General features: G+C 47.1%; 1 protein-coding gene across 9 annotated transcripts; it reads left to right on the plus strand.

Annotated features, from left to right (window-relative positions):
* Positions 1-32,611: 32,611 nt before the first annotated feature.
* On the plus strand, positions 32,612-110,554 carry LOC119952445 (uncharacterized protein C8orf48-like). Of its 9 annotated transcripts, none has more exons than XM_038776207.1 (6): positions 32,612-32,746; positions 34,771-35,067; positions 72,459-72,608; positions 84,650-84,882; positions 107,012-107,164; positions 110,382-110,554. In XM_038776207.1, the coding sequence occupies exons 2-6, from the start codon at positions 34,788-34,790 to the stop codon at positions 110,484-110,486; spliced, it is 921 nt and encodes a 306-aa protein (XP_038632135.1). In that variant the 5' UTR covers positions 32,612-32,746; positions 34,771-34,787; the 3' UTR covers positions 110,487-110,554. The 9 variants fall into 9 exon arrangements, with proteins under 9 accessions (XP_038632135.1, XP_038632131.1, XP_038632133.1 ...); XM_038776203.1 differs by lacking the exon at positions 32,612-32,746 and adding an exon at positions 32,854-33,071; XM_038776205.1 differs by lacking the exon at positions 32,612-32,746 and adding an exon at positions 32,855-33,071 and having other exon boundaries at positions 34,771-35,058.
* The last annotated feature ends 24,448 nt before the right edge of the window (positions 110,555-135,002 follow it).

The following is a 135,002-nucleotide window of genomic DNA, read 5'->3' on the forward strand; positions in this document are numbered from 1 at the left end:
GTTGCCACTCAAGTGGATAGAGCTGTGAAGAAGGCCTATAGTGTGTTAGCGTTTATTAACAGGGGGCTTGAGTTTCAGAGCTGCGGGGTTATGCTGCAACTGTACATGACCCTGGTGAGACCACATTTGGAGTATTGTGTGCAGTTCTGGTCACCTCATTATAGGAAGGATGTGGAAGCATTAGAAAGGGTGCAAAGGAGATTTACCAGGATGCTGCCTGGTTTGCAGGATAGGTCTTATGAGGAAAAATTGAGGGATCTAGGGCTTTTCTCTTTGGAGTGGAGGAGGATGAGAGGTGACTTGGTAGAGGTTTGTAAGATGATGAGGGGGATACATAGAGTGGACGTTCAGAGACTACTTCCTCGGCTGGACGTAGCTGTTACAAGGGGGCATAACTATAAGATTCAGGGTGGGAGATATAGGAGGGATGTCCGATGTAGGTTCTTTACTCAGAGAGTGGTTAGGGTGTGGAATGGACTGCCTGCTGTGATAGTGGAGTCGGACACTTTAGGAACTTTCAAGCGGTTATTGGATAGGCACATGGAGCACACCAGAATGACAGGGAGTGGGATAGCTTGATCATGGTTTTGGACAATGCTCGGCACATCGAGGGCCGAAGGGCCTGTTCTGTACTGTACTGTTCTATGTTCTATGAATAGGTGTAGGAAAGGGGGTTATCAGCCATGCGTAAAGGGGATGGGTATACCTTATTTCCAAGCAGTAAACCTCTGGTTCTTCCTGATGACCTGAGAAGAACGGTAGATGTATCGTAACTGATAATGGATCGCGGTCATTCACCTGATTGATGGTCTGGGCATGGCTGCACACCAAGTGCATATTAATGGGGTGGAAAACTGTGTGTTTCCCACACCTCTCTCCATTTACCTGTGGGGCTCACAGAGCTACATGTGTGCAATTGGATCCCTGTACCATTGGGATTCCCATTACCCTGACCCTAGCATGTCCGCTATTCCTGAGGGAAAATCATGACGCCTCTTCCCCAGCAGTACACTCGGTCACCTCTCACATGCAGTGGTGGACAATAAATTGGAAAACATTTGCTATGTCGTATCCAAAGGATGCAGGTTGCATAGAGTGATGGTTACCTTGAAGGCTATTGGCAGTTCCCGCCTCACCCTGATGTGGCGGTGCATCTCCTGCTGAAGGAGTTGACACTGTGATTGGTTGGAGGAGGGGAAAATTCCCTTGATGCATGAAGCATTGCTTGTGATTGAGGTGGTGGTTGCCTCCTCCTCACTGTGTAGGATCAGATCAAGTGGGACTGTAACTCCAGCCTCCATAACTGTAGCAATCTTCCTGTGGATAGGTCACAAATGTCCTCTGACCTGACTGTCGGGATGAAGCAACAGTCTTTTTCAAAAGCAGCGAGTCACTGAAACTCCTGAGACACAGTGGGCCAGCTTCTCCATCAGCGAGATCCTCCATTTCGCCAGCAGTGAATTTCCCAACTGCGTGAGGGTGCCCACAATGGGAAACCCCATTGGCCAGCTGGTGGAACGGAGAATCCCGCTGCAGGGGTGTGCACCGCGGCGGAAAACTGGTCTGACCGCATGGAGAATCCCACCCATGGTATTGGTTAGACCTGCATGGCCCAAATTAGCAGAATGTGAATTAATTCAGCCAAAGAGGTTGTTTGATGTCATGATCCGTCAACTGTTAAAGGTCCTGGCTCAGAAATGCTGCGTTATGCTAGCACCTTTCCCAGCATGGGACAGGGCCAGAAGTCCTGTCATTTTAAAGGATTCTGGCTTTCATGGCCCCTGCTCCAGGGACACTATGCAGCCATAATTTGCAGCCTTTGAATTCATCTTTCTACACCACTTAATATTGCCAATAGGCAGGGCGGCATGTGGCACCGTGGTTAGCACTGGGATTGCGGTGCTGAGGACCCGGGTTTGAATCCCGACCCTGGGTCTGTGTGGGTTTCACCCCACAACACAAAGATGTTCAGGTTAGGTGGATTGGCTACACTAAATTGCCCCTTAATTGGAGATAAAAATAATTGGGTACTCTAAATTTATTTTTTAAAATATTGCCAATAGGCTCCCCTGAAAATCAAATGGTCCTTTGATGCAGAAGAGTCGCCTCGTGGCATGGCATCTATAGGCTGAATGCCTGCTTTTCTATTATTTTAATTTTTATTTCATTAGGATTCTGGGTGGAGATCTTCAAGAGCTGGTACTTGTGGAGCTATAGCACAGTGAGCAGTAACACGGAGAGCAGGGAAGAGGGGAAAGAGGGAGGGAAAAGTGGCAAGCAAGGAGAAAAAAGACTTTGAGTTGCAAGTCGTGAGTTAACAATCATGTCTGGTGTATGTTCATAAATATTGGAAAGGAACCTCATCAGTTGTGTCCAGAAAGATGACAGCAGACAACATGCAGGTGGGGTTTATATAGTCGTAAATTAAAAATGGGAAAGACATCAAACTTACAGATCACAATAAATGGTGCAAACAAGAAAAGTCAACGAACCAGTTGTTACCAATCAACCAATCACATTAGACATATATTTTAGACCTACAGAAAAGGAATAAACACTTGTCAGCTGGCAATCATCAGCAAGTTATTTGAACTTTCAGCAGTGTCAGTACAGCTCTGTTGGCTGGGTCCTTTCTTCTCTGACTCAGAGGGCTGTAAGTTCAAACCCTTCATCAGGTCTTGATCTCATAATCAGTGAGGAAGTGCTGCATTGTCAAAGGTGCTGTCCTTTGAATTATATATGAAACTTAGGCTTGGTCCACAGTTGTAAATGAGTCTTGAAGATACCCTGGTGCATTTTGAAGGACAGAGAGTTACCCTGGAATTAATTCCTATGTCAATCAAACCACCAAAAACAAATGAACTAATGTTACAATCCCAGTTAATAATATAACTGTGCAGAAAGATTCCAGAATGGAACCTTGGCTCAAAGACCAAAACTTTTACTTTTCAAAATAAAATATGGAGGAACAGAGTCACAGGATTGCTAATTAGTTTTAACAAGAAAAAACAATTTATTAAACATGAAAGGATTGGATTATGATACAATACTCTTTTGCTCCACCCTTAGCTTAACAAATACACACAGATTTTAAGATTAACATTGATTATAAAGTACATCTTAGCTACAACGGTCTCAGTAATCCAACGTCCCTCTAAACACACAAGATGGCTGTGGCCAAATACACTCTCCAACCGAAACTCAAATGAATGTCTGTGGATTTCTCTTCAGCATCCCCCAGAGAGCCTTCCAGTGGCGGGGATGTGCTGAGAAGTTGCACATCAGGTGGTTCTCCTGAAAAATAAACTCTTTGTGCCCGAAAAACACCCGCTAACACCAAAAAGCATCCATGCACCACTACATGACAAGAAGGAAAAAATGCCAAATAGCAGCCTCTCCAGAGGACGTGTGGAAACCAGGAGCGGATAAAGCCTGGCCAAGCTAACGACCGAGCCAACCGACGCACGAGGCGGCGAAATTCAGGCTTCGCCAGAGATAGAGGGACCAACCCATCGCACGAGAAGCCCTCCCCTCTCCCCCACACACCAGGGGCTGGGTGGAGAATGTTTCTCTCAAGAGAATTGAACGAGCATCGGGAAGAGACGAAAGTGGACATTCAAGCCGCGGTGAAGGGTGCGGTTGCCAAAGCTATGGCGACCATGCAGGTGGCCCTGGATAAGGCGGAAAGGTGACTGGAAGCCCAGGATATTCTATGAACCTATGAAACGATCAAGGAGCTGGAAAAAGCTGCATCAGACCAGGGCGACCGGATCAGCACCCTGGAGTAGGAGGTGACAAGGCTGGTCGCGACTCCGGGGAATTTGAAAAAGAAAATAGAGGACCAGGTCGAGTCGTCAAAACCTATCAATTGTGGGCCTATCAGAAGGGATCTAAGGAGGAACCCCACTGATTATGTGACCCAAATGCTGGGCAACCTGGTGGGGAGGGATAGCTTCCCAAATCACCAGAAATCGACAACACGCACCCGTCACTTTGCCCAAATCCCAAAGGCAGGGAACAGCTGCAGGCGATAACTGCCAAGATGCACTGGTACCAGGACTGGGAATGAATCCTACGCTGGGTGGGGCAAACCAAAAGCTGCTGCAACTGGGAAGGCCACCGGATACAGATTTATCAGGACATTGGCGCCTACCTGGCCAAGTGCTGGGCCGAATTTGATAGGGCAAAGGCCGCGCTGTACTCTTCTGGGTCACATTCCAAGGCAGGGAGCACTTCTTCATGTCCCTGCGGATGTGGACAAGTTTGTCTCGGAGAACGGACTACAGAAGCAACAGTGGGGACAGTGATGAAGACCCCACAGGAAAAGACTCTTAATGCTTAATGTTTACTTTTAACATTCTTCACTGCCAACTGTGAACCATTACCATAGCGACCACTTGCGTGGGATTGCACTGCCTCGTTATGGAGATGAGAGAGGAAAGAGAGAAAGGTAGGAACTGTTGTGTTCTTTGTATTGTTCTTCAGGATGGTGAAGGTTGTAGTATTGACAAAGAACAGCAAGCAGTGTTTAACAAACAAAGCTAATTTATTACATTACACTTAATTAGAAACATTTGCCAATGAATTAGATAAGTAAAGAATACACTACATTTCTACTATGCTAAATTATGCTTTCAGCTAAACTATCCCACATTTACTAAATCTGGCTCCTTTCTACTCTCCCAAAAGTCAAGGAGGCATGTAATATTTATATGGTTGCTCTATAGCACCATCTAGTGACTAGAGTAGTAACATTACATTACCCATAATGTTCCTCACAATATCCACATATTGTGACAGGAACGAGGGCAGAAAAGCTTAGGTGAAGGTGAGAGGAATGGTAAACAAGCAGCTCAGGGGTCGGGCGACAGGAGGATGCACAACTAGCCCCGGAGGGAGCCACCACACTAGCGGGGTAGTTAGCTCCAGGAAGTGTGCATGAGAGAAAGGCCGCAGCGAATCCCCCGCAAGTATAAAAGCGTCTGGTGATGGGGAGGCAGACACTGGAATAGGGGGACAACTAGGGGAAGAAACAGAGGAGGGGGGGGGGGAGAAGCTACAGGGTAGGGGGGAGCATGAAGACGGGGGGATGAAAGCGCTACAAGGGAGAGACAGGTAAAGAAAACCTGAGGGCATTAGGCTGGCTACAACAGGCCACACATGGCGACTTGAAACAAAATGGTGCTGCAAGCAACCACTTTGGCGGGTCCTGAAACAAAAGGAAACCCTGGAATGCAGGGGCTCACCCACATGCCGTACTCACAATTGGCGGCCATGTTAGGTACCCCCTGGACAAAGGGAAACCCCGGAGTGCAGGACCCGACCTCATGGTGAGAACAGTGCCCAAAGCCATCTTGAACGGCCCCCTAACAAAGGGAAACCCCGTGTCCACCAGGTAAGTATGGTTGATCCTGCAGGAGTGGGGGGGACAAACCCCCCCCATCAGGATAGTCACCTGGCATGTCAGAGGACTTAACAGCCCAGTGAAGAGATCCGCCTTCAAGCCTGCTCTGTTGATCATTATGAACATGGCTGATACCTTGATCCCATCTCCGTATCTCTTGATCCCTTTAGCCCCAAGAGTTGTATCTAATTCCTTCTTGAAATTATACGTTTTAGCCTGAACTATTTTTTGTGGCAGTGAATTCCACAGATTCACAATGCTCTAGGGGAAGAGATCTTTCCTCACCTCAGTCCAACAAGTCCTAATGGACTCGAGCAACTTCCCTACTACCGATATTGGACTTTCTGGTCTCTAGTTCCCTGTTTTCTCTCTACCTCCCTTTTTAAACAGCATGGTTATATTAGCTACCCTCCAATCTGTAGGAACCATTCCAGAGTCCAAAGAATTTTGGAAAATGACCACCAATGGATCTACTATTTCTAGGGCACTTTCTTAAATACGCCGGGATGAAAATTAATAGGCCCTGGAGATTTATCCACCTTCAATCCCATTAATTTCCCCAAAATATTTCTCTAAATAGTAATTTCCTTCAGCTTCTCAGTGCAATTTGTGTTTCTCAGAACTTCCGATACATTATTCATGTCTTCCTTTGTGAAGTCAGAAGCAAAGTGCAAATTTAGTTCCTCAGCCATCCCTTTAATCCCTGTTATGAATTCCCCTGTTTCTGACTGTAAGGGACCGACATTCGTTTTTTATAAATCTTTTTCTTTTTACATATGTGTAGAAACTTTTACAGTCAGTTTTTGCGTTCCCTGCTAGCTTATTTTCATATTTTATTTTCTCCTTCTCAATCAATCCCTTGGTCTGCCTTTGCTGAATTTTAAACTGTTTCCAATCCTCAGGTCGATTGCTATTTCTTGCTAATTTGTATGCCTCTTCTTTGAACCTGATACTGATTTCCCTTGTAAGCCATGGTTTGGCCACAGTTCCCTTTCTACTCTTGCACCAAATAGGAATAAACAACATTTGGAGTTCACCCACTCGTTCCTTGAAAGCCTGCCATTGCCTGTCCCAGTCCACCATAGCTAACTCATGCCTCATACCATCATAGTTACCTTAATTAAAATTCAGTACTCTGCTCTCATTATCCTTCTTGATACATCAGGTGGGCAGTGAGCAATTTGATTGCAGTTTCTAACCAATCATGTCCACAGGAGACTTGATTCAATGGGATGGCCATGTTTAATTTGTGCTTGCTGTGCTATACTCCTGATTTGAGTGCTGTCATTGAAGAAGCTTGTCATTTTGGAAGGATGACAGTGGCCAGTAGGCTTGCTCCTGAGCATGGGCCTGTAACCTTCCTCTAAAAGGGTGGGTTTGGCAGAGTCAGAGGAACGATCAAGGGCTTAATTTATGAGTCTGAAGATAATGCAAAAGGAGCATTTTAAATAATCCGGAGGGTTCAAAATAGACAAATTAACTAATTAACAGGGTGACCAGATCTCAAAGGTCGAAAGGGGACACACTGAAAATTATGGGGAGGCGAGGCTGTGATGATTGACAAGTTGGGTGACCAATGGTACGAGCCTGTGTGAGGGGCAGGTGAACGCAGGGAGGTCATGTGTTGACATCTCCCAGAATATGACCACTTAAGAGTTGGCAACCTTTTCCATAGATTGTGTAAATGGTCTCATAGAACATAGAACATTACAGCGCAGTACAGACCCTTCGGCCCTCGATGTTGCGCCGTCCTGTGAAACCCCTCTAAAGTCCCTCTACACTATTCCCTTATCATCCATATGCCTATCCAATGACCATTTGAATGCGTTTAGTGTTGGCGAGTCCACTACTGTTGCAGGCAGGGCATTCCACGCCCTTACTACTCTGTGAGTAAAGAACCCACCTCTGACATCTGTCCTATATCTATCTCCCCTCAATTTAAAGCTATGTCCCCTCGTGCTGGACATCATCATCCGAGGAAAAAGGCTCTCAATGTCATCAAAAGTGAAGCTGTCAGCACCAAAAAGGTAATGGCACCCTGTTAAAGAGATCAAAGTAGCTGTGTGGGGAGGGATACAGGTCTGCTGCATGCAATGTGATGGGTGTTTACAGGAAGAAGAACAACACTTCACCCAGATTTTCTTTACCCTGGTCCCAGTTTATATTTGACAAAAAGGGAAAAGGTGAAAACTAGGAAGTTTGAACTATTTGTAGGAAATTTAAATAGGGGGTGTGTGGAGTCTGCACATTCTTCCCGTGTCTGCGTGGGTTTCCTCCGGGTGCTCCGGTTTCCTCTCACAGTCCAAAGATGTGCAGGTTAGGTTGATTGGCCATGCTAAATTGCCTCTAGGTGGGGCTCTAGGGATAGGGTGAGGGATTGGGCCTACGTAGGATGCTCTTTCAGAGGGTCGGTGCAGACTCAATGGGCTGAATGGCATCCTTCTGCACTGTAGGGATTCTATGATAAATTGTCAAGACACCAGGACATTTAATGTAAAATCGGGACTGTCCCAGCAAAACTAGAAAGTCAAGTCACCCTATTGGTTAATTTCATTGATATTGTTAACTTGCACAGGATCTGACTGCTTCCTGCCAACACTGGCCCATTCCCCCAATGTATCATAGAACATACAGTGCAGAAGGAGGTCATTCGGCCCATCAGGTCTGCACCGTCCCACTTAAGCCCTCACTTCCACCTTATCCTCGTAACCCAATAACCCATCCTAACCTTTTTTGGTCACTATGGGCAATTTATCATGGCCAATCCACCTAACCTACATGTCTTTGGACTGTGGGAGGATACCTGAGCAGCCGGAGGAAACCCACGCAGACACAGGAAGAACGTGCAGACTCCGCACAGACAGTGACCCAGCAGGGAATCAAACCTGGGACCCTGGCGCTGTGAAGCCACAGTGCTATCCACTGGTGCTACCGTGCTGCCAAATGAATAGTGAAGCAATGGAGTGCTTAGCGAAATAGAACAATCATCTTAAAGGCAGCCTATAGGATCTCAACTTGTATTGAATAATAAGGCTTTCGCTTTTTCTACAGGGAGCACCATCAAGGCCAGTTTGAAAATTGCATTCGGCAGCTCTCAGGCTCATCCAGTTGTTCGGGACCGAAACTATGTCAACATTCAAGATTCAATGGAGTAGGTAAATGAAGAAGAAAGGGATACAAAGCAAGAAAATGTAGTTATGACTATTTCCTGATACTGATACAAGAAGCACGAGGGTAAACACCAATAAAAAATTAGTGGGCACTGCAGATCCTGGAATGAGTAATAGCTAGGTGGAAATATTCTGATTGAATTTAATACGTTTCTTTTAACGATTTGAGTGTTTAAAATTTCTGCTCCTCTCGAAAGGGAGTATGAATGCACGAGGGCGTGTTTTGCCCAGTGTTGTTCCATGGAAATGAAAAATTCTTTGGACCACTTCGCCTGCTCGGTGTTTTTGTATTTTACCCATACAACAGCAGTGAATCATGCAGCATGGAAACTGTACCCTTCTACTGGTGGGTAAAGTTTCTTCCTGCAGCCTGGGTCTTAATTGAGAGTTATTCTTCTCAGATTCTGAGTGCTTCTTAAAAGTGTTTCCTTACAGCCGGGTCATTGTTGTCTCCGTCTGACTGCTGTCTGATTGTAATCTTGAGCCGGGGTAAAGTTGCAGGCCCAGCACTGAGGGGAAGGGGGAGGGGTGGGAGGTTGGTCATCAATATCTGGTGGCTTTTCCTGATAAACGCCGAGTGATTGATAGAATCATTGTACAGAAACATGAGCAGTTGGACCTGCTGGCCTGCTTGTTTGAACTCAAAGGGCTGGAATTCAATTCTTGCTATTCACATTCACTGAAGGAAAAAAAATCCACCTAATGTGTATTTGGGTGAGATCTGATTAAATGTTATTGAATTCCTTCCTGAATGTAACAATTTGTCCCTTAATCTGGTTTCTTAAGGTGAATTTGACACTTTCTTGAGCATGTCATAAGGTCACACTTGGTTTGTTCAACTCTGCAGTTTCTCCTAAAGTATAATGTACACAATTATTGGATAAGTAGCAGTAGTAAGCAAAGGTTCAGAGACCTTTATATGGTATAATTTAGGATTTGGGTATTCTTATTTGAATCGTAAAATGGGATTCCTGGCGGATTAATGCACTGCCCGGTGTTGTGTTGAATCATTAAGGTCCCAGGTTCGGGGCAGCACAGTGGCGCAGTGGGTTAGCCCTGCTGCCTCACGGCGCCGAGGTCCCAGGTTCGATCCCGGCTCTGGGTCACTGTCCATGTGGAGTTTGCACATTCTCCTCGTGTCTGCATGGGTTTCTCCCCCACAACCCAAAGATGTGCAGGGTAGGTGGATTGGCCACGCTAAATTGCCCCTTAATTGGAAAAAAATATTTGGGTACTCTAAATTTTAAAAAAAAAGGTCCCAGGTTCCATTCTTGATCTGCTGTATGTCAGTGCAGTAGTAGGTTTACCACAATTTATAACAATGTCTTTGTTATAGGCTGATTTAGCACAGGAGGGGCTGATTTAGCACAGGGCTAAATCGCTGGCTTTGAAAGCAGATCAAGGCAGGCCAGCAGCACGGTTCAATTCCCGTACCAGCCTCCCCGAACAGGCGCCGGAATGTGGCGACTAGGGTCTTTTCACAGTAACTTTATTTGAAGCCTACTTGAGATAATAAGCGATTTTCATTTCATTGCAAAGCAAAAATATTGGCCACGGTTCCTGATTGTAATATTCATCACATTGACACCTGCTGGTAAGTACTTGCGCGTGAAGACAGAACGGGGTCTTGCAGCCCCTGAGATCGAATTCTCTCCCCCCCCCCCCCCCCCCCCCCCCCCCCGCATAAGGCTAAAAATATGCTCCAGGGATTTACTCTTTCATTGCTACAGCTCTTTCCTTTTGATTCTTTATCATCGTGCCATCCTTTCAGGCTTTGTGTTAAATAGGTTTCTTTCTGAAATATTGTATAATAATCTATTTTACTGTCACAAGTAAGCTTAAATTAACACTACAATGAAGTTATGGTGAAAAGTCCTGATTTCACTCCTGTGGTTTTGCCTTCTCTCATATATGTGTGTTTATAGCTGCTCCCGTTTGCTGTTTAGCGAGTAGAAGTGCAAATCTACTTTGCACCTCATTACATAATGACCAAAACCTTAAAGCTCCCCCGCCCCCCACAAGCCGTTTTGCCTGTCTCTCTCTGCTCTTTTAATAATGCTCCTTAAAATCTACCTCTTTGTTCAAGCTTTTGACCATCTGCCCTAATATTTCCTTCAGTGTCTCGATCTGTGTTCTTTTTTATTGATGCCGCTTTTGCTATAACCCTGCAACATTTTATTACGTTAAATGCTCTTCATAAATGTGATTTATTGTTGTAATCACTGAGTGTTAGGATACTACAGCACAGAAGGAGGCCACTTCCTCCATCAAGTCTGCACCATGTTGCTCAAAGTTAGTGCCAGTCCTCCGTACTCTCTGCTTACCCTTGCAATTTTTTTCCTTCAATTATTTACCCAATTCCTTTTTGAAGGCTATTTTTCAATCTGTTTCCTCCACCCGATTAGAGAGTGCATTCCGAATCCTAAACACTCCTTGCATGATAAAGCTGTTCAGCACATTGCCTCAGTTATTTTTTCCCGTCATCTTAAATTTGTGCCCTCTGGTTATCAATCTTTCAACTGTCAGAAGCAATTTCTCTTTATTTACTCAGCCCTTTATGATTAACACCTCAATCAAACTTCTGTTTAGTCTTTTCTGCTCTAAGGAGAACAATAGCTTCTCCAGTCCACCCACACAAATGTAAATGCCGCCACAGTCCCAGAGGGCTGCTCTCTCATTTTGAGAGAGAGCTGACTGGTGGTGGTTTGACCTGTGGATCACCACACCTCAGGTGAGGGGCAAGGTAGAGAAGGTGGGGCCTTCATGGATAACCTCAGCTGGTACAGGAATTGAAACTGCGAAAATAAGGGGAAAAATTCTCAAAGGGTTGTCGGAACAGAGGAACCTTAGTGCATATGTGCGGAGATCATTGTTGGCCAGACAGGTGGAGAGAACAGTTAATAAAATGCATAATATCTTGGGTTTGATTAATAGAGGCATAGCGTACAAGAGAATAGAGTTTATGTTGAACTTTTCGAAGACACTAGTTAGACCTCAGCTGGAATATTATGTATGTTATTTCTTTTCGTAGAATTTACAATGCAGAAGGAGGCCATTTGCCCCATCGAGTCTGCAACGACCCATGGAAAGAGCACCCTACCCAAGCCCACACTTCCACCCTCTCCCCACACCTCCACCCTCTCCCCACACCTCCACCCTCTCCCCACACCTCCACCCTATCCACACACTTCCACTCTATCCCTGTAACCTCCAAGTAATCTTTTTTTGGACACTAAGGGCAATTTAGTATAGCCAATCCACCTAACCTGCACATCTTTGGACTGTGGGAGGAAACCAGAGCACCTGGAGGAAACCCACGCAGACACGGCTTCCTACCGACTGTGCTAACCAGTGTGCTACCGTGCTGCCACAACAGCGGATGGATGAGAGTGCAGAAGAGGTTTACAGGAATGGTTCCAGGGATGAGAAACTTCAGTTCTGAGGATAGATTGGAGAGGGCATGATTCTGCGTGGAGAGAAGAAGGGCTGAGAGGAGATTTGATAAAGATGTTCAAATTCATGAGAGGGCTGGACAGAGTAGATATGGAGAAACTATCACAGATTTGTTTTTATAAATGTTTTTATTGGGTTTTCGCACACTGTTTTTTTTTACATTTTGAATACCCAATTAATTTTTCCAATTAAGGGGCAATTTAGCATGGCCAATCCACCTAACCTGCACATCTTTTTTTTTTTAAATTTAGATTAGCCAATTATTTTTTCCAATTAAGGGGCAATTTAGCGTGGCCAATCCACCTACTCTGCACATTTTTGGGTTGTGGGGGTGAAACCCACGCAGACACGGGGAGAACATGCAAACTCCACACGGACAGTGACCCAGAGCCGGGATCGAACCTGGGACCTCAGCGCCGTGAGGCGGTTGTGCTAACCACTAGGCCACCGTGCTGCCCTACCTGCACATCTTTTGGGTTGTAGGGGCAAAACCCATGCAAACACAGGGAGGACGTGCAAACTCCACATGGATAGTGACCCAGAGCCGGGATTGAACCTGGGACCTCGGCGCCATGAAGCAGCAGTGCTACCATTGATCACCGTGCTGCCCAAACATAGCGTATTTCCAGGTGTGCGCAAAGAAAAAAATGCGGAGATAATGCAAACCAGGTAAAAACAATAACACTACATAGTTAGCAAAATCACATAAATAACAAGTATGGAAAAAGGTGTGGGGGGAAAATCTGGGGAAGTATATATACATCGAGGTACTAGAGAGACAACTGCAGTGTACCTGTATACATGTCTTGTGTATTAGAACATAGAACATAGAACAGTACAGCACAGAACAGGCCCTTCGGCCCTCGATGTTGTGCCGAGCAATGATCACCCCACTCAAACTCACGTATCCACCCTATACCCATAACCCAACAACCCCCCCCCCCCCTCCTAACCTTACTTTTTAGAACACTACGGGCAATTTAGCATGGCCAATCCACCTAACCTGCACATCTTTGGACTGTGGGAGGAAACCGGAGCACCCGGAGGAAACCCACGCACACACGGGGAGGACGTGCAGACTCCGCACAGACAGTGACCCAGCCGGGAATCGAACCTGGGACCCTGGAGCTGTGAAGCATTTATGCTAACCACCATGCTACCGTGCTGCCCAAACATAGCGTATTTCCAGGTGTGCCATTCTTCCATTCTTCCATTCTTCCATTTTTTTTCAAATAAAGAGAGTACATACATCACAGTAATACAAAATAGATCTCGGTTTGGGGGGGGGGGGGGGGGGGGGCACCTGGGTGGCACCCCTGGTGTTGCTTGCTTCTCCCAGTTGGTTTTCGCTGTTGTTGTTGCGCGTATGCCTCTGCTTCGGCTGTTCGTCGTTTCTTTCCTCCTGTACCTTCTCACTGTCTATTGCTGTGTTTGTCAGGGTCATGTTCTGTACTCTCCTTCCAGCTTGTGTTCCCTTGTCTCCCCCCCCCGTTCTCCTCTATTGTTCTTTGCCTCCTGTCTTTCCTTCTCCCCACCCCCCCCCCCCCACCCCGCTTTACCCCACCCCATCCTCTCACTCTCCCTCCCTGCAGTTCATCTTTCTTTTCTATTGATTTTGGCTACCCCTTGTTGCACTGCTCCCCACCACCCCCAGGTCTTTCCCTCCTTCCTTCTCTTTTCTCACCTTTTGGCTACTTTCCCCTGGCCCTTGGCTACTTGTATACTGGGGAGAAGAAGGAGAATTCCTTCACCCCTGGGTGGGTGAACCTCCAAGGGTCCACCGCCCCCATCTGCTCCATAAAAGTACCGAGTTCCTTTGCCATGTTTGAGGTCTTCCCTGTTTTGGGTTTGACTTGTCTGTCCTTGGGTCCTATACACTGTTAAAGTCGTGTGCCCCCCCCCCCCCCCCCCCCCCCCCCCCCCGCCCCCACATGATTTGTCGGTACGTCACAATGTCGGGGATTTCTGCCGTGGTCCTTTTAGTGAATTTCGTGCCAGCCCAGTTGGGAGCGTACACGTTAACGAGTACGACCGGTGCCCCGTCCAGGGCCCCGCTAACCATAATGTACTGTCCCCCTGGGTCCGTAACCGTCTTTGTCGCCTTAAACATTGTCCACTTGCTGATCAGTATGGCCACCTCCCCCGGCTCTCTTCCCATAGCAGGAATGGTAGGTCTGTCCCACCCAGCCTCTTCTTACCCACAGCCGGTCCTGCTCTCTCAGGTGCGTCTTGGAGGAAGACTATGTCGGCTTTCATGTTTCCTAGGTGGGTGAAGACTCTGGATCTTTTCACTGGGCTGTTGAGTCCTCTTACATTCCAGGTGACTATCCTGGTGGGGAGCTTCTGTCTCCTGCACCTGTAGGATTGAGAGCACATATTTAAGGTGATTTTCAGAAGAAGAAAATGTGGGGCTGGATTTTCCGTTTTTGGGACTATGTCCCCACGCCGTCGGGAAAACTGTGATCTTTTACGGCAGGAAAACTGATGTCAAAAGGCCAGATTCCCTGTTTTGCTGTGGGCTAGCAGGCAGCTGTCGTAGAGCTCGCAGCTCTAGCTACCGATATGGCCCCCTGCACTTCCGGGTCAGAGGCCGTGCATGCTCATGGCGGTAGCCTCCAGCGGCTGCCCTGTGCTCTATGGCGGACTCAGCCCGCGGATCTGGACTGGCAAAATAGCACCCTGCATCGGATGCTCACGCGCCCCGGACTGCCAGCACACATTGCCCCCAGCCATGAATGAAGCCCCCCGCTACCCGCTACCCGCCAATTAGCCCTCCCGTGATTGTGGTGGCCCTGGACTGAGTCCACAGCCGCCACGCGAGGATCACGGATGGTGGGACCATGTTAGAACCACGCCGTTGGGAATTCGGCTGGTCAGGGGCGGAGCATCGCGGGGTGGGCCTCAGGCAATGGCCTGAGGTGGTGAATATACTCGGCATGGAGTACTCCAATACGGATTTTTGTGGGGGGGGTGGAGAATTGCGAAACCGCCGCCGGTCCCGATGTCGTGCGCGAAAACTGATTCTCCGCTTCGTCACCGAACGCGATTTTGCCGTTCGGGTTCAGAGGATCCAGCCCGTGATGTGAGAAAAATCTTTTCCACATAGAAAATGGTTCGGGTCTGGAATGCATTTCCAGCAAGAGGTGCAAGGTAGGTTGATTGGCAACGCTAAAATGCCCCTTAATTGGGAAAAAAATGAATTGGGTACTCTAAATAGCATGTTCAGTCCACCTATCCTGCACATCTTTGGGTTTTGGGGGTGGAACCCATGCAAACACGGGGAGAATGTGCAAACTCCACACGAACAGTGACCCAGGGCCGGGATCGAACCTGGGACCTCGGCGTCGTGAGGCAGCAGAGCTAACCCAATTGAGGCAGCAGGGCTAACCCATACTCTAAATTTATTTAAAAAAAGAATTAGTGCTATGACAGCAAAACTGGCGCCGCACCTGGCCCAATTCAACAACCATTAAGGGTACGCTCCAGCGCCATATAGAACACAATCGATTCCAATGGGAAATGGTGCCGGATTCGCCAGCTCCAGATTGACACTCAGGAGGCTGGCAAGCTGCAGCTGCATATACACACTTCGCTCCCCAGACAAACCATCCCAGCCAACAAGGTAGCAGCAAATTGAACGGCCCGAGGTTTACCCAAATAAAACTGAGATCCTGCTGAATGCTGTGGAGGAGAGGTGGGCGACCCTGTACCCCGGGATGGGAAGGAGGCTGCCAACTGTTGCTGCTCACCGGTCCTGGGGGCAAGTGGCAGAGTCTGTCAGTGCTGTGGGCAACACCGAGAGGACCCCTCACCCTCCCTCCAAAGAAGACCACATACATTCACTGAGAGAGGGAGAAGACTGCAGGGGGACCGCCGGACCTGCGCCCTCTCACCGTGACAGAACAGAGGGCACTGGATGTGGTCAGAGGGCCGAGGAAAGGGCAGTTATCAAGGCGGAGGTTGACATTGGGTGAGGAAGTGAGACTCCGCTTAGTTGCAGTTCCCCATGGCAGGTGTGTCACCCTCTCCCATTACCACCATCTCTCCACCCACCTCCACACCACCACCACTCCCACCCACACACCACCCCTACACCCACACCACCTGCACCTGCAGGATGTGGTGCCGACCACGAGTGTCACCCAAGCTAACTTCGCACGGGTAGCCTCCATGGTAGATGCCTTGGGGGCGAGGGTTTCGGCCATGAGGCAACATGTCCAAGGCCTGGGGCAATCTGTGCAGGTGGTGGCTGAGGCCCAGGACAGGGCTGCCCTATCACAGGCAGCCATGCCCCAGAGCCACCCGATTATTGCAGCGGCGCTCCAGAGTTTGGCCCAGCCACAGCCGGCCACGTGTCACTGTGGCACAGGCACAGAGGCAGGTGGCCCAGTCCCAGAGGGAGATTGTACAGTCACCGGCTGATGTGGCACAGACCCAGAAGGTGGTGGCACATTCGCAGCATGATGTGGCGCAGTTCCAGATGGATATGGTCAACACCATGGCCGTGAGCATGCAGATCCTGGTTAAGACAAGAGCGGACTGGATGGACCGTTTGGTGGGATTGGCCCCGGGACCGCAGTTCAGACAGCGCTTATCGCTCCGGTGCTCCCCACCCCACCCTCATGCCCCCCCCCCCCCCCATCATCCCACTGTCCCCACCACCACCACACCGGAGATTCGATGGGACTGTGTGATGGAATGGCCAGATCGCATGCAGGGATCACCCAGTGGACGCTGGACTTCCTCCCGTAGACAGGAGTCAGACGTTGTCAAACGATGCACCAGAGCTCATCGCATAGTGGGTGCCCTCTATCCCTTGGACCAAACCCGCTGTTACTGCCAACCCAGGGCCTGCACAGGTAGGAATCATGGAGGGGGTTGCAAGTGGTGAGGGTGGCGGGAGTGTGGAGGTGGGATGCACTGTCCATTCCCCTGGCTAGTCCCCTACTCAGTGAACCTGGAGACAATAGGGCGTCCCGCACGCGTTGGCCCTGGCGGACACATTGTGCAGCCCCATGTCCTGCCCATCTTGTCCCCAACCCCCGCATCCTCCTCATTCGACGAAGACTGGCATACATCTTCCTCCTCTAGCACGTCGGCCCTCTGCTGTGCGATGCTGTGGAGGACGCAGCAGGTTGCCACGATGTGGGAGGTCCTCCCAGCGCTATACTGGAGGGCCCCTCCGAGTGCTGCAGGCACCTGAACTGCATCTTCAAGAGGCCAAAGCACTGCCCGATCATGCCCCTAGTTACGCCATGGATGTCGTAGTGGGTCTCCGGGTCAGGCTGTCGCCTCCAAATAGGCATCATCAGCCGCCGCAGCGGATAACCTCTGTTGCCCAGGAACCAACACCCAGCAGGAGTGGAAGGGGGTCAGCTCAAAGAGGCTAGGAACTGTTGAGTGTGTCAGGATGAAGGCGTTGTACACACTGCCCACGTATAAGGAGCAGACGTGCATGATATGCATCTGTGGTCACACCCCAGCTGCACATTCAGCGATTGGAGCCCCCTTCAGTTTGTGAAGATCAGCCTGTCACCTCATAGGGCGACATCCATCCCGTTGATCATTCCCTGGACCCGGGACATCTTGCCGATGGTGGTGAACCCCGCTGCCTGAACATCATAGTGGGCTCAGTCCACATTGAAATGGATGTATTGAGCCTATCGGGCATAGAGTGCCTGCGTGATGGCGCGGATGCACCTGTGCACAAGGTCTGAGGTTGCAGACAGGTCCCCACTCGGTGCCTGGAAGGACTCCGTGACGTAGACATTCAGAGCGATCAGATTCACCTTGACGGCCCCTGGGAGCGGGTTCCCTCCCCCATACCCCCACGGTGCCAGGTGTGCCATGATCTGGCAGATATATTTCACTGTCCCCCTGCTCAGCAGGAGTCTTCAACGTCATGTACAAGCGAGGCCTCATGTGGCGCCTCCTTTGCAACTCCTCCTTGGCCTGTTGGGTGGCCGGGTCTCCATCCTCACCAGCTGCCTCCTGTTCCTCTGGGGCAGGCTCCGCTGCTGCAGCTTCCTCCTCTTCGAGCTTGAACAGCTGCTGGGCATCCCCAAGGGCTGTGGCGACTAGGAGGAAGGCCACCATTGCTGGTTGGATTCCAATATCCACTGTCTGCAAGGGATAAAGGGTGGACATGTTAGCATGATGCTGAACCCCCGTGCCCAACCAGGTCCAAAGGGCTACATGGTGGCCCTGGTTGGCATTGCGGACCCTGCCCCCGCATGTCCCCTATCCTCTCCCTTCTCCGCACCCCTGGCCCATTGGTGTCCAGCACCATGGGGGTCTCTAGCCCTGGCACCAATCCCTGCTGACAGGGGTATTATTGGCTGGCACTGCTCTTGCCTGCGGTAAACTCCGTTGCCCTCTGAGCGGCGTCCCCCTGTAGGGACCACTATGGGCTTTGCCCTTGGGATTACACACCGGTGTGTGGTGGCCGGTTGAGCTGTATGTGGCTGGTGGGGGCTGGGTTGTGGGGTGATGGGTGGGGGCACCCATACGGCCGGTGTCACTCTGCTGAACCACAGGCCAAGGTGGGTGGTCAATGGGCAGCAAGATGGCTGCCTTGCGCCTAGTGGTTAGCTCAACCGCCTCACGGCGCTGAGGTCCCAGGTTCGATCCCGGCTCTGGGTCACTGTCTGTGTGGAGTTTGCATATTCTCCCCGTGTCTGCGTGGGTTTCGCTCCCACAACCCAAAAATGTGCAGAGTAGGTGGATTGGCCACGCTAAATTGCCCCTTAATTGGAAAAAATAATTGCGTAATCTAAATTTATAAAAAAAAAAGATGGCTGCCTTGCAGGGTGAGGCAATGGTTGTCCGTGACTGGACAAGTCCAAGTCCGATCGGCCCTTCTCCCCTTCTTCCCCATCACCTCCCCCCTGCCCTGGCAGGGCCTCCCCTCCAGCCACCCGGCTAGTGTCAGCACTGGCAGCCCACGATCTGCGTGTCCTACCTCCTCTCCCTTTCTCATCAGACACGGTGCCTGTTTCCCGATTTCTAAAAGTGCAAGTGAACCTCGCCATCGGAAATTACCCCCGATGGAGGTGGAGCATCGCGGAGGTCCAAGAGAATGCCGGGTCAGGCCCGCTAATTATATGTAAATTAATTTTACTGTACATGCAGAGTGGAATGTATTGATGCCGCTGTCGAGGCACTGGAGAATTCCAATTTGGCGTGAACCCGGCATTGGCCGATTCTCCGCCCAATCCTGCCCCTGATCTCATCTGCTGAAGAGGGATGCAATTTCACCCTTCAGTCAGCAATTTCCTGCTGCTCATGTCCCATGTTACTTCTGCTCACCTTTGTTCTATTATTCCCCTTCTAATCAATGTCCTTTTGCAACATGCTTTGGTGTCATTTGAAATCTGTGCTATTTTCTCTTTATCTGGATAAATGGTAATGTAATCCTAAAAACTCTAATTTTGTCACAGTTGTTAACTTAATTGACTGTATTTACATGAAATAACTCTGCTTTTTTAAAAATTTAGGGTACCCAAATATTTTCTTTTCAATTAAGGTACAATTTAGCGAGGCCAATTCACCTACCCTGCACATCTTTGGGTTGTGCAGGTGAAACCTACGCAGACACGTTGAGAATGTGCAAACTCCACATGGACAGTGGCCCGGGGCTGGGATCGAACCCGGGTCCTCAGCACTACAGTCCCAGTGCTAACCACTGTGCCGCCCTAACTCTGCCTTTTAAACATGGGTGCTCATTGGTCACTCTTTCCTGGCCCATGAACTTAACTAAAATATTCATTTTATGAGGCAAATGGTTTGAGGTACTTTGATTGAAATGTAATATATGTTAAATACTGTTTGTCGTCAACTATTTCTGTGTTCAAAATGACTTTTCATTTACTTACAGTTGCATATCAATTTTCTGAAGGTGCTTACCCCTGACAGAATATGGTTCCTCAGCAGCAGCACCCCAATAAGTATCTCAGCTAAGTGCCAAATTCTTCATTTATTAACCTCAAGGCAGTTAATATTGAGCAAGGGTTGATAGGAGTGGGGGATGGGCAGGGTTGGTTGGGTTGTTCCTTTCTTCAACCAATGTTTAGACGTAGAGGGCTAATTGTCTTAGGGTGCTCTTTCAGAGGGTCGGTGCAGTCTCCAAGGGCCAATGGCCTCCTTCTACCATGTAGGGGTTCTATGGAACTCAATGGACCTTTTCCTGATTGCATCGAGATCAGATTGCCACGGCTCCCCCACATTTCCGCTGCCTGGGAAACATCCCAGAAGTAGGCCAGAATGCAGATCAGCTGCCCACTCAAAGGGGGGGGGGGGGGGGGGGGGGGTCACACAACCAATTCAAATAAGTCAGGGCCCAATTAGGGGGAACTTTTCAGGCTCACTGGCATTTTGCTGTTGGTTCAGAGGCCCCCAGACATGAGGGGAGGTCACCTCCATATGGGAAGCTGGGGAACATTTGAAATCCCAACAAGTTGGAGGCTCCATGTCCCAACGATGCGTTCCCGAGTTCTAACCAAGGCGTGGGATCTAGTTCTCTTGCCTTGGAAACATTGGGTGAGTGCAATTTAGGGCTGGTCTCCACAAACAGGGACCAGATGGAATGCCACTCGTGGAGGTCTCCCAGGGGATTGGAGGTCCCCTGAGGGCAGGTTGGTGCCCTGGCACTGCTGATGCCACCTGGGCACCCTGGTACTGTCAGCCTGGCACCATGGCAGTGCCAGTTGAATGCCAGCCTGGCACTGCCAAGGTGCCTGGATGGCACTGCCAGGCTGGCATTTTTGTGTGCCGGTGATCGGCTGGGGTGTGTCATCCATAGGTGTGGAGGAGTGCGGGGGGTCCCTGGAGACCGCCTTATAGTGAGTTAGGGGATGTTCGGTGTCGCATCGGGGGCTCAAGGGATTGGGACACCATTTAAAAATGGCGCCCCAATCTCTTGCTGCACTGAGGAGTTCCGGTGAGCAGAGCCCCTCAGTTCAGAAACCGGGGCTAAGTGCTCATTGGCAAGTTCCGCACTGAGGCCCCCGATCTATCCAAATAGGTGTTAGATAGCGAAGTGTTTCTTGCAGCTCTGAATGCCGGAAACACCCGGCTAATCTCGTACTACGGGACTCTGTCCCCATTCGGATAGATCACAACCTGTCTTATTCAGACACAATGATTGAGCCTCCACAAGGCTCTGGTGGAGACAATTCTGAAGATTCTCCACCCTCTTGGTGAAGAAATTCTTACATCCCCAGACTGCCAAAGGGCAATTTGATTGGGATGGATACCTACTTGGTTTACCACATTTAGAGGAATGTGCAAAAATTGAGAAAAAAAAGGAAAGATAAAGTGCCATATCGATCAAAATGGCTGAATAAACTCAATGGGCAAGATGATCTGTTTGATTAATGAAGTGAGCAATTCGCATCAGTATCCCTAGACTATTGAGGAAAATAAATCAGTCAGAATTCCTGCTTAATGATCATTATCACTCCCCCTCACTTACAGTACATATGTGGTTGTTCGATTAAAGTACATGTTTTGGCTGTCATGCACATTGGCTGTTTGAAGTCTGCTGGCACTCTGTCTAGTTTCATACATGAAGACTCATTGCTCACGTAAAATCCCCGAGAGCAACTGGTGCCAATGGACTTGTGCCCCTGCAAGAGTCACAGTCTTCAGGAGAGAAAAAGAGCAGGTAAGAAACAATAAGTGTTTCAGGTACATTGTACATGTCAATGTTATTTTCCTACATTTATAACAGTTAGTAGAGCTTGGAGTTGTCATGCTCAATCACAATATTTTAGGAGGTTTTATCACATGATGATGAAAGCTGCTGTCACAGCATTGCCCAGCGTTCTGGCTGCGTTGTAAAGCTGCATCAAGCCTTGCATGGTCTCAGCAGTGAGAGTCGAGACACCATTGGGTAAGAAGACTATAATGTTATTATTTAAGACCAGGCAGCTGTTCCCTGTCAGACTGAAGTTTAAGAACACAGAGACTGAAATTGATTGTGTAGACTTCTATTTATTTTTGGTGGGTCAATCTTGCAGATATTTGAGTAACTTGAGAAACAAGTGGAAACAAAAATTACAAGTGTAAACAAACACATCCGCAAATTCACACAAAAATCCACCTTCTCAAGGGCAATTGGAGGTGGGTAATATATGCTGGCCTTGTTAATGAGGCCTATTCCCCATCAAAGAATAAAATAAACTCTTCTTTGAACTACTACTCTCAAATTTGAACCAGTAACGGTGTTAGTGCTGCAGCATTTCCCTGATTCTCCAGCTTACACTTGACTGGAGTGTGAATTTACCCAAGCATAACGATGCATATGATGTTAATCTTGCTTTATTATCATTCATCTCTCCATACTCCTGTTGTGTGAATGCGTAGAGACTATCCCTTATCAATCAGTTCTGATGAAAAGTTACAAAGCTGAAACATGGGCCTAAAGTTTCATCCTCGAGGCGGGTAGAGGCAATTGGGGCAAACCCCAGCTTTGCATGGCTGCTTCGGGATAAAGAGCCTCTGGATGTGTGTTCAAATCAAATTACTGTGGATGCTGGAATCTGAAACGAAAACAGAAAATACTGGACAATCTCAGCAGGTCTGACAGCATCTGTGGAGAGAAAAGGGAGCTAACATTTCGAGTCTGGATGACTCATTGTCAAAGCTTTGGCACCTGCCCACTTTGACACCTGGCCACATAGATCATGCACATACATGGATACAGGATTGAATGTCTCTCAAGATGTCTCTTGTTTTTATTGTTCACATTCAGGAAAGGAGAGCTCAAATGCTGAGGCAATGAACCAGACAGGGGCTGGACGTGTGAGCCTCAGGGAGATTTGTCCAGTGGAGGAGAGGGCCAAGTAGATAACACGTGTATCTTCCCAGGTCAGTGTAAGAGATACCCTCGTTGTAGGGTCAAAGGTGGTGTTAAAGGCACCTTCGACCATGGCTTCACTGATGGTGTTGAGGGTTGTTCCACATGGGTAGGTAGATCAAGAATAGTGGGCAGTTAGGGCAGCACGGTGGCCTAGTGGTTAGCACAGCTGCCTCACGGCGCTGAGGTCCCAGGTTCGATTCTGGGTCACTGTCCGTGTGGAGTTTACACATTCTCCCCGTGTCTGCGTGGGTTTCGCCCCCACAACACAAAAATGTGCAGAGTAGGTGGATTGGCCACGCTAAATTGCCCTCTTAATTGGAAAAAATAATTGGGTAATCTAAATTTATTTTTAAAAAAAGAATAGTGGGCAGTTAGCTCATAGAACAGAAAGGAAGCATTCTGAACTGAGGCTTCTGCTCATATGGATTTTGATAATGACCTGTAGCTGCATATGTGCTCACACTAAGGAAGGATTGTACTTATGTTTCCTGTTGTGTCTCATCGCTGCACACCCAGAGCCTCGAGCTGCAAATTCCATTGAGAGGAAGAGGATGAGGAGATGTCTGTGAAAGCACCGTCACACCTGCCCTGCACTTCCGTGAATGTTTTTAATACAGAGCTGGTAAATTCTTCATTAACAAGGGGGTGAAAGGTTATCGGGGGGTAGGCATGAATGTGGGGTTGAAGTTACTATCAGATCAGCCATGATTTTATTGAATGGTCGAGCAGGCTCATTGGTGGCACAATGGTTTTTGGAATGGTGATTACTGCTCCCCAACTACCCACCCCATCCAAACGTCCAGGAAGACATCCCAGGCTGAGCAGGTTTCAGAGGGCCATGAGTCTGCTGTGAGCAGTTCTGCACATACATCTTCCACAGTTTCCCTAGCTCCTCTGCCTAAGCCCTCATCTGTGGTATGTGCTCCAGTGACCACAGCTGCCCCTGTTCATCCTGACAGTTGTGAAGAGAGGAGACATGCATGGTCAACATAGGTGAGTTGGATGCTGAGTGAAATGTCCACGCTGATAGCTGTCAACCATGGGATATTGGTGTCAAAGGGCAGGTCAGCCTTTATTGTCCATTCCTAAATGTGGAGAAGATGGAGGGAGGTGCCACCTTGAACTGTTGCAGTCCATATGTTAGTTAGTGAGTTTCAGGATTTTGACTCAGCAACTGTGAAGGAATAGTGATATCATTCCAAGTCAGGATGGTGTGTAGCTTGGAGGGTAACTTACAACTGGCATCATTCCCATGTATCTGCTGCCCTTGTTCTTGTGGATAGTAGATGTCACAGGTTTGGAAGGCTGCTGTGGAAGGAGTGTGAGTGAATTCCTGCAGTGGATCGTGTAGAAGGTACACACTTCTACTGTGTCGGTGGTGGAGTGATTGAATGTTTAAGGTGGTGAATAGGGTGCCAATCATGCCGGCTGCTTTGTTCTGGATGGTGCCATGCTTCTTCAGTGTTGTTAGAACTGGCCTCATCCAGGTAAGGGTATTCCATCACACTCCTGAGTTGTGTCTTTTAGATTGTGGGGTGACATTGGGAAACCAGGAGGTGAGTTACTTGCTGCAGGATTCCCAGCTGTTGACCTGCTCTTGTAGCCACAGTATTTCTTGCTGCATTTGGATACAAACTACTTCAATATCTGAGGAGTCACAAATGGTGCTGAACATTGTGCAAACGTCCCCACTTCTGGCCTTATGATAGAAAGAATTTCATTGATAAGTAGCTGAAGATGGATGGTTCCATGACACTACTCTGAAGAACTTATGCAGAGGTATCCTGGGGCTGAGATGATTGGCCACCGCTATCCTTGACACACTCATGGGAGAATATAGCAGTGCTCCCCCTGAGCAGTCAAGACATTGAAAATGCATTTTTAGGCAGCACTGTGGCGCAGTGGATTAGCCCTGTTGCCTTACGGCGCCGAGGTCCCATGTTCGATCCCGGCTCTGGGTCACTGTCCACGTGGAGTTTGCACATTCTCCCCGTGTTTGCGTCTTCACCCCCACAACCCAAAGATGTGCAGGTTAGATGGATTGGCCATGCTAAATTGCCCCTTAATTAGAAAAAATGAATTGGGTACTCTAAATTTATTTTTTAAAAAGTAAATGCATTTTTAAGGTGAGACTCGGCAACCGTTGGAAAATTAATGTGCTCCCCCCCCCCCCCCCCCCCCCAAGCAAGAAGAGAAATGCTCAGTGATGTTAACACCTGTGGGTGGCTCCTACATGGCGCACACTTCTCTGACCATTTCCTGACACATTCTAAGCCTTCGTCGACACTGCCTTTAGGTCATTTGACCTGTTCCAGTAGAGCCTTCACTCATTTGTGCCGTTCTGTCTAGAGGCTCTACTAATTCATACCCAGGTACCATGGCTCTAGCCGTACATTGCTGCCTCTGTTTCTACTTGTGTGAGCGTCCTGCGGGCATTACTTGAATTTTCCTTTCTTCATGGACAACATTCTGCACATCCAATGGGGCTGGCAATCTGGAAAGTTGTCATCTTGGTTTATGGGAGAGCCCCTCTCAAACACCCTTGGTGATGGCACATCTGGAATATTGTGTGCAGTTCTGGTGTCCTTATCTGAGGAAGGATGTTCTTGCTATGGAGGTGCAGTGAAGGTTTACCAGGTTGATTCCTGGGATGGCGGGACTGTCATTTGAGGAGAGACTAAATTGGTTAGGATTATATTCATTAGAGTTTAGAAGAGTGAGAGGGGTTCTCATAGACACTCACAAAATTTGAACAGGATTAGACAGGCTAGATTCAGGAAGAATGTTCCCAATGGTGGGGGAGTCCAGAACTAGGGGCCATAGTTTGAGAATAAGGGGTAAACTTTTTAGGACTGAGGTGAGGAGAAATTCTTCACCCAGAGAGTGATGAATCTGTGGAATTCACTACCACAAAAAGTAGTTGAGGCCAAAATGTTGTGTAATGTCAAGAAGGAATTAGATATCGCTCTTGGGGCAAAAGGGATCAAGGGATATGGGGGGAAGATGGGAATTGAACTTGGTGATCAGCCACGATCGTAATGAATGGTTGAATGGTGGAGCAGGCTCGAAGTGCCCAATGGCCTCCTCCTGCTTCTATTTTCTCTTTTTTTTACCTCACACCGCAGCCTCTACCTTGGAGTCAAATTCAGCTTTAAATCTGATACCACAGGATTTGTACAAGGCTTAAAATTCTTTACCTCAGGCCATCAGAACTGTTAAAATATCCAGTCCCAAGTTGTGGAACACACACAGCACTATTTTCACATTTTGACAGGACATGACTTCCTGTTGTTTCCTATCTCTTTAAATTGCCTGGCTGATTCATAAATGCTGTATGTGTGCTTTACGTCCCATCCCTTTCACACACCTACGAGTATCGGAAACATTGAGAATGGGGTTGAGATGAAACATTAACATGTTACGGTTAAGACATGAAGAGGGGGGCAGCATGGTGGCGCAGTGGTTAGCACTGCAGCCTCATGGCTCCGAGGTCCCAGGTTCGATCCCTGCCACTGCGCCACCGTGCTGCCCTGAGGAAACAGAGTTAACGTTTTGTCCCCACATGACACTTCTTCAAACTCAGAAGGCGCAAACCTGTCCATTTCCCGCTCCTCTCTCCTCCCCGTTTAAGGTCCCAAACACTCCTTTCAGGTTGAGCAACATTTCACTTGCACCTCCTTCAATTTGGTTCACTGTATTCACTGCTCCCAAATGCGGTCTGCTCTCCATTGGGAGACTAAACGCAGACTGGCTGACCACTTTGCTGAACACCTTTGCTCAGACTGCAAACATGATCCCAACATTCCTGCCACTTACTGTCATAATATACACACCAGTATATCATGGTGCAGACACACACTGATTGACACACAGCAAGACCAATCAACACACACAACACCGCAGCCAATCACCAGTTAGAGCACACTCGCTATAAAGACAGAGGGCACCAGTTTTCCCAGCTCATTCGGGATGCAGCCTCTCAGAAGGACAGAGCTCACAGCTTGCAGCACAGATCTTCACCATGTGCTGATAGTATAGACTGGTCAGGATAGGCATAGGTCTTTAGTTTAATCTAACATAGTGTCGACCCACAGTGAAAGTATGTTCAACAGTTTCTACCTTAATAAAATAGTGTTGCACTATTTCAAGTGTTGGTAGCCTGTATGTGTTACTGCTGAGGTAAACGCAGTCTCCACAGATCCAGAGTACCCAACACATCACTTGCCATTTCAGTTCACCATCTTGCTCTCATTCCCACCTGTTGGTCCTTGCCGTGCTGCAATGTTCCAGTGAAACCCAATGTAAACTAGGGGAGCAGCTCCTCATCTTCCGATTATGGATGTTACAGCCTTCAACATTAGGTTAAACAACTTTAACATGGAACAAAACATAGAACGTAGAACATACAGTGCAGAAGGAGGCCTTTCGGCCCATCGAGTCTGCACCGACCCATTTAAGCCCTCACTTCCACCATATCCCTGTAACCCAATAACCCCTCCGAACTTTTTTGGTCACTAAGGACAATTTATCATGGCCAATCCACCTAACCTACACGTCTTTGGATTGTGGGAGGAAACCGGAGCACCCGGAGGAAACCCACGCAGACACGGGGAGAACGTGCAGACTCTGCACAGACAGTGACCCAGCGGGGAATCGAACCTGGGACCCTGGCGCTGTGAAGCCACAGTGCTATTCACTTGTGCTACCGTGCTGCCCAAAATCACATTTAGACAGTGATCGTTTTCTTCCATCTTTATCGTTTTTAAATATTCCAAACATTTCTTTGTTCCTAAGCAAAAAAAACCTCCCCCCCCCTCACTGGACCATCTGCAATTGATCTTAAATTTGTTGCAATCTCTCCCAGCTCCCACTAATCCAGCTGTTCGACCCCCTCTTATATATAATCACATTTTTCATTCTCATTAGTTCTGAAGAAGGGTCATGCGGAGTTGAAACATTATCTCTGTTTACTCTCCCTGCAGATGCTGCCATATATGTTTATGGTTCGGTTCACAAACTAAGAATGGTCCCACTGATGCGCCAGAGATTAAGCCAGCAAAACTTCAATGCAAATCTCTCATGGCTTGGTGTGTGCCTCTGTCACTCGACCTGGCACCATGTGCATCCTGATCTCAGCCTGATTTAAAATCGACTGTGAGGCTGTCTTTCCTCGTTTAGGTGGACAGCATTGCCAACATTTCCTGTTTCTATTTGAACTTTTAATCCCAAATTTCAATTTTACATTTGAACAGTTTTGATCCAATTCCTTTTCTCAAAAAATAACTTTAGAGAACCCAATAATTTTTTTTCCAATTAAGGAGCAATTTAGTGTGGCCAATCCACCTAACCATCTTTGGGTTGTGGAGGTGAGACCCAAGCAGACACGGGGAGAATGTGCAAACTCCACAGACAGTGACCCAGGGCCGGGATCGAACCCAGGTCCTCAGCGCAATGAAGTTACTGTGAAAAGCCCCTAGTCGCCACATTCTGGCGTCTGTTCGGGTACACAGAGGGAGAATTCAGAACGTCCAAATTACCTAACAGCATGTCTTTCAGGACTTGTGGGAGGAAACTGGAGCACCTACAGGAAACCCACACAGACAGAGGGAGAACGTGCAGACTCTGCACAGACAGTGACCCAAGTCAGAAATCGAACCTAGGACCCTGGTGCTGTGAAGCAAAAGTCTGAACCACTGTGCTACCATGCCACCCATACGTATGTCACCACCTCCACCAACATCGCCATAACCCCACCAGACGCCCCCTCCACCAGTTTAGTGAAGAGGCTCCTGGGGCACTATCTGGTGTGCAGCACACACATACAGTGGTACATCAGGTGGAGGTAGGAACCCCTGAGGGGGAGGACGGTTGGAGGGAAGCCCGACCCCAGGGACTACTGCCATCCAGATGTGTTTTGGGCTTCTGGAAAGGGCGGTTCCATTGATGCAGTCACAGATGCAGGGACTGCCTGAGGGGCTGTAAATAACCATCCTTCGCCTGCCGGTGCAGTTGGAGGAGTCAAAGGGGCGAAGGTATTGGCCATAGGTTAGGATGTCCAAAGCCAGTTTGCATGTTCTCCTCGTGTTTGCGTGGGTTTCACCCCCACAACCCAAAGATGTGCAGGTTAGGTAGATTGACCACGCTAAATTGCCCCTTAATTGGAAAAAATAATTGGGTACTCTAAATTTATAAAAAGAAAAGGATGTCCAAAGCCTGGGGCACACTGTGTGGGCGGTGGCTGAGGCACAGGACAGGGGTTGCCCTGTCACAGACAGCTATGTACCAGGGCCATCTGGACTTTGCAGCGGCGCTCCAGAAGATGACCCATTCACAGCGGGTCATGATCGAGGCATTGCCCGGGCACTGGCTGACCTGAGCCAGGCACAGCAGAGATGGCACAGTCACTGGCTGATGTGGCACAGATCCAGAGGGTGGTGGGACAGTCCCCGGATGATGTGGCACAGTCCCACTTGCGTACCCTAGCATTGCCACCCAGTTGCACTACCAGGGTCCCAGATGGCACTGCCAAGGTGGCAGGGGCCATGCCAGGCTGGGAGTGCCAAGTTGCCCAGGTGGCATCTTACCCATGCCGGGGATTGAGCCCAGAGATGCCCTGCACTAATGTGCAGGGGGCTCAGTGATACCCTTATCGGTGATTTGGGGTATTGGGGGGGTGGGGGGGGGGGGCCGGAGGCACTGGTGAGAGGTTTAATGGTGCCCCGATCTCTAAACCTCCTCATTGGACATCCCATCATCCCCCAAACTGGCGACTGGAACCCATTTTTTAAAAAAGTATTTTTATTCAGCAAATTTTCAACAATTTTACAATACAAAACAACCCCAAACAAAACCCCTGAGCACCACCCCCCCCCCCCCACCACCTCCTCAACAATCAATGGTAACCAACTCCCAGAAGTGCATGATCAACAAACCCCAACAATTGTAGAACCCCTGACTCGCCCCCCCTCAGTGCTAATCTCAGCTTCTCCAGAGTCAAAAACCCCAGCACACCCTCCCTCCATGCTGAGACACAGTTTGGAGAAGCTGACCTCCACCCCAATAAGATCCGCCTATGAGCAATCAGCGAGGTGAAGGCTAAAACATCTGCCCCGCACCCGCCTGCAGCTCCGGCTGGTCTGACACCCCGAACATGGATTTTAGGGGACCAGGCTCTATTTCCAATTGTAAGACCCCCGAGATTGTACTGAACACCGTCCCTCAAAACATTTCCATTTTCGGCACTCATTCATCGAAAAGGAGGCCCAAGCTATCGTTGAAGCTGTGCAACATTGGAGGCATTACCTGGAGATTCACTCTCCTCACTGACCAACGGTCGGTAGCCTTCATGTTCAATAACACACAGCGGGGCAAGATCAAGAATGATAAGATCTTGAGGTGGAGGATCGAGCTCTCCACCTACAATTACGAGATTTTGTATTGCCCCAGCAAGCTCAACGAGCCCCCAGACGTCCTATCCCGAAGTGCATATGGCAGCGCACAAGTAGACCGACTCCGGGCCCTGCACGACAGCCTTTGTCACCCGGGAGTCACACGGTTGTCCCATTTTATAAAGGCCCGCAATCTGCCCTACTCCGTCGAGGAAGTACGGACAATCACCAGAGACTGCCAGGTCTGTGCGGAGTGCAAGCCGCACTTGTATCAACCGCACTGTGCACGCCTGGTGAAGGCTTCCCGCCCCTTTGAGCGCCTCAGCGTGGATTTAAAAGGGTCCCTCCCCTCCACCAACTGTAACACGTGTTTTCTCAGGTGTGGTCGATGAGTACTCCAGATTTCCCTTCGCCATCCCATGCCCCGACATGACGTCTGCCACTGTCATCAAAGCCCTCAACACATTCTTCGATCTGTTTGGTTTCCCCACCTACATCCACAGTGACAGGGGATCCTCATTCATGAGTGATGAGGTGCTTCAGTTCCTGCTCAGCAGGGATATCACCTCCAGCAGGACGACCAGCTATAATCCCCGGGGAAACGGGCAGGTAGAGAGGGAGAACGGGACGGTGTGGAGGGCCATCCAACTGGCCCTATGGTCCAGGAACCTCCCGGCCTCCCGCTGGCAGGAGGTCCTCCCTGATGCACTACACTCCATTCGGTCACGACTGTGCACCGCAACTAACAACACACCCCATGAAAGTCTCTTTGCCTTCCAGGAAGTCCACATGCGGGGTGTCACTCCCGACTTGGCTCGCAGCTCCAGGACCCGTCCTTCTCCGTAGGCCCGTCCGACTCCACAAGGCGGGCCCGTTGGTGGAGAGGGTGACGTTGCTCCATGTAAACCCCCAGTATGCCTACGTGGCGTACCCCGACGGCCGCCAGGATACTGTCTCCCTCAGGGACCTGGCACCAGCAGGTTCCACCCACATACACCCCTCCGGCCCGGCGCTCCGAGCAGCAACCCCCCCAGGACCATCCGTCCTCCCCCTGCCCACACCCGAGGATGAAGAGGATTTCAGCACGCTCCCGGAGTCACCGAAAATCAGACCAGCATTGGCATCGCCGCCACCACTGCGTTGCTCCCAGCGGCACATCAAGGTCCCGGACGAGTTAAATCTCTAACTGGTCCACTGGACTTTAAAAGACATTTTTTTTCTCAGAAAAATTGTGTATGTAAAATTCAGTTGTTGTATTTAATTCTCCACCACCCGCCCCAGACTCAATTTTAACAGGGGGTGAATGTGGTAAACCACTGTTGCACCTATATTAGGTGATGTATGGTAGGACCTGTACTACAGGTACGACGGTAGTCCCTGCCTGCTGGCTCCGCCCAGTAGGCGGAGTATAAATATGTGTGTCCTCCGTGTAGCAGCCATTTCGCCAGCTGCTGTGGGAGGCCATACATCTTAGAGCAATAAAGCCTCAGTTGTATTCAACTCTTGTCTTTGTGCAATTGATCGTGCATCATGGACGTAATCAGCTTGGTTGCAGTTTGGAAACCAAGGATGATTTCTGATATTTTAAGTCACTGCACAGGAGTTGCAGGAGGCCTGAACTAGAGCTGTGGGACCCAGATTCATGAGGTCAATAAAGAAATTGGAGGGTCACTAATCTTGTACCTTGGTGAATAGCTGGAACGCTGGAAGAGAAATTCGAATTAATTCCAGAGAGGTGGTGATGTACCTTTGAATTGGTCCCAGGAAAAGTGAATGAACCTTTCTAGATTTCTTAAGATAAAGGAACTAATGTGAGGAAGTAAGAAGTTGAACTGACATAGCATATGTCTCCATAAGCTATAGTGTTACATTAATACTTTATTTAATTCTTTTTGTTTAAAAAGTGAAATTTTGTGGCATGGTTCTGGCGGTTAATTGCTTGTGGTTCAGGTTTTTTCTTTAAACAGTAGTGGCCCCCTAACAGGATCATAACAATTGGAACTTTTGTTTTCCATCCAACAATTCCTCAGGATCTTCATGTTACTTGAATGACTGACTAGTGTACCAGACTCATGTGGGGTCAGTGAGAGAAAAAATAATGTGGATTTATAATGTGCATTATTAAAAACATCACCAGAATATCACCAAGTCATTTCTAACCAGCATTATTATTTAGGCGAACAAGGCAGCTATTTATTGCCCAACAAAGTCCGACAATAGCAAATGAGCCAAACTATTATAAAATAAGTTCCAATGAAATAAGCATAAATACAAATATTGGTGCATATAGAATAACTGACAATTAGAATATTGGAGCCACATTTAACCAGAGTGGGAGGGATTAATTGACACAATGGAGAATCACGTGGGAGTCTTAAAATGCTCTCGTGTCTAGATACTGTCAGGGAATAAAAACATCTATTCAAGCAAGAGGACAGCTATAAATTTAAATCAGAAGTCTGTGTTAACAGTAAGTAATTATGCATGGCATTTATTTCCAGCAGATCTTTATTTAGGTTACTTATAAAACCAAATGCCTTGGCTGAGACTCTGGGGAAATTCCTCCCCTCGGAACACATGCGGAATGGAACATTCCAGTTCCTTTAAGAACTGTGCTGCAGTGTGAGGTTGGGGAGGAAGCTCACAGGAACTCAGTTATTTATTATTTAACTTTGTGTTCTCAGGGACTTGAGTGAACTGTAGAAATAGAGCACGGTACATAATCTCCCATTGAAACTCTGAAGGAAACCACTAAATGCCTCTCACCCAAGGGTCACAGTTCACTGAGCTGAAAGGTGAGGAGAGATAACGTGCCTGTTGCCAAGGCGACACTTTCAGTCTGCAGAGGCTTGCGAAAGAAAAATGGAAGCAGGAATGATTTCACTGGAACTCGATGAGAGATAGCACTCAGTTCATGGAGCTAACAAACTGTTGAATTTTCAACCTCATTCTTCAGGCCTAGAATTTCATGTTTCATTGACTTTGCTAAACTGTATATTAAACAGCTGATTGTTCTCTGTTCTACTGTGACACTTGGGCTAATTCTGAACTCTCATGTGCTGGCAGGAAGTAAGAGTGTGTGAATCAGTGCTACAATTTTTCCACCCTCTTAACCTGATCCTTGTATCTGTGGCAACCTGGCAGCGATGAATTATTGAATTACCTCAACTGTTTTTTAGTTTGTTTTCTAAAAATGTAATTTCCCCCATTCCAACTTTCTGTCGTTTGACCATGGCGAGGGGATGGGGGGAAGGATGTATCGGTGTGGGTGGGAGGGGGGCGGGGGATGGTGGCTCGGGCTGGGGGTGGTGGTGGTGGGTTGGCAGGAGGTGGTTTTTCACAGCTGTGCCTGATCCTAGCTCTCTCATACACTTCCAGCCAGGGAATCTGACTGTGATCAAGGCCGATACTCTGGGCACTTCTTTTATTGCTAATTTAGGTTGACACATCGAATCCTAACTATATCAGCTAATGCAGCAAAATGGGAATAGTTTGTTGTAAGTCCAAAGATGTGCAGGTTAGGTGGATTGGCCATGATAAATGGCCCTTAGTGTCCAAAATTGCCCTTAGTGTTGGGTGGGGTTACTGGGTTATGGGGATAGGGTGGAGGTGTTAACCTTGGGTAGGGTGCTCTTTCCAAGGGCCGATGCAGACTCGATGGGCCAAATAGCCTCCTTCTGCACTGTAAATTCTATGAAAATCTATGGCAGAGAGTCCCTTCTGAACTCAGTCCCTCAATTTTATCCCTCTTCTTTAGGTCCTGGACGTAAGTTCTCTGGGGGCAGCACAGTAGCACAGTGGTTAGCACTGTCGCTTGCCAGCTCCAGGGTCCCAGGTTCAATTCCCGGCTTGGGTCACTGTCTGTGCGGAGTCTGCACATTCTCCCGTGTCTGTGTGGGTTTCCTCCGGGTGCTCCGGTTTCCTCCCACAGTCCAAAAATGTGCAGGTTAGGTAGATTAGACATGCTGAATTAACGTTCGTGTCCAAAAACGTTTAGGTGGGGTTACTAAGTTATGGGGATAGGATGGAAGTGTGGGTTTAAGTAGGGTGCTCTTTCCGAGGGGGGGTGCAGACCCGATGGGCCAAATGGCCTTCTTCTGCACTGTAAATTCTATGATTTATCTATGATTCTATGAACTTTTAGTTACATTGTCTAAATGAGCATTCTTCATGCATAAGTTTACATAACGAGGGCAGGTAGGTTATTTTACCATGGGGTAAGTCACAGCTGAACCTTATCCTGGCCTTATTCGACATTGATACAAATGTACTTTCCAGCAGGAGCCCCTTGGCAAGATCAACTCATGCTGGGTTTCCTCTTTTCCCTAATAGCCCAGAGAACCGCGTTAAACCTGCCATCCCACCTGAGATTATCTAACTCTGGACATGCCTGGAATTAAATCTGTCTTCAATCATAAACATCAATGCTTAGAGTGGACTTAAAACATTAGGGAGGCTGTCACCTACAAATCATCCTTATTTGTTTTATTTCAGGTACCCTCCTGTTACCCATGCAAAACGAAACAGAAACTACTGAAGGGCAGGTTCTGATGAAGCACCCTGATGTTGGCTCCGGCGAATCGTACCACAGTTGCAGTAGCAGTATAGCGAAATATAGCGATGAATCCTTTGCAACCTACACTGATGAAAATGAGGAGAATGTTCAATCCTACAGTCAATCATTTGAATCTAATGATCCTTTCAATGAGGATTTTGAAACAAGTAGAGAATCAGTGGCCACTGCAATCAAATCGGAGGTGGAATCTCTGTCACCTCCAGATGGTAAGCAAGGTGAGGGGGAATAATCAATTGTTTGTACAGATGCATTCTTTGAAAGCTTGAATATGCCATCGTTCATTTCTTTTACCTCCAATTTTATCCCCCTTTCTTGACCAGTGACTCCTGCAAAATATACAACATAAAAATTGGGTAAACATGGGAACATCAGAACAAGAGTATAACATTTAGCCCTGTGAACCTATTCTGCCATTCTGTGAGATCATGATTCTCCGGTCTCCCACGTCAAAATCGCTTCGGTGATCGGGCGGAGAATCCACTTGGCGCCAAACTCAGGGGCCGCGCTGCTTTTGCGATGCTTCGCCGCCTCCAAAAAGGCATACTCTAGGAGTACACCGCACTCCATATAGACGGCCTCAGGGCATGAGCCCCCCCCCCCCCACCCCCCACCCACCAATGCTCCGCCCCCCCGATGGGCCAACTTCCCAACGGCGTGGGTCACTCTCATGTTATTTTTGTTCACCCAAGTCGGGGGGAGGGGGGGGGGCGGGGGGGGAGCCGATTCGCGGGCACGGGGAGCATTGGCAAGGGCTGGGGGCACTGGTGGGAGGTAGTCTGGAAGTGGCGGGCCTGGCCAAAGGTGATCACTATTTGGCAGGCTTGGTCCGTGTGTGGCCACTGCCGTGCGCATGCCCGGCAACGGCCCTGCAATTCTCTGGCCGTATCCGCAGCTAAAGCCGGTGCTATATGCTGCGTGCCTGCTAGTCCCCCACCAGACGGGGGATCAGTGGCCATTCTGTGCCGTTTTTCCGGTCGTAATATGTCACTTCCCACACCGGCGTCAGCACTTAGTCTCAGAATCGGAGAATCCAGCCCCATGTTTAATCAGCAACCTAAATCATTTCCTGCGTTTGTCTCATATACCTTAATACCTTTGCTTAACAAAAATCAGGCTCAATTTTAAATTTAACAATTGATCAAACATCAATTGCCATTTGTGGAAGAGAGTTCCAAACCTCTACCACCTTTCGTGTGAAAAGGTATTTCCTAATATCACGTCTAAAAGAACAAAGAAAAGTACAGCACAAGAACAAGCAATTCGGCCCTCCAAGCCTTGCCGATCATGATGCCCAAACTAAAAACAAAACCTTCTGACTTACTCGGTCCGTATCCCTTTATTTCCTCCCTTTTCATGTATCCATTATGCCTCTTAAATGCTGCTAATGTGCCTGCTTCCACCACATCCTCTGGCAGCGTGTTCCAGGTACGCACTCTCTGCATGAAAAACGTACCCCACACATCTCCCTTAAACTTTCCCCTCTCACCTTAAACCTTATAATTGACACTTCCACCCTTGGAAAAAGCCTCTGACTATCCACCCTGTCTATGCCTCTCATCATTTTGTAGACCTCTATCAGGCTGCCCCTCAGCCTCCGTCTTTTCAATGAAAACAATCCTAATTTATTCAACCTCTCCTCATAGCCAACACCCTTGAGACCAGGCAACATCCTGGTGAACCTTTTTTGTACTCTCGCCAAAGCTTCCACGTCCTTCTAATAATGTGGTGACCAGAACTGCACGCAATACTCCAAATACGGCCTAACCAAGGTTTTATATAGCAGCAACATGATTTCCCAACTCCTGTGCTCAGTACCCCGGTGATCAAGGCAAGTATGCCATATGCCTTCTTAATCACCTTGGCCACCTGTGTTGCCACTTTTAGGGAACTGTGGACCTGCACGCCCAGATCCCTCTTTATGTTAACGTTCCTAAGGGTGCTGCCATTTACAGTATAATTCATACCTAGATTTGGTCCTCCAAAATGCATCACCTCACATTTGTCCGGATTAATCTCCATCTGCCATTTCTATGCCCAAGTCTCTAATCTATCTTTATCCTGTTGTATCCTTTGACAATCCTCGGCACTATCAACAACTCCGCTAATCTTCATGTCATCCGCAAATTTACTGATCAGACCACCACAGTTTCCTCCAGATCAGTTATGTATACTACGAACAACAGAGGTCCCAGTACAGATCCTTGCGGAATACCACTAGCTACAGATCTCCATTCTGAAAAGCACCCTTCCACCGCGACTCTCTGTCTTCTATAATCAAGCCAGTTTGTATCCATATAGCCAGTCCACCCCGAATCCCATGTGATTTTAGTTTTTGTACCAGTCTGCCATGTAGGATCTTGTCAAACACCTTACTAAAGTCCATATAAACTACATCCCAGCCCTTCCCTCATCAATTTTCTTTGTCACATCTTCAAAAAACTCAATCAAGTTGGTGAGACATGACCTTCCCCGTATAAAACCATGCTGTCTGTCACTAACAGGTCCATTTCCCCCCAAATGTGCATATATCCTGTCCCTCGATACCTTTTCCAAAAGCTTCCCCAGGCTCAGGCTCACCGGCCTATAATTTGCTGGGTTATCCCTGCTTCCTTTCTTAAACAAGGGAATAACATCGGCTATTCCCCAGTCCTCTGGAACCTCGCCTGTGGCCAAAAAGGATGTGAAGATATCTGTTAAGGCCTCAGCTATTTCTCCCCTTGTACCCCGCAGTAACCTGGGATAGATCCCATCCCACCCTGGGGACTTGTCGATCTTAATGCAATTTAGGATACTCAACACTTCCTCCTTTAATATATTGACGTTCTCAAGAGCGTTCACACACCTATCCCTGACGTCAACATCCGTCATGTCCTTCTCCCTTGGTGAATACCAATACAAAGTACTCATTAAGGATTTCAGCCATTTCCTGTACTTGAGTGAGCAAACTCTTTCTCTTGCTACCCTCTTGCTCCTAAGGTATGCATTAAAAGCCTTGGGATTCTCCTTGACCATGTTTGCTAAAGACATTTCAGGGCCCCTTTTATCCCTCATAATCCCACGTTTAAGGCTTGGCTCTAATCTTTATTCCAAGACCCCAACCAGTGGATTAGTTTCTTCCAATGACCCTACCTGCTCCTCTTAATATCATGAAAACTATGATTAAATCGCCTCTTAACCTTTGAAATTCCAGGGACTACAATCCTAGTTTGTTTACTCCTGTAAGTTAACCCCTGGAGTCGGGTAGTATTCTGGAAAATCACTCTGCACTCTGACCAAGGCCCAATATATCCTTCATAAGGTGCGCTGCCAGAACCGCTTCCCTCCTTCAGGTGCTGTCAAACCATAGAATCATATAATGGTTACAGCACAGAAGAAAGTCATTTGGTATCACACTGGCTTTCTGCAAGAGTTACTCAATTAACCCCACTTTGTTGCCCTTTCTCCTTCATCTGTTTTGTTCAGATGCTTATTAAATTCCCTTTTGAAAGCCACAGTTGATTCTGTCTCCACCATAATGTCGGACAGTACATTCCTGATCCTAACCACTCACTGTGTTGGTTCTTCTGCAAATCACCTTAGATCTGCGTCCTCTGGTATTTGACCCTTCCACCAATTGGAACAGTTTCTCTTTATCTACTCTATCGAAATTCCTCACGATTTTGGAACAGTTTTAAAAAAAAATGTTTTTATTAAAGCATTTGTATTTACATTAAACACAACCAAGTGCAGAACAAGAACAAACAGGAAACCTCAAGACCAATAAATAACGCCCTTCCAACGCACACTCCCTGCCGTTCCCCTCCACCCATTCTGCCACCCCCATTTTAACCCAGTTATCCTCCTCCCCTTCCCTACCCCATGCACCATCCACACCTATCCTCCACCCCCTCAATGAAACCTGCTCATCCTTATTGATTGATTGATTTATTGTCACATGTACCGAGGTAGAGTGAAAAGTATTTTTATGTGGCCAAGGGAACGTACAAAGTATGTCCATAGTAGAGAAAAAGAATACTCAAGAGGGTACATTGACAAATAGTACATCGACAAATAGTGATTGGTTACAGTGCAGAGCAAGGGCCAAACAAAGCAAATACATGAGCAAGAGCAGCATAGGGCATCGTGAATAGTGTTCTTACAGGGAACAGACCAGTCCAAGGGAGAGTCGTTGAGCAGGAACTGTGGGGAAGAAGCTGTTTCTATGTCTGGATGTATGGGTCTTCAGAACTTCTGTACCTTCTGCCTGATGGAAGGGTCTGGAAGAAGGCAATGCCTGGGTGGGAAGGGTCTCTGATAATGCTGTCTGCCTTCCTGAGTCAGCGGGAGGTGTAGGCAGAATCAATGTGAGGGTGGTAAGCTTGTGTGATGCATTGGGCTGAGTTCGCCACACTCTGCAGTTTCTTGCGATCTTCTGCCGAGCAGTTTGGTGGAACCATCAATTCACCAGACACGTGTTTCCGATGTGAATCTAGGCTTTAATCGACTTACTTCAGAGCCAGCCTGTTACCTGTCGATTAACTTGTAGTGACTCAGGCTGACTCTGGACACGGGTATTTATACAACTGCACTAGGGGGAGGAGCCGTGGGCAGAGCCAAGGGTGGAGCCCAGTACAAGTTCCTGAGTGCTCCGAGCGCTACTCCCCCTAGTGGTAGGATAGTGCTACTGCGCTTACAAAGACAGTGTGAATTAACATATATACATCTATATTACATTTACCACACAGTTGCCATACCAAGCTGTGATTCAGCTGGATAGGATGCTCTCCATGGCACATGTAGACGTTTGTGAGAGTCGGTGCAGACATGCCAAATTTCTTTAGCTTCCGTAGGAAGTTGAGACATTGTTGGGCTTTCTTGACTGTTGCATCAACACCGTCATATGTTCCCTGTGCAATTCCTTGAATTGAATAAGGCTAGGCCAAGCACAGGAGGAAGATGTGTTCACCCTTCTCAAAGCCTCCCACAATCCAGCCCCCATTCCACCCCCGCCAACTCTTCCCACTTCCGTTTAACTTCTCCTATCGGGGCTCCCTCCCAGACCATTAACTCCTTGTAAATCTTGAATGCCTTACCCTCATCTAGTCCTGCTTTCGATACCACCTGGTCCTGTAGCCCCGGGGTGCCAGGTTGGGAAAGGACAGAACCTACTTCTTCACATAATCCCACACCTGTAAGTACCGGAACTCATTCCCACTGGGCAACTTATACTCCTCTTCCAATTCCTCTACACTTGAAAAACTGTCCCCCACAAAAAGTTTCCCAAACGCTCGATCCCTGCCCACCGCCTCCCTCGAAACGCAGCGTCCGAGCTCCCCCAGTGCAAATCTATGATTCCCGCAGATTGGTGCCCACACCGAGGCATCCTCCAGCCTTAGATGCTGCCATCACTATCCCCACACCCTCACCACAGGGCCCGTGAAATACTTGGCCGGCGAGAGCAGCAGAGGTGCCATCAACAATGCCCTAAGCTTGAGCCCTTACAAGAGTCTGCCTCCATCTGCTTCCATGCCGAACCCCTCCCCCACCACCCACTTCCTAACCATGTCTACATTCGCTGCCCAATAGAAATTCATTATATTTGGCAAGGCCCTCCATTATCCTCATGCCCTCTATTCTCTCCACTAAAACAATTGTGCCCCCAGCCATTCTACCAGGTCCTCCTCCGCCTTGGGGAACCTCAAGTCTAGGAATTGTCGCATTCCCCCCGAACGGCGGCCTTTACTCGTTCGCACACCTCCTTGTCCGCTAACAATCCCACATGCGATCTCCTCTGTGGGAAATGCCCCCCCCCCCCCCACAATGGCTGAGTACCCCGAGTCCACCATCCCCGCCAGCAGAATCTTATCCACCACAAAGTAATCGATCCGCGAGTATACCCTGTGCACACGGGAGAAGCACAAAAATTCCTTCGCTCTCAGCCTCCCAAACCTCCACGGGTCCACCCCCCCATGCCCCATGCGCTTTATGAACACCTTCAGCTCCTTTGCCACCGCTGAACCCCTCACCTAGCGCCGACTCGACTGGTCCAATCTTGGCTCGTGACTGTATTATAGTCCCTCCATATCCAACCGGTGCGAGTCCAGGAGTCCAGGTCCGAGATCTTCCCCAAAACCCGCCTCATGAATTCAACATCATCTCGATTTGGAGCATAAACGTTCACCAAGACCACTGGCACCCCCTCCAATTTCCCGCTCAACATCATGAACCTTCCGCCCGAATCTGCCACAGTATTACCCACTTCAAGTGATACCTGCTTATTTATCATCACTGCCACCTCCTCCCCCCCCCCCCCCCCCCCTGCATCTTCATATCTAATCCTGAATGGAAGACTTGCCCTCCCCACCCTTTCCTTAACCTAAGCTGGTCTCCGATTTTCAAATGTTTTTCTTGCAAAAAGCCACATCCGCCTTCAAGCTTCACAGGTGCGCGAACACGCATGACCGTTTGACTGATCCATTCGGCCCTCTCACATTCCATGTGACTAACCTGGTCGGGGGGGGGAGGGGGGGGGCTCCCCACCCCACCCCACCCCACCCCACCCCACCCCACCCCACCCCCTTCCTATGCTGCTCAACCATATCCCTTCTTGGGCCAGCCCCGGCCTGTGTCACGCGACCCTCCAGGCCCTTCCTTGGGTGTCCACCGTCATCAACTCTTTCCCCACTGCGCAACAACTGCCTCACCTTTGTCAGCATTCCCACCCCCCTAAACAAAACAACAAACAATCCCATCCTCCTCGATCACGCGAACCACATGTTCAACCCCCCTCCCCCCACCCCGCAACTGTGCTCCCATTAACTAGCCCGCCCTGCTAGTCTGGCAGCCCCCGCACATGGCGGCAAAAAGTCCTGCCCCCCCCCCCCCCCCCCCCACTGATTTCCCTTCCTCCTGCTCGCACGCTTCCATTTTGCAAACAACAATAAAGTAAGAAAAAGGTGCACTCACTCTCTACGTTCCTACAGCATCCCACCATAGAATCCCACACAAACACCTCAAAGAAGAGAGGTTCGGGACTTCCGGTTGCGGCTATGACTAGCTAAGTCGCACGTTTGGCTGCTCCTGTTAGGAAGGTGTTTTCGGGCCGATTGGAGGGCCCCTAACGGCGCTGGAACGGCAATTCCCGGTGGGGGAAGGTTCCCAGAGGAGAACCCCGTCAAATTTATGGTCGTCACCCGAAGTGGGGCAGGAAAAAAAGCGGCAGCAGCTCCCCGAAAAAAGCGGGGGAAGAAATCCAAAATGGCGGCCGGCGGCACACCCGAGGACTGGAGGACATGGGCGGCGGAGCAGCAGGCCGCTCTCCTGCGCTTCTTCACGGAGCTGAAAGTGGAGCTGCTGGAGTCGATGAACGCGACGACCACCAGGCTGATGGGGGCACAGGCGACCCAAGAGGCGTCAATTCGGGAGCTGCAGCAGGAGATGACTGTGAGGGAGGAGGAGGCCACGGTCCTCGTGGGAAAGGTGGAGGTGCACGAGGCACTCCACCTGAGATGGCAAAACCGATTGGAGGAGATGGATACCCGCATGAGGCGGAAAAACCTGAGGATCCTGGGCCTGGCAGAAGGGCTGGAGGGGTCGGACCTTCAGGGGTATGTGGCAGAAATGCTGGGCTCACTGATGGGGGCAGGGGCCGTCCCTTCGCCCCTGGAATTGGAGGAGGCCTACAGAGTAATGGCCAGGAAGCCAAGAGCAAACGAACCCCCGAGGGCGGTGCTGGTTCGGTTCCAGCGATTCAGTGACCGGGAGAGGGTGCTGAGGTGGGCCAAGAGAGAGAGGAGCAGCAAATGGGAGAACTCGACGGTGAGGATCTTTCAGGACTGGAGTGCGGAGGTGGCAAAGCGGCGGGCCCGGTTCAACCGGACGAAGGCGGTGCTGCATGCCAGGAGAATTAGATTCGGGATGCTGCAGCCAGCGCGCTTGTGGGTGACCTACAAGGACCAGCACCACTATTTCGAGTCCCCGGAGGAGGCGTGGGCCTTTGTCCAGGAAGAAAAGCTGGACTCGAACTAGAACCAGGAGATACTTGGCGGTCGTTGCCGCTCTGGTACTTTAAGCTGGACACGTGGCTTTCTGTTGGCTGGATTTTCACTTGGCCGTATTTTTGGACCCTTTTTGTTCTCTATACCAGTTTTTTCTCTCTTTTTTCCTGTTATTTATAATGTTATGGTGGGGTGGGGGGGGGAGTGCCGGGGGTATGTGTTTCTTGTGGGGTTTTTGGTTGTTTTGTATTTATCGGTGGGAGATCGGGGACGGGGGTGGAACTGAAGATGGAGGGGCGGGGAGGGGCAGGGCGAAAGCGCGGGCTTTCCTCTGGTTTCCCGCGCACGGGGCAGAGGAGGGAGGGGGGTGGGAGTAAGGGGCGTGGTCAGCAATGGCTCCCTTTCCCGCGCTGGAGCGGGGTCAAGGAGGGGTGGTAAGGGGGGGGACGTCCCCCCCATGCCGGGAGGAGCCGGAGTGTGGCAGGGGCAGCCGGGTCAGCGTAAACCAGCTGACTCACGGAAGTACTATGGAGGGTGCGTCGCGGCTAGGAAGGGTCCTAGCTTGGGGGGGGAGGGGGTGGGGGGGGGGAGGGGGAGGGGGGTGGGGGGGGGGGAGGGGGAGGGAGGAAGGGGGGGGCCACCAGGTTGCTGCTGAAAAGGCCAGGGAGGAGAAGTTGAGGAGTGGAGGGGTGGGGGGGGGGGGGGGGGGGGGGGGGGGCGCCATCGCCATGGGGAGCGGGTCAGAAAGGGAGGGCTGACTCGGGGCGAGCAGGTGACAGGATATGGCTAGTCGGCGGGGGAAAGGGGCGGGCTGCCCTTCGACCCGGCTGATAACTTGGAATGTGAGGGGGCTGAATGGGCCGGTCAAGAGAACGAGAGTAATCTCGCATTTGAAGGGGCTGAAGGCGGATGTAGCAATGCTACAAGAGACCCATTTGAAGGTGGCGGACCAGGTCCGCCTGAGAAGGGGGTGGGTGGGACAAGTGTTCCACTCAGGACTGGACGTAAAGAACCGAGGGGTGGCGATCCTGGTAGGGAAGAGGGTGTCGTTCGTGGCGGCGGAGGTGGTGGCGGATAAAGAGGGTAGATATGTCATGGTGAAGGGTAGGCTGCAGGGGGAGAAAGTGGTGATGGTTAACGTGTATGCCCCGAACTGGGACGACGCTGGCTTCATGAGGCGCCTACTGGGCCTCATTCCGGACCTGGAGGCAGGGGGCCTGATCATGGGGGGGGACTTCAACACAGTGCTGGACCCCGTGTTGGACAGATCGAGTTCAAGGACGAGTAGGAGGCCGGCAGCGGCAGAAGTGTTAAAGGGGTTTATGGAGCAGATGGGAGGGGTGGACCCCTGGAGGTTTGGGAGGCCGAGGGCGAGGGAGTATTCCTTTTTCTCCCATGTCCACAGAGTCTATTCTAGAATTGACTTTTTTGTATTAAGCAGGGGACTGATCCCGAAAGTACGGGAAGTGGAGTACTCGGCCATAGCGGTCTCAGACCACGCGCCACACTGGGTAGATTTGGAAATGGGAGAGGTGCGAGACCAGCGTCCGCTGTGGCGCCTGGATGTGGGGTTGCTGGCGGATGAGGAGGTGTGTAAGAGGGTCCGGAAGAGCATTGAGAGATATCTGGACATTAATGACACGGGGGAGGTGCAGGTGGGGATGGTATGGGAGGCCCTGAAGGCGGTGATCCGGGGGGAGCTGATCTCCATACGGGCACATAGGGAAAGGAGGGAGAGACAGGAGAGGGAGAGGCTGGTGGGGGAGCTTCTGGACGTGGATAGGAAATATGCGGAGGCACCAGAGGAGGGGCTGCTGGGGGAACGGCGTAGTTTGCAGGCTTATTTTGACCTGTTGACCACCAGAAAGGCGGAGGCACAGTGGAGAAGGGCGCAGAGCGCGATTTATGAGTACGGGGAGAAGGCGAGTAGGATGCTGGCGCATCAGCTCCGCAAGCGGGATGCGGCTAGAGAAATTGGGGGAGTGAGGGAGAGGGGTGGGAACATAGTGCAGAAGGGGCCAGAAGTAAATGGGGTTTTCAGAGACTTCTATAAGGAGCTGTATCGGTCAGAGCCGCCGACGAGGGGAGGGGGGATGGAGGGCTTCTTGAACAAACTGAGGTTCCCCAAGGTCCAAGAGGAGCTGGTAGAGGGGCTGGGGGCGCAGATAGGGTTAGAGGAGCTAGTCAAGGGGATTGGGCATATGCAGTCGGGGAAGGCGCCGGGGCCAGACGGGTTCCCGGTGGAATTTTACAAAAAATATGCGGATCTGGTGGGCCCTGTGCTGGTGCGAGCCTTCAACGAGGCATGGGAGGGGGGGGCTCTGCCCCCGACAATGTCGCAGGCACTGATCTCTCTGATCTTGAAGCGGGACAAGGACCCCGTGCAGTGTGGGTCATATAGGCCTATCTCGCTCCTAAATGTGGACGCCAAGCTGCTGGCAAAGATCCTGGCTACCAGGATAGAGGATTGTGTGCCAGGGGTGATACACGAGGACCAGACGGGTTTTGTGAAAGGGCGGCAGCTTAATACGAACGTGCGGAGACTGCTAAACGTCATCATGATGCCGGCAGTGGAGGGGGAGGCGGAGATAGTGGTGGCATTGGACGCGGAGAAAGCATTTGATAGGTTGGAGTGGAAGTACCTGTGGGAGACGCTGGAACGGTTTGGATTTGGGGAGGGATTTATTAAATGGGTGAAGCTGCTCTATTCGGCCCCGACGGCAAGTGTAGTGACGAATGGTAGGAGATCGGAGTATTTTGGGCTCCACCGGGGGACCAGACAGGGGTGCCCCCTGTCCCCCCTGCTCTTCGCACTGGCAATTGAACCGTTGGCGATGGCACTGAGGGGCTCAGGGGGGTGGAGAGGCCTGACAAGGGGCGGGGAGGAGCACCGGGTATCGCTATACGCGGACGACCTGCTGCTATATGTGGCAGACCCAGAAGGGGGAATGCCGGAGGTGATGGAACTGCTAGCAGAATTCGGGGACTTTTCGGGGTACAAGCTAAACTTGGGTAAGAGTGAGGTATTTGTGATACACCCAGGGGACCAGGAAGAGGGAATCGGGAGACTCCCGTTGAAGAGAGCAGGAAAGAATTTTAGATATTTAGGGGTGCAGGTGGCTAGGAACTGGGGGACTCTCCACAAGTTGAACTTCACTAGGCTGGTGGAACAGATGGAGGAGGAATTTAAAAGGTGGGACATGGTGCCGCTGTCGCTGGCGGGTAGAGTGCAGTCCGTTAAAATGACGGTCCTCCCAAGGTTTTTGTTTTTATTTCAGTGCTTGCCCATCTTCCTCCCTAGGGCCTTCTTCAAAAAGGTGACGAGCAGCATCATGAGCTACGTGTGGGCGCATGGCACCCCAAGGGTGAGGAGGGTCTTCTTGGAGCGGAGTAGGGAGAGTGGGGGGCTGGCATTACCCAACCTTTCGGGGTATTACTGGGCGGCTAATGTGTCGATGGTGCGTAAGTGGATGATGGAAGGGGAGGGGGCAGCTTGGAAACGAATGGAGAGGGTGTCCTGTGGCAATATAAGCCTGGGGGCCCTAGTAACGGCGCCATGGCCGCTCCCTCCCACGAGGTACACCACGAGCCCGGTGGTGGCGGCCACCCTCAAGATCTGGGGGCAGTGGAGGCGACACAGGGGGGAAGTGGGAGGTCTGATGGAGGCACCGTTAAGAGGGAACCATAGATTCACCCCGGGGAACATGGACGGGGGATTTCAGAGCTGGCACAGGGTGGGCATCAGGCAGCTGAAGGATCTGTTTGTAGATGGGAGGTTTGCGAGCCTGAGAGAGCTGGAGGAGAAATTCGGGCTCCCCCCGGGAAACGTGTTTCGACATTTGCAGGTGAAGGCATTTGCTAGCCGCCAGGTGGAAGGGTTCCCCTTGCTCCCCAGCAGGGGGGCGAGCGATAGGGTGCTATCGGGGGTCTGGGTCGGAGGGGGGAGGATATCGGACATATACAAAGTGATGCAGGAGGCTGAGGAGGCATCAGTAGAGGAGCTGAAAGACAAGTGGGAGGGGGAGCTGGGAGAGCAGATAGAGGATGGGACATGGGCTGATGCCCTGGAGAGGGTTAATTCTTCCTCCTCGTGTGCGAGGCTTAGCCTCATTCAATTTAAGGTGCTACATAGAGCCCATATGACGGGGACAAGGATGAGTCGGTTCTTTGGGGGTGAGGACAGATGTGTCAGGTGTTCGGGAAGTCCAGCGAACCATGTCCATATGTTTTGGGCATGTCCGGCACTGGAGGAGTTCTGGAAGGGGGTGGCAAGGACGGTGTCGAGGGTGGTGGGATCCAGGGTCAAACCAGGATGGGGGCTAGCGATCTTTGGGGTTGGGGTGGAGCCGGGGGTACAGGAGGCGAGAGAGGCCGGAATACTGGCCTTTGCGTCCCTAGTTGCGCGAAGAAGGATACTGATACAGTGGAAGGACGCGAGGCCTCCAAGCGTGGAAACTTGGATTAATGACATGGCAAGCTTTATCCAGTTGGAAAGGGTCAAATTCGCCCTGAGAGGGTCGGTACAAGGGTTCTTCAGGCGGTGGCAGCCCTTCCTCGACTTTTTGGCTCAAAGATAGGGTGCAGAGGTCGCAGCAGCAGCAACCCGGGGGGGGGGGGGGGTGGTGGCAACAACGGGTGCGGTGGGTTATTTAAGGTTGCAATGCAGACAAATTTGTTCGCAGTTCATGTTTGATGTTAATTGTTGCTTTGTTTGTTTTTTTTTGGGGGGGGGAGGGGGGGAGAGACAGCGCGCGCGGGGGGTCGGGCGGGGGGGGGGATATCTGTTAAGAGGGAATATTGTGTAATAGTCTATGGTTAGGGGGGTAAATATTCTCATGTAAAAAATCTCTTCAATAAAAATTATTTTATAAAAAAATGAAGAGAGGTTCTCCCCTAACCATTACCTCAAAAAGAATAAATAGAAAGGCAGGGAGAACCAACATCTCCTCACACTTCCTCCAAAGTTCAATGCCCTCCCCCTTTTGCCAGATCTTTGTCTCTGAAAAGCACCATTGCCTCCTCTGGTATTCCAAAATCATGCTCATGGCCATGTCCTGGGGCTGGTTTAGCACACAGGCCTAAATCGCTGGCTTTTAGAAGCAGACCAAGGCAGGCCAGCAGCACGGTTCGATTCCCGTACCAGCCTCCCCCGAACAGGCGCCGGAATGTGCCGACTAGGGGCTTTTCAAAGTAACTTCATTTGAAGCTTACTTGTGACAATAAGCGATTTTCATTTCATTTCATTTCATGTAAGCCACCCAGAGATGGGCCGGGTACAACATCCCCAACTTCACCCCCTTCTTGAAGAGGGCAGCTTGACTCGGTTGAACCCGGCTCTCCTTTTAGCCAGTTCCACACCTAGGTCTTGGTATACCCAGAGCTCATTACCTTCCCAGGTGCACCCTCTCATCTGCCCGGCCCACCATAAGATCTTCTCTGTATATAGGAACCAAAGGAGCCTCACCACCATCGCCCTTGGCGGCTCGTTCGCCTGCAGCTTCCTCATCAGCGCCCGGTCGACCTCCAGGATCAGTCGAAGGCCCTCTCCCCCATCAGCTGTTCCTTCATTTTGGCTACATATGATCCAGTGTCCGCTCCCTCGATGCCTTCTGGCATCCCAACAATTCTTAGGTTTTGTCTCTGAAACAGTTCTCCAGACCCTCCACCTTCTCTTTTAGCCGCTTCTGTGTCTCCTGCATCATCCCGATCTCGGCCGCCAATGAGGTAAGCTGCGCCTCATGCTCCCCCACCATCTCCTCCACTTTGTGAATTGCCTGGCTCTGGGTCTCCAGCCTCTGCCCCACCCGATGGATCCACACGTTTAGCGGGCCTACCACCTTCACCAAATACTCCTGAGCCTCCCTTCTCTGCTGGCTAAACTTCTCATTCAGGAAGTCTACCAACTGCTCCGTTGACCATTGGGCTGCTCGGGCCGTCCCTTTACCATCTGCCATCTTGGGTGTGTCGCAAGAAGAGTTTTTTGCTCTTAACAGCTCCTTCCTTCTCGATCCACTTCTAGTCCACAAATCCATCCACTGTCGCCATCAATGAAGTATAACTTTCCTACACACATTTATCCACCAAAACATCTGCCCAACACGGGGAAAAGGACCGAAAAAACGCACCTCGAGCGGGAGCTGCCAAACGTACGACCACTCACTCCATGGCCGCCACCGGAAGTCCCAATTATGGAACAGTTCAATAAGATCTCTTTTTACTCTGCACTAAGGGGAAGGGAGATGCTGGCATAGTGGTAATGTTGTTGGAATAGTAATCTGGAGATCGAGGCAAATACTCTGGAGTTATGGATTCAAATCCCACCTGGTGGAATTTGAATTCAGTTAATAAATCTGGAATATCAAGTTAATCTCAGTAATAGTGACTGTGAAGCTATCATCGATGCAGATGATGCAACGTTGGGTGGCAGGGTGAGCTGTGAGGAGGATGCAGAGATCCCTCAGTGTGATTTGGACATGTGGATTGAGTGGGAAAATTAATGGCGGATGCAGTTAATTTAGATAAACACGAGGTTATCCACAGTGGCAGCAAAAATGGGAAAGCAGACTATTATCTGAGTGACCATAAATTAGGAGAGGGGAACGTGCAACGAGACCTGGGTGTCCTTGTACACCAGTCACTGAAGGTAAGCATGCAGGTACAGCAGGCAGTAAAGAAGGAAAATGGTATGCTGGCCTTCATAGCGAGAGGTGTGCAGCGAAGGGTTACCATACTGATTCCAGGGATGGTGGGACTGACGAATGAGGAGAGATTGAATCGGTTAGGATTGTATTTGCTGGAGTTCAGAAGAATGAGGGGGGGAATCTCTTCGAAACTTGTAAAATTCTAGACATGGTAGATGCAGGAAGGATGCTTCCGATAGGGGATGTATTCAGAACCAGGGGTCACAGTCTGATGTAGACTATTTAGGACAATGATGAGGAGAAATTTCTTCACCCAGAGAGTGATCTGCCCGTGGAATTTATTACCACAGGAAGTAGCTGAGGCCAAAACATCTTGGGCAGGATTCTCCGCTACCTGACGCTGATACCGTAATTGGGGATCGGGCGGAGAATTGACTCCGACACCAAACCGGGGCCTGTGCCGGTCAGCCTTGCTCCACCCCCTACAAAATGGTGCCATTGCATCGCGCACCGCATGCCGTTGCAATACCGTTGGCGCGCCATCAGCAGGCCCTTCCGGGATACTCCACCCCCAATGGCCCGAGTTCCTGATCGCGTGGGACACGTTTGGCCTCAGCGGTCGGTAAACCGGCGTGGCGGCAGTGAACTGCGGCACCACACTTGGCTGGGATCTGTGCTGCTGGCCAGGAAGGTTTCTGAGAGGGCTGGGGGGACTGGTGGGGGTGGCCAGGGAGGTGGCCTGTTGGATTGCGGATGGTGGTTCGGGTCCGCGCACAGCCGCGCCATGTCGTGCGACATGACCGCTGCAGATTGGCGGCATGCACATTCACGGCCAGGGACCATGCCATTCTCCAGCCGTTTTCAGCACAGGAGTCGGGAGTTTTGCCCGAGAATTTGCCGTTCGAGCCAGCATTTAGCGGCTGAAACAGAATATCCAGCCCTGTATGTTTTCAAGAAGCAGTTCGACATACCACTTAGGGCAAAGGGGTTCATAGGATATGTGGGGAACGTGGGATCAGGCTATTGAGTTGGATGAATAGTAGAGCAGACTTGAAGGGCTGAATGGTCCACTATGTGGTTTATTTAAAAGGCCTTCAACAAGGTCTCACAAGGAAGATTACTATGTAATGTTAAACTGCATGGGATTGCAGGTTGTATCTTGAGATGGATGGAAAGTTGGTTAGCAGACAGGAAGCAAAGAGTTGGAATAAATGGGTCTTTTTCCGATTTTCAGGCAGTGACTAGTGGGGTACCGCAGGGATCTGTTCTATCTTTTCTTTATTTCCTATGATTGTCATAAAAACCCGTCTGGTTCACTGATGTCCTTTAGGGAAGGAAATCTGCCGTCCTTATCTGGTCTGGCCTACGTGTGACTCCAGATCCACAGCAATGTGGTTGACGCTGAACTACCCTCTGAAATGAGCTAGCAAGGTTAGCAATTAGGGATGCCTAACACCCATATCCCATGAAAGAATAAAGAAAAATAAAAAATAACCCCACCTTCTCCAAAGTGCCTCATAAATTGCTGTTCCCAGAATTGGACTCCAGTTGAGGCCTAACCAGCATTTTATAAACATTTTGCTGAAGAATGACTTTGAGACTTTATATTCTAGCCTTCTAGATATAAAGGTCAACATTCCATAAGAATTTTTGATTAGTTTCTTCACATGACATTTTAATGATTTATATAAATCGCAATAAACCACTATTCCTAACTTTTCCCATTTAAAATGTTATCTATTCTCCCTTTCAGATCCAAAACAGATTATCTCAAATTTGACTGCATTGAAATCTATCTGCCACAGTTTTAATCATTCACTTAATCTTTTAATATTTCTTTGAAATGATATGCTTCCATCTCATAATATGATAGAATTCTTTGTGAAGGTGGATAGTGAGGGTCCTGAACATCAATAAAGGTAACTATGATGGTATGAGGCATGAGCTGGCTATGATGGACTGGGAAACATTACTGAAAGGAATGAAAGTGGACAGGCAATGGCAGGCATTCAAGGAACGAATAGGTGAACTCCAAAATTTGTTTATTCTTATTTGGGCGCAAGAATAGAAAGGAAACTGTGGCCAAACTATGGCATACAGGGGAAATTAGATATAGATTCAAAGAAGAGGACATCCAAATGAGCAAGAAAAAGCAATAGACCTGAGAATTGGGAGCAGTTTATAATTCAGTAAAGATGGACCAAGGGATTGATTAAGAAGGGGAAAATACAATATGAAAGTAAGCTAGCAGGGAACATAAAAACTGACTATAAAACTTTCGAAAGGTATGTAAAGAGAAAAAAGATAGCTAAAAACAAATGTTACAGTCAGAAATAGGGGAATTCATAACGGGGAACAAAGAAATGGCTGAGGAACTAAATTTGTACTTTGCTTCTGTCTTCACAAAGGAAGGCATGAATAATGTACCCAAATTCTGAGAAGCACAAGTTTCAGTGAGGAGCTGAAGGAAATTAGTATTCGTGAAGAAATTGTTTTGGGAAAATCTCCAGGCCCTGATAACCTTCATCATAGAATACTTAAGGAAGTGGCCCTAGAAGTACTCTATCCATTAGTCGTCATTGTCAAAAATTCTTTGGACTGTGAAATAGTTTCTACAGGTTGAAGGGTAGTTAATATAACCCCGCTATTCAAAAAGGGAGGTAGAGAGAAAACAGGGAACTATAGACCTAACATCGGTAGTAGGGAAGTTGCTAGAGACGATTATCAAGGATTTCACAGCACAGCATTTGGAAAGCAGTGGTATTAGCAAACAAAGTCAGCATGGGTTTACAAAAGGGAAATCAGCCTTGCCAAATCTACTCAAATTTGCTGAAGTTGGAACTAGTAGAGTTGACCAGGGAGAACCAGTGCTTGTGGTTTATTTAAAAGATTTTCAACAAGGTCTCACAAGGCAGATTACTATGTAAGGTTAAAGTGCTTGGGATTGCAGGTGGTATCTTGAGATGGATGGAAAGCTGGTTAGGAGACAGGAAGCAAAAAGTTGGAATAAATGGGTCTTTTTCCGATTGTCAGACAGTGACTAGTGGGGTACCGCAGGGATCTGTGCTCGGACTCCAACTGTTCAAATTTTATATTAATGATTTAGTTAAGGTAACTTAATGCATTATCTCCAAATTTGCAGTTTATATAAATTTGGGTGGGAGGGTGAGCTGTGAGGAGGATGCAGAGATGCTTCAGCGGGATTCAGACAGACTGAGTGAGTGGGCATATGTATGGCAGATGCAGTATAATGTGGATAAATGTGAGGTTATGTACTTTGATAGCAAACATAGGACGGCAGATTATTATTTGAATGGGTGCAAATTGAGGGAGGTGGATACTCAGCGAGACCTTGGTGTCTTTGTGCTTCATTCGCTGAAAGTAAGCATGCAGGTACAGCAGGCAGTGAAGTAGGCAAATGGTGCTTTGGCCTTCATAGCAAAAGGATTTTTTTTTCATCAATTTAGATTACCCAATTATTTTTTCCAATTAAGGGGCAATTTAGCGTGGTCAATCCACCTACTCTGCACATTTTTGGGTTGTGGGGGCGAAACCCACGCAGACACGGGGAGAATGTGCAAACTCCACACGGACAGTGACCCATAGCCGGGATCGAACCTGGGACCTCAGCGCCGTGAGGCGGTTGTGCTAACCACCAGGCCACCGTGCTGCCCTCAGCAAGAGGATTTGAAAATAGAATCGGGATGTTTTACTGCAATTGTATAGGGCGTTGGTGAGGCCACAACTTGAGTATTGTCTGCAGTTTGGTTTCCTTATCTGAGGAAGGACGTTCCTGTTATGGAGGGAGTGTGACAAAGGTTTATCAAACTGTTTACTTGGATGGCTGGTCTGTCATATGAGGAGAGACTAAGTCAGTTAGAATTCTATTCATTAGGATTCAATTCTTTGGAGTTTAGAAGAGTGAGAGGGGATCTCAAAGAAACATATAAAATTCAAACAGGATTAGACAGGGTAGATTCAGAAAGAATGGGCGGGATTCTCTCAGCCCACGGCAGGCCGGAGAATCGCCGGGCCGGGTGCGAATGGCATGATGCTGCCCCAACGCCGGTCCGCTGATTCTCCAGTGAACGGCCCCACCGGCGATTATCCGCCCGGGATGGGCCAAGTGGCCGCAAAAAAAAAATCGGAGTGCAGCCGGCGCTGTCCACGTGTGGTCTTACCCAGCGGGACCTCGGCATGCATCCTTTCGGGGGCGGCCTGGTGGGGGGAGAGGGGGGGTCCTCTGCTGTGGCCTGGCCCGTGATCGGGGCCAACCAATCGACGGGCCTCTTTCGCCCCGCACCGGCCCCTGTAGCCCTACGCCATGTTGTGTCGGGGCCGGCGCAGAGAAGGAAGCCACGCACATGCGCGCAATCGCGCCGGCCGCGGTGCGCATGCGTGCATTCGCGCCAGTCGCAGCGCGAATGTGCAGACCCGTGGTGCCCATTTGAGGCCGGTACCGGCCGCTGGAGCGGCGTGGGTCGCTTCAGTGCCGTGCTGGCCTCCTTTATGGCTCGGAATAGCTGATCCTGGGGCCCTGTTGACACCGTTGTAGAATGCAACGCCGTTTACAATAGCGTCAACACTCCTCAGGATCAGAGAATCCCACCCAATGTTCCCGATGGGGGAGTCCAGAACTAGGGGTCATAGTTTGAGTGCAAGGGGGAACCTTTTAGGACCAAATTGAGGCGAAATTTCTTCACCCAGAGTGGTGAACCTGTGGGAGCACTACCACAGAACATATATTTAAAAAAAAACTTAGCTCAGACAGTTTATTAAATGTTACTTCTACAGAGAAAATTTCCATAATTTTTGCTCCTCAAATCTAATAAAGAATAAACATTACAATGCAGACAATGAAGGGATCGTACTGCTAGTTCCCTTTTAAAAAACCTAGATTTCTGGCATTTATTTTGACTGTTAATGTTAAGATGAAGTTAACATCGTACTTAAAACAAACATGTCCATCAAAAAAAAACACACTTCATCTTAAATACAAGCAATATCCCTTGAAAGAGCGATCAAACTTTCAGAGAGTTAATGAAGGATTTTTAAAAAAGGTACTGGAACTATACACACCAAGCCTTAAACATAAATAAAGATTTAAATTCTATACTTTTACAATACGGAGTGCTGCCCAGTTTACACTCATTCCCACAGAACGTATTTGAGGTCAAAGCATTGTGTAATTTCAAGAAGGAATTAGATATAGATCTTGGGCTAAAGGAGTCAAGGGATAATGGGGGAAGGCAGGATTAGGGTATTGAACTTGATGATCAGCCATGATTATAATGAATGGGGGAGCAGGCTTGAAGGGCCAAATGGCCTCCTCCTGCTTCTATTTTCTATGTATGTTTCCATGTATCTCATCCCGATGAGCACAAAGTTTCTTTAAAAAGGGAAAAAAAAAATGTTCCTCTGGAACTTTCTTTGCTGGGGTGCCCTGTTTCGCGGTAGTCTCCATGATAGTATCCAGAATATTTATGTGCTAATGTGTTCCATGTGTCCTTTCACATGTGCTTTTCACTCATGTTCCTTTCTAAGTTCAGACTTTCAGACGTATAATAAAGCCAGTTACTCACTGTCACCCGTTGGACTGTGTCTGCTTCACCGTCAAATTATCAATCATTGCTGTAATCAGATGTCCTCACCTTGAACCCCCACTGCTTCCTCAGAGACTGTGACATCAGTTAACTATTTCAGCACCTACAAAATACCCTTTGTATAATATCAGTAAAACTGTAAATCTGTAAAGTTCTGGTAAAATTCAACAGAACGGGACTTCGGTGTGGCGGCATGAAGTAGCGGCCGCATCTCGTGTGGCTCCCGCACAGGCTACGGCACTTTGGGTTAATCTGCCTGATCAGCGAGGGAATTTTTTCTTCTTTTTTGAAACTAAATTTAGAGTACCCAATTCATTTTTTTCCAATTAAGGGCCAATTTAGCGTGGCCAATCCACCTAGACTGCACATCTTTGGGTTGTGGGGGCGAACCCCACGCAAACACGGGGAGAATGTGCAACTCCACACGGACAGTGACCCAGAGCCGGGACCCCGGCGCCGTGAGGCAGCAGGCTAACCCACTGAACCACCGTGCTGCCTGAGGGAATTTTTTAACCGGACTTGATGGACTGGCAGAGAAATCAGCACGGGATGGTGGAGTTGTTAGGATGGGGTTGTTTCCTCTGTTCTGTTTTTTTTTAAGATTATCCTTCTTTACGGGCTTAATAATTGCTGGAATGGCAGGGGGGTGAGGGTGTTGTTCCTTAGTTTATGGCCTTTGTTTATTGTGGGCAGGAAAGAGGATGGGGAGAGAAACAAGGTTGGGGCAGAATTGAAGGTGATGGTTAAGGAATAGATGGGACTGGGGTTGGGTGGTCACCTGGGGGGCATGGGGCTGTGACTTATCAGGCCAGAGTGGTCAAGTTCAATGAATATAGAAGGTTGGGGAGAGGGAAACTGAAGTGACAAGAGGTTATTTGTTGACTGGGGGAGGGAAACCGATAGTGACCAGTTATTTTTTTTGTTCCACCATTTATGTGTGATGGGTCGCCATTTTAGTTGGACCTGTGGCCTGGGAATCATTGACAAAGCTATGACATTTTGCGGTGATAACGATTGATTAGAGGCTGGGGGGAGGGTAAGCAACCCCCAGCAATGGAATGTAGAATGTGAGGGGCATTGGGGGGGGGGGGGGGGGGGGGCCAGACAAAAGAGCACAGGTTTTCGCTTATTTAAAAAACTTGGGAGCCGATGTGACATTCCTCCAGGAGACACACATGTGTGAGCAGGATCAGGTGTGCCTTCAGAAGGCTTGTGTGAGTCAAAGATTTCCACTCGGGATTTGATTGCAGGGGCTGGGTGGATGGCAATCCTTATTAATAAAAAGGTCCGGTTTCGTTCGGAGAAGGAATTAGCAGATTCGGGATGGAGGTATGTTATGGTAATGGTGGTGTTAGAAGGGATACAGGCGGTGTTGGCGAAAGTGTAGTCCTCGAATTGGGATGATACAGTGTTCATGAAATGGCTGCTGGCAAGAGTTCTGGATCAAAGCACCCATCAGCTTATTATGGAAGAAGACATGAATTGTGTGCTGGACCCTAAGGGTAGATTGTTCTAGGCCAAGATCGCTGGTCTGGGGGGATGGCAAAGGCATTAATTGCTTTTATGGTATAAACAGGGTGGGGGGGGGGGGGGAACAGACCTTTTGCGGCTTGGACACCCGGCCAAAAAAGAGTTCTCATTCTTCTCCTCAGTACATAGTGTTTTTTTCAGGATTGACGATTTTGTCAAAAACCGAGCGCCAGTGGCAGGGGTGAAGAAATCTGAGTACTCGGCGGTGACCATGCCCCACATTGGATGGACCTTGAGTTGGGGTAGGCAAGGGGCATAGAAAGGAGTACAGCTAGATGTGGGTCTGATAGTGGGCATTATGTTCTGTGCAAGCATCTCAGGATATCCAGGATTATATTTTGAACAGTTGTTGGGGGGGGGGGGGGGGGGCTCTCTCCCTCCACACTATGGGAAGCGCTGAAGGTTGAAATTAAGGGAGAAATTAAATCTTTCAAAGTCCATGTAGAGCTGGAGGCAAGGGGAGAGCAGGAAAAACTAGTACGCAATATTATAGAGGTAAATCGTAAGTATGCGAACAGCCCATCCCCAGAACTAGTAGCGGAGAGGAGAAAGCTGCAAATGCAGTTTAATCTGATTACTTCAGAGAGGGCGGTACGACAGCTGAGGTGAGCTAAAGGGGCTAATTACGAATATGGGGAGAAGGCAAGTCGACTCCTGGCATATCAACTGGTGAAGCAGGAGGCTGAGAGGGAGATTGCCCAGATTAGGGCACGGGATGGGGGTCTGGTGTCGGATCAGAAGAAGGTAAATTAGGTATTTGAGACCTTTTACCAAAGTATTTTAAAAATAAATTTAGAGTACCCAATTCATTTTTTCCAATTAAGGGGCAATTTTAGTGTGGCCAATCCACCTACCCTGCACATCTTTGGGTTGTGGATCCGATGGGCTAAATGGCTTGCTTCTGTGCAATAGTACATATCAATTATAGAGGGCAACATAATTTAATTACTGTTAATCAGTTGGCGATAACGTTTATCTATAATCCAACAATGGTTCCAAGAGTAAATATCTGTAATGTACAGCAAGGTACTGTCCGGTTTTAATCTTGCTTTTCGTTGTTGGTTGTTATATAGCAATTAACAGGATTCAATCACATTTAGTGATGATTTGCTTGTTTTGCACATTGTGTTAATTTTGCACATGTAAATGGGTAGATAGCAGAATGTGCACTATTTCCCTTTGTACACTTGGCTAACATTAATCTGGCAATCTCAGGTTTAAAATTAACGTTGATATAGCATAGGGCAGCACGGTGGCACAGTGGTTAGCATTGCTGCCTACGGCGCTGAGGACCCGGGTTCGAATCCCGGCCCTGGGTCACTGTCCATGTGGAGTTTGCACATTCTCCCCATGTCTGCGTGAGTTTCGCAACCCAAAAGATGTGCTGGATAGGTGGATTAGCCACGCTAAATTGCCACTTAATTGGAAAAAGAAATTGGGTACTCTAAATTTATTAAAACAACATTGATATGGCATCAATTGCCATTAGAACAGGGAATTCCGAACTTCTGTCACCCTTTACATAGAACATAGAACAGTACAGCACAGAACAGGCCCTTCGGCCCTCAATGTTGTGCCGAGCCATGATCACCCTACTCAAACCCACGTATCCACCCTATACCCGTAACCCAACAACCCCCCCCCTTAACCTTACTTTTATTAGGACACTACGGGCAATTTAGCATGGCCAATCCACCTAACCCGCACATCTTTGGACTGTGGGAGGAAACCGGAGCACCCGGAGGAAACCCACGCACACAGGGGGAGGACGTGCAGACTCCACACAGACAGTGACCCAGCCGGGAATTGAACCTGGGACCCTGGAGCTGTGAAGCATTTATGCTAACCACCATGCTACCCTGCTGCCCATACATTCAGAAGTATTTTTTCATTTTATTCCTCAAAGGTCTGGCTCTAATTTTCAGACTAATCCTAGGCTCCCCAACCAGTAAATATAGTTTCTCACAAACTTAACATATGTGTTCTTCTTAATATCTTCGAAAACTTTGATCAAATCACTCTTAACCTTCTAAATTGCAGGGAATGCAACCCTAGTTTGCTCATTCTTGTCTCCTACATTACATTGGAATCCAGATATCTTCTACTGAATGCTGTATTCCCTCCAAGGCAAATATATTCTACCTAAGGATATATTCCTAAGGGGTGAAACCCAGGTCTAGCCACGTAGTTAAAACAAACTTCTTTCCCTAGTATTCTGTTCCTCTAAAAATAAGGGTTAATCTTCCATTAGAATGTCATTTTGATTATCTTCTATATCTTGGATCTTTGTGTCTGCACCCCCAACTCTCAATTGAATCTCACTATTATTTATTTGTCACGTTTTTCACTAATCTATCAATATCTCGTTGTAATTTTCTGCTTCCATCTACACTTTTGACCATCCTGTCTATCTTTGAATCATCGACAAATTTGCATATTTGGCTTTTTAATCCCATCGCCTGAGTCTTTTAAAAAAATAAATTTAAGAGAACCCAATTATTTTTTTTCCAATTAAGGGGCAATTTAGCGTGGCCAAAACACCTAGTCTGCACATCTTTTTGGGTTGCAGGGCTGAGACCCATGCAAACATGGGGAGAATGTGCAAACTCCACACAGACAGTGACCCGGGGCCGGGATCGAACCCGGGTCTTCAGCAGTGTGAGGCAACAATGCTAACCGCTGGGCCAGCGTGCCACCTGCTCCTTCACTGTGTTTGGGTCAAATTCCTGGTGCTCCTGGCCCCTTCCCATTTCAATAGCTCAGTTGAGGGAAAATCATAATTTAATTGAGAGAGAAAAAATATATTCATCTCTCCATATAATCGGTGTACCTAAACAAGGGCCACAGCATTTCAAGGCAGCAGCTCACTATCACCTTCTCAAGGGCAATTAGGGAGAGACAATAAATGCTGACCCTGTCAACGATACCCACATTACAAAAATGAGTAGTGGTGTAACCAAAGTTCCATACAAGTTTAACATAACGTCTCTGCTTTTCAATTCTATTCTTCCAGAAATGAACTTCAGTTCTTGATTTGCATTTGTGTTGGCTGCCTTGTTTAATAAAACTTGAATGGCAGCCGGGATCTAGTAGGTCAATTTGAACACTGCTCCTGAGCTTAAAGGCTGCAACAACAGGTTTTAGAGGAGGAAATACTTGCTCTCTTTGCTGAGTTTCTGCCGTGGACGATGCATGTTGCTTAAAGGCTGTAAAGTGCTAGTTTCTGAAGATTATCCTGGCAGTGTGATTGATGAGGGAAGCGGCCTCTCTCTTGTTTTCACAGGTGAGAGAGCCTAATTTTTTTCTGCATTTATTTTAATAGTTTCTGCCTGTTCTGGGAGACACTTAATCAGGTAATTATCTGGGCCAGGATGCCACAGCAAGTCTCCAAATACGATTTTTAAAAGTCGTTTGTCTGCATATTGCTTTATTTTTCTTGTCACATGTCTTTTAGTAGAAAGTAACTGAATTTGACAGGCACATTTATATGTGAGATCCTATTTCTCAGCGATGCATTGAATCTGCAAATACTGCATTGACAAGTATATAACTTTAAAAACAATTCCCATGTCTCGGAGAAACTGAACTGGCAGAGCAGCTACTATCATGTAAAAGGAACATTTGATATCTAGAATTATATTTATACAGAACCCAATCAAATTTGCCAGATTTTTTTTCAAAGTGTTTCACATATAAGAGCCGTGGCTTTAACTTTACCTCCCCCAGAAGGATTGGGATAGGCTTCAGTCCATTTAATACCCTGCCCGGTTTTATGTACCGTTAAAGTCAGATCAGGGCCAGTGCGTTACTTTAAAGTGCAATGAGTGTTATTTCAGGCAAATGTGGCAGCCACTTTTTTGCACAGCAATACCTGACAGATAGCAATGAGATGAATGGCTTGTTGATCTGTTTCAGGTTGGTGTTGGTTGAGGAAGAGAAATGTTAACTGGAGAACGGAGGAGGCAGCCGTCTTTTTATTTCAAACATTTTTTGAACTGTCACAAAAATGTAGCCTTGGTGACTTGGTCCCAGGCAACAAGAATGTGCAAAAGATGTAAAAGCAGATTGCTGCATCACAATGTACTGCACAGTATTGGTAATGAACATATTAACGTGGAATTCTTTTTTAAAATTTAGAGTACCCAATTCTTTTTTTCCAATTAAGGGACAATGTAGCATGGCCCATCCATTTATCCTCCTGTGTGTTGTGAGGGTGAGCCCCAAGCAGACACGGGGAGAATGTGCAAATTCCACACGGACAGTGACCCGGGGTCAGGATCGTACCTGGGTCCTCGGTGCCATAAGGCAGCAGTGCTAACCACTGCATCACCGTGCCGTCCCCATTCTGTGATATTCTTATCACTTCCTTAAAATATTGGCTGTAATGCTCCAGTTGTTGCGATTCACTTTTCCTGCTGGGAGCGCATCCCTCCAGTGTGTTTTCTGGCACCGTGGGGTGGCTTTAATGGGAAATCCCATTGGAAGGAAGATAGATTCCCGGCACCAGAGAGCAGCGCATGGCCGAGTAACATTTAAAAAAAATATTTTTTTTAAATAGTTTTTTTGTAAATGATTAAAAAAAAAATTTGGAGTACCCAATTTTGTTTTCCAATCAAGGGGCAATCCAGCGTGGCCAATCCGCCCAACCCGCACATCCTTTGGGCCGTGGGTGTGAAACCCACGCAGACATGGGGAGAACGCGCAAACTCCACACAGACAGCGACCCAGGGCCGGGATCCGAACCTGGGCCCCTAGCTCCGCAGTCCCAGTTCTATCCACTGCGCCACCGTGCCGTCCCATGGCCGAGAAACATGTGGCTGGTGGACCAGACAATCCCACCCACAGTTTTTCCAAATATTTTTAAACAGTGAACAAAGAAATTTCATGTGTGGGTATTTACACATTCATTATTAATACCGTAGAGCATATTTTTAAAACCCTTATATTCTGACCAGATTTTGCTTAGGTTTTCACAGAAAACTATTGTGGACAGAATATTTTTGGATTATTACTAGTCCATATCCAGGGAATTATTGGATCTGGACAATCACTGGTAGTATATATATTTTTTTACTTCAAGACTTTTTTATCTGATCTATTTTCTTTGCCAGAAAATGGTACTGAGTAGATTATATGAATATACGGACTAGGTGAGGATCTTCCCCCACAAGTGGCATATGTTAGGAATTCAAGAGCAGAGATCATTCTTGATTTCCATCCCTAAATTCCTGTTACCTACTTCTGGCAAACAAAACTGTGACTTGAGTGAAGGTATCCAAATTAATCTGTCTCTATATTGTTCCACCCAGAAACCAATGAAAAACAAGAAAAATTGCAAATAGTATTGAATTTGCTTTTGTCACCTGTTCGAACTTTATTTTGAATTCATTGTTTAAGACTAATTGGTCTTTGTTTTCAAAATTATGTTTTGCTACACATTTTCTTTTTATTTTCTTCTCTTTCTTTCCAGAGGTAACAATTCCCTTTCATAAACACACAAAACCCTCAGGTACCTCACCCAAATGGCTATTATTTGCTTGAATGTAAATGCTGCCAGGATAATTAGCCATAGCATGCATCAGAACTAAACCTATTCCTATCTATAGTCAACATCAACACATGCAGACTGTAAGGGCCCTTCCTGTTGATTCACTTATTTCCGCTTTCTTTATTTTTGCTGCTATTTTGATCCCTGGACATATACCTTTATGCGAGAAGGGGAAGTGAGGAATTCAAAAGTTACAACATAATACACTGTGCCAGCTTTGGACAGCAAAACTCAGGCCTTTCAGTGCCCAGGAGATCGGTGGGACTCGATTTGATTGGTTGGCTGGTGGCCAATGAATTGGCCAAAAAGGCTGTATTCTGCCCAGGAACAGGCAGCGATTGGATCATGCCTGAGATGATATTCATGGAGCCAAGAGAAACAGTTGGTAATATTGGATGCTCAGAGGAAAGGACCCACTCTCTGTCATGTCAAAGAAATTATTCCACCATTGAAAAGAAAGCCTTAGCATGGCTACTAACACTTCAGTATCTTGAAGTATATGTCCGACATGACAATAAACCAAGGCTAGTTTGTATGGACCTTAATCTGCTTGCATTTATAGAATAGTTTTAAATCCAGAACGCAAGATTATTCCACTGGAGTTTGTTACTGCAACAGTTCAATGTTAAAATTGTACTCATCCCTGGAAAGGATAATGTGATAGTGGGTGTTTTGTTATGGGTTTAAGAGCTGAATTGTTACCAATGTTGGAAGGGAACTTATATAATGGGGATGGATGAATGGATATATGTTTGTGATTTGTGCCTTGCATACATCATAATGAAAAGTCCATGCCCTGACGTTTCATTCATTTAGGGAGAGAGGTATATAAAAAACTACCCTTATTTCCCCTTTCTTTATTTTTGCTGTTATGATCCATGGATGCCTAATGGACATATATCTTTAAATCGAGCAGGGAAATTAAAAAGTTAGAACACAGCACATTCTGCTGGCTTTGGACAGCAAAACGCAGGCCTTTTGGCACCCAAGATGATTTGGTTGATTGCTGGCCACTGAATTGGCGAAAAGTGTATTCTGCCCGGTAACAGATGGTGATTGGGTCCACCCTGAGTGGGGCGGTTTTCAGAGAGCCAGGGAAAACAGATGGAGTCCTGGACACTCAGAGGAAAGGAATTGCTCTCTGTTTTCTCTCTCTCCAGGAAAGCTGCTCTATTTCTGAAACTGCAGAGACCTGGAGAATGAATTTGCAGTGAAAACCATTAAAGACTGGAAACAGAAAACCTCTAATTGAAAGCCTAGATTGAAGAAAGGTCTTAGAAACAACCATCTGAAACAAAGACTCTTATCGTTTTACTTTCATTATTATCTTTACACCCTTCTTTTCCCCTTCGTGTTTGTCTGTCTTGTGTGTAGAGGTGTACAGTACAGGGGCCTTTCCAGGTTTATGTTTATAGTTCACTGGTTAAACTCCGAGTCAGTGATTGAACTTCATGTTGACCTGTATGGGGTAAGGCTGTGAAAAATCACAGTCACGTGGAGCATTTGCATTGCACAAATTCAAGAACATTGACCTGACACTACCTTGTGACTTTTAATGACGCATTATGCTGCATTGCGGCATGGTGGCACAGTGGTTAGCATTGCTGCCTCTCAGCTCCAGTGACTCGGGTTCAATTCCAGCCTTGGTTGACGGTGTGAAGTTTGTACTTTCTTGCTGTGTCTGCGTGGGTTACCTCCCGCAATCCAAAGATGTGCAGGTTAGGTGGATTGGCCATGCTAAATTGCGACCTTAGTGTCCAAAAGGTTAGGTGGGGGTGCAGACTCGATGGGCCGAGTGGCCTCCTTCTGCACTGTAAATTCTATGATAATCTATGATTAATCTCGGACAAAGGTTTGGCACAACATCGTGGGCCGAAGGGCCTGTTCTGTGCTGTAGTTTTCTATGTTCTATGTTACTGAACTATGGGGATATGGTGGGGCGTGGGTGTTACATGTGAGCCCTCGTGGTTGAATTGCCTGCCAGCAATCTCTGCCTAGGTTTACACTTGACGGATCTTTGAGGTACTCGAGGGTTGCCAATATCTGTGGAAAACACGCCAGGCAAAGTTTAGCATCTGGAATAAAAGGATGGTCAAGGCACAGAAGGAGACCATTCAGTCCATCGAGTCTGTGCCAACACTAGTTCAGCTAATCCCACTCCCTGCCATTTTTCCAGAATCCTGCATTTAAAAAAATCTTCAGATGCTTATCCATTTCTCTTTTGAAAGCCCACAATTGAATTTGCTTCCACCAGCCTTTAGTTTATTCTGAATCCCCTTAAATCAGTGTCCTCAGGTTCACAACACCTCTGCCAAAGTGAAAAGTTTCTCCCGATCTACTCTGTCTAACTTCTTCATGATTTTGAACACCCCTGTCAAATCTCCTCCTAATCTTCCCTTCTCCAAGGAGAGCAACCCCAGCTTCTCGAATCTATCCTTGTAACTGGAACCACTGTAACTCTGGCATCTTCAACAATTTGTGCACATATACTCCACATCTCTCTGTCCCTGCATCCCCTGTAGAATTGTTCTTTTCAGTTTATCTTGCCTCTCGTACTTCCTCCCAAAATGTATCACTTCATGTTTCTCAGCATTAAATTTTATCTGCCTCGTCCGCTCATTCTGTGAGTCTGTCTACATCCTTTCGAAGTCTATCATTAACCTCCTCACAGTTCACAATACTTCGAAGTGTTGCAGATTTTGAAACTGTATCCGATATACCCAGGTCTAAGCGATTAATATAAATAATGGAAAGTAATGGTCTGTAATTGGTCCCTGTGAAACATTACTGTATACCTTCCTTCAGTCTGAAACTTTAATAGAGGAGGAACAAAACATTGAGGAGGAAATCCACATTAACATCCAACTTTTCTGTTCATTTCTGAATATTTCCCAGAGCATTGAGTGTACCTGCTTTAGGAAGAAAATGCTCATTAGCTGAATAGTCATTGATGCAGAAATAATTGACCTGTGAATGTTAATTCAACATTCTCATTCCCTCCGGCTCAGTATTTATTACGAGCCAGGTTCTTATATTATCAACACTTGAGAAATATCAATCAAGAATGGACAGCAGAAAAAAGCAAATCTGCTTTTATTTTTGGGGGTGACAGGACCACATACATTGGGCAGTGTGGCATAGCAGTTTGGGGCTGACAGGACCACATTGGGCAGTGTGTCACAGCGGTTTGGGGCTGATAGGACCACATAGATTGAGCATTGGCAGGAAGAGCCTATGGTGTTATAACTATGTACATAACTATGTTATAACTAAAGTCTTATCAAAACCTCATTTGAAATGGATAATGTTTCAAAAGTGCATTCGTCGCTCAGTGCCTGTTGCAAATAGGGGATGCATGGGACAGTGGGAGTATATTTTCTTGGTTGATCCTGATATTTTGCTACTTACTGTCAACTTACTACTCTCAAGGGCGGCATGTTCGGCAGTGGTTAGCACTGCTGCCTCATGGCGCCAAGGACCCGGGTTCAATCCCGGCCCCGGGTCTCTGTCCGTGTGGAGTTTGCACAATCTCCCTGTATCTGCAAGGGTCTCACCCCCACAACTCAAAGATGTGCACGGTAGGTGGATTGGCCATGCTGAATTGCATCTGAATTGAAACAAAATGAATTGGCTACTTTAAATTTTGAAAATGCAAAGAGCACAGCATGAGTGCATCGTGCACACTGAGTATGTCCCATTCAGTTATGTGCGGTGTTTACAGTGTTGAAAATGCAATAGTTCAAGAAGCACTTAGCAAGACTGTATCTTCAGCCCAAAGGAGGTTATTCTAGATGTGCTAGTGTGAAGCTATCCCATCGACGATTGTTTCTGATTTCACCATTGACAGAACCCTAATGGATGTTTTCTTTCTCCAGAAATGCACTGTGTTATGGGCCAGGGTTTAGGGAACTCCAAAGTGTATCATGGAGTTCACCTGACCCACAACTTTTTAATAGGTTGTGGTATGGGGAGCACACGGCCCACTCTACAGGTGTGGTACAGCAGAAATGGAGAAGTATTTTTTTAAAGCAAAACAATGTTTATTCTATGAACTCAAGCTAACCTTTTTAAAACATACAGTGAACATCTTAGCAACCATCAACTCAAATACAGCCCCCAAAGAATACAATACTAAGTAATCCTTTAAGCTTTCCTTTTTAACATCCATACAACTTAAAACACCTTTCAACAGAAGTACATTAGGTTCACATTCACTACTGAGAACATTTATAATTCTGAATTCACCAAATGATCAAGAGATAGTCTTTTTTTTTCTCTTTTTTTTTATAAATTTAGATTAGCCAATTATTTTTTCCAATTAAGGGGCAATTTAGCGTGGCCAATCCACCTACTCTGCACATTTTTGGGTTGTGGGGGCGAAACCCACGCAGACACGGGGAGAACGTGCAAACTCCACACGGACAGTGACCCAGAGCCGGGATCGAACCTGGGACCTCAGCGCCGTGAGGCGGTTGTGCTAACCACTAGGCCACCATGCTGCCCTCAAGAGATAGTCTTTTGATGGCAGAGAGAACAGCAGTACACCTGCTTGGTCTGGCTTCAGGTCCAACACTGAAAACGTAACTAAAACACACCCTGCAGCCTGCTCAAAAACAAAAGTGAAAAGCTGACAGACAGCCCAGCTCCACCCACTCTCTGAGATCACTGCAGTCATAAACACCCCCATTTCTTAAAGGTACTCTCACTACAGATATTTATATGCACACCCATTTATAAACACCCATTTCTTAAAGTACTCTCACATGACAGCTGAGAAATTTATATTACCCCAACTACTGCACTCATTTATATGTAGCTGACTCAATAAGTACTGGGATTCAAATGTAGGATCTTTTCAACAGAGTGCTTTAGCTGTGAGATGAGAAAGGGTTTGCATAGCTGAGAATTGCTTTGCTAGTTTTAAGCAATAAATATTTAAAGTAGTCCAGGCAAAGGAGGTGCATGGCGGGGGGGGGGGGGGGGGGGGGGGGGGGGGGGGGGGGGGGGCAGATATTAGTCAGGGTTCCTACATCTATCCGCCAACTGCTGATTACTGCTGTAATATGCATATATGTGTATGTCTGATGAGGACAGCATCAAATTAGCCTGTGAGGCATTCCACTGTCAAATAGTCTGCAGTGAAAAGGGGAGACTAAAAAATAAATTGATTTTCTGCACTTGCTCGTACAAAGAACAATCCAGTAAATTGATGAATTACTGAAACATTTTATCGTGACAAGCAATTAAGAGGAAAATAAATATTTCAAAGTACCATGTGTGAAATGGTTTTGTCTTAGTCCTTGAGGCTCGGACTGATAGTCTTACGCCTGACTTCTTCATCTCATGTAACTTCAAAATATTGATCTACATCCCAGCAAACATCAGCAGAGAATTTGTTCTCATCTAGTATTTCTGTGTTTTGAGTGTTTGTGAATTTGTTTTAACCTTCTGCTGGCATTTCCTCCTTTACATTGCTGGCCCTTTCCATGGGGTCCAAGCCAAAATGATATTTCTGTGACTCTGACATAATTTCCAAGGACAATTAAGAGGTCATTTTAAAGTAAAGTTTAAAAGCACCTTTGTTAATTTTCTTTTTTTTAAAATTTAGAATACTCAATTAATTTTTTCCAATTAAGGGGCAATTTAGCATGGCCAATCTACCTAACCTGTGCATCTTTGGGTTGTGGGGGCAAAACCCACACAAAGATGGAAAGAATGTGCAAACTCCACATGGACAGTGACGCAGAGCCGGGATCAAACCTGGTACCTCGGCGGCGCGATGCAGCAGAGCTAACCACTGCGCCATGGTGCTGCCCTCTTTGTTAATTTGCAACACCATTCTCATGTTTGAATGGGCAGCACTTGCCTTTCACACCTCAATGTTCTTCAGGCGTAGACTTCAGCAGTATCAGCAAAATCTGGTGCTCAAGGATATAATTCTGGGCGTGATTTACCGAGCAACCAGCCACATGGTTTTTGGTGGTAGGTGTGGCCCGCCAACGCGATTTTCTGGTCCCGCTGTTGTCAACGGATTTCCCATTGAATACACCCCTTGTTGCTGTCATGGGGACCAGATTACGGTAGCACAGTGGCTAGCACTTGCTTCACAGCGCCAGAGTCCCAAGTTCATTTCCCGGCTTGAGTCACTGTCTGTGCGGAGTCTGCACGTTAGATATAGATATAGAATAGAACAGTACAGCACAGAACAGGCCCTTCGGCCCTCGATGTTGTGCTGAGCATTGATCACCCTACTGAAACCCACGTATCCACCCTATACCCGTAACCCAACAACCCCCCCCCCCTAACCTTACTTTTTAGGACACTACGGGCAATTTTTAGCAGGGCCAATCCACCTAACCCCGCACATCTTTGGACTGTGGGAGGAAACCGGAGCACCCGGAGGAAACCCACGCACACACGGGGAGGACGTGCAGACTCCGCACAGACAGTGACCCAGCCGGGAATCGAACCTGGGACCCTGGAGCTGTGAAGCATTTATGCTAACCACCATGCTACACGTACTCCCCGTGTCTGCATGGATTTAGTCTGGGTGCTCTGGCTTCCTCCCACAAGTCCCGAAAGACGTTCTTGTTAGGTAATTAGGACATTCTGAATTATCCCTCTGTGTACTAGAACAGGTCCTGGAATGTGACGACTAGAAGCTTTTCACAGTAACTTCATTGCAGTGTTAATGCAAGCCTACTTGTGACAATAAAGATTATTATTATTGCATACACACAAAGAACGTACAGTGCAGAATTAGGCCATTCAGCCCATCGAGTCCGCACCGACACACTAAAGCCCTCGCTTCTACCCTCTCCCCATAACCTAATAACCTCTCTTGACCTTTTTTTGGACACTAAAGGCAATTTATCATGGCCAATCCACCTAACCTGCACACCTTTGGACTGTGGGAGGAAACCAGAGCACCCGGAGAAAACCCCGCAGACATGGGGAGAATGTGCAGACTCCGCACAGACAGTGACCCAACAGGGAATCGAACCTGGGACCTTGGCGCTGAGAAGCCACAATGCTAGCCACGTGTGCTACTACGCTGCCCCTAAAAGAGGGCGGCGGCACGGTGGCGCAGTGGTTAGCATTGCTGCCTACAGTGCTGAGGACCCGGGTTCGATTCCCGGCCCTGGGTCACTGTCCATGTGGTGTTTGCACATTCACCCCGTGTATGCGTGGTTTTCACACCCACACCCAAAGATGTGCATTTTGGTAGGTGTATTGGCCACACTAAGTTGCTCCTTAATTGGAAATAATTGGGTACTCCTAAATTTATAAAATCCAAATGAAAAGAGTATCCCGTGAGCATGAACAGCTGGTAAATCTGCCTTCATTCATTAAATAGCAAACAGGAGCAGACGTTTTGGCCAATTTCTCTCTGGTAATCTCACGTTCCTGGGTAATGCTCTGGGGACCTGGGTTTGAATCCCATCATGGAAGATGGCGAAATTCAAATTAAATAAAAATCTGTAATTGAAAGCGTCTCATGATGGCTGTGACAAAATTACTAATTGTCGCAAATACCCAAATGGTTCGCTAATGTCCTTTAGGGAAGGAAATCTGCATCCTTAACTGGTCTGACCTGCATGTGAATCCAGGCCCACAGCATGGCTGTCATTTATATGCTCTCGGAAATGGCCAAGCAAGCCACTCAGTTCAAAGGCAATCCGGGATCGGCAATAAATGCTGGCCCAACCAGTGATTCCCTCATTCCCGAATGAATAAATACAATTTTCACATTGTTACAATTGTGACGTTTATTCTATTTCGGGACCACATTTTTAAATTTAGGGTGATTGTAGGGAGCCATATGACTTCTTCTGAATTTTGCCTATTTGTTTGATTGTTAAGAGTTCAAAGAAAGGATTGGATTATTTTACTGGGAAGAAGGTGCAACGTGCTTGGAGACAATGGCAGCAACTTGTGTTAACAGTGGAAACTCTGGATCTCCCAAAGTCTCAGAAAGGTGTCGAAACTACAGGATTGCAGACAGTTGTGTTGTACCCTGTCCATTTACTAAGGTGAACAGGAGTTGGGATCAAGAATAAGTAATCAGAGGGCAGCACGGTGGCTCAGTGGGTTAGCACTGCTGCCTCACGGCACACCGACATCCCAGGTTCAATCCCGGCTCTGGGTTACTGTCCGTGTGGAGTTTGCACATTCTCCCCGTGTTTGCGTGGGTTTCGCCCCCACAACCCAAAGATGTGCAAGGTAGGTGGATTGAACACGCTAAATTGCCCCTTAATTGGAAAAAATTAATTGGGTACTCTAAATTAAAAAAAAAAGAATAAGTAATCAGCAATTCTGCCTGGGGAAGAGTACAATAAAAGATATTTTAAAAATATATATTTTTGAGATCAAGTTACTGATTTCCAGGGCAGCACGGTGGCGCAGTGGTTAACACTGCTGCCTCACGGTGCCGAGGTCCCAGATTCGATCCTGGCTCTGGGTCACTGTCTGTGTGGAGTTTTGCACATTTTCCCCGTGTTTGCTTGGGTTTCGCCCCCACAACCCAAAGGTTGGTGGATTGGCCACGCTAAATTTCTCCTTAATTGAAAAAAAAATAATTGGGTACTCTAAATTTTCTTTTTAAAGCTACAGGTTTCCCTACAAATCACCGAATATCACAGGCAGACAGCAGTTTTGGGTGGTCAGCAGAGGGAAGAGGGTACTTGGCTTTATAAGTTGTCACAGCTAGAAGCAGGAGGGAGTCAGTCTATAGTCAACTGACACATCCTGCAGCCATCTAAGGATTTCAGAAGATTTGACCTGGTGTGGGGAGAAGGGAGAATCATTGGGCCAGACTTTAATGATGGTGGAATTAGGGAAATTCCCTGAAAACAATAGGAAAGCAGCTGGAGATGGTCACTATGCGACAAAATGGAGAAATGCCAATTCATTGGAAGCTGAGAATGGCAGCAAATGTAGACGATTCACTATAGGGACTGTAATTTATTGGCGAGTGCCATGTTTGATAAGTTTCAAGCATAATTTGCTCCGAAAAGGAATTGGGTTTCTGCAGTGGTGTTTTTTAAAACAATTTCAAGTTGTAAAACAGGAAATTTTTTTGGGACATCCTTTTCTGTTATTTTTTTCCCCTTTTTCTTTTCTTTTTTCGTTATTAACTGGATGTTTGAATTTTTTCAAAAAATATTTCTGTTCTCCACTGGTATTGTCACAACATTAACTGAGATCAGTTAATTCACCACTGGACAAGTGAATATGGCATCATCCTGTTATCTCTAACTCAGTATTGCACAGTAATGTTTTTATCCATTCAGCTATAGGGAGGGCTCCAAGATCAATAGGAACTTTTGGTTAAGTAATATTTATCATCTCATGATTAGAACTGCAACTCACGTACTCTTCCTTTAACAACATTATCCACCTCTGCTGCTACTGCTACTTTACATCCACTACTGCTGAAATGGTATCTCGCTATTGTCATTTCTAGTCTTCATGACTTTTTTTCCTTCCTGATTCTAATGATCCAAAACTACACTAGCCAGTACTAAGCCCCGCACACCCAACATCCCCATTTTCACTGACTCTCACTAACCCCCTGTCCCCCAGTTACATGAAATATAAACGCCTTGCCTTCACCTGCAATATACCTCCATGGACCTTGCTACACTCGACTTGTACAATGTCCTTCAACATTGCACCGCATTCCATTCCTTCAGTTCCTGCGACACTGGCCTGTGTATCTTTCTTCCTGGCTAAGCTTTCAGCAATTTCAATCTCGCTCTCTCGAACGAACTCCCCCCGCACCCCCTCCCCCCCACCCCACCCCCCCAATATCCCTCTGTCTTTCCCCACTATTCAAAGTCAGCTCGAAACCTGTTTCTTCATCCCTTTCGGGTGAAGCACTTTGAAATGTTTTTCTGTATGAAAGGTGCCATATTAATGCAAGATGTTGGAAATAATCCCTATGAAACACCAGCTGATTAATAAAACCCTAGCTAGAGCAGCACGGTGGCGCAGTGGTTAGCATTGTTGCCACACGGCGCCGAGGGCCCAGGTTCAATCCCGGCTCTGGGTCACCGTCCATGTGGAGTTTGCACATTCTCCCCGTGTTTGTGTGGGTTTTACCCCCACAACCCAAAGATGTGCAGGGTAGGTGGATTGGCAACGCTAAATTGCCCCTTAATTGGAAAAAATGAATTGGGTACTCTAAATTTATTTTAAAAAATAAATCCCGAGCTAAATACTCACCAATGGTGATTTAAGTGTTATTTTTTAATATTACAAACATTTTTAAATACTCATTTTACAAGCAACTATTAATGTTCTTAGAAATAAAAGAAGAATTCGAAAGCTGCAAAGTCCCTGATGATTTGCTCGCTAAAGAACAATTTATAGAAAAACATCTTGGTATATTGAACAGTAACAGGTTTGACTCTACTCCACACTCTCAAAAGGAAAAACATATAGCATCCCAAAGAGGTAAGACATCTGGGAAAAAAACTGTTGAAATTTATAATTTCAACCTGTTCTGGTAATGCTAATTTAAATCAGCATGTTCTTTAACAAATGATATTCAGAAATCAACAGTGTAAGTTAAACATTTGCATTTTTTGGTGGATTCTGTTTTCATGAAGGTGAAGGATGATGATCCATTTTGGGTAGCCAATGAGCGGGATTCTCCATCCCTCCGCGCTCGATTTCTGGTGTGGTGCGCCCCCCTGCCGACAGCGGGATTCTGTGTCCCGCCAGCCGGCCAATGGGGTTTCCCATTTTGGGCACTCCCCTTCACCATGGAAAAATACATGAGTGTGCTGCTGGTGAAACGGAGGATCCCACCGCCGGAGAATCCAGCCCAATGTCTTTATCAGGCTTGCTCAGTTTAGACACATCTGGTTAGTAACACAGTAAAGCTTCCAATTCTCCTGCGTACAAGGAAATGGATTGCTTATGCTCCAAACTCCATTCATAGCTGGCACAAAGAAGAGGTACTCCACCCCAAACTGGAATGTATGGTCTCTGTGAAGAATGACCAATGTGTCAAGCCACTGCACCAAGCTATTCCTCCACAACATCACCAACTCTGAGGTTTAGTAAATCAGGCATCACTGGTGAAAGTGACCTTGGAGTTTGTACAAATAAAACCCTGGTTTCTTTGAAATTTTCTTGAGGTTTTCTTTGCAGCACCATCATTTTCTGGGCTAAATTTTAGCACCAGAGATAGCTGTGTTTGGATCGAGTTGAGGGTGAAATTTAAAGGAATTTGCACCTCACTTCAACCCTCCATTAACCCAGTCACGTCTATCCACTGGAGGTGGAACAGGTGGCAACCCATGCTCCAGAGGTTGATACTGCTTGTGGGCTAGGAGGAATAGGAGTGCTTCCCCTTTACCCAAGCACCCCACTCATCAGACCTTTTCCCATTCAAAGACTCCTGGCTCTGGGATTGGGTTCCCACCCTCATCCATCCACAGATTGGACACTCATCTCCAAGGTCGGGAATTGAATTTCCTCCCTCTCTGGGACCAAAACTGAATGCCTCAGGTTTGGGGTTTTGACCAACCTGGTCCTGTGGCATGCTTTGGTGTCCTACTCATCCGTTTGGAATGTCGTGTCTGTCAATTAAGCAGACCTCCAGGAAAAAAGATGCACAAAGTCGAGTTAAAACTGCACAGCATGTGGGAAACCTGATGTGACCATCAATTCACAAGACACGTGGTTGGAAGTGAACAGTGGTTTTAATAGTCTTACAACAGAGCCTGGCTGCGACAAGATGAACTGGCAGGCAGGCTCACGACTGCAAAGCTTTATACTTCCGGTTAGTGGGAGGAGCCATGGGCGGAACCATGGGCGGAGCCAAGGGTGGAGCCCAGTACAAACTCCTCATCTCCCCCTATGGGCAGAGCCGCGCAACTGCTCGAATACCGAGCTTAGAAGAACACAACACATACAATATAACACAGTGTGAATTACTAGATTGTGATTCACCACAAAACCTTCTGTCCAAAGTATGCTCCTGCCTGCATAATCCACCCATTAGTCTCCAGGCCACTTGGTATTATTTCCTAACGGTGTGTCAATTTGAGTAAGCTGACTAAAAAAAATTATAATGTCTCAAATGATCAAGTTAAAACAAAGTGATGTAGCTGTAGAGTACAGTAACATAGGGAGACCTTGTTACACTGCGCATTGTCGCAACCCCAAAGCAAAATTAATTTGTTATTTGATGTTCCCGTCAGTCGAATAGGCTGAGCAGCTTTTGAGATTTCTTTAATATCCATCACTTTTAAGGCATTTACTCAACTGCTTTCAGCTTCACCACTCTTCGGTATAATTTGCCATTCCCCAGGCTAAAAGGGGGAGGGGGTGAGGGGGGGGGGGGGAGGAGGCGCTGTCATCCTAACGGAAATGTTAGGAATCCATTAGCTAATGCGGAATCTGTCAGATTTCTTAAAAGGGCTGCAAGCTGCATTTTTATTTTCTAAATTTAATTTCTTCCCATGTGTAAAATACTGGGATATAAATAACAGAAGTAGCCAGAGGAAAAGAAACACTTGTTAAAGCGCTTGTCAGATGTTCGTAATGTCCTTGATGGAGGTGGTGCTTTCCTCAGTGTAGAAAGAATTTGAAGAAGGTGATGCTCTTGTCTACTCATACCTGCTGTTAATTTGTGAACATGATGAAACTGTCGATCTCGGAGGTTGTGTCAGTTTTAGCACAAGACTGAGAGGTTAGATGTGTCCCTAGCTGTAATAGAACATAGAACATAGAACAGTACAGCACAGAACAGGCCCTTCGGCCCTCAATGTTGTGCCGAGCCATGATCACCCTACTCAAACCCATGTATCCACCCTATACCCGTAACCCAACAACCCCCCCCCCCCCCCCCCAACCTTACTTTTATTAGGACACTACGGGCAATTTAGCATGACCAATCCACCTAACTCGCACATCTTTGGACTGTGGGAGGAAACCGGAGCACCCGGAGGAAACCCACGCACACAGGGGGAGGACGTGCAGACTCCACACAGACAGTGACCCAGCCGGGAATCGAACCTGGGACCCTGGAGCTGTGAAGCATTTATGCTAACCACCATGCTACCCTGCTGCCCTAATATTGCCTCCCCAGCCCCCGATTCACTATTACCGTGATGCAGCTCACCAAGCAGAACAGTTCTCAGTAAGGCTCTCAATGTGAACCTTTTAAAAAAATTAATTTACGGGATGTGGGCGTCACTGGTTAGGCCAGCACTTATTGCCCTTCAGAAGGTGGTGGTGAGTTGCTTTCTTGAACCGCTGCAGTCCTTGAGGTACAGATACACCCATTGTGCTATTAGGGAGGGATGTTGCCCCAGCGACAGTGAAGGAACAGCGATATATTTCCAACTCAGTGTGGTGAGTGACTAGGAGGAGAACCTCCGGAGGTGGGATTCCCAGATATCTGCTGCTCTTGTCCTTCTAGATGGTAGTGGTCGTGGGTTTGGAAGGTGCAGTCTGAGGAACCTTGGTGGGTTACTGCAGTGCATCTTGTTGATGGTATACATGGCTGCCACTTTTTGTCAGTGGTGGAGGGTTGGAATATTTTTGGAAGTGGGAGCAATCAAGCAGGCTGCTTTTTCCTGGATGGTGTTGAGTCTTTAGAGCGTTGTTGGAGCTGCATTCATTCAGGTAAGTGGAGAGTATTCCATTACACTCCTGACTTGTGCCTTGTAGATGGTGGACTAGCTTTGGGGGGTCAGGAGGTGAGTTACTCGCTGTGGGATTCCGAGACTTTGACCTTCCCTGGTAGCCACAGTATTAATATGGCTAGTCCAGTTCACATTCTGATCAATGGTAACCCCCAGGATGTTGATTGTGGGGGATTCAGCGATGGTAATGCTGAATGTCAAGGGGTGATGATTAAATCCTGCCTTGTAGAAGATGGTCATTGTCTGGCACTTGTGTGGTGTGAATGTATCGTGCCACTTGTCAGCCCAAGCCTCGATATTGTCCAGATCTTGTTACAATTGGACATGGACTGCTTCATTACCTGATGAGTCGCGAATGATGCTGAACATTGTGCAGTCATCCGCAAACATCCCCACTTCTGACATTATGATGGAAGTAAGGTCATTGATGAAGCAGCTGAAGATGGTTGGGCCAAGGACACTACCCTGAAGAACTCCTGCAGTGATGTCCTGGAGCTGAGATGATTGACCTCCAACCACCACAACCATCTTCCTTTGTGTCAGGTATGACTCCAACCAGCAGAGAGTTTCCCCCTGATTCCCATTGACTCCAGTTTAGCTACGGCTCCTTGATGCCATACTCGGTCAAATGCTGCCTTGATGTCAAGGGCAGTCACTCTCACCTCACCTCTGGCATTCAGCTCTTTTGTCCATGTTTGAACCAATGAAGTCAGGAGCTGAGTGACACTGGCGCAACCCAAACTGAGCGTCCGTGAGCAGGTAGGTTATTGCTGAGTAAGTGCTGCTTGATAGCACTGTGGATAACTCCTTCCATTACTTTGCTGATGCTGGAGAGTTGACTGATAGGGCAGTAATTGGCTGGGTTGGATTTGGCCTGTCTCTTGTGTACAGGACACACCTGGGCAATTTTCCACATTGCCGGGTAGATACCAGTGTTGTAGCTATACTGGACCAGCTTGGCTAGGGGTGTGGCAAGTTCTGGAGCACAAGTCTTCAGCATTATTGGCGGGATATTGTCAGGACCCATAGCCTTTCAGTATCCAGTGTCTTCAGCCATTTCTTGGTATCACGTGGAGTGATTCGTATTGGCTGAAGACTGACATCTGTGATACTGGGGACATCTGGAGGAGACTGAGATGGATCATCCACTTGGCACTTCTGGCTGAAGATCGCTGTGAATGCCTCAGCCTTGTATTTTGCACATTAGTGCTGGGCTCCTTCATCAGAGGATAGGGATATTCATGAAGCTTTCTCCTCCAGTGAGTTATTTAATTGTCCACCGCCATTCATGGCCGGATGTGGAAGGTCTACAGAACTTAGATCTGATGCGTTCATTGTGGAATCACTTAGTCTGTCTATTACTTGCTGCTTTTGCTGTTTGGCACACAAGTAGTCCTGTGTTGTAGCTTCACTAAGTTGACGCCTCATTTTCCGGTATGCCTTGTGTTGCCCCTGGCATGCTCTCCTGCACTCTTGTTAAAATAGCTAAAGATGAAGAAGAAAGTGCTCTCAGCATGGTAATAATTAATGGTGATATGTCCATACATTACCAAGTAACAAACAAAAGGACAAAGCAATGAAATTGAAATTAGAACTGATCACTGCTCTGGTAAGATCAGATATTAAGTATAGTGCCCAGTTCTTGTCCTCAAGGTGCAGCAGAGACATTTGAGCTCTGGAAACTGTAGTGGAGCACAAAACTGATCCTTGGCAGCAGCGGATTTAGTTAATGGAAGTAAACTGGAGGAACTTTGACTCTGCAACGTTGAAAACAGTGGAAAAGAGATCTTAGAGAGTCACAGAAATGCAAATGATACAAAAAGATAGATCAAACACTACTCCAAATCAAATTAAATTGTGACAATTGCACAAAGGGTAGAGGGTACGGTTGTTAGCACTGCTATCTTACAGTGTCAGGGAAGCAGGTTCAATTCCGGCCTTGGATGACTGTCTGTGTGGAGTTTGCATGTTCTCCCTGTGTCTGAGTGGGTTTCCTCCGGGTGCTCCGGTTTCCTCCCCCAGTCCAAAGATGTGCGTGTTAGGTGAATTGACCTTGTTAAATTGCCCCTTAGTGTCCAGGGATGTGCAGGGGTTATGGGGTTCCAGAGACTGGCTGGGAGAGCGGATCTAGGTAGGGTGCTCTTCGACAAGGTCGATGCAGACTCAATGGGCTGAATGGCCTCCTTCTGCACTGTAGGGATTCAGTGGTTCTATGAATTTAAGACTGATGTCAGGAAGTCCTGCACACAGTGGACATTTTGAGGCAAAATCCCCAAAATAATTTAAGAAAGAATGTGGTGCAGATGGTTGTTTAAATTTAAAGGGTTTTCTTTATCTGTATCAATCTTGTGATCCATCTGAAGCAGAATATGTAAACCATGGAGAATAAACTACTCTGCAAGTTCTTGTTGTAAAGTTTACAGATAATTCTTTGTTTTTCACACATCTCTGAATAAACTGTTGGATTACTGAATGTTTACAACTCTTAATGACCTATGCAGATTGTTAGTTGGTGAAAAGTTTAAAGTTGACTAGCAGTAAGTATACTGATGGCCAGGTTCTGTTGGGTGACATTATGGAATTAATTTGGCACAGTTCCAACCAGAAGAGACCCAGGTGCAGTTTGATTGCTGGATGATAGTAACCATGGAAATAGGTGAATTTTAATAGACATTTCTAAAGGAGGCCCATATGGAGCTGTGATTAATTTTTGGAGCATGTGAGATGAATTAAAATTGATTACATCATTAAACCAAAATGAGTGAGAATCACTTCAGATAAATAAAAGTTGACAAGACTTACATAAGAACCAGAAGGTGACTGGTTCACGAACCACTGAGAAGTCTGTGAGAATGGATGGATCGTCTCTGTAAATTCCTCCTCTGTTCCTATGCATGAGACTCTTGACCATCGTTTATTTTTCCCCATCAAAACCAGGACTGGATGTGCAGGTCAGGTGGGTTTACAGGGATAGGCTCGGGGGAGCGGGCCTAGGTAGCGTGCTCTTCTGGGGGTTCGGTGCAGGCTTGATGGGCCGAATGGCCTCTTTCTGCATTGTCGGACTTCGATGGACTGGGTGCTTGCCACAGGGGAATTGTACCTGTAAACATGCTCTGTACCAATGGATGATGGTGATGTGGGTTGGGACGGATATATCATGAACCATCGGCTGGATTTTCCGATTCTGAGACTAAGTGCTGACCCTGGCATGGGGACGGTGGCCTTTTACGACTGGAAAAACGGTGCAAAAAAGGCCACTGATCCCTGGTCTGGTGAGGGCCTAGCAGGCACACAACGTACAGCACCCAACTCTAGCTGCCGAAAAGGCCGGAGAATTGCTGGATCCGTTGCCCCGCATGCTCATGGAGGTGGCCTGCAGCGGTTGTGCTGCGCAACATGCCGTTGGCCACACGTGGACCTGGCCTGCCAAATAGTGTCCCCATTTGGCCAGGCTCACCATCCCCGAATCCACCCTAACAAGTGCCACCAAGACCCTTCCAAAGCCCCCCCTGCCTGCGGATCGGCTCCCCCCCGCGACTGTGGCAGTGCTGGACTCAGCTGCAGCCGCCACGCCGTGATCCCGACAAAAAATAGCATGAGAGACCCACACCGCCGGGAACCCAGCCCATCGGGGGCAGAGCATCGGTGGGAGGGCTTCCGGTTATGTTCGGAGGCCGTCCATACGGTGTGTAGCGTACTCCGAGAGTATCCCGTTTTGGAGGGGTTGGAGCATCGCAAAAGCAGTGCAGCCCCCGATTTTGACGCCACGTGGATTCTCCAGCTAAATTAATTCTGTGACAAAAACATGTTTGTGCAGTGGGTGTTATTATTCATCGCAGAATTCAACCCATGGAAATGGAAATGGACTTTCATATCAAGAATACAACATTTCTCTGTCCAATTGTCGCGAGCCTGCCCCTCTCATGAAAGCATTGACTTTCATTCAGCCAATGTTTCCATTTTCTTGTCCATTTCTCATTTTGTGCGGCAGACTATTTGAATAGAAAAGGTCTCATAACGGAACCTGATCCAATCCTTAATCAATGTCTGCACATGCACTTTCCAGCAGGTGTCACTGCAGACATGGGTGCGATTCCAAGCTGATTTTTTTCCCTGTTGCCCAGGGCAACGATTGCCCTGGCCAAGGTGAGTGATTTCAGCACAAACCAGGAGTTGAGCATGGACCTCCAAATCTGTATCGCTCCTATTACATCCTCATGCCTTCTCCCACCGGGGCGAAGCTTTGCACAGGACAAATGCAAGTTGATAAAATTACCCATACTGGGTTATTAATTGTGGCTATTAATGGGCATTGATATGAAGTTTTCAAATAAAAATGTCATGCAAAACTTTCAAGCACAACTTTATGCATGAAGCCCTGGAGTATTGTTTGAAAAAGGAAAAGTTTTTGTTTCTAGTCTATTTTTATTATTCACAAGATCTTAAAATGAATTAAACATTGAGGTCTTGTTTAACTTTTAATGGAATAAAAGAACAAATTTAAATGTACCTTGTGCATGAAATTCAGATTGAGGTAATTATCTGGTCATGTATCAGTTGCTGTATGTACGACCTTATTGTGTGCAGATTGGCTATTGGTGTCTGTCTATATTTATAACAGGCACTTCAGAAGTTCACTAACTTGACAGCGAAGGGGTTTTGTTTTGGGGTTTTGAAAGACGACTTATGAACATACCTACGTATAATAATGATGGACAGAAAAAGACCTAATGGTCCCTCTACTTGCACTTGTCATGTGCTTTATGTACAATGATTTATTTTGGAGTGCCATAATTACATTTGCATGGCCTTAGCAGTAGCTACAGTTGACAAAATATGCTGGAAAGTGGACACATTGAATGAAAACAGTAGTAATAATCAGAAACAGTTTCTCAGTTATGTTAAGCTTCCGAGGAACGATCAAAAATTATAACAGCCTTTGAAGGATACAGAAATGTAGATGAAAAAGGACTCTCAAGTTTATGACTATGGACATTTTGTAGTCAATGAGGAGCCCCAAATAGGTAAGTCAAAAGTAGTTTATTTCCTATTTGTGGTTTGGAAATACAGCAACTGAGCAACACTCCAAGTCCCAGCTGGGACCATCCTGAGATGCCGGCTCCCTCTTGGGCCGGCTTTTATCTCGGGGAATTAATGAGCTCCGCTGTTGGGCCTCGCTGTTGCCCATATCTTTAATAGTTCACTGAAGAACGGCAAGGTTCTTGAATGTTGGAAGAATGGCAATATTATTTTAACATTTTTTTTTTAGTATACATTTTGAGGTATTTTTGGTTTTACAACAACAAAATAAACAGCAAACATAAGTCTATAAACATAGTGCAAAAAGCCTGCTTCCTCCCTTACAGGTCCCACCTTTATTAACCCCCTAGACTAAACTAAACTAACACCCCCTCCCCCTCTGCTGGCATTTAATTTTCTGCAAAGAAGTCGACGAATGGTTGCCACCTCCAGGCGGACCCTAACATCGACCCTCTCAAGGCGACCTTGATTTCCTCCAAACAGAGAAAGCTAGCCATGTCAGATAGCCAGGCCTCCGACAGGATATCAGAAGTGACTTCCTTTTCGCTTCATAGATTGTTCCAGGGGATATCGGAGGTCACTGATTTAAAAACTTGCTTACTATCTCAAAAACATGGGCACGTTAGCTAGCCTAAATCCCATCATGCCTTGTGACTACTGCTTGTAGCGAGAGCGGACATGATTATCACTGCTTTGTCCCAAAATACAAATCCTTTCAAAGGTGTGGCAACTGTATGTTAACATTTCTGCATGTTGCTTTTGTAGTTCTGGCATTTCTTTTGGTCTTTTTCTGTGTTACACCAGCTGAACTTCGTAATAATGTCCTCGGGTCCTTCAAATCTTTCACTATATAGAATCAATGGTTAATGTTTAATGGTTAATAATGATTACCCAGTACACTTTCTGTAATTAATCTCAATCCTTAATAAACTACCTTATGTAAAACTACTCTCATGGCATCCTAGCTATTCAGTTTTAAGAGGTCTCATCGCTGGAACCCCCCCCCCCCCCCACTTCACAGGCTTCCAGTCAGAAAACCATTTTCAACCATCATCCTCTGCATCCTGCCACTTAGCTAATTCTGAATCCAATTTGCCAAATTTCCTTGGATCTCATGGGCTCTTACTTTCGCTATCAGTATGCGATGTGGGACCTCATCAAAAGCCTTGCTGAAGTCCAAGTAGACAACATTAAATGCATTGCCCTCATCTCCATACCTGGTTACTTCTTCGAAAAATTCAATCAAATTTGTCAGTCATGACCTCGGCTTAACAAAGCCATTCTTGATTAATCCCGGCCTCTCCAAATGCCGATTAATTCTGTCTCTCAGAATTGCTTCCAATAGATTCCTTACCCGGAGGTTAGACTGACTGGCTTATAGTTTCCTGGTTTATCCTTACATTCCTTCTTGAATAATGGTACCGTATTGGCTACCCTCCAGTCCTTGGCACCTCTCCTGTGACCAGAGAAAGATTGAAAATTATTGCCAACATCCCTACTATTTCCTCCCTTGCCTCACTTAACAGCCTGGGATACATTTCATCTGGCTAGGAGATTTACTATTAAGCCTACCAGACCATTCAGAATTTCCTCTTTGACTATGTTAAATTCTTTAAAAATGGAGTTGATTTACCGCCCATATCCTGCCGGAATCAGGATGGCTCATGGCCAACAGATCCTGTGAGAAGCCTCTTCTGGGATTCCCGATGTTTGTTAAGCCTTGCGAGATATAATGAGATCTTGTGATACATCATGATCCCGCACAAAATGGGAGGGACCCAGACTTGCAGAGTTAAGTGAGCTTAAATGTTCACATATCTCTCGTGAGCCAGATCAAACTGTCAGCCGGGATCTACTGTCAGCCGGGATCTATCCTTGCCGAGGGGACCCAACCGGGCATCGTTTGGCACTGGTCCCCACAAACGGGAACCAGCAGAAATTGCATCTGGCAATCTGAGGCCCCCAGATGGTTGGAATGCCATCTGGGGATTTTCACAGTAATTTAATTGCAGTGTTAATATGAACCTAGCTGTGACAATAATAAAGATTATTATTATTGGTACAGCCACCCAGGCACCCTGGCAGTGGCACTTATATGTCAGCCTGGCACTGCCAGAGTGCTGAGATCGCATGGCCAGGCTGGCAGGGGCACTGGTGCAAGGCTGGCAGTGCCAAGGTTCCCAGTGGCATTTTGCCTGCAATGCGGATTGGACCTGGGGAGGTGCCCTGCCCATATGAGATGGGGAGGGGGGGGGGGGGGGGGGGGTGCTCGAGGATATCCCAACAGGGGATTTGGGGCATTGGGGGATTCAGGTGGTCGTGTGGGTGGGGATGTCAAGAGATTTGGGCACCATTTTAAAATGGGGGCCTGATCTCTGAGCTAGTAAGTGTAGGAAATGTGACAGAATGCGGCCTCGGCGTGGCATTCCACACTGAGGCCCGAAAACCCCCCCCCAGAGTGCTATTAGATAGCATGGTTGTTGCCGGCACTTCCAAGTGGCGGGAACGACCCCTCTAATCCCGCCCGGAAATTACTCTTCTTTTTCGTTACATCGCGCCCCCTTTCACAGTCCTTTTCCCTGATTTCTATTTCACTGGTGAACTACCAGTTTATCGAGTGGAACCCCTTTCGGTTTGTGCATAGTGGCCTCTTATCTGCAGGTGCTCGTAGGGTGACATGCATCCTGTCGATCACTCCCTGGATCTGGGGCATGTCAGCGATAACGGCGCACCCCCTTGCCTGGCATCCTGGTGTGCTTAGTCCTCATTGAAATGGATGTATTGTGTCGACTGGGCATTTAAGGCCTCGGTGATGGCATTAAATAGTCAACCACATTGCTATGAGTTGACCAGGTAAGGCCTGCAGATTTTCTTCCTTAAAAGTCTTCAGCGATTCAGATGGGTTTTTATGACAACCAACAAAGTTTTCATGGTCACCATCAATGAGACAAGCTTTTTTGCATTCCACATTTAAGAGTTGAATTTAAATTCCAACAGCTACTGTGGTGGGATTCAACCTGTGTCCCCAGAGCATTAGCCCCGGCCTTGGGATTACGAGTCCAATTATGTCAACTAGCCCCACCACCTAAACATGCACATACTTCTCTCCACCCCTGAAGATACCCCACTGATCTTTCAGAAAGCTTTTACAAGGTTTATCTTGTGGAATTTAAAGTAATCTGCAGCGGTAAATTGGGAATTGGCTAAATGTCTGTGGTTAGAATGTTGTCAATGTATTTTGATCTGCTTGGAGACCGGTTATCAGTCGTGCCTTTCAGGGATTGAGGCAAGGACCTTTACTACATACTATTTTCATAAATGATGCAGATTATGGGCAGCAGCAAGATATGTGCCGGTAATACAGCTGTAGAAGATGCTTACCTATTCTAAGTAGATCATATTGTGTTGGGTATGGACCTATGCTTGGCAAATGATGTGAAACTTAGAAATGCGTAGTGTTATGCATTTGGTAAGGTCAAATGATAAAACCTCATCCACCCTCCTGGGAGCAAAATTGAAGCCAGCGGTGTAGATGATTTCCCGGTACTACAATGCATCACTCCTTTAATGTGCATGACCAACAGTGTGAGACTAAAGCCAACTAAGTCATTGGGAGAACCACAACCCAGTTTTAATGAACGATGTTGCATCGCACATGACTATAATATAATAAGTTCAATTTATGAATGACCGAGCTATTCCTTTCTCATCCCAAATGCCCGTTTTCCTCCCATGTGTTTACTTTTTCTCTCAGCACTTGTTTCTGGAATTTATCTTAAATTTGTTCTTCATTAGAGGCCACTCAGCCACTCCCAGCAGAATCAGCGACGTTGCAAATGTACTGCCGGATGAAGATCGATCAACTTCAACGGCAACTTCAAGCAAAAAAATCAGAGTCCTATAAACATGGAAAGCGACATTCAACAATACCAATGAACAGAGGGACTGCTCCTCAGCAAAGCTGCATTGTACCCCAGCATCTGATAAACCAAGTACGGCTTAAATGCATCTCCGAGACAGTTAAACAGGTACTCAATATTACATTTTCATTGAAATCACTGTTCCTCTACTTGTTGCAGCAGGATAAAAGTAAATGATATCGTAGTGGAATTAGGGCGAAGGCACATGGGTGGCAATTAAACAAATTAGATAATTGTCATTTTCTCTCCTCTGTTGAGGGTTTTTTCTGGTCATAGAATTGATGGAACCATCAATTCAGCGAACACGTGTAGTTGGATCTGAACAGAAGCTTTAATACACTTACAACAGAGCCAGCCTATTCGTCGTTGAACTTCAGATGAACTGGCAGGCTGGCTCTAAGGCACTGATCTTTATACATCGGTCCCAGGGGGAGGAGTCCTGGGCGGAGCCAAGAGAGGAGCCCAGTACAAACTCTTGTGTACTCCCAGAGCGACTCCTCCTGGTGGTCGGATAGTGCAACTGCACTTAAAATGGTGGATAGTGGACATATATACACGGAGTTATATTGGCAACTATATACAGCATTGATTTTACAACAGGTAGATAACGAACATATATACATGGAGTGATATTGGCAACTATATATAGCGTGAATCACATTCACCACAGGAATCAGAATTTACAGTGCAGAAAAAGGCCATTTGGCCCATCGAGTCTGCATCGGCCCTTGGAAAGAGCACCCTACTTAAGCCCATGCACTACCCTATCCCAGTAACCCACATAATTTTTTTTTGACACTAAGGGAAATTTAGCATAGCCAATCCATCTAGCCTGCACATCTTTGGACTGTGGGAGGAAACCGGAGCACCTGGAAGAAACCCACACAGGCACGGGGAGAATGCACAGGCAGTAACCTGAGCCAGGAATCGATCCTGGGACCCTGCAGCTGTGAAGCAACTGTGCTAACCACTGTGCTAGTGTGCCATCCCGTGCCAGTGGCTTTCCATTGGTCATTGAAGGGCACCAATATCCTGGCTGGGAGGTTTGCCAGAGTCACTCGGGAGGATTTAAACTAATATGGCAATGGGGGGGCGGACCAGAATGTTAGCTTAGAGGGTGTCATAACTGAAGGGGAAATAGAGAACAAAAATAAGAGAACAACATCACTCTCAGGCAGAGCAAAAAAGGTGACAAGTGTAAGAAGGGAGGTGGTCAATGCAGGACTGAGGGTGTTGTACCTAAATGCGCGCAGTAAACAGAACAAGGTAAATGAGCTTGTTGCGCACATTGAAATTGGCCGGTACGATGTTGTGTGCATCACAGAGACGTGGCTGCGAGGGAATCGGCGTTGGGACCTAAATATACAAGTTTGTGTGTCCTATCGAAAGGACAGGCAGATGGGTAAAGGGGGCGGGTTGCAATTTTAGTAAGGAATGAAGTTAAATCAACAGCAAGGGCGATATAGGATCAGAAGGAATAGAAGCTCTGTGGATCGGGGATGGGGGCAGGGGTGGGGCGGCTGCCATTCCGTAGGGCAGGGACTCACTTTAGGTATCTGGGGGTGCAGGTTGCCCGGGAGTGGGGGAGGCTTCACAGGTACAACATCACTAGTTTGGTGGGGAGAGTGAAAGCTGATCTGGCAAGGTGGGATGGTCGCCCTCTGTCACTGGCGGGTCGGGTACAGGCGGTTAAAATGAATGTGTTGCCGCGATTTCTGTTTATTTTTCCATGCCTACCGATTTTCCTGCCAAAGGCTTTTTTCAGGGAGATTGAGGGAAGGATTACCTTGTTCATATGGGGAGGGAAGGTGGCCAGGGTGAGAAAGGACAGCATGGTAGCATGGTGGTTAGCACAATTGCTTCACAGCTCCAGAGTCCCAGGTTCGATTCCCGGCTTGGTTCACTGTCTGTGTGAAGTCTGCACGTTCTCCCCGTGTGTGTGGGTTTCCTCCGGGTGCTCCGGTTTCCTCCCACAATCCAAAGATGTGCAGGTTAGGTGGATTGGCAATGCTAAATTTCCCTTAGTGTTCAAAATTGCCCTTAGTCTTGGGTGGGGTTACTGGGTTATGAAGATAGGGTGGAGATGTGGGCTTGGGTACGATCTGTAGAGGGCCGGTAGTATTGAGGAAGCAGAGGCGCTGCAGAAGGATTTGGACAGGCTGGGAGAGTGGGCAAAGAAGTGGCAGATGGAATACAATGTGGGAAAGTGGGAAACTATGCACTTTGGAAGGAGGAATGGAGGCATTCTGAATAGGGACACGCCTAGAAAATCAGAAGCACAAAGAGATTTTTGGGTGTCCTTGTTCACGATTCTCTTAAGGTTAACATGCAGGTTCAGTTGGCAGTTAGGAAGGCAAATGCAATGTCAGCATTTGTGTTGAGAGGGCAAGAATGCAGGACCAGGGATATACTTCTGAGGCTGTACAAGGCTCTGGTCAGACCCCATTTGGAGTATTGTGAGCAGTTTTGGGCCCCATATCTAAGGAAGGATGTGCTGGCCTTGGAAAAGGTCCAGAGGAGGTTCGCAAGAATGATCCCTGGAATGAAGAGCTTGTCGTATGAGGAACGGTTGAGGACTGTGGGTCTGTACTCTTAGGGTTTGGAAGGATGAAGGGGGATCTTATTGAAACTTTCAGGCTACTGAGGGGCCTGGATATAGTGAATGTGGAGAAACTAGACAAACTAGAAGCAGAGGGCACAATCTCAGACTAAAGGGACGATCCTTTAAAACAGAGATGAGGAAGAATTTCTTCTGCCAAAGGGTAGTGAATCTGTTGAACTGTTTGCCGCAGAAGGCTGCGGAGGCCAAATCACTGAGTGTCTTTAAGACAGAGATAGATAGGTTCTTGATGAATAAGGGGACCAGGAGTTATGGGGAGAAGGCAGGAGACTGGGGATGAGAAAAATATCAGCATGATTGATGAGCCATCAATTGCACGAGAGACGAGTTGCTATACAAAAGTTAGGCTTTAATAAGCTAGAACTTAGCCCTGCGGTTGACTACAATAAAATGGACGACCGCCGGGCGTTCCGACTATTTATACCTCGGTATGGAGGCGTGGTTAACTCAGCCTCTCGACCAATCGGAGAGCTGTCACATGACTGGTCTCAACCAATCGGTCGAGAGGCTCATGACCGACCAGGGCCAATGGTAAGCCGGTGTTCTGCACCAATGACAGACAGCTATGCAAATCATATCACCACAATGATTGAATGCCGAGTGGCCTAATTCTGTTCCTGTGTCTTATGGTCATATGTTTTAGCTAGTCTCAGCTCCAGTAGTTGAGATGCTCCAGTTGGCCTTAGCAAACTCAGGTAGAGTTAGAGGAGAAATAATCAGCGTTGTTAGTTTAGTGATCCAGCTAAAAGGTGGGTCGCACAGCTGACTCAAATCCTGACCTCATCTGAACTCCAATTTTAACTTGGGACGGGAATGGGGTGTGAGATAGCTGAAGGATGTGGGAATCTGTGTGGTATCTCAGTGGATGATTTGATCTTTTACCCACAACTTCATGCTGACTCCCAAACACAGCTAACAGCAATATCGTCACCTCTAGCAAGGAGGAGATGCAATTCAGTGAAACAGGGGCTGGGGATGGAGGTGGGGGTCCCACTGCTACTGGGCCTCATGGAAATATTGTTCAGCAAGGTAAGCTATGACAGGTGGGGAGGAAGGGGAATTGTGAAGGACCCTGCCCAAGAGATGGGGGAAACCCAGGCCAAGGGTTTAAGACCAAGATGCCCTTATTGGGTTCAGAGGGCACCCTTAATAGCGCCTCCTTTAACCAGGAATGTTGCTGCTACTAATTTTGGTTGCTAGTTGTGTGACGGTATGGTTCTGGGTCAGGTCCACAATTAAAATGCTCTGTGTGTTCCAATGATTTAAAAAGAAATTTAGAGTACCCAATTATTTTTTTCCAATTGAGGGGCAATTTAGCGTGGACAATCCACCTAGCCTGTACATCAGTGGGTTGTGGGGACGAAACCCATAGAAACACGGGGAGAAGGTACAAACTCCACACGGACTGTGACCCAGAGTTGGGATCGAACCTGGGACCTCAACGCCGTGAGATAGCAGTGCTAACCACTGCACCCACCGTGCTGCCCCCCCCCCCCCCCCCGTGTGTTCCAATGATGTCACTGGGATGTAACTTTGCTATTTGAATTAGACCCCACTCCTCTAAGGTGGGTAGCCTTCCTGGACCTTAATTCAGGCAAATTAAAATGTTGGGACTGGAATGAGGCATGAACACCCAACCCTTCTCAATTTTCACCGTTCCCTCTCGGAGGCAGGAGTTAAAACCAGGACACTAATGTCATCAGAGCTCACTCTTGAGCAACATTCATTGGATAATGACCAGGACAAGGAGACTCGACTGATTCAATTACTCATCGGTTCTGCAGTTAGTTGCCTGCCCAGGTGTGACACAGCTCAGATTAGCAAACCCAAATCAAACCAGTGCGCTTTTGTGGGTGTATGATATTATATTAGAATTTGGGATAAGACTTACAAGCAACAGCAAAGTTAGTTTTCTTTTGCAGCGAAACTTTTAAAGGTTGCCTTGTAGCAATTGGTATTGCGGTGACAGTACTTTCCAACTTGACTCTAATTACTTTTGATTCCTGAGTTTCACAATGCATTCCACATAATCAGCCTTAATCAAACCTTCTTGTCAATTCATCTGGCGGCAGCCAAATATCACAAGCACCTCCGTGATAAGGAGACCACAGTGGAGGGAAAGGTGGGATGGCTGTTTAGCAATTCCGGAATTATAAGCGATTAAATCTGCATTGGTGCATTGCAGTGAATGGAATGTTGGAACTGGAAGCCAGCTTGTGCAGCTGTGGTATACCTTTCATGTGGGATTATCCGGCGTATAGTATAATTAAAAATTACTGCAAATCATACCTGCATTCCATCTTTGGCACTATGGCAGAACCCATCCGCGTGTGGACTTGAAACAATTACATTTGCAATACTGCTGGGAAGAGCTGCTAAAGTGGTGCACTATTTTTAGATCCTGCTGTCATCAACAATGTGCAGAATTTCAAGAAGCAAGCCTGAATCAGTAAAATGAGATTGAATGCAGAGAAGGATTCTTTAATGCATCTTTGATTATTTGAAGCTTGATATGTGTCAGGCAAGGAAACAATTACTGTTTTCAAGCAAGTGTAAAAAGTCATTGATATCAGTCTTGTCTTGTTGAACTTTTACCTCGGGTTATTTGCCTGTGTTCGCTGTTGAAGATCACTTCCTTTGATCACTTCCCAATGAGTTAGAGCAAGTCTTTATCTGTTCAATATCCAGGTCATTCTAGCAAGAACAGATACTGAATGGAGCCATTGTCAGTATATTTGCATTAGTAAATGTCTAATATGCCCCACACATCCTTCGTTTCAGAAAGCAGTAAACACTTTACCAGACTGTGATTTAATCTACAAACTACAATTTATTATCAGTAAACTTTAGTTCTATAATTTAAAGTTAAAGGGTGGGGGTGGGGCGGTGGCATTCATTGGACTTCTGCACAAGAAAAGATACCTTTCTACCTGACCACCTGCTTCTCTTTCGTGGATATGTCCATGCCAGTGTGTCCTTAGAGAGGGAGCACTTGAGGCCTTCTATGACCAGTAGACAGCGCAAAGGCTGTATTGCATTATCTCAAACCAGAATTATGTTTTAATTTGAATGAAGTTCCCTTAAATTTTTCTTTCTTTTGTTACAGTGCACCTTTTAATGGGTGGCTCACTAGTTAATTGGTTTATTTGTAATGCTCAAAAGGGTATAAAAATACACCTATTGACACCTGGTGGTTGGTAATGTTTCACTGTGCATAAATCTAAAACTGAGTAAAGATGAACTTGTGACCTCTTCCTTCACCATCTGGCAGTAAGAGGTTTAACAGTAAATAGATAAGTAAACGGTAGATTAACAGTAATAAATAGACTTGGCTATTCAGGTATGAAATATGGAAAACAGCAAACAGCCAAGTATCCGTCACTAAAACAGTATAGGGGTTCACTGCAACCACTGAACTTTCTCCTTAGTTCATTCTCTAATGTCTTCAGACTGAATTGGAAACAATAGCCCAAAAGATAGGGGCCAATGTTCCTGTCTGCTTCTTCCAGGTAAAGTAGCTCATGCCCCTGGGAAATGGCCAGAGATCCAAAATACCCATTCCTATTGGGCAAATAGGCAGGTGCAGCAAGGTCTTGCTTGACACATTAGAATATTCAAATGACTCACGAGTAACATCATAATGCCTCCCTGTGTCTGTCTGTCCATTATGTCAGTACAATGATTTCTCATCCTGCTCCTGCAATTCTACCTCTGATGTCCCCAAAGGACCAAAGCTTGGCCTCCTCCTATTTCTCATCTATATGCTACCATTTGGCGACATTATAGAAAGGTGCAGCCTGAGTTTTCACATGTATGCTGAAAACAGCCAGCTCTACCTCACCATCCCCTCCCTATACTCAGCTACTGATGCTAAATTATCAGACAGCTTATCAAGCATCCAGTACCAGATGAGCAGAATTTTCTCAAATCTACCCAACTCAGTCAAGAAAATCTGGGCCATTGTATCTGAAACACAGAAATAATTTAGTACTAGTCATAAAAGATCAAACTAATTTATCTTTCTTTTTACTGACACACATCCATTGGGAAATTGAACTGGATTCTTCCATGCAGGACTCAGGCTTATAAAGTGATTATATTAGCTTACCTTTAGGCTATGTTGCAGAAGCTAGAGCAAATTTTGGCAGGACTTGTCCAAGCTTTCCTCCTCACACAATGAATTAAGTGAATTTAGCTTCTACTTGACATTATTATCACAGATATCCAACACAAAGGTGAATTAGCTAACACTTTACTGTTCTAACTACATCCATGATGACATAATTTATATTATCACTAGGTTAAGCAATGAGAATGACATAAAGTGCCTATATGTGTTATTCATTGATAAAGTTTACATTATCAGAGACATAGTAGTCATTGAAATGTATCACAATGTCACTTCGGTAGCTGGGATTTGCTCAATTACAGAGTTCCATCCAGTATATAAAATTACAATGTGACATGGTAAGGTTAAATTTACCATATTCATTCAACATATGGCTGGCAAGTTTCCAATTTCGGGCTTTCTGTCAGTGATATGAGTATATCAGATGCAGCAACCACACAATTTATAGAACATCAACCACTGGATTGTTGAACATAAGAACATATGGGGCGCGATTCTCCGCTGCCCACGACGGGTCGGAGAATAGCGGGAGGGCCTTCCTGACATTTTTCCCGACCTCCCGCTATTCTCCCCCCCCCCCCCCCCCCCATGGCCGCCCCACGACACAAATCACTGCTCACCGTTTTTTACGGCGAACAGCGATTCTCCCCAGGCCGATGGGCCGAGTTCCCAGGCCTTTACGGCCGTTTTCACGAACGCAAACACACCTGCTCTCACCGTTCATGAAAACGGCCGCAAAGTGCCGTCCCGGACAACCATGGCACCGATTGGCACGGCCGCACCACGGCCGTGCCAAGGGTGGCATGGGCCTGCGATCGGTTCGGTCCCGGCTCTGGGTCACTGTCCGTGTGGAGTTTGCGTATTCTCCCCGTGTTTGTGTGGGTTTTCCCCCTCAACCCAAAGATGTGCAGGGTAGATGGATTGGCCAAGCAAAATTGCCCTTTAATTGGAAAAAAATAATTGGGTACGTTAAATTTAAAGAAGTCCAATTCAGTTTCTGATCAATGGTAACCCCCAGGATGTTGTTTATAAGAATAATAATTGTTTATTATCACAAGTAGGCTTCAATGAAGTTTCTATGAAAAGCCCCAAGTCACCACATCCCGGCACCTGTTCGCGGAGCCTGTTACAGGAATTGAACCCACGCTGCTGGCATTGTTCTGCATTACAAACCAACTGTTTAGCCCACTGTGCTAAACCAGCCCCTGATTATGGGGGATTCAGCAAGGCTAATGCCATTGAATTTGCCACACCCCTAGCCAAGCTGTGACATCACTGACATCTGTAATGCTGGGTACCTCTGGAGCAGACTGGGTTAGATCATCCACTTGGCACTTCTGGTTGAAGGTTGTTGAGAATGCCTCAGCCTTGTCTTTTGTACATATGTGCTGCCTCCTCTATCATTGAGGATGGAGATATTTGTGGAGCATCTTCGTCCTGTGAATCATTTAATTGTCCACCACTGTTCACGGCTGGATGTGGCAGGACTACAGAGCTTAGATCTGATTCGTTAGTTGTGTAATTGCTTAGCTCTCTATTACTTGCTGCCTTCTGTGTTGCAGCTTCACCAGGTTGACATCTTGGCCAGGATTCTCCCCTACCCAGCGGGGCGGGGGAGTCCCGGCGTATTGAAGTGGCGTCAATCACTCCGGCGTCGGGCCTCCTCAAAGGTGTGGACTTCTCCGCACCTTTAGGGGCCAAGCCCTCACATTGAGGGGCTAGGCCCGCGCCCGAGTGGTTTCCGCTCCGCCGGCTGGCCTGAACGGCCTTTGATGCCATGCCAGCCGAGGCCATAAGGACTTCGCCGGCCGGCATAAGTCCGCACATGCGCTAGAGCGTCAGCGGCTGCTGACATCATCCCGGCGCATGCGCAAGGGAGGGGGTCTCTTCCGCGTCCACCATGGCGAAGGCGGAAGAAAAAAGAGTGCCCCCACAGCAGAGGCCCGCCCGCCGATCGGTGGGCCCCGATCGCGGGCCAGGCCACTGCCACTGTGGGGGCATCCCCCGGGGTCAGATCGCCCCAGGCCACCCCCCCCCCCCTCCCCAGCGCCCACCCGCGCCGCCAATCCCGCCGGTACCAGAGGTGGTTTAATCCACGCCGGCGGGAGAGGCTTTTCAGCGGCGGCACTTCGGCCATCGCAGGCCGGAGAATCGTCGCGGGGGGCCCGTCGACCGGCGCAGCGCGATTCCCGCGCCCGCTGATTCCCGGATGGTGGAGATTTCGGGACATGGTGGGGGCGGGATTGACGCTGGCTCCGGGCGATTCTCCGACCCGGTGTGGGGGGTCGGAGAATCCCGCTCCTTATTTTTCAGTATCCCTGGTGTTGCTCCTGGCATGCTCTCTGCACTCTTCATTGAACCAGGGTTGATCCCTAGCTTGGTGGTAATGGTAGAGTGGAGGATATGCTGGGCCATGAGGTTGCAGATTGTGGATGAACACAATTCTGTTGCTGCTGATAGTCCTCATGGATGCCAAATCTTGAGTTGCTAGATCTGTTTAAAGTCTATCCCATTTAGAAGGGCAGCACGGTGGCGCAGTGGGTTAGCATTGCTGCCTCATGGCGCCGACGTCCCAGGTTCAATCCCGGCTCTGGGTCACCGTCCGTGTGGAGTTTGCACATTCTCCCCATGTTTGCATCGCCTTCACCTCCACAACCCAAAGATGTGCAGGGTAGGTAGATTGGCCACGCTAAATTGTCCCTTAATTGGAAAAAATTAATTGGGTACTCTAAATTTCAAAAAAGTCTCTCCCATTTAGCACAGTGGTAGTGCCACATAACACAGTGGAGGGTTTCCTCAATGTGAAGACAGAACTTGTCTCCACAAGGACTGTGCGGCGGTGACGTCTACTGATACTGTCATGGTCAGATGCATCTGCAGCAGGCAGATTGGTGAGGATGAGATCAAGTATGTTTTTCCCTCTTTGGTTCCCTCACCTCCTGCTGCAGTCCCAGTCTAGCAGCTATGTCCTTTAGATCCCGGACATATCAGCCTATGGTCCTGCCGGGCCTCCCTTGGTGTTGGACATTGAAGTCTCCCACCCAGAACATATTCTGTGTTCTTGCCACCATTAGTGCTTCCTCCAAGAGGTGTTCAGCATGGAGGAGTACCAATCATCAGTTGATGGCGGCCGGTTTGTGGAAACCAGCAGGAGGTTTCCTTGCCCATGTTTAACTTGAAGCCGTGAGACTTCATGGGGTCCAGAGTCGATGTTAAGGATTACCAGGGCAAGTCCCTCCCGACTGTATACCACTGTGGTGCCACCTCTGCTGAGTCTGTCCTGTGGTGAGACAGGACACACCCAGGAATGGTGATAGTGGTATCTGGGACATTTTCTGTAACATATGATTCTGTGAGTATGACTTTGTCAGGCTGTTGCTTGACAAGTCTGTGAGACAGATTGTTCCATACATGAAAAAACATGGGACATACGATAAATACACAAGCATACATAGACACAGTCATCGGGTGAAGCATACGGAGTGTAGCACTACACAGTCACGCACATGTGTGGAGTGATCAGTTTAGTCCACAAGAGGATAATTCAGGTGTCTGGTAATAGCGGGGAAGAAGCAGGAGGAGGGGTAGATAGTCAGTGGATGGGACGCGGTTTCACCTGACGGACTGGGCTGTGCTCATGACTCTCAGTAGTTTCTTACAGTCTTGGGCCGAGCAGTTGCCATTCCAGGCTGTGATGCAGCCAGACAGGAAGCTTTCTATGGTGCATCTGTAAAAATTGGTAAGAGTCAATGTGCATATGCTGAGTTTCCTGAGGAGGAAAAGGTGTTGTTGTGCTTTCTTGGTCATAGCATCGACGGTGATGGATCAGGACAGATTGTTGGTGATGTGCACACCTAGGAATTTGAAGCTATCCCTACCTCGGCACCATATATACAGATAGGGGTGTGTACAATACTTTGCTTCCTGAAGTCAATGACCATCTCCTTAGCTTTGCTGATGTTGAGGGAGAGTTTATTGTCATTACACCACATCACTAGGTTCTCTATCTCCCTTCTGTACTCTACTCATCGTTATTCGAGATCCAACCCATTCTGGTCATGTCATCAGCAAACTTGTAGATGGAGTTGAGCCAAATGTTGCCACACAGTCATGTGTGTGTATCGGGAGTATGGTCGGGGGCTAATATGCAGCCTTGCAGGGTCCTGGTATTGAGGGCTATGGTGGAGGAGGTGTTGTTGTTTATCCTTGCTGATTGTTGTCAATGGGTCAGGAAGTCGAGGATCCAGTTACAGAGGGAGGAGCTAAGGTTTTGGAGTTTTTATATGAGCTTGGCTGGGATTATGGTGATGAAGGCGGAGCTGTGGTCAATGAATAGGACTTAGGAGTCCTTGTTGTCGAGATGTTCCAGGGATGAGTGTAGGGCCAGGGAGATGCCATCTGCTGTGGACTGGTGGTGGTGGTGTGCGAATTGCAGTGGATTTGGCCATTCTGGGGGTAAGGAGTTGATGCGTCTCATGACCAACCTCTCTCAGCCCTTCATAATAATAGATGGCAAGGCCACCAGACTGTAGTCGTTGAGGCATATTGCTGGTCCTTCTTTGGCACTGATATGATGGCGGTCGTGAAGCAGTTGGGAACCTCAGAAAGGAGTAGGGAGAGGTTGAAGATGTCCATGAACACACCCGCCAGTTGGTTCTGGCAGGGTCTGAGTGCACGACCAGGGACTCCGTCAGGACCCGTTGCTTTCCAAGAGTTCACTTTTTCAAGAAGGCCAATCTGACTTTGGAAGCTGTGACGGTAGGTATGGGTGTGTGCGAGGCTGCTGGGATGAATCACAGGAAGTTAACATACAGGTATAGCAAGCAATTGGGAGAGTCTAAGAGTGAAGAGGTTTTGCTGCAATAATATAGGGCCTTGGTGAGGCAACACCCTGGAGTACTGTGGACAGTTTGGTCTCCTTACTAAATAGGAATGTACAAGTCTTAGAGGGTCTACAATGTAGATTTCTTGGACTGATTCTTCAGGAACTGTCCATTGAGAAGAGATTGAGTATACTGGGTCAATGTTCCCTAGAATTTAGAAGAATGAGAGATGACCTCATTGAAACAGTTAAAATTTTAAAAGAACTTGACAGGGTAGATGCTGCAAGAATGTTTCCCCTGCCTGGGGTGTTTTCAATTCGAGATCACGGTCTCAGAATAAAACATTGGCTATTCAAAACTGAAGTGAGGAGAATAAATTTCATTCCTAGGTTTGTGGATTTTGAAATCTCTTTGCCCCCCCCCCCCCCCCCCCACGAGGGCTTTGGATGCTCAGTCACTAAATATATTCCAGACAGATTGATAGATCCATTGATAGTAGGGGAAATTAAGGGAAAGGGGGATAGTACAGGAAAATGGAATTGAGGTAGAAGATCTGGCATGATTGTAATGAATGGCAGAGCAGACTCGAAAGGCAGAATGATCCACAGCGGCCATCCAGTCAACTGAGCCAACTACCCCCCCCCCCCCCCCCCCCCCCCCCCCGCACCCTCCCCGAAGGAATCTGAGTTGCTGTGGTAACAGACACTACTACCTGCATGTTGTAGCCTGCAGCTATGGAGAGTGATGGTCGAGGCTCCAATTTCTTTCCAACAGAAGGCAAAATCTGCCACAGTGGAAATTTTAAAACCGATTAGATTTTGGTAATGGTATTAAGGGATATGAAACTGAAGCATATACGTCGAATTAAGTTACAGATCAGCTGCAAACAAATGGTAGAACATGCACGAGGTGCCCAATGGTCCACTATTGTTCCTACCAGTACCTGCAAAGGGCAATTCAGTAAAGTATACTGCTGTGATTGGAGGAGAGCTAGAGGAATCGGGTAAGGGGAGGTGAGTGAGGGCTGGGAGTACAGGCGGTGCAGGACCAAGAAGCGAGCGGAACTGTACTGTACCTTAGCAGGGTTAGTCAGATCATTAAAGTTCTTTCAACATTGCAGTCAGATCATGAATGCAAAGGTTCTAACTTTGATCTGCTTGGCCAGTTTTTACCACTGATGCTGGGAACCAATTTGGCAAACCTTCTACTTCCTGTTGGGAAGGGCACCTCCCTCTTCCTAATGACCAAGACCTCCAAAGTGGTGTCAGGACATCTGGGGATACTTCCAGCACCTCTACTATTTTAAACCACTCCTAATCTTTGCAACTAAAGTAAACCTCCCACTTGAGATGGGTCGGCTGGCTTCTCTTGGCGCCAGGAAGGCTCAATTTCCCTCCCATTAGGAAAGCTACAAATGAAGAGCATAAGTATTGCTGGGAACTTGCCAATTTCAATTAAATGAGGCACAACCACCAATATGTCTCTCGCCCATATGACCAGGCATATGGAACAATCACTCTGGATCAACTCCGGAGTCACTGGATGACAATCTGGATTGGGAATCTTAATTTTGTTTCCCAGTTTTAGCCCCTGGGGTGCAGATATTAAGTGTTAATGCCCAACTGCTACCTCAGTTTTCCTCAGCTAAATTAACACAGACAAGAAGATGAGATTTTGTTTCATATAATTTTGATTATTTGAAGCTGGGTATGTGTCAGCCAAAATAAAATATTACACATGGGGAGGAATGACACTCAGTCTGAAAAATAAGTAATATTTAGTTTAATGCGTTAAAACGTAATGGGGCTTGGTGGTGATATAATGCTGGCAAAATGACATTCAAGCGATGAATGGGTTTGATATGTGTGTCGTGGAATAGCACAATGTTCAGTTTAAATCACAGATGTTGGAAAATTAGATTATGTGAAACCTAGTGCTAAAGATTATTCAAAAGTTACAGCTCGACGATTACAGTGGAACATTCATTATCTATATTCTCATTATTCACTGTAATTTTCATGTTACACAGCCTTACATAAAGTCATAGATCCATCCATTACAGCACAGAAGGAGGTAATTTAATCCACCATATTCCTGCTAATGCATTGGTAGCACACTGAACCAATTATCTTTGTCTCTTGCCGTAGCCTTTCCTACACTTCAAATATTCATCCAACCTTCGCTTAAAATTTTGAATGGTCACTGCCTCAAATATTTTCTCTGACATTCGTTTCTGTGTTCTCATAGTGTTAAAAAAAATGTTTTCTAATATCTCATTGGCTTGGTGACAATTTTCAGTTGATGACCCTATGTCACGGTGCTGTTGTCAATGTTGTCAAATGACACTTGGACAGTGGCAGCCTGCTCACTGATGCTCAGTTTGGGTTCTGGAAGAACCATTGGATTTCTTTTTTTAACTTCTTTTTCCAATGAAGGGGTAATTTATCATGGCCATTCCACCTTCCCTGCAGATCTTCGGGTTGTGGGGTGAGACCCATGCAGATATGAGGAGAATGTGTAACCTCCATACGGACAGTGATCCAGGGCCGGGATCAAACCTAAGTCCTCGGCGCTATGAGGCATCAGTGCCAAGCCCTGTGCCATCGTGCTACCCCAAGAACTACTCAATTTCTGACGTCACTACAGCCTTGGTCCAAACATGGACAAAAGAGCAAGACTCCAGAGTTATGTGAGAATGCTTGCTCTTGACATGAAGGCAGCATTTGACCGAGTGAAACATCAAGGAGCCCTTAAAACTGAAGATAATGGGAATCAGGGAAAACACTTCACTCGTTGGCATGATACTTTTCGCAAGGGAAGATGCTTATGGTCATTGGACGCTACAGGTGTTCCTCAGGGTTGTGTCCTCGGCCAAGCCAGCTTCAGCTGTTTTATCAAATGACCATTCTGTTGTATTTCTGTTTGCTAAATAAAAATGTAATAATTTTTATTAGTATCACAAGTAGGCTTGCATTAACACTGCAATGACATTATTGTGAAAATTCCCGAGTCGCCACACTCCTGCGCCTGTTCGGGTACATGGGCAAAGAATTCAGAATGTCCAAATTACCTAACAGCATGTCCTTCAGGACTTGTGGGAGAAAACCGGAGCACCCGCACCAAACCCTCGTAGACACGAGGAGAATGTGCAGACTCCACACAGACAGTGACCCAAGCCGTGAAGTGAACCCGGGTCCCTGGCGCTGTGAAGCAACAGTGCTAACCATTGTGCTACCATGCCGCACAGACCAATCTCACACAGGACTGGTAAATTACATATAGGTTTGGTTTGATTTGATTTATTATTTTCATATGTATTAGTATACAGTGAAAAGTATTGTTTCTTGCATGCTGTACAAACAATGCATACCGTACACAGGGAAGGAAGGAGAGACTGCAGAATATAATGTTACAGTTATAGCAAAGTGTAGAGAAAAGATCAACTTAATACGAGGTAGGTCCATTCAAAAGTCTGATGGCAGTAGGGAAGAAGCTGTTCTTGAGTCGATTGTACGTGACCTCGAATTTTGGTATCTTTTTCCTGATGGAAGAAGGTGGAAGAGAGTATGTCCGGGGTGCGTGGGGTCCTTAATTATGCTGGCTGCCTTTCTGAGGCAGCGGGAATTATAGATAGAGTCAATGGATGGGAGGCTGGTTTGTGTGATGGACTGGGCTACATTACAACCTTTTGTAGTTTCCTGCGGTCTTGGGCAGAGCAGGCTCCATACCAAGCTGTGATACAACCAGAAAGAATGCTTTCTATGGTGCATCTGTAGAAGTTGGTGAGGGTTGTAGCTGACATGCCAAATTTCCTTAGTCTTCTGAGAAAGTAGTCATTGGTGGGCTTTCTTAACTATAGTGTTGGCATGGGGGGACCAGGTCAGGCTGTTGGTAATCTGGGCACCTAAAAACTTGAAGCTCTCGACCCTTTCTACTTTGTTCCAATTGATGTAGATAGGGACATTTTCTCCACTACACTTCCTGAAGTCGATGACACTCTCCTTCATTTTGTTGACATTCAGGGAGAGATTATTGTCGTTGCACCAGTTCACCAGATTCTCTATCTCATTCCTGTACTCTGTCTCATCATTGTTTGAAATCTGACCCACTGCGGTGGTGTCATCAACAAACTTGAAAATCGAGTTGGAGGGGAATTTGGCCACACAGTCATAGGTGTATAAGGAGTATAGTAGGGGGCTGGGGACACAGCCTTGTGGGGTGTTGAGGATGATCGTGGAGGAGGTGTTGTTGTCTGTCTTTACTGATTGTGGCCTGTGGGTTAGAAAGTTCAGGATCCGGTCGCAGAGGGATGAGCCGAGGCCAAGGCCACGGAGTTTGGAGATGAGTTTTGTAGGAATTATGCTGTTGATGGCCGAGCGATAGTCAATAAATAAGAGTCTGACATAGGTGTCTTTGTTATCTAGGTGTTCCAGGGTAGAGTGCAGGGCCATGGAGATGGCGTCTGCTGTGGACCTGTTGCAGCGGTAGGCGAACTGTAGTGGATGAAGGCAATCCGGGAGGCTGGAGTTGATTTGTGCCATGATTCGGTTTATTTGTAGATGTAGTACAGGATTCCTCAACAGATAGATTTACTGTAAAGATTCATATAAAATTGTCAACAGGAAAGTACCACTGCAATTCTTTCATACCACTTGCTGCAAGCTAAGCTGAAAGCTCCTCTGAACAATGTCTGCTGATTACATGGTTTATATCCTGGCTACTTATTCATGAGCATATTCTCTCTTAAAGCAATATCACAATACTTTTTGTCATCAGAAGGCCAGAAACGGGAATGTTCACTGATGACTGAAGTATTCTGTACCAGTCACAGCACCTCAGATCCTGAAGCAGTCTATATCCATATGCAGCAAGATCTAGACGACATTCAAGCTTCAGCATGCTAGGTGACAAGTAACATTAGTGCACTCAAGTGCCAAGCAGTGGCCATCTCCAACAAGACAGAACCTAACTATCGCCCCTTGACATTCAATAGTATTACCATCACTGAATCCCCCACTATCAACACCCTGAAGATTATCATTGATTAGAAAATTAGCTAGACTAGCCATGTAAATACTGGACTACAAGAGCAAATCAGAAACTGGGAATTATGTGCCGAGTATCTAACCTCCTGACTAGCTTAAGACTGCTCACTATTTACAGGGCACAGTTAGGAATGTGATGGACCCCTCTCCACTTGCCCGGATGAGTGCAGCCCCAACAACGCTCAGAGGTTTGACACAGTCCAGGACTAAGCACCCTAACTGATTGGCATCCCTTCCACCACTTTAAACATTCACTTCCTCAGGGGCAGAACAGTGGTTAGCACTGCTGCCTCACGGCGCTGAGGACACGGGTTTGATCCCAGCCCCGGGTCACTGTCTGTGTGGAGTGTGTTCTCCCCATGTCTGTGGGTCTCACCATCAGAACCCAAAAAAACCTGCAGGGTAGGTGGAATAGCCCCTTAATTGGGGAAAAAAAGAATTGGGTACTCTAAATTTAAAAAAAAAATCACTTCCTGTACTGCCAACACTCAGTGGCAGCAGTGTGTACCACCGACAAGATGCACTGCAGCAAACATTCTTTGGTCAGCATCTTCCAAATCGACAAGCTCTACCACCTAGAAGGACAAGCGCAGCAGTTACATGGGAACACCACTATCTGTAGAGTTCCCCTCCAAGCCACACAGCATCCTGATTTGAAACTATATTGCTGTTCCTTTACTGTCACTGGGCCAAAATCCTGGAACTCCACCCCTAATAGCACAGTGGGTATGCCTTCACCACGTGGCGTGCAGCGGTTCACAAATGTTGGTACCACCACTTTCCCAAGGGCAATTAGGAACGGGCAATGCCCACATCCCAGATACCAAAAATAAATTGCAACTAGAAGAAATTCTAAATCAGAATTTACTGTAAGAATAACAGAGGTTAACAGCATCAGTGTTATCTGTATACAAATTGGACAGCAATCTCAATTCAGCGCCAATGTGCAGTTTAAGGCATAAATTCAGAAGTAGCTGATTGAGATGTGCCTCCTTCATAAGCTGTGCGGAAATGCCCTCTAAACTTCTCACTCCCCACACAAATTTTTTGAATGGATAAAGTTCCTGTCTTATCAATACTGACTTATGACCTCTTAACCTTCTCTCTAACGAAAACAGCCTTAATGCCCTCAACCTTTCTTCATAAGATCTTCCCTCCATACCAGGCAATGTCCTGGTAAATCTCCTCTGCACCCTTTCCAATGCTTCCACATCCTTCCGATAATGCGGCGACCAGAACTGCACGCAATACTCCAAATGCGGCCGCAGCAGAGTTTTGTAGAGCTGCAACATGACCTCATGGCTCTGAAGCTCAATCCCTCTACTAATAAAAGCTAACACACCGTACGCCTTCTTAACAACCCTATCAACCTGGGTGGCAACTTTCAGGAATCTATGTACATGGACACCGAGATCTCTCTGCTCATCCACACGACCAAGAATCTTACCATTAGCCCAGTACTCTGGGCGAAATTCTCCGCCCCCCACGCCGGGTGGGAGAATAGTGGGATGGCCTCCCGACATTTTTCACGCCCTCCCGCTATTCCCCCCCCCCCCCCCCCCCCCCCCATGCCACGAATCGCCGCTCGCCGATTTTTACGGCGAGCGGCGATTCTCCGAGGCCGATGGGCCGAGCGGCCGGGCCTTCACGCCCGTTTCAACAAGGCAGCAAACACACCTGCTCACTGCTGTCGTGAAACGGGCGCCAGATGCCTGTTTGGGGCATCTGGGGGCCCGATTGGCACGGCCAAGGGGGGCATAGGCCCGCGATTGGTGCCCACCAATCGCGCGTGGTGCGTCCGTAACGGATGCACTCTTTCCCCTCCGCCGCCCCGCAAGATCAAGCCGCCACGTCTTGCGGGACGGCTGAGGGAAAAGACGCCAACTGCGCATGCACGGGTTGCCGTTGTCCAACCTGCGCATGCGCGGCTGACGTCATTGGCCGCGTCAGCCAGCGTGATGCTTGACGTGCGGCCTTGACGACGGTCGTCAAAGCCGCGCCGCCGTGACGCACGGGGCCACGCTCCTAGCACCGCCCGGGGGGGGGGGGGGGGGGGGGGATCGGCCCTGGAAGTGGGCGTGAAGGCTGCCGTGGGTCACGGCCTGTCCCACGGCAGCCTTTACGATTCTCCGCATTTGCGGCGAATCTCGCCTTCTGTCTTTCTGTTACTCTTTCCAAAATGAATCACCTCACACTTTTCTGCATTAAACTCCATTTGCCACCTCTCAGCCCAGCTCTGCAGCTTATCTATGCCCCTCTGTAACCTGCAACATCCTTCCGCATTGCCCACAACTCCACCGACTTTAGTGTCAACTGCAAATTTACTCACCCATCCTTCCACACCCTCCTCCAGGTCATTTATAAAAATGACAAACAGCATCGGCCCCAAAACAGATCCTTGTGGTACACCACTAGTAGCCTGAACTCCAGGCTGAACATTTCCCATCAACCATCACCCTCTGTCTTCTTACAGCCAATTTCTGATCCAAACTGCTAAATCACCCTGAATTCCATGCCTCCGTATTTTCTGCAATAGCCTACCGTGGGGAACCTTATCAAACACTTTACTGAAATCCATATACACCACATCAACTGCTTTACCCTCGTCCACCTGTTTGGTCACCTTCTCAAAGAACTCAATAAGGTTTGTGAGGCACAACCTACCCTTCACAAAACCATGTTGACTATCCCTAATCAAATTATTCCTTTCTAGATGATTATAAATCCGATCTCTTATAAACCCTTCCAAGACTTTGCCCACAACAGAAGTAAGGCTCACTGGTCTATAGTTACCGGCATTGTCTCTACTCCCCTTCTTGAACAAGGGGACAACATTTTCTATCCTCCAATCTTCTGGTACTATTCCTGTAGACAATGATGACATAAAGATCAAAGCCAAAGGCTCAGCAATCTCCTCTCTAGCTTCCCAGAGAATCCTAGGATAAATCTCATTCGGCCCAGGGGACCTATCTATTTTCACACTTTTCAGAATTGCTAACACCTCCTCCTTATGAACCTCAAGCCCTTGTAGTCTAGTAGCCTGTATCTCAGTATTCTCCTCGACAACATTGTCTTTTTCCTGCGTGAATACTGATGAAAAATATTCATTTAGCACCTTCCTATCTCCTTGGACTCTACACACAACTTCCCGCTGCTGTCCTTGACTGGCCCTACTCTTACCCTAGTCATTCTTTTATTCCTGACATACCTATAGAAAGCTTTAGGGTTATCTTTGATCCTACATGCCAAAGACTTCTCATGTTCCCTCCTGGCTCTTCTTAGCCCTCTCTTTAGATCCTTCCTAGCTAACTTGTAACTCTCGAGCCCCCTAACTGAACCTTCACGTCTCATCTTTACGTAAGCCTCCTTCTTCCTCTTGACAAGTGATTCAACTACTTTAGTAAACCACGGTTCCCTCGCTCGACCACTTCCTCCCTGCCTGACAGGTACATACTTATCAAGGACACAAAGTGGCTGCTCCTTGAACAAGCTCCACATTTCAATTGTGCCCATCCCCTGCAGTTTCCTTCCCCATCCTATGCATCCTAAGTCTTGCCTCATCGCATCATAATTGCCTTTCCCCCAGCTATAACTCTTGCCCTGCGGTGTATACCTATCCCTTTCCATCGCTAAAGTAAACGTAACTGAATTGTGGTCACTATCGCCAAAGTGCTCACCTACCTCCAAATCTACCACCTGTCCTGGTTCATTACCCAGTACCAAATCCAATGTGGCCTCGCCTCTCGTTGGCCTATCTATATACTGTGTCAGGAAACCCTCCTGCACACATTGGACAAAAACGGACCCATCTAAAGTACTCGATCTATAGCGTTTCCAGTCAATATTTGGAAAGTTAAAGTCCCCATAACAACTACCCTGTTACTTTCGCTCCTATCCAGAATCATCTTTGCAATCCTTTCCTCTACATCTCTGGAACTTTTCGGAGGCCTATAGAAATCTCCCAACAGGTGACCTCTCCTTTCCTGTTTCTAAAATCAGCCCGTACTACCTCAGTAGACGGGTCCTCATCAAATGTCCTTTTTGCCACCGTAATACTGTCCTTGACTAGCAATGCCACTCCTCCCCCTCTTTTACCAGCTTCCCTGAGCTTACTGAAATATCTAAACGCCGGAACCTGCAACAACCATTTCTGTCCCTGCTCTAGCCATGTCTCCGCAATGGCCACAACATCGAAGTCCCAGGTACCAACCCATGCTGCAAATTCACCCACCTTATTCCGAATGCTCCTGGCGTTGAAGTAGGCACACTTTAAACCACCTTCCTGCCTGCCTGTACACTCCTGCAACCTTAAAACCTTACTCATGACCTCACTCCTCTCAACCTCCTGTATACTGGAGCTACAATTCAGGTTCCCAACCCCCTGCTGAATTAGTTTAAACCCTCCTGAAGAGCATTAGCAAATTTCCCCCCCAGGATATTGGTACCCCTCTGGTCCAGGTGCAGACCATCCTGTTTGTAGAGGTCCCACCTACCCCAGAATGAGCCCCAATTATCCAGGTATCTGAAACCATCCCTCCTGCACCATCCCTGTAGCCACATGTTCAACTGCTCCCTCTCCCTATTCCTCGTCTCGCTAGCACGTGGCACGGGTCACAACCCAGAGATAATAACTTTGTTTGTTCTAGCTCTAAGTTTCCAGCCTAGTTCCCTGAATTCCTGCCTTACATCCCTATCCCTTTTCCTACCTATGTCGTTGGTGCCTATGTGGACTACGACTTGGGGCTGTTCCCCCTCCCCTTAAGGATCCCGAAAACACGATCCGTGACTGCGCAAGAAAGATTCAATTCAGTTTCTATTATACCTAGTGCACACATCTTCTGTTCCAAGGTATTTGCTGGTCACATATGCACAAAACCAACAATTGTATATAATAGTTTAGATCGAAGTTGTGCATGTGAAACCAACATTTAAATATCCTTAATTAGCTACAAATATTCAACTTTTCACTACTGGGCCTTTACCATTATGGCGAATGACTAAGGCCCCTCTGTGTTTTAATTTCCACAGAATTATATTCCGCTACAAAAACACTGAATGTGCTATAACATAGGTGTTGAAAACATTTGAGTTGAATTATTTAATAATTTCAATGAAATTACTTTGTCTAATATTTTAACTGTGATTACAACCCATTTAAAGTGAGTTATCATGTCCCTAAAATAGCAGACAATTAAGCTAAAATGAACTAATATCGCACAGCATAATATCTAGGTTACAATGTTTGATGGATGTCTGCCTAGTTTCGCAACTTTTACATGCACATGTTCTATCCTAATGTACAAATGATACAATAATTGAAAAATTTGAGAATGAACAAATGAAAGCTATTCAACCAAGGTTCACACTCTGATTGCTATCTATTGGCATCTGCTGGAAAGCATATGTGGTGGACATGGCTAAGCACAGGACTGGACTCAGCTGTAATGTTGTCTGTGGTTGAATAGTTTAATCACAGCCTTTGCACACTTAAAAAGATTACTTGGGTGAGGGCCTGGATAGCTTAGTGTTGTGGAACTGGAACTGAACACGAATCAGCATATTGAGGAGACAAAGAAAGGGTCTTGCGTTGTGCCCATTGTTGCCCCTTTTTCTTTACAAGATAGTGGAAACCAGCATGCATCAACCCTCCAGATGTGCCGCCTGCCTCGAAAAAGTCAGTAAGCTGGCAGAACACAACTTCCTCCGCATCAAGAAGACACAAATGGAAGAAGCTTCACTCCAAGAAAAAATAGAGGAGCACCTTTATACCAAGGTATGCAGCTTTATTTTCACTTAAGTTTTGGCATGGTGTTAGATGAGAGAATTGCACACCATTCCCTTCATCTGCAGGGTTCGATATATTTTCACCCTTTCCTACCGGATGTCCCATCTCTCCATCACCCACTTGCATATATGTGGGGTGATTTTCATTGTCACCTACTCCATGCTGTGAGGATGGCAGGCAGCACTCCTCCACCTGTGCAAGAACTTCCCATTGCATTGTGTTCCCTCGTCTGCTGTAAGGACAAACCAGAATAAGGCAATGCTGACCACTGCCACCAATTCTCGTAACTCATTCAAAGAGGTTGCTGCATCTATCCGTGCTGTCATGTCACCAACAGTAACAGGCCCCTGAGTTAATGATTATTCTGAGCATACATTTCTCCCAGATTCATGAACACCATATGGCATCAGGCTGTTCTGTGCCTGTTGATGGCTGTAGACCTGTAAGGCTGTCATGGGGGCGTAACATTACAATCACCTTATCAGAACAAGGAGAGTCATTAACCTTTTGCGGCACTGCACCCAAGTCTTCTGGACAATACTGCAGTCATGGCATTTACTGCTACCTCCAGCCATGCCTGCTTAGTTTGATGGGGTGACATTCTCCTGCCACCTTCCAGGAACAAGACTCCTCACCCCTACTGCCCCAATGTAACCTCCAAGGGTTGCATTGGTAATTTATCGGCTAACCTGTCCTGGATGCTAGTTTGCTGCTCCTCCTCCTCCTGACCTCAGGCTTCTGTCACCCTGCATGATGTATTTCCCATTATAATGGCTGCTTATGCCTTTAAACCGGGTTTGTGTTTTAAGGCTAGGATTTTGTTCCCCCACAGAGATCCCACCTATAGTTGGAGAATAAGTGATGCTTCTGTGAGGGAGGTCCAATGCAAATTAAGTGCACCCAAGGCCAGCATAAGGCCCCCCAGGGGAACAAGAATCCATTCCCCATTGCAGTCAGCACCACTGGGTACGATAATGCTAGTAATACTCCCCAAGACCTGTCCAGAGGGTCGCTGCTGGATCCCTGGAGGCAGGTTGTGGGGAGAGGATGGCTGACAAGGGGGTCGGAGGCAGGAGCAGGGAGATGGGTTTCAGTGAACACCCCACTCCACTTCTGATGCCAGGTCTGGCCAATTGGGCATTGAGTGACTGCCAATGAGGGCCCACATTCCTAAAAGATTGCAGGGGTGGCATTTGGAAGCCGTGGGAAACTCATGCGTGTCCAATTAATTCCTGAGGCACGACTAAACTCTAGTGGGCTCATGGATAATTGGTGTCAAGTGGTTCATTAATTAGATTAATTTGCATCCCACCATCAGTAGCCTGCCAAACCTGCCCGCCAGCCAATTAGCTGCCCACGTCAGACAAAATAGCAAAATAACATGCTGTGACTAAATCGCCTTCCAGTTTGGGGTCAAGTTCTGGTGCTGATATCCAATCCCTACTCTTTCCGATACTGAAAAACCAAAGCTTCTATAGCCTGCCCTCAAACCTCTAAACACTAGAGAACAGCTTTGTGGCTTTTCTCTACACTGTGTTCAATGTTTTAATGGCTTCCTGACATTTTATCTAACTCCTCAACCTCCAATTCCCACCCCGCTGCAGCTTCGCATCTGTCAACTTCAGACAAGGCTCAACTAGAAACTTCCCTGTCCTCTGTTTTATGGAAGAAGAATTGGAGGACTATTGGAATGATGCAATATTGCTCAGGCACCACCAGGAGGCTGACAGCAGAGCTGTTCCTGCCTCCACGTGTCTAACAGTTTTGCTACACAATGGAGGTCATCACTGACTGGAAACACAATGCAGCAATCCAAACTGCAGCCAATGTTCAACACTGTCGGTGGTTGTAAAGGTTAAAAATCACCCTGAGATTCTTTTTGTATGATTCAAGCCTGCCACTTGAGACTTTACTACGTAGGCTGAGCAACTCCACACAGCTGCCGCAGCACATCATACATTCATTATTTGCCAGAATTGAATATCACAACCATTGCCTCATTGTAAGCCAACAGCACTGTGGAGACTGCAATATGAAAAGAGTGGCAGGATTTGGAAAGATCCAAGTTGTCAGATTACACCCACGTGGTCATTCTGACAGGGTGACAGCAGCTTCTGACAGGACTTGTAAGCTGAATATGGCCCAAGGGCTGTAATTTGGACAGCACAGTCTTGCTACTCCTTCAGTCTTGCCAGCCCGGGAGCTGATGGTGTTGATTCAACAGTGTGAACTTTAATATCTCTTTTAATTGTTGCTTTTGTAACATTTGAAAGGAAAAATCAATTTCAAATTTATTTTCATAAACCCAAGTAGAAATTGCTTGAAAAAGAGAGGTAAATGTAGAAAGAAATTGGGTTGCCCCTGAATCCAGACAATAGCCCAGCTCATTGAACTCGCGTGATGTAGACCGTATCAAGGGCTCACAAAATGGTCCTCCAGCCTCTTTCGCTTCCTGTCGGTGCCTCGCCATCCCAGAGGCAAATCATCGACCCTGGGAAGAATGAAAATTAGATGCCTCGAATTCTCAAAGCAGATTCCGGGGGAATGGGGGCGTTTGGAGTGAGATACTATCAGAGGGAAGCAAATCTCAGCTGGCAGTGAAGCATTAGTTTAAGATGGAGCCAGGACGAAAACCCCTGCTTTCCCAGCTTCATGGTAAGGCGAGTAAAAAAAATTAAATTAAACTAAAAACTCAGCTTGTCAGTTGCCCCCCCCTCAAGGCAGCTGATTTGGCTGCTCAAAGTACTGACAGGAGCCTGCACACCTCGTGTGGTCATGCTGCAGCCAGTCACAAACAAATCTGAAAGGGGACCTCACACAAGCATCGCCCCATCACACTCCCACACACACAGAGCCAAACATCTGTTTCCCGCATGGGCCCTGAATTCTATACCTTTACCAATATGGCGGGGTGGGTAGGAGTGGCGCTCATTCCACTGCAGAATATGTGGGTGTGTCCCTTTTATCAGACTGAAGGTTGAAGGATAAATTGGAATTTTTTGAAAATCTACCTTTCCAACGTTACCAGAATGTTTTCCTCACAACCGTCAGTTCAAATTAATTGTACACGCCTGGAATGTCACAGCGTGTGTTTTCTTTTTCAATCTGTTGGCTATGTTAATTTTCCAAAATGTTTTTATTTCAGATATCAGCATTTGTAACTTTTGCTTAATTCTATTCTCTTTCATCTGTTTTTTTTTTGTAGGATGCACTTACACAGATTGGAGAAATACATAGTGGCCTTCCAAAATACTCAGATGCCGCTTCCCTGGTGTGGAAGAGATTACTTGATAGAAATGCCCCAAATTAACTCTGTAATGCTTGGACCTTACGCAGCACAGCACAGTTTTGAAGAATAAAATGTTTTTAAAAAGCTCAGTTTGATCATTGGTACTGAAATGCTTATTTTCCCTGAATGAGAACAGTCTAATAACTATCTCACTAAAGTTATCCTTTCCAAAACAATTAAATGAGAAGTTGTTTACTAATACCAGTCCCCAAAATGTATTCCAGGGTGACATAGTCCACAGGCCCTAGTTCAATTCTCAGTCCACACAGAATCATAGAATACCTACAGTGCAGAAAGAGCTATTCGGCACATCGAGTCTGCACAGACTTTCTGAAAGAGCACCCCACCCAGGCCCACTCCCCCGTCCTAACCCCATAACCCCATCTAACCTTTGGACACTAAGGGGCAATTTAGCATGGCCAATCAACCTAACCTGCACATTTTTGGATTGTGGGACAAAACTGGAACACCCGTATGAAACCCCTGTTAACATGGGGAAAATGTGCAAACTCCACACAGACACCCAAGGTCACAATCAAACTCGGGGCCCCTGGTGCTGTGAGGCAGTAATGCTAGTCACTGTGCCACTGTACTGCCTATAAGATAGGCTTCAGAGATAGGCTAATTAACAGGAAACGGAGACCCATAAATTAGTGTTTTTCCAGTTAGCAAGATGTGACAAGTGGTGTGCCACAGGAATCAGTGCTGGGGCCTCAACCTTTTTACAATTTATGCAAGTGACTTGGATGAAGGAATCAACGGTATGGTCACTAAATGTGCTGATGGTACAGAGAAAGGTAGGATAGTGAAGAGGACCTGAGGTGGCTACAAGAGGGTATAGATAGGTTAAGTGAGTGGGCAAAGATCTAGCAAATAGATTATAATGTGGAAAACTGTGAAATTGTCCATTTTGGCTGGAAAAATAAAGGATCTTATTACCAAAACGGTGAGATTATGGAGCTCTGAGCTGCAGAGGTATCTGGGTGTCCTAGTGCATGAATCGCAAAAGGTTAGTATGCAGGTACAGAAAATCATTAGGAAATCTAATAGAGTTATATTTCTGCCAGGGAAATTGAATACAAAAGTAGGAAGGTTATGCTTCAGTTACACAGGGCATCGGCGAGACCACAGGTTAAAGAAAGGACCCAAAGTTGTTGCCAAAGGTGCTAGCAGCGCAAATTGGGGATTGTGTGCTGAGGATGATAGGGGAGGACCAGACGTGTTTGTGAAGGGAATGGAATTATTGGCAAATGTACATATGCTACTTAATGTAATTATGATGCCCTTGGAGGGGCAGGAGTTAGAAGTAGTGGTGGCAATGGACAGTGGATGCGGAGAAGGCCTTTGATCAGGTGGAGTGGGTGTATTTGCTGGAGGTGCTGTGGTGGGTCGGGTTTGGGCAGGGGTTTGTGGATTGGGTTCCGCTGTTGTACAGGGCGGCGGTTGCGTGTGTTCGAATGAACCGGATGAGTTTGCGGTACTTTGGGTTACATCGTGGGATAAGACCGGCGTGCCCGCTCTCCCCAGTGCTTTTTGCCTTGCCAATAGTCGTTGGCAATGATGCTTGGGGCATCAAGTGATTGAAAAGGGGTTGAGCGAGGTGGGGGTAGGGGGCGGGGGTTGCCGAGCATAAAGTTTCATTCTATGCAGATGATATGTAACAGTGTCCCGGGGCCGGGATCGAACCCAGATCCTCCGTGCTGTAGGCAGCAGTGCTAGCCACTGCTATATGTGCTGCCCATGCAGATGATATGTTATTATATATCTCGGACCTGGTGGGCAGCATTGGAGGGATTGTGGAGATTTTGAGGAAATTTGGTCAGTTTTGGGGGTACAAATTGAATGTGGAAAAGGACGAGCTGTTCCCTTCAATGCTAGAGGGCAGGAGAGGAGGTTATGGGAGTTGCCATTCAGGGTGGAAGGGATGGATTTTAACTATTTAGGAATCCAGGTGGCGCGGAGGTGGGCCCAACTACGCAAATTGAACTTGGCACGATTGGTAGAAAGAATGAAGGCAGTTTTTAACAGGTGTTACTGACTGGGCGCGTACAGATGGTGAAAATGACGGTGTTGCCCAGGTTCTTGTTTGTGTTCCAGAACCTCCCTATGTTCCCAAGTACTTTTTCAGGAAGGTCAACGGGGTAATTCTGGGGTTTGTGTGTGGGGGAAGATGCCACAGGTCAGGTGGGTATTCCTGTCGACGGGGAGGGGACTGACGTTGCCGAATCTAATAAATTATTATTGGGCTGTAAACATTGCGATGGTCAGGAAATGGGCGGTGGAGGAGAGCTGGGTTTGGGGGCAGATGGACGTGGCGTGGTGTAGGGGAATGAGTTTGAGGGCACTGTTGGCACCTTTTCTATTCTCACTGGTCAGGTACTCCGTGAGCCCTATGTGGTTTCTGTGTTGCGGGTGTAAAACCCGTGCAAGCAGCATTGCTGATTGGAGGGCATGTTGTTGTGGCCATCGATATGTGACAACCGTAGGTTTGTGCCAGTGGGGCTGGATGCAAGGTTTTGGGGGTGGCAGCTGGTGCGGATAGTGTACTTTAGGGACTTTATATAGAGGCAGGTTTGTGGGGCTGGAGGAGTTGGAGGAATTATGAGTTGCCCAGGGTGACGGATTTTGTGAGGAGATAGGTACCTCCTTCCTGCAGCTGCCGCATCAAGCATCGTAGGACAGGTTGTCGGAGGGTGATACAGGGAAGGAGAAAATGCTGAATATTTACAAGGAATTGATGGAGAGGGAAGGCACTCCGGTGGAGGAGAATAAGTGCAAGTGGGAACAGGAGCTGGGAGGGAAGGTGTGGGCCAGAACGTGGTTAGAGGCCTCATGGAGGGTGAACGCGTCCTCGTGCAACATTAGGCCACATCCAGTGGTGCATGGGACTCACATGACAGTGGCAAGGATGAGACGGCTCTTTGCGGGGGTAGAAGTCAGGTTTGGGTGGTGTGTTGGTGGGGGGGGGGGGGGGGGGGGGGGGGGGGGGGGTGGGGGGGGGGGGGGGGGCAGGGGCTGCAAATCACATCCACATATTTTGGGCATGTCCAAGACTGATGGGGTTCTGGTAGAAGTTCTTGGATGTGGGTTGGCCCCGAATCCGGAAGTGACATTATTTGGTGTGTGAGAAGATCCAGGAATTTGGGGGGGTGGGGGGAGGTCGATGTATTGGCTTTTGCTTCCCTGATAGCCCGGAGACATTTTGCTGTGTTGGTGGCCGAACACAGGGATATGGGTGACTGACCTGGCAGAATTCCTGGGGTTGTAGAAGGTCAAGTTCACTTTGCGGGGGTTAGTAACGGGTTCACCCAGAGGTGGAAATCGTTCATTGATTTCTTCAGGGGGGATTGATGAAATGAAATGAAAATCGCTTATTGTTGTAACCTGCATATCTTCGGGCTGAGGGAGGAAACCGGAGCACCCGGAGAAAACCCACGCAGAGTCGAGGAGAACGTGCACACTCCACACAGTTACCCAAGGTCGGAATCGAACCTCGGTCCCTGGCGCTGTGAGGCAGCAGTGCAAACAACTGTGCAACCTTGCCGCCCCTTTTACAATGTACAACGACACAACAGGGCTGCAAAAACATATAGACAGGTGAGGTGAGTGGGTAACAGATGGCGTATAATGTGGGGAAGTGCAAGGTTATTCACTTTGTAATAAGAATAGAAAATCTGAATATTTTTAAAAGGTGTGAAACTTGTAAATATTGTTGTTCAGAGAGACTTGGGTGTGCTTCGACAAGGAACACAGAAAGTTAGCATGCAGATAAGGCAAGCAAATAGGAAGATAAAGGGGTTTTGGCTTTTATTGCAAGATGATTGGAGTACAAGAATAAGGAGGTCTTGCTACAATAGCACAGGGCTTTGGTGAGACCACGCCTGGGGTACCGTGTGTAGTTTTGAGGAATGTGTGCTCTCTGGAGTTTGGAAGAACGAGAGATGAAACATATAAGATTCTGAAGGAGTTTGACAGGGTAGACTGAGAGGTTGTACTGGTTGTGGAATCTGGAACACAAGGGGCACAGTCTCAGGATAAGGCCAATCATTTAGGACTATGCTGAGGAGAAATCTCTTCACTGACAAGATTGTGAATCTTTGGAATTCTCTACCCAAGATGGCTTTGGATGCTCCAATGTTGAATATATTTGAGGCTGAGATAGACAGATATTTGGTTACTCAGGGAATTGAGGAACGTGGGGAGCAAGCAAGAAAGTGGAGTAACGGTAGATGATCAGCCGGGATCATATTGAATGGCAGAGCTGGTTCTACCGGCTGTTTGGTTTATTGCTGCTCCAATCCCTTATGTTTTTATGTTCTTATTCGTATACACAAAGCACATTTTGCTATGTTTTTCTATCAACTCTAATGTGGACAACCCAACAAAAAATGCACAGAGGTGAAAATAGTGGACATGAGGCCATGAACAGGCAGCTCGTGGCAAAGAGGATTCAGAAAAAGAACCCACCTGATGGTTTTGAAAGGAATTTACCTGAAATTTTATTTGAGGAGAAACTGAAGGGAAGGATCAAAGCTCATAGTACCCAACCTGATCAGTGAAAAGATTAACAACAACCAAGAATTGGTGCCTTTATTGGAGAAAAGCATCCCTAAGTATTTACACATTGCTGCCATGGAAGTAAATTGGGGGTCAACATTTTAGTGGGGAGTGGGGTCAAGGAGTAGGGTATTAGTTTCAATGGTGAGATGAGATCATGGAGGTGGAGGCAGAATTGATGGAGGAGGAGTCGGGGCCGAGGCATCCAGGTCACCAACATTCTGGATGGGCTGTGAGCAGTAAATCACATTCAGGTTCCCTTGGAAACATTCCCACATTACTGTTGCTTCACAATTCCGAACCTCTCTAATCCTCTGGGATAAAATCGTGAAATAAAAAAACACCACAAAAAACGTTCCATAAAGACCTTATGCACTTCCATTACTGTATACAAAACTGGACGATTCAACAATGCGGATATCCTTAGTCCTGTTTGTGTGTGCCTCTATGTGGCCGAGTACTGCTAGCCAAGTGATGGTAGCATAGTTAGTAAAAGACTGCTGACTTTGAATAGGGGAGATTGCAGGTTGCCTTGCAGGATATTGCTGAACAACTCTGGATCTTGAGGCCCAGCTTTGGACTATATCACTTCAGCCTAGTGTGGGAGGACGAATGCTATTATTCTGACAGATGACAACAGCCTCGTTGGGCTCCATGGAACCATTGCCGCTCCCCCAGGGTGACGCTTTGGCAATCTGGGTAATCTTCCAAAGCACAGCTTACTGGACTGTTGTGAGAGTCTGCAAGTCATTTAGAATACTGGTTTTCGCAGCCTCGATGGCAACAGTCTCAGCCATGGTACCAAGCTGGAATTTCATGGGAACAAGCGGGAAACTCAAGACCTCAGCTGAAGCTTTCACTGAATCAGTGAGATGTTGGCTGGCTTCCACTTAAGCTGCAATGGAAACTGAGATATCAGCTTCCAAACTCTTCATCATGCCTGGAGGCCCACAAGTGTTAATGTGGAGTGCATTCTCAGCAGCTCCTGTGCATTGGATGCTCAACTGAGTCCTTTGCAGCTGAACCCATCTGCGACTTCACTCTCCGGGAGCTTGCATGCACAATATCCTTTCTCCTTGGCCTGGCTGTAGCCCTCTCATTCCCAGTGAGTCATCATGTGCAGATCCTGCCTCTATCCTACCATTTAAACTGTGTGCAGTACCTGGACTTGAACTTGAGGCGGTATGGGTCTTAGCAAATGGCAGTGTTTCTTCATCAGACACTTGCTATTGTTGGTGCTCCCTAATATGTGGCTGTGCTATCTGGCCAGATAGCAATTCTTAGGTATCTGAAAGCAGAAATACTTCTGTCTTGCCAGTATAAATGTTGCTTTCTTGTGATCTGCAATATTGTTTTGTAAGAATCACCAAGGGAAAAACAGTCAACAAAAAAGAGAGTGTGGAGAGACCAAAACACATCTCCGAGGCAGTTATTACATCTTGCTGGAAGTACAGTGATCTGTATCTATCTCTACCTCTCACTCCTAGAGCTGGGATTTAATAACCTCAAAGCACATTTAAAAAGGGGTGTTACCTGTTTCACACCTATTAGAGAAAACATTCCTAATTTCCCATTTTCCCAACACACTAATGTAAAACTCCAACAACACTTGCTATCACATTCATCATCCTTCTTCTAAAATACAAAACCTTAGCTGCACCTGTCAGGAACGGAAGAGGATTTCTCAACTGGAAGTGCATAAACCACTAATCGCTGAGATCTCCATCTCGAAAGGCTAAACTAAGATTGCTTATGACCTTCTGTCATATATACCTTGGGACTTGCTGCAAGTAGCAGCATTTATGTTTAAATCCTGTCCACCAGCAGAATTGTAGGTCAGGATTTTGCTGGGTCTGCAAATCTGCTACTGTGTTGTTCATTTGCCAATGATCTTAAATCCATGTCCTCTAATTATTAACCCTTTAACCACCAGAAAGTTTTTTCTATTTACCTAATTAATACTCTTCATGATTTTAAACACCTCCAATACATCTACCCTCATTCTGCTCTAAGGAGGACATGCCCAGCTTTTCTCACCTCCCCATTTAACTAAACCTCCATATCCCTAGTAACATTATGAATGTGGCTATAGGGACGCCGACTTTCAGACACAACTGAAGAAAATCATTACTCGATACCACAGCGTCTTCGAGGGCATGGGCACACTCCCATACACGTACAAAATTCTTTTAAAACCAAATGCCACGCCTGTGGTTCATGCACCCCGCTGGGTGCCGGCGCCCCTTAAGGACCGCCTCAAGCAGCTGCTGCAGGACCTCCATCTCTAAGGTAACGGAACCCACCGACTGGGTCAGTTACATGGTGTGTGTTAAGAAACCATCAGGAGAACTACGCATTTGCATCAAGCCCAAAGATCTGAACCGTAACATCATGAGGGAACACTACCTTATCCCAAAGCGCGAAGAACTCACCTGCGAGATGGCTCGCGCCAAATATTTCACAAAGTTGGACGCCTTCAAGGGGTTCTGGCAGATACAACTTGACGCATCCAGTCGGAAACTCTGCACCTTCAACACCCCATGTGGCCGGTATTGTTACAACCCGATACCGTTTGGCATCATCTCAGCCTCGGAGGTGTTCCACCGAATAATAGAGCAAATGATGGAAGGCATCGAGGGGGTGCGGGTATATGTAGACGACATCATTGTCTGGTCCACCACCCCGCAGGAACACATCGATTGACTCCAACGCATCTTCCAGAGAATCCACGAGCATGGCCTCCGCCTCAACAGAGCCAAATGCTCCTTTGGTCAAACAGAAATAAAATTCCTCGGCGACTACATATCACAGTTTGGTGTGCAGCCGGATGCTGACAAGGTGTCGGCAATCAATGCCATGAAGACACTGGAGGACAAGAAGGCGGTCCTCGGATTCCTGGGAATGGTCAACTTCCTGGGGAAGTTTATCTCCAACCTCGGATCTCACACCACAGCTCTCAGCAATCTAGTGAAGAAAACCACCAACTTCCAATGGCTCCCCACTCACAAGCAAGAGTGGCGTGAACTCAGGGCGAAACTCACCAAGGCCCCGGTATTGGCATTCTTCGACCCTGCTAAGGAGATGAAGATCTCCATTGATGTGAGCCAGTCTGGCATTGGAGCAGTGCTCCTCCAACACGACGACTCCTCCTCATGGACTCCAGTTGCATACGCATCGCGTGCAATGATGCCCACCGAGCAACGCTATGCTCAAATCGAAAAAGAGCGCCTGGGCCTCCTCACGGGAATTGTCAAATTCCATGACTACGTATATGGACTCCCCAAATTTACGGTCTAAACGGACCACAGGCCACTGGTCAACATTATACAGAAGAACCTTAACGATATGACGCCGCGCCTGCAACGCATCCTCCTTAAACTCAGGCGGTATGACTTCGAACTGGTCTACACCCCGGGCAAGGAGCTCATGGCCGATACACTCTTCCATTCCGTCACTACGCCATGCGAACAGTCGGGCTTTGTGTGCCAAATTGATGCCCATGTTGAGTTCTGCGCATCTAACTTGCCCGCACTGACGAACGAGTCATCCAGATTCATCGTGAAACAGCCAAGGATCCTTTGCTCCAACGAGTCATGCGCCATCTTACAGACGGATGGCTCAAGGGCCAATGCCCGTAATTCTACAACATCAAAGATGATCTGGCAGTGGTAGATGGAATAGTGTTAAAGTTGGACAGGATCGTCATTCCGCAAAGCATGCGGGAGCTCGTCCTGGAGCAGCTCAATGAGGGTCACCTGGGGGTTGAGAAGTGCCGCCGACGGGCTCGTGAGGCAGTGTACTGGCCTGGCATCAACCAGGTCATCGTCAACGCCGTTCTCAACTGCCCAACATGCCAATGGTTCCAGCCAGCGCAGCCAAAGGAGATCTTGCAGCCACATGAACTGGTGTCGTCCCCATGGACCAAGGTTGGCATTGATCTCTTCCACGCACTAGGCCGGGACTATGTCCTCATTGTGGATTACTTCTCTAACTACCCAGAGGTGGTTAGGCTGCATGACCTCACATCGACAGCGGTCATCCGTGGTGCAAGGAGACTTTTGCCCTCCATGGTATTCCACTCACGGTCATGTCCGATAATGGCCCATGTTTTGCCAGTCAGGAGTGGACCAAATTTGCCCGGCGGTATAATTTCACGCACGTCACCTCAAGTCCCCACTACCCCCAGTTGAATGGCAAAGCTGAAAAGGGGGTACACATTGTCAAACGACTCGTGTGCAAAGCGGCTGATGCGGGTTACGACTTGTACCTCGCAATTCTAGCCTACAGGTCGACTCCTTTGTCCACTGGCCTGTCTCCAGCACAATTATTAATGAACCACACATTACGGATAGCAGTGCTTGCAATACACATCTCAGACCTGGATAACATTCCGGTCCTGCACAGAATGCAACTGTTCCGGGCCCAACACAAGTCGGCGTATGACACCCGCGCCACGGATCTCCCTGCTCTCGCTCCTGATGACCAGGTTCGTGTTCAGCTTCCTGAAGGTGGCTGGTCTGCCACCGCTGTGGTAATCAAGCAAGTGGCCCCCAGATCGTTTCTGGTTTGTATGCAGGATGGCTCTTTTCTCCGCTGTAATAGGCGGGCACTGCGGCTGCTTCCATGCTCTCCGCCAGGTCGTGATGCCCTGCCTCACCCTCAGGACAGGCCCTTCCAAGAGCTCGCCGATCTACCGCTTCTGTTGCCACCCTCTGCGACTGACAGAGCCCCGCCTATTCCAGAGCAGGCGGCCCCCGACCCACCCTTGAGGCGGTCAACCAGAATTCGTCGCCCACCACATCAATTTATGAACAGACTGAATTTATAAACTGACTAAATTCATGAATTGATTGTTTTGTTACCCTCCGTTCGCTCGTTTGTACATACTGTTATTTATATCCCATGTTTTGTTACATACACTCTATCTGCACTAGACACCTTCCCGTGTAAATATGTCAGGATTTTTGTATATAGCCAGGATCATGGTCATGTAAATATGCTCACATGCTCTCTATATAGTCAGGCACATTCACATACCACACTATTTATTGCCACGTACACACATTTTTTTTTCAAAAAGGGGGAGATGTCATAATATACACACAAGTATATGATAGTGCATAGACAGACACTGACTGAACACTGAATGACCGATCAACACACAGAACACAGCAGCCAATCACCAGACAGGACACAGCCACTATAAAGCCAGAGGGCAATAGTTTTCTCGCGCTCTCGGGATGCAGCCTCTGAGACAGCCAGAGCCCGTGGTCAGCAATACGAACATCTACCATGTGCTGGCAGTATAGTCTGGTCAGGTTAGCCTCAGGTCTCCAGTCAACTTAACATAGTGTCAACCCACAGTGCAAGTATGTTTAACAGCTCATAGTTAAATAAAATAGAATTGTACTTCTACAAGTGTTGGTAGCCTGTCTCAATCACTGCTATGGTAAACGCAGTCCTCACAGATCCTGCATACCCAACACATCAATACACACAATTGCAAGGTTTTTTTAAATAGATTATGAATACATAACCATTCTTAATTGCATTACTATGCCAAATGCAGACTTGAAGGTCCAAGATTCAAATCCTGGACTGTCAGAAGCCATGGTATCATACTTTAGCAACAATCAGTGACTTCAGTAAAGGAATGAGAAAATGGGAATCAAATCTGGTTGCCATCTGGGGTGGGACGGTGGCACAGTGGTTAGCACTGCTGCCTCACATCGCCAGGAATCCGAGTTCAATGCCGACATGGGTGACTGTGTGGAAATTGCTCGTTCTCCCCATGTCTACATGGGTTTCCTCCTGGTTCTCCGGTTTGCTCCCACAGTCCAAAGATGTGCAAGTTAGGTGGTTTGGCCATGCTAAATTGCCTCTCGGTGTCCAACGATGTGCAGGTTAACTAAGGTAATGGGGATAGGGCATGGGAACGGACCGACTGGGGTTCTCTTGCGGAGGGTCAGTGCAGACCTATGTGAAAATGAAATTTAAGCTTTGAAATTGTGCCAAAACCACAAAACAAAACTTACCTGAAGTTTGAATTGGAGTTTGGAGTCAGGAATTACAGTTCCCAGCAAGCAATAGGATGTCTGCACAGTTGTTGGCACATGTACAGTTTGCAATTTTTATGTTGTTCAGCCAGGAACTGGTCCTGTGCACATGCAGTTTGATTTTTGATTTCTTTAGATTGGCAAACCAAGTCCTGTGCACATGCACAGAAGGAAAATAAGCACAGAAGACAAATGCCGCAAAATCACAGGTCAGCAGCACCATTAGGGAGGTGTCCCATGGCACAGGGCACTGGGAGAAGGTCCCAGACAGAGACAATGACTGGGAAGCAGATTTCAGAAGACAGTCCTAAGTAAAGGTCAAGGACAGATATCAGAAATAGATTCAATTGAACAATGTTGAGAGAAAGGTTCAGAGCAATTGGCTCCAAGTTAAAGAGAAAGATGCAGGTAGCAGATTGAAGCAAAATGGGCTTGAGAGAAGCCAGAATATCCGAGGAGATACCTGGAGGTTGGAGGCACCTTGCTGTGGGTCTTTGGAGAAATGGTGTTCTGCTTGGCACCACCAAATATTTGAAACTGTGCTTGGAAGGTGAAATTTGCGTGAATAACGACATCCAGGGGAGAGGAACATGATAAGGCGAGATTGAAGGGGGATCCTTGTGGAAGGCATCCGACTGAGACCGATATTTGGGAGTGAATTCCCAGACAATTTCTTTTGGCGTGGAGATTGGAAGCCCTTATTAGTTAAACCAGTTGGCCAATGCTGTGACAAAGTGCTGAGTGGGTTGTTGACAAATCCATGGAATCTGCTTTGGTTGCATCTGCCATTAACTTTGGAATGTGATGTTTCTATCCAGAGTTCACCAGTTGGTTCACATGTACTGTATACTTACCCTAATATTAAAGTATAATATACGTACTGTAAACTGTGTTATCCTTATGAATTTTTATGTATCTGTAAAGGTTAAATTGGGATGAAGGACTTTCACCCAAAGACATCTTTTGCAACTGCAAGGGCTATTTCCAGTCACTCCGTATTCAATATTACAAACCTGGAAAGAATGCAATAGATCAACACACACTGTCTTTAACTTTGATAACCCCAAGCCAAACAAGGAATTAGAAGTAATAATCCTAGCCACGAGCCACCAATTTGGTACAGGCGCCTGGTCAGCTCTCAAAGTGGCTAAGAGACTTTTTTTTTATTTTTTTAAATAATTTTTATTGAGAAATTTCGATTTTATACAACAATAACGCACCTTAGTAAAATACAGAAAATAACAATAATATTAACAATCATATACATTCGCCCCATCCCCATGAACAACCCAGCATTTTAACAACAACGCAAATTAACACACTATAAAGTTACAGAATAAACACTACAATAATGCACCCCCCCGCCCCCCCCCCCCCCCCCCCGGGTTGCTGCTGCTATTGACCCAGTTACCTATCTCTGAGCCAGGAAGTCCAGAAAAGGCTGCCATCGTTTATAGAACCCTTGTATTGATCCTCTCAGGGCAAATTTGACCTTTTCCAATTTTATAAATCCCGCCATGTCACTGATCCAGGTCTCCACCCTTGGGGGCCTTGCATCTTTCCATTGTAACAGAATCCTTCGACGGGCTACTAGGGACGCAAAGGCCAGGACACCGGCCTCTTTCGCCTCCTGCACTCCCGGCTCCACCCCAACCCCAAAAATCGCGAGTCCCCACCCTGGTTTGACCCTGGATCCAACCACCCTCGACACCGTCCCCGCCACCCCCTTCCAGAATTCTTCCAGTGCTGGGCATGCCCAGAACATATGGGCGTGGTTCGCAGGACTCCCCGAACATCTGGTGCACCTGTCCTCACCCCCGAAGAACCTACTCATCCTAGTCCCGGACATATGGGCCCGGTGCAGCACCTTAAATTGGATGAGACTAAGCCTCGCACATGAGGAGGAGGAGTTGACTCTCTCCAAGGCCTCCGCCCAAGTCCCATCCTCTATCTGCTCCCCGAGTTCCTCCTCCCATTTAGCCTTCAGCTCCTCCACTGACGACTCCTCCACCTCCTGCATTACCTTATAGATGTCAGACACCTTCCCCTCTCCTACCCACACCCCGAAAGCACTCTGTCCATCGTCCCCTGCGAGGGCAGCAAAGGGAATCCCTCTACCTGTCGCCTAGCAAACGCCTTTACCTGCAGGTATCTGAACATGTTCCCCTGGGGAAGGCCAAATTTATCTTCCAGTTCCCCCAGGCCCGCAAACCTCCCGCCAATAAACAGGTCCCTCAATTTGCTGATGCCCGCCCTTTAAAGTGGCTAAGAGACTTGACCAAAACCATAGCTTTTTAAAGCTTAAGATAGTGCAGAAAGATCAATTCATTCCAGAAGTGATAATATTAGAAATAGGGCTTGGTTATTTTATAAACAAACTTTATTAAAACAAAAGAAAACACTATATAAATGTTTAAACTTCAACCCTAACAATAACAGATTATATGCAGTTTCTTAATCTTAACATGCTAGTTCCCATTAAACAACACTGTGACAGAACATGCAGCACGGTAGTACAGTGGTTAGCACAGTTGCTTCACTGCTCCAGGGTCCCAGGTTCGATTTCAATTTGGGTCACCCGTCTGTGTGGAGTCTGCACGTTCCCCCTGTGTGTGCGTGGGTTTCCTCTGGGTGCTCCAGTTTCCTCCCACAGTTCAAAGATGTGCAGGTTAGGGTGGATTGACCATTCTAAATTGCCCTTAGTGTCCAAAAACGTTTAGGTGGTGTTACGGGGGTAACGGGGATAGGGTGGAGGCATGAGGCTTAAGTAGGGTGCTCTTTCCAAGGGCCGGTGCAGACTCAATGGGCTGAATGGCCTCCTTCTGCACTGTAAATTCTATGATCCTCGGCAGCTCTCATGCCACTTGCACATGAAGACAAAGGCAATTATTGCATTTACGAAGCAATTTTTCCTGTGGAAGGGAGATTTGTTCAGAGCCCTTTTTCCGCAAAGTCTCGGTGGCAACATACATGACCTTTTTTGGTCGATTTCCAAAGCCTTCCCTCTGAAATTGTTCAAAACAGCATTCCTTCTCTCTCTCTAAGCTTCACAGTTGGGGTGGAAAGGGACGGGTGTGGGGCAGGTACCGGGGCGGTGAACAGTGGCTGAACTGGAAACCTTGGCCCATTCCCACCTCCTGTGGCGGCCCATCCCACCCCCCAGTGCCCCCACTATAGCCAGGCCAGCCCAACCCTCACACCCTTCTGACAGAGCACCGAGGTAGATTGAAACGTTTGTGCACAGGTGTTTATTGTAAAAAGGTGAATATTTTTGTACAAGTCTGTGCCCTACCCCTAACGCTATCCTATGTGCTTATTCCTATTTTATGTTTCTATATCTCTCCGGTGAATCTGAATGCAGGACCCCAGATCGGTTCTAACAGTACTATGCAACTGTGTGTGCTCGGACAATTGAAGCTTCAAGACTGAAATTCTTAGATTTTTGCTTGGATAGGGTAGCAAAGGGTATGGATCAAAGACGAGTAAATAAGATTCAGCCGTGATCCAGTTGAATTGACGGAACAGTTTCAAGGGGCAGAATTGATAGAACAGTTTCAAGATGCTTACTCCTGTTTTATGTTTCTATATTCCCTAGATCATGCTAAATTCATGAAAAGGTTTCCTTAAAACATTGGAGAAATAATAATAATAATAATAGTTTATTGTTACAAGTAGGCTTCAGTGAAGTTACTGTGAAAAGCCCCCAGTCGCCACATTCCGGCGCCTATTCAGGGAGGCCGGTACAGGAATTGAAACCGCGCTGTTGGCCTTGTTCTGCATTGCAAGCCAGCTGTTTACATCTCTGTGATTTGGCAGAAATTAACACAGAAAGAAAAGTAACGTTTTAAAAAAAAATTTAGAGTACCCAATTATTTTTCTTCAATTAAGGGACAATTTAGCGTGGCCAATCCACCTACCCTGCACACATTTTTGGGTTGTCGGGGCGAAACCCATGCAGACACGGAGAGAATGTGCAAACTCCACATGGACAGTGACCCAGAGCCGGGATCGAACCTGGGACCTTGGCGCCTTGAGGCAGCAGTGCTAACCACTGTGCTACCGTGCCGCTGCAAGAAAAGTAAAGTTAATTGCAAACACCAATCTTCAATTAGTCTGGTTAGAGTATGATTGTGGAAGATATGTTTGGCTCACAACAGATTTCATGAACATTATCATCACTGCATCTAACAGAGCAGACTGTCATTGGCAGTCATGACAAAAAAAACACCAGTAATATTCTTTGATGTTCGATGACCTGATGACACTTAACTGTTTATAACAGTCAAAACTTAGATAATGGGTCCGATTCTCCGTAGTTCGACGCCAAAATCGTAATCGGCGATTGGGCGGCGAATGGATTTCCACGCCGAAATCAGGTCAGGCGCTGGTTTGACGCCGGTCTACCATGCTCCGCCCCCCTCCAAACTGGCATCATCGTGATGCGCGCTGTGCGCCGTTCCAATGGTGTTGGCGCGTCATCGGCTGGCCCACCTGCAATGCTCCGCCCCCGATGGGCTGAGTTCACGACGGCGTGGTCCACCTGTGGTCCCAGCGGTCAGGAATCCGACGTACCAGCTGCTGACTATGTCCAGCACCAACACAGTCGGTCAGGGGGGTGGGGGCTTCTGCTAGGGCTGGGGGGACTGGTGGGGGTGGCCAGGGTTTTACTGTGGGTTCGCGGATGGCAGATTTTGTTCACGCACGGCCGGCGCCGTGTTTTACGCCGCGACTGCTGCAGGTCGTCAGCTATGCACATGTGTGGCTCGGGACCTAGCCATTCTCCGGCCGTTTTCGGCATGGAAGGTGGGAGTTTCAGTCCGCGCCGGTGGGAGCCCCTCACTGGTACCGGAATCAGTGAGGGTTTCACACCGATTTCTTGGTCGTGAAATTCAGCAGGGGGATGGGAACCTAAATTGTAGTCCCAGTGTACAGGATGTTGAGAGTAGTGAGGTCAGGGATAGGGTTAAAAGTTCGAAAGAGGGCACCGGCAAGCAGGACGCTGGTTTGAAGTGTGTCTACTTCAACGCCAGGAGCATCCGGAATAAGGTGGGTGAGCTTGCAGCATGGGTTGGTACCTGGGATCTCGATGTTGTGGCGATTTCGGAGACATGGGTAGAGCAGGGACAGGAATGGTTGTTGCAGGTTCCAGGATTTAGATGTTTCTGTAAGAACAGAGAAGATGGTAAAAGAGGGGGGGGTGTGGCATTGTTAATCAAGGAAAGTATTACGGCGGTAGAAAGGACGCTTGAGGACTCGTCTACTGAGGCAGTATGGGCCGAGGTTAGGAACAGTAGAGGAGAGGTCACCCTGTTGGGAGTTGTCTATAGACCTCCGAATAGTCCCAGAGATGTCGAGGAAAGGATTGCAAAGATGATTCTTGACAGGAGCGAGAGTAACAGGGTAGTTGTTATGGGGGACTTTAACTTTCCAAATATTGACTGGAAATACTATAGTTCGAGTACTATAGATGGGTCAGTTTTTGTGCAGTGTGTGCAGGAGGGTTTTCTGACACAGTATGTAGACAGACCAACAAGGGGCGAGGCCACATTGGATTTGGTACTGGGTAATGAACCCGGCCAGGTGTTAGATTTAGATGTAGGTGAGCACTTTGGTGATAGTGATCACAACTCGGTTATGTTTACTTTAGCAATGGGCAGGGATAGGTATATACCGCAAGGCAAGAATTATAGCTGGGGGAAAGGCAATTATGATGCTATTCGGCAAGATTTAGGAGGTATAGGATGGGGAAGGAAACTGCAGGGGATGGGTACAATCGAAATGTGGAGCTTTTTCAAGGAACAGCTACTGCGTGTCCTTGATAAGTATGTACCTGTCAGGCAGGGAGGAAGTTGTCGAGCAAGGGAGCCGTGGTTTACTAAGGAAGTTGAAGCACTTGTCAAGAGGAAGAAGAAGGCTTATGTTAGGATGAGACATGAAGGCTCAGTTACGGCACTTGAGAGTTACAAGTTAGCCAGGAAGGACCTAAAGGGAGAGTTAAGAAGAGCGAGGAGAGGACACGAAAAGTCGTTGGCGGATAGGATCAAGGAAAACCCTAAGGCTTTCTATAGGTATATCAGGAACAAAAGAATGACTCGAGTAAGATTAGGGCCAATCAAGGATAGTAGTGGAAAGTTGTGTGTGGAATCAGAGGAGATAGGGGAAGCATTAAATGGATATTTTTCGTCAGTGTTTACACTGGAGAAAGACAATGTTGTCGAGGAGAACACTCAGGTTCAGTCGACCAGGCTAGATGGAATTGAGGTTCAAAAGGAGGAGGTGTTAGCAATTTTAGAAAATGTCAAAATAGATAAGTCCCCTGGGCCAGATGGGATTTATCCTAGGATTCTCTGGGAAGCCAGGGAGGAGATTGCAGAGCCTGTGTCCTTGATATTTATGTCGTCTTTGTCGACAGGAATAGTGCCGGAAGACTGGAGGATAGCAAATGTTGTCCCCTTGTTCAAGAAGGGGAGTAGAGACAACCCTGGTAATTATAGACCTGTGAGCCTTACTTCGGTTGTGGGTAAAATGTTGGAAAAGGTTATAAGAGATAGGGTTTATAATCATCTTGAAAAGAACAAGTTGATTAGCGATACTCAACACGGTTTTGTGAAGGGTAGGTCATGTCTCACAAACCTTATTGAGTTTTTTGAGAAGGTGACCAAACAGGTGGATCAGGGTAAAGCTGTTGATGTGGTGTATATGGATTTCAGTAAGGCGTTTGATAAGGTTCCCCACGGTAGGCTGTTGCAGAAAATAAGGAAGTATGGAATTGAAGGTGATTTAGCGGTTTGGATCAGTAATTGGCTAGCTGAAAGAAGACAGAGGGTGGTGGTTGATGGCAAATGTTCATCCTGGAGTTCAGTTACTAGTGGTGTACCGCAAGGATCTGTTTTGGGGCCACTGCTGTTTGTCATTTTTATAAATGACCTGGAAGAGGGTGTAGAAGGATGGGTTAGTAAATTTGCAGATGACACGAAGGTCGGTGGAGTTGTGGATAGTGCTGAAGGATGTTATAGGATACAGAGGGACATAGATAAGCTGCAGAGCTGGGCTGAGAGGTGGCAGATGGAGTTTAATGCGGAAAAGTGTGAGGTGGTTCACTTTGGAAGGAGTAACAGGAATGCAGAGTACTGGGCTAATGGCAAGATTCTTGGTAGTGTAGATGAACAGAGAGATCTCGGCATCCAGGTACATAAATCCTTGAAAGTTGCCACCCAGGTTAATAGGGCTGTTAAGAAGGCATATGGTGTGCTAGCCTTTATAAGCAGGGGGATTGAGTTTCGGAACCACAGGGTCATGCTGCAGCTGTACATAACTCTGGTGCGGCCACACCTGGAGTACTGCGTGCAGTTCTGGTCACCACATTATAGGAAGGATGTGGAAGCTTTGGAAAGGGTTCAGAGGAGATTTACTAGGATGTTGCCTGGTATGGAGGGAAGGTCTTACGAGGAAAGGCTCAGGGAATTCAGGTTGTTTTCGTTAGAGAGGAGAAGGCTGAGAGGTGACTTAATAGAGACATATAAGATAGTCAGAGGGTTAGATAGGGTGGACAGTGAGAGTCTTTTTCCTCGGATGGTGATGACCAACACGAGGGGACATAGCTTTAAATTGAGGGGTGAGAGATATAGGACAGATGTCAGAGGCAGTTTCTTTACTCAGAGAGTAGTAGGGGTGTGGAACGCCCTGCCTGCAACAGTAGTAGACTCGCCAACTTTAAGGGCATTTAAGTGGTCACTGGATAGACATATGGATGAAAATGGAATAGTGTAGGTCAGATAGGCTTCAGATGGTTTCACAGGTCGGCGCAACATCGAGGGCCGAAGGGCCCGTACTGCGCTGTAGTGTTCTATGTTCTATGAAAGACCACACATGCTGCACTGGCATCAGCACTTAGTCCCAGGAATGGAGAATCCAGCCAGATGTCTTCTATGTAATGGATTTTGGATGGTGGACCAAGGAAAGCTTATTATAATTAAGAAGCTGTTACACAGCTATTGGAGTTGGCAGGCATTCAAGCATTTGAATCCATTTCAGGAATGTAAAGACATTTTAGTTCCACGCAGAGAATTTTCTTTTTGGATAGCCAATACAAACTTGAGCCAATAATGGACTAATGGTGAGGGGTACTTAGCTAGCAGTATATGTTATTAACTAAGTGCTGATTCTGGACCAAGTCTGCCTGACTAGACTGGACAAGCCTGATAAGAATGATATCTAATTTCAGACCAAGACTCACTATCTTGTCTTTATGATCATCATGTGCAATGGGCAATATAAGTTATATGACTGAGGGTCTTGTTTTGTTTATGATGAGAGTTGCAAGCATTTTTGGAAGTGGAGAAGACTTTTAATACTGAAAATATTTTTACATTGGGGAAATCGTTTCTATAACTTCAGCAGCTTCCAAGCTTTTAGCAGCCACTGTTATATAAATGTTGGCAGCAAATTTTTGCCTGTTTCATCATGCTCCTCAGACTTCAGAAGGGCTGGAATTGGATATGAGGGTAGATTTGCCACATTTGCCAAGTCCAAACCCCAAGTGAGAAAAGAGGTGCGATTGCACTTGAGTCCTTTGCTGCTAATGAGAATTCATTAAAAGTTTCAATACTTATCACAACTAGTAACTCCACATTATTTCTGTCATGTAAGGAAGGTTTTGGCATCTGGTGTACATTTTAGAAATATCTTAACAGCCAACAGAGCAAGTAGATTGTTGGACAGGTTGGCAGTCAGCAGAAGAGAAGATGAAGAGACAGTTTAGATTTAACTTCCTTACAGTGAGACTGTGGAGCAGACTGCTCAGGGAACTAATGTAGACAGATTGTTTTGGTAAATTCAGGAATAAACTGGAACATTATTTGTCAGAGTAAACAGCTAAAGAGTAAAGTGGCATACGGTATTTTTCTACTTCAGGTCAAGCCAAATTGAAACACAAGAACAAAGGCCATTCAGCCCCTTGATTCTGTTGCACTATTCAATAAATTGTGACTTCTTTTTTGTGCTCATTTCTGCCAGATCACATAGAACCTTCAAAGGTTTTAAGGCTCCTTTCAGATTGCAGCCATTCCATTTAATTTCCTTGCCAGATTTCTTATTAGTCTCAATTCTAGTGATATACATTACTACATTCATATGTTAAACTACCAAATCAGACAAGCTACACTGCAAATGTTTATTTCCAGCTGCTTAGAATTCATAGAATTTACAGTGCAGAAGGAGGCCATTCGTCCCATCGACTCTTGGAAAGAGCACCCTTCCCAACCGCACACCTCCACCCTATCCCCATAACCCAGTAACCCCACCCAACACTAAGGGCAATTTTGGACACTAAGGGCAATTTAGCATGGCCAATCCACCTAACCTGCACATCTTTGGACTGTGGGAGGAAACCGGAGCATCCGGAGAAAACCCAGCACACACGGGGAGAATGTGCAGACTCATGCCTGAGTGAAGAAAACCCCCAGAAAGTACAAACACACTGAAAATGCTGTGAATGCTATTGCAGGACTCTTTCCGAAAGGATTTATTTTATCAAAGGAATGAGGAACTAAACATACAAGCCACACCAGTACTTTTGCTTTGGCTGCAAGTTGCTTTCTCAGCTACTAAAAGTGTAAGAATTCCTCATTACGGTTAAACCATTGAATGAAAACTGCAGGTTGGCCTAAACCTGTCAGATCAATTTTGCCAGTTTTAGAAACTGTTCCTACTGCAAAGCAAAAAAATCAATCAAACTTTCTATGGGGCAATATCTTGGGTGTCAGTCACTTCGGTGCTGGCGTACAGCCCTGGAGAAAATTGCATCCTTTGCATCAAGTCACATTTGAGCAGTACAATTGCCGGTTCACAAATTTTGACATTGCAGTGAATCTGTCACGTCAATGAATTGAAAATATCAGTGTAAACATCTGCTGAGAGATGATCCAGTCAAATGTAATTATGCTGCAGTTCTAATTTGTTATCAGTAAATATTTAACCAATGCGGCAGCCCTGATTTTGTGAGAATGGCTGAATTTTAACGGTTGGGGGTCAGGTTAGAAAGTCACAAATCTGAACCCAACCTATCCACTTCCAAGATTAATAGAAGTGCAACTTCTAATGGAAGAGGGTAATCAACCTGCTCCCAGGCTCGTTGGCAAGCTGTTTTATGTAGGTTGGCAGCCTCTGATTTGAATCTGTTTTGCAGCCGATATCCCCAGATATTGTGCAGCAGCTAAAGGGGGTGCAAGGAGCACTTTGGGGCGAAGTACCTTTTATAGGCCAGGTGAAGTAGGATTGCCTCCCTTGACCTCCATCTGAGCCACTATCATTACTGTGCAGGTAAAACTCCACCTCTCTGCCTATAAAACTTGCTACTCGTTATATCCAAACCAATGACATTGACCTCGCCCAAGGCACATGCGCTCAGAGGGTATGCTGTGCTATATTTTGTGGCAACACCTTTTCCCTTAACTTGAATAGGCTACTAGCAAATGAAAAGGCCTGCAGAACATTTAATAAGAGAACAAAATCTGGGATCTCCTGGAAATGACAGAAAGGTTGGTTATTTTGTCACTCTCTGTGGAGCGACGGGCAACATGGTGCCTTTTGATGCCGAAGAACCCACAGGTCTGCCCAGGAAGCAAATCAAAGAAGGATTGCTAAAGGACAGAAAATAACTATCCCGAGCTCTACTTTGAGGTGCCCCTTTGATGATAAGAGATTTCTCATCAGGGTCAGCAGGTATGTTTGAAGAGAATAGCTTTGTGTTCTAAGAGCCACCCGTTCAGTTTATTTTCTCTTCCACTGCAAACATTTTCCAATCAGGATTGACTTATTTGTGAGTGCAAATAAAGACAGTCTCATTTAAAAAGGTATGTAGGAATTAGCGCCACTGGACCCTCACCCAATTTGTGTCACATGCAATTTTCACTTGGTGGGGAACGCTGCCAATAGATACTTGGCTGTGTTGATAGCAATTTTGCTTCTGGGTGAGTAGGTAGTATGTTTAGACCCCAGCTTGTACATCGCTAAGCTATGGAGACCAGAGGATCCTAGGTTCTGCCTTTCGTTTGTATTGAGTTAAGGTACTAAAATCGGGCCTGTACAATGGTTCATGCTGGAAATTGTGCGGGTGAATGTTGATTAAATTTGATTCCCTCCACGTTTGAATTGCAAGCTTCCCACTATAGCCTGATGCATGAAGAATGACATAATGGACAAAGCTGTGGATGGCTGCTCAACACCGATAATACATTTCCCTTGCAAAGCTCAGCACTTGCAGAAAAGAATAGAGAAAAGTAGGTGGCTGGGGGAGAATTTGCCTTTTATAGGAAGAGATTAGCAACACTCCAGCAAGCTAGCTAAACACAACTTGCCAGTAACAACCCCATGCTGACTTTCTTTAACTAACCCACATTTGCCCAAGTGACTATTATTTTTTCCCCAAATTATCGTTCTGGAACCTTCCCACCACCAGAGTTAAAATGACTGATCTGTAGTTGCTGGGTTTACCTTTACACCCTTTTGTGAACAAGTTTAAGTGTCAAATTTAGAATTGTTCAGTTTTCTGGCATCACCTCCATTCTAAGGAAAGCTGGCAAATTATGGCCAATGCCTCCACAATTTCCACTCTCACTTCCTTCACTATGCATCTTCTCCAGTTTTGGTGCTTGATCAACTTTAAGTAGAGAGAGCTATCAAGTACTTCCTCTTTATCAATTTTAACCCCTTCACGTGTCAGAATTACCTTTACTTTCACCACTTCCTTGCTAAAGACAGATGCAAAGTATGAATTTAAGTTCTCAGCTATGCCCCTTGTCTCCATGGGTATATCCCCTGTCTCATCCTTAATCGGCCCAATCCCTCTATTACCACCCTTTTACTAATAGAAGACCTTTGAAATTCTCTTTTACGTTAGCCATTAGTCTCTTTTCAATCTCTCTCTTTGCTTCTCTTATTTGCTTTTTCACTTTCCCTCTGAATCTTCTATACCCCTCTTGGTTTTCAGTAATATTACCCTGCAGACATCTGTCATAAGCATATTGTTTCTTCTTCATCTTAGTATCATGACCGGTACAGGCTTGGAGGGCCAAAGGGCCTGGTCCTGTACCCGATTGTTCTTTGTTCTTCATCGCTAACTATTTCACCATCCAAGAAGCTCTGGATTTGTTTGCCCTCCCTTTTCCCTTCTTGGGAATATACCTTCACTGTGTCTGAACTATCTCTTCCTCAAAGATAGTCCATTGTTCAGGTTACCGTTTTGCCTGCCAACCTTTCATTCCAATTTATCTGGCCCAGATCTGTTCTTGCCCTACTGAGGTTAGCCTTCCTCCAGTTAAATGTTCTTAACCTGGATTGTTCTTTTTGTACTTTTCCATAGCTACCCTAAAACTTAGAATTCAAATGATCACTGTCCTCCAAATGTTTACCTATGCACACAGGGTCCACTTGGCCAACCTCATTCCCAGGAACTAGGTTTAGTGGTGCTGCCTATCTTTTTTTAAAATATAAATTTAGAGTGCCCAATTCTTTTTTTTTCCAATTAAGGGGAAATTTAGTGTGGCCAATCCACCTAGCCAGCACATCTTTGGGTTGTGGGGGTGAGACCCACGCAGACACGGAGAGAATGTGTAAACTCCACATGGTCAGTGACCTGGGGCCAGGATCGAATCTGTTGCTCGGCACCGTGGGGCAGCAATGCTAACCACTGCACTACCGTTCCACCCGTGGTGATTCTGTTCTCATTGGACTGGAAATATCCCACATCCAGGAATATTTCAGATCCAGTCATGCCCTTCTTTGAATCGGGTCTCCATTGTATTTCCACATAGCAATCTATGCCTCCAATCATCTTATTTCCCACACTCCGTGCACTTACATAGACACACCGTAACCCTAATTTACACCTTATTACATTTTCCCTTACTTTGAACCCTCCTAATAAATTATTATTTCCTACTTAGTGTTGTCTTTCTCACCCAGCATTCTGTGCAGTTTGGTATTATTCTCAGATATTACATCCTGATTCCCACACTTCTGCCCAGTTAGTTTAAACTCCCCATAATAGCACTAACAAATCACTCCATGAGGAAATTGGTCCTGGCTCTGTTTAGGTGCAACCCTTCCAGCTTGTGAAGGTCCCATCTCCCCCAGAGTTGGCAACAATTCCCAGTTAATATTCATTATTGTTAGTAAAACTTCTAATTTCCTAATTTCAAGTGTTAATTCAATACTCATGTCCGTCCATCCGCACCAAAAAACGTACATTATATTTTTTCCATGGATCAACCAGAATATCTAAATCAAATTATTTCCTACTACAGGGCTGTATATTATTTCATACGGGGATATGGTGAAAGAGCAAGGAAATGGAATTAGACAATTCCAATGAAATAGAAATCAGCACAAGTGGGCCAATGGCCTCCTTCTGTTCTGTAACTTCTATCGTTCTATATATAGAGCATTGCAGCAGTTCCTATATTTGAAATCAATAGACATTGTGCTAAAACAGTGCACAGAAGACATTTGGCAGTTTTCTTGGATATGAGTATTCCCAGATAGAAAGGCAATATGCTCCTTATTGGTTGCAGAAAGAGCAAACTGTACTATGTAGATGAATGCAGAACATTGTATTGTTTCATATTAGAATATATTAGAATTGCAAATAATATACAAAGCTCAAGGCTTCCACTAAGTAACTATCTTTCTCCTGGGGAAAGAATACATCAGCACATCAAAATAATCGGTGAATATATTTTCAATATACTGATATCAACACTGGCAGTGATGATTAGAAGGTTCTGGGAGGATGGAAGTTGGTGGGGGCGGAGGTGATTAGATAGGGTGGATCAAGAGGAATGGCAATCAGCAGGGGAGCTGCTTACCGTCTCCTGGAACACTCCTGTTACTCCCATTTCCATACTACAGTTGTAATAAGAACTTA

Source organism: Scyliorhinus canicula, chromosome 17, assembly GCF_902713615.1.
Source record: "Scyliorhinus canicula chromosome 17, sScyCan1.1, whole genome shotgun sequence".
In the NCBI taxonomy this organism is placed as follows: Eukaryota; Metazoa; Chordata; class Chondrichthyes; order Carcharhiniformes; family Scyliorhinidae; genus Scyliorhinus; species Scyliorhinus canicula.

Coding starts and splice junctions, on each gene's coding strand:
- LOC119952445 (XM_038776203.1), top strand. CDS start 33,032: ATGCCTCTCACCCAAGGGTCACAGTTCACTGAGCTGAAAG. Junction 35,068..72,458: donor ACCTCCAGATGGTAAGCAAG/GTGAGGGGGAAT, acceptor TAATGTTCTTAG/AAATAAAAGAAGAATTCGAA. Junction 72,609..84,649: donor ACATATAGCATCCCAAAGAG/GTAAGACATCTG, acceptor GTTCTTCATTAG/AGGCCACTCAGCCACTCCCA.